Below are 144,179 nucleotides of genomic sequence, written 5' to 3' on the forward strand. Positions count from 1 at the left end.
TCTACTCATTTCTACCAGGAGAGACACAAGATCGCAAGCCTCCGTATCTCCTGGACAACCAGGTAAATGAATAGAAAATTTGCTGATCGGAGGCAACTGCCTGCAAATTCAGGCCCATTATATGTTCAATTTGAGAGATAGTTATTTCAAATCAATTCAATTAATATTAGTACTGTAATGCAAGGCAATACTGAAATTGTGCTATGAAGAATGAAACATAAGTAAAATAACTCAAGCAAATCACTTATGCTTTATTTAGTCTTGTGCTTGATAACTTAAAATTGTAAGCGTGGATATGCAAATAGGCGAACAGCATGCCTGAGCTTTTCAGGACTTACCTGTCTAATTCAAAAAAGAGAAAAGTGATATATTCTCTTTGAAGTATTTGCAACATTGCAGTTAATATGATACATAGGGCCAAATCTTGCTGGAAAAGTAACGACGTGTTCACGACGCACGCCGTTAATAATGCACAAATCGACCAACAAGTTCAGGGGATTAAGAAATACGCTGTGAGTTGCAAGTCTCCAGAACTTGGTCAGTTTATGCAGCTCTGGCGTCTGTTTTGTATCGCCTTTAGCCTCCCCATTATTTTTAAGAACTAGCTGGATTTACACATTAATTGCCCATTAAACTCACTGCAGAAAGTTAGGGCTGGTACACAAGTACCCTTTTAACAATGTAATAATTGTTAATTCAATGCCAATCACCCTATCTGGCCCAGAAAGGGAACAATTTAAAATGTTCAGTCTCATTCTTGCATGTGGTAAACTCTTTTTAGAGATTTAAAAAATTACTAATTTTAATTTTTTTTAATTACTTTTCCTTTCTCTTTTATTTCTCTCTCTTAATCCAATCTTTCTTTCCCTCTCTTTGTTTCTCTTTTTGATTTGATTCTAATTCACCCGCCGATCACTGAGATCCCAGATGTCCCATTGCCCCTGCCACACAGTCATCAGCTTGCACTTCCAGCAAGTTACAGTGCAAAACTTTTTCGAGCTGAAGTTGTGCAGGAAAAAGTCTAACTAACGGCGTAAGCGGCGAGATTCCCTGCTCCAGCAAGATTTGGCCCATATCCAGCTCAATAAGGGATAAATAAAACGGGATCTATTCTTTCTCGTCTGCTGGCCAGCAGCAGTGAAGTTTCTAAACTGAAAGTTAATGCGATAGATATAATTTCTGGTACATTTATCAAGCTCAATGAAAGAGACACAATATGGGTACAATATAATTTAAATATGTAAATGTAAGACAATTAAGTGAAGGACAAGCGTTGCTTGCAGAGATATTTTATGTCTTTGTCAATATCAGGCAACCACAGCTTCTTTTAGTCATAATGCAAAGTTAAACGATAAGCAATTGACAAAGTTTTTACACACCATATGCACATTACTTGAGGGTTTCAAATGTGCCATTTTCTGGTAACCAGGCATCGCTATCGTCATCTCAGTGATACTTGCTGGCACAATTCCGTTAGCAGGTCTAACAAATTATGACAGCTCATCTTGAAGATCATGGTTTGAGTGTTAGAATGTCCAGCACAATCAACTGACAATCCCCACTGAGTGGCATTTGGGATCACTTGAAAAGCTTATGAATGCGAATTGGGTGGGTGGGTGTCACAACTGATCTATCATTCCAGAGCAGGGAACGCAGCACTGTGCTCCACCTATCTCCTGGGCAAAAGGTGTCATACACTAAAATTTAGCACATTTCAAACTGAGTAAACATTTTTCCCAATCCACAGTTGAAGATTGCGGTCATTACACACTTCATCAGGCAATAACATGAAAATAAAGCCCCTCAGGAAAGTTAAACATTTGACTCCATAGTGCGATTTATATTTTATCTATTGCTGTAAATGCAGTTTATTTACAGCAGAAAAAGAGACATATAATGCATATTATTAGACCTGAAGCTTAATATTAATTATGGATAAGATCATGGTTTATTTATTGTGATAAGTTTTTGCTTATGATAATGCTACCAGCAATAACAGAAAATAGCTCTCACTCAGGGTTTGAATATACCACCCTGAATTAGGTTACCCTGATGATTTAGGGAGTTTGTCCTGTGATTAGGTGAATAATAGGAAAGCCCCAGGTTCAATGCTAGGTCTATCCTGATTTAGCTGACTTCAGTCAGGACAGAAATACAGCCTCTGCATTTGACCTCACTGACCTTAAATTGAAGATAGCAAAATTAGCTAGAGTTCCTGCTCATGACCATGATCTGGATGCTACAAGTGCACATGTGTGGATGCCAGGTGAGGAGGACAGGATTGGGTTCAGCAATACGTCCCTCCACTCCTATTAGCAAATAGCCCACCAACACTCACTAACAATGGTTACACGTGTGTAACGGCTACATGAGTGAATTACCAGTGAGTAACTGATATCTATAGAACCATCACCCAGCACGGAAGGGGAAAAATTGGTGAGAAGAATGGCCTGTATTTACTGTGTGTTTTAAGAGGTTCTGGGCAGGATTTTAACTCAGGAGTCAGGTAGGAGGCGGGACTACAACTTTCGGGGTTGTAGTCCCGCCTCCATTGAGATGCGGCCAATCCACGCGATTTTAACTTGATTGACCTTGTTGAGCCTGCCCAGCGGGCTCAGCAGGCCAATTAAGGGCCACCCAGCAACAGGTGACATCACAGACTGAAATTTCATCTGTCAAGAGGTTTTGACAGATGAAATATAAGTGTTTCACAGCTGTTTGAAGCTGTCAAACACTGACAGTCTTACTTCTAACCTGATTCCTTCTCCACAGACTCAGTTAGAAATCGCTCCTGCACAGTGAAGCCTGTCACTTTTGACAGTCCGCAGCCATTCTGCTTTCTGTAGCGGTGAGATGAGGGACACCCGGGACCTAAAGGAAGGAAGGCTGAAAAGGTAAGAAAAAGTACTTTAAACTTCTTTAATCACTTTAGACACACCAAACACACTTACCTTTGCACTCATGCACACATCACTCACCTGAACACTGACATCTCGAACCCTCCAAGTCCTTCAACCCGACGGCCCACCTCCTCTAACTTGGCGTGGTTTGGAGCCATCGAATATCCCACACTTCAACCTTAAAAATGGGGATTAGGCTAAATACCTGTTAACTACCTGTTAACAGGCAGTTAATTGGCACTAATCCCTTCCCGCCTCGGGTAGGTGGGTTCCAGTGCGGGGCGGGTACCTGCCTCCTTTGAAACTGGCATGGAGGCGGGTTTGGGTGCGGGATGGGGTTGGGACCCCTGATTTCGGGATTTTAACCCCCCCCCCCAACGCCTCCAATCCCGACTCCATGGCCCAATGAAAATCCTGCCCTCTGAGTCTAAGGAGGGTGGGAAGTTTCTGCTATAAGATCATCCTGGCATATACTTTTGAGTCACTAACCCAAACTAATATGAGATCGACACAGGTAGAGTTCCTGTATGCCCAATATGAAATGCATACTCTCCCCCATGGAGCACATCCCACTTACCTAAGTCCAGAGAGCTTAGGCATAGAATGGTAAGAGCCAAGACTGATGGACCCTCAAGTATGGATAGGGATACAGCTGCCGTTTAACCTGCACATAACACTGACAAACTTCTTAAAACTGGTAAACTTCCAGCTGCTTGCTCATCCTAGACTACCCTACCCTTAGGGCATTGGTTTTCAAGTGATCAGAATGAATACCAACTCCAAGTGACAGGTGCATCCCTCCAAGTTTCATTAATAAGGCAGACTAGCTAATCAATCATCAACAGTGCCCTGAGTATTATTTGCCTGCCTAGCTCAAGTATCAGATTACTTATTATTCCAAAGAGGGTTGTCTTGGTTCCAATCTTCCATTGTCATGTGTGTCATATTGAAGCAAATATTAGTCTAAAGAGAGTCCATTTAACTCTGCTTCCAAGGAGATGGTCACTAGTTGTTTTTTGAACAATTGACAAGCATGGGTTTGAGTCCTTGCCAGGCAGACAGCAGTTACCAGGAACTCCTTAAGAATGACATGATGAGCAGCATATCTCACCATAAAATGCTACCATCTTGCTGATATTAGCAAGGATGCACACTTGTCTCAATCTGAATATTTCCACATAAAAACTGAAGTAAGACAAAATCGTCATTGCAGCGATCCTTTTTGTTATTTTCCTTGCGGCTTTTCTATCCTGAGCTTCTGTCAATCCATCCTACAGCATAGAAATTAAGTACTGACTAGATGACAAGCTTTTCAATCTTAGGCGTTTACAGACAAAGGCAAAAGTTCTCACCACCATTATCATCGATCTTCACTATGCCGACAACTGCTCAATTGTGGCTCACTCTGCCCGCAATCTTCAAATGATCCTAGACAGCATTTTTGAAGCCTACAGTCTACTCAGACTCTCTAGTCATGTTTCCAAAACTAAAGTGCTTTAACAACCTGCACTCTGGCTTCTTCCTCATCAATAACCATCAATGAAAGGATTCGAGAGAATGTAGACTGCTTTGCATTCCTTGGTCGCTATCTATCAAACAATGCAAATATCATCATTCGGCACCATATTAATAGTACCTCAGCAACTTTTGGCCACCAGCAGACCCAAGTCTTCAATGAAAAAGGACTGGATGTATCTACGAAGATTATGATTTAGAAGTCCATCGTCTCTACACCCTATTCTATGGCTCTGAATCCTGGGTTACTCACAGAAGGCATCTCAAGATTTTTATGTGCTTCTGCCAACACTCCTTCTCATTTACTGGGATTATTGTAAGCCAATGTGTTTGTCCTCTCAAAAACAGTTGTACCAGTATTGAAGCTATGGTTATCAAAGCCCAACTTTGCTGGTCTGGTTACGCATGCCGAATGGATGACTCCAGACTGCCAAAATAACTACTTTATTCAGAACTGAGCACCGGCCAAAGTAGAATTAGCGGCTAGAAAAAGAGTTATAAAGATAGTTTGAGATCCATCCTGAAGAAATAAGGTATTGACATCAATACATGGGAGAAAAACGATTGTGTGCATGAAGAGAGTTAATGAGTTTGAACAAGCTAGAATTGCTAAAGAAGAGAAATGTAGACAAAGGAAAGAGAATCAGTCTACAGAGAGTACACCATCAACTGGGTTGTCTTTCATATGTCAGCTTTGTGGTAAAATATGTCTCTTGAGGATTGGTTTACAAAGCCATTGAATTACTCACCAAAGATGTGGCCAATCTTAAAACTTTGATTTTTTTTATATGCTAAAAAGCAATGTTAATTAATTATTGAGGGATTGCCTGTGGAACTGTATCTCAACCTTAATAACTTCAGGAAAGCTGGGGAGAAAATTGGGAATAACAATTTTACAAAGGTAAAGAGCGTATCTCATTCTTTTGCTTCACTGGCAAAATTCTTGGATGTAACATTCCATTTTTTTTACTGTTGAAAAGGTTATATGGCAAGTACTTGTTCAATCGAAATGTTTTGGTTATAGTAAACATTTGACAAGTTTAAGAAACTAATCTATTGGCTCTGAAGCATTTGAGACTGAGCCTCATCTATATCTTTTCTGGTGATCAGAAAACCTTCTGCCATTTGGAATTGGTTGATGAAACAAATGTAGGATTCACAAAATTGAACTTTATATTATAAAGGGTCGAATGGCAGAAGAGGCCATGATTTTAAAGACTGTTTTAAAAGAAGCCTAGGAAAAAGGGGCATTCAAAATGGCCGCCAGACCCTGTGACCAACTTATTGGGACACTTTAAAATGGTTCCTGCAGTCCTCAGACAGCTTTGTGGATTCAGCCCACAGTAAGTTCTGGAAGCCATTTCTGAGAGAACGAAACCAGACACCCACATATACATATAGATTGGATGCAGATCCAGTCAAGATCGGCCTGTAGATAAAGGCCATCTAAATGTTTACCCAGACAAAAGGGAACAGTTTCATATTTATGAGAAGAGCATCAAGGACCCGTTAAGGACATCACCAGGACATTAAAAACAATGAAGGTCATTCCAGACCAGAGATGGCCCGTTACCGGCCATCCAAGAACAGTTTAAAATATAATAACTACCCCATTGTGCTCCCAGCCCGCCAAAATTAAAACAAAAGACTAACCTGATTTGGCGCGAGATAAGGGCTTCTGATGAGAAGTATATCTGGGAACCCAGGGGTAGAAAGAAAAGCGGTCATCGTGGTGCTACCATCGTATCAGTGGTGTCATCACTAGAAGAAGGAGAAGAAGATGGTTCGAGCCGGCGTCCCGCCCCGGGGTAAAACATCGGGAGATCATCGACCAACCCCGGGCCGTTGACGAAACGGGAGGCCATCGACCCACTCCGGCTCGGGAGAAGAGACAATAAAAAACTATAGAAGAAACTATGGGGACCAGCCCGAGGCTCCTCTGACCGGGGTCGAGCAGACGATCCCCGACCCCGCTGACATCCAGACCAGCCGGTGTCCAGCCGTCCCCGCCCCCACCTCAGGAGAGAGGTGTGGCGCAGCTCGCTGGGGCTCCACTAACCACGTGGAGACAGGATGCCTGAAAGGATCAAACGCAGACCTGTTTCAAAACCTTACACTTCCTAGTTGGATTGGTGAGCATGTTTCTGACCCTTCATAATCAGATCTAGATAGGTTTAAGGGGGTGGACATTTAAGGGTATAATTAACATGAGTTGTTGTCCCTCGATGTTCCATGTGTTTTCCCCATTTCATGATGATCTTTGTAGAGTATAATATGCCCGTATTTGCCTTAGTTAGTATTGTGTCGTTATGATTTGTTCGTGTTTTTTCCCTCCCATGTACCCTCTTATTTGCTTGCATTTGATTTGTTTTACATTATGCAATAAAATTCCATTTTGTTTCATCAAACTTGGTCTATAAGAGCTTTCTCTACATTGTAGTTCCTGCCCCAAAGTCCAGAGTACAGAATCTAAGGGGCGAGTGGGTCGAACCACTCACGGTTTTACTGTGCAAGAGAGAGAGGCCTCTAGAGAGAGAAACCTCTGTGATCTAAAACCTCTTACACAACTGCATTTCATTGATCAACACTCTGATTCAAACCTTGAAATGGTCATGTTAATTTTGTAGCAATTAGTGCCAACGTTTTGTCTGTTAAAATTACATATGTACTCAATGCAATATCCTGGACCAATATTCCTTGGTGCACAGATATGGAGATATCTAAATTTCGTGGGGATATTACTCTGACTTACCAATAAATAACATAGCTATGTCATGAAAAATTACAGATTGTGTTTGATGTTTATTTTGGCACTAAATACCAATGAATATACTATGCCCATTCCATGTGCCAATCTTACAATGATTTATGTAGTAGCAATTAAAACAAGCAAAAAAAGCTACAGGATGTCCAAACAATCTTCCAAAATCAATCTTAAATATATTTGAATATTATATTGGAATATGATCTGATTCGGCAGAATTTTCCTTACTTTCGGATTTATTTCTGTTTTTCATGGATCTCAGTTCGGTTATGTTTAAAACAAATAAAATAGTAGTCTGATGAATTAATTAATGGTTAACTTTATAGTCCAGGTAGATACTCAGAAATTATGGTCTTTGAAAAATATATTTAAAAGGTAGCATAAGTTAACATACCATAATATATCTCAGTTATAGATAAGTACAATTATAATTGTCAGTGACCTATGGCAGAACTGAATTTTTTTCAAAAATTTGCATACAAATATACCTCACACACACTTGTAATCATTGTGACTCAAATCAAGCTTGATCAAGGTGTATGCAGAGAAAATAATACAAGACTTAACTGTATGAACTACTTGACCTCTGTACATAAGTCCATTTGTGCTTGATTGTTAATAGTGTTCAATAGAAAGCCTTCTCATCCTTGGCATAGAAAACATATCGCACTCATCCAAGCATTTACATTTCAGTGTTTAGATAATATTTTAACAACAATTGTAAGGTTACTGCATCAATTCAAATCTATGTATGAGTTCTTGATCTACACCAGATCCACTCACATTTAATTATATCAGTCCACAACACCATTCAGCACAATGGCATGGGTAGTAGCTATCTGCTTCCATTTGCACCAAGCTTCAACCTCAATAACATCCATCTTTTATGCTCAAACAGCCCAGTAGAAACCACAAACCACTCTCTTAGTAATGAGCATTCAATACTGTTAGTTTACTGACATAAATAGACCACAATCCCGGACGAGCCCCCAAAATGTAACCCCTTCACGGTTCTCTAGATATATGTGAGATGTGGTCTCTGTTGTAGACAGTATTCTATAGTCCAGTAAGGAGATCACTACTACAATGGCTTAATTCTAATTATCTTACTTTATAGTTTTAACGTCAGACAGTATAAGAAGATTACAGGTCAATGACCTAAATTAGACATTTGCATACATTAGAATGAATCTAGACATAATAAACATGCATTCTCCATTTATATGGATTCAAAGGAGAATCTGTCCCTGTGTCCAAATTCGAGTGCACTCTTTCGTTGGCGCGCTTAAGTTGGAGCTCATGGTATGTATAATGTCTGCAAGACTTACGACTCCGAACCCCTTCGTTGAATTCTCTTCACGATCACTGAATCCCACTTTGAGTTCTGGATGCAGAGCTACTAATACGAAGGGCGGCGGCCGAGTTTGGAAGCCCGGGACGGGATGCGGCAGCCATTTGCCTCCTGAGCCCTCTTTTCAGAGCTCCTGCCCTCTTTTCTTCCAGTCACTCCCTTCTTCCCGCTCGAAAAACCCGACTCCACCCCTTCCTCCTGGGGTTTCTGCCTGGAGACTGCGCAGCCTCACTGTCTGCAACAGTTGATACTGGTGCAGAATTATGGAAAGTATGCTCTTAGTCACATTGTGTCCTTAAAGTTCTTGCCGTACCTTCACATGGGCAACTTTAACCCAGGGATTTATAACAATGATAATACAGTGTCTAAGTTAAAGATTGATAACCATACGTAGCGTACATAACATTTCCAGTGGGTATTACACTTAAAAAGAAGTCAAGCAAAATATAACCTTAAAGCCTCAAACCAAGAACATTACAATAACAAAGCAACACATATCATGCATTATTAGACCAATCTTCTGTTAACTTTGCAGAGACCCAATAAGTCCACTGTTAATGAAATTTCTCTGCCAATTAGAGTGGCTTATATATATTTTTCGCTTGGAATATCTAGGATTTTTTTTGTTTTTAATCTCTGCTGTAAGAAAACTCACTAAGCACTTGCTTGAGTATAAAACAAGGCTTTAATCAACTGTTTCAGAACCATGAGATTCTAGTTACATCACTAGTTCCTGGTTACAAAAACGTCCTGGGCAAGCTGGGCCCACGCCCGAGTATTTATACTCCTTGGACGGCGCCACCAGCTGGCCGCCCAGTGTTATTTCACGACAATCTCTATTTGTGCTATTGAATTGTATACGCATAATTATTCAAAGCAGTGAGTCATCTGCCAATTTGGCTTTTAAGATAATTCTCAAGCACCGGAGAAGTTACAAAGAGAGAAGACCAAAAAAAATTCAATCGAATTCCTCGCTATAAGATAGATAATTATTTAAAAAATGAGGCAGGCCAAATTATTTACTGTAGCTATTCAAATGTTGCAGTATTATCGGTGATGATTGAGTTTTTTTTTAATTGAATCATTCCTGATGTCTACACGGCAGTCCAATTCATTAATCTCGCCCTCCTACTGTAAAGCTTCTCTTTGAATGCTGGATGCGTGTGTGTGTGTGGGGCGGGGGAAAGGAGGCATGGTCCAAATTTGCATTCAATTACTTTCTTTATTGTAAAAGTGAAATTGTCCTTCTTTAATTTCAGGGCACATCTTACATTGTGTGGTGCAGATTCCCTCTCAACTATCCAGCAAACAGTTGGCTGACCTTTGTCCAAAGAGAACCAGAAATCTGATTTTGTTTCTCATTAGGGTCGAAGACAGTGGGAACCATCAAATATTGACGCAATTCTTTGTTTCTCCAGAAGGGAAACCTATCCTCTGAGTTCTAAGTGGGGAAAGTCTGAATTTGCAATAAATGTTGTAAGTTGGAGAATTAAATTAAACGGATAAAGTAAAAGGCTAGTATAAGTCATTAGAACAGGATGTTAAAGGAAATCTGGCATCAAAAATTGTTCTAATCAAGTGGTTTCATAATCAATTCCATTTCATTTGAATCTTTCTCTTCAGTAAGTAAATATAAAAGAAACCTTTGACAGCATTGTATTTATTTATGTTTAGTGAATACCTTATTGTGCCTTACTCTAAAGACATCACTTTATTTATGCATTGCTGCTTTCTGCAGACGTTGCACATTGAGCACTTGACAAGTTCATACTATTTTAAAGTGTGAATTTAAGTTTAATTTATTCCAACTGGAAAGTGCTGCTGGGTAAGAATTATATGTTCCCTAACCAACACCACAATACATTATCTATTACATGTGCTATGCTGGCATGGTTAAAATTCATTATAAAATGAGCAAGATGAATGTTGTTAGCAGAATCTCAGCTCTCTGTTAATTATTTCTGTTCCATGGTTTTTTAAAATCATTTTTGGTTATTGAAACAGTTGTACTTTGCCTATTCAGCAGAGCAAGTCAAAGAACTAATTCTAATCATTCTGCGGTTTGAGGTAAAATATTATGTCGCACTAAAAGAAGCTAGGGAAGAGGTAATAGAGTCGCTATTATATATTGATATAAATTCATTATAAAATGGTATAGTGCCAGAGGACTGGAAGACAGCTAATGCCTTTCATATATTTAAAAAGGGAGATAGAACAAGTCCAGGATGCTATAAACCAGTTAGCTTTTTGTCAGTGGTAAAAAAAGATAATTGAATCTTTATTCAAATATGTAATAGAAAATATCTAGAAACCAAAAATATATTGGCCTGGATTTTCCAGTCAGTGGTGAAGGAACAGTGCTTGACATTCACCTCGCTGAATTTTGAATTGAATTGAATTGAAAATTGAATTCACATTCAACTGCCCACAAAGTTTTCATAGGCTTTTAAGTGGATACTTGCTCTAATCCGGTGTCTGATTCAGCATGGTGCCCTTTACAGGGCATCTGTGGCATCTGTGAGAAACAGAGAGGCTCTTCAACCAATTAGATTGAACAATCCTCACTGAGACACATAGGCCGAGATTTTGCTCACCTGGGCGAGTCCAGTGCGGCTGGTGTCGATGGCAGATCGCGGCCCCGCTGCTGGCTCCAGCCCGCTGCCTAAAATGAACTTACCTCAAAGCCCGCCCAACACATTTTCCGGCCCAATTAGAGGAAGTGGGTCTGGTGATGGCATTTCATGACACGTTATCAGCCTTAAAGGGACAATGCCACCTTACTTTTGATGTTTGTGCTGTCAGTGTTCTAAAGCATTGAAGTGTTGCAAATACTGATAATCACTGCACAGAGGTGCACGGCTGCACCCAGGTTCTCCCATGGCTCCCTCCAGTCAGAGCACACAGGGAAGTCCTCTTCCCTTCCAATGGGTGGAAGAGACCTCCCCAGGAGACCAAGACAGCCTGGTTGCACATTGCAGAGGAGGTCACAAGCAGGGATGTCATCAGGAGGACCTGGTGGAGTGGCACAAATATTTCAATGATCTAATTAAATCTAAAAATGTTAGTACAAAGCCACACTCACCTTCATCCTGCTGTGCCTCTCATCACATCCCCATCACTCTGCCTTCCCTCCCCTACCCCTGCACATCCTTACTCACACCAACTAACCTTGCACCACCACCCATCCCTTTCTCTCTATCTACATTGTCATATCCCCATCTCACGAGCCCCCCGTCACACTCACCCTCATCCTAGTGCAATCATACCAAGTAACAATACACAAGGGTAGGCACTTGGGTGTTTTATCCAATGTTCATGTGAAGTTTATGTTAATATGCTGTCAAACATTTAAACCTTTCTTTTCAACACTTTGCGTTCTTGGACAGATTTGTGTGCACCTTTGGAAGTGGCTTAGTGAGTTTCAGTGAATGGTGAGGCATAACGGAAGCAATGGTGATGAGTTTGAAAGGCATGGCTTGGGCATTGTAGGGATGCTTTATGATGTTGCTGTGGGATGGTGCCAACCTGGTGCATCATGCGGCAGCCAGGGTGTACAGCTTCAAGTGAAGTAAATCTAGCCATGGTGAGGCCATCCCTGACCTCCCGGGCAGCAATGTGGTCGGGTGCTGATGCCCTGTCTCCTGTGCAGCATCAGGTGATTGCGGGGAAGGTTGGTGTTGTTGTTGGTGCTGCTGGTGTTGGGGCTGATCGTGGTCGGATTCTGAGGACCAAGGTGTGACAGTATAAAGGGCACCCATGTTGATGGAATAGATGGCAGGTGAAGTAGAGATGATAGAAACATTCTGTCGATGGTGAGAGCATTCTTCCAATGAGTGGATGGAGAGTGGAAAGTGGAAAGCCTGTAGAACCTGTGCTGGAAATGGAGTGAGAAACAGCTTGTGGCTGAGGAAAGTGATGATCTGTCAAGTGGGAGCTTTTACTGTACATTTGACGCTGTCAAGGAATGAGCTGGAGCAATGGCCACTGAACTCTCACCTCAGGTTGACAGCCGTGATCACCGAACAGCTTGGTTCCCGTGACCATGAAGTTAAAGTGAAAAGGTAAGTTAAAAAAGCCTGTTAATGATCTGTCAACAAGGCAATAATGATATTAATTGGGTCCCCCGCCATTGCCCGTCGGGCCGACCCACTGTCAATAAAAACCCACTTTCCCACCCGACCCGCCACCTATCCTGTCCACTGATCTCCCAGAAAATTGCCCCTGTTATGATCAAACCTAATTTAAATATGCAAATTTGGGTAATAAATTAAAATTCCTCCCGTGATACATAGCAGTCAATTTCGGTGTGAGGTGTACAGTGCTGGGACAGTGGGTGGAATGAATGGGATGGCTGCTGGATGACGACAGCGGGAGCCCTGATCCAGTTTGGTGGTCGAGCCTCCTTTAAATATAAGGGGAAAGCTGCCAGCACTAATCACACTGCTCGAGCTGGGGTACGGAGTGTAGTGGTTATGTTACTGGACTAGCAATCCAGAGACCTGCGCTATAATCCAGAAAATGTGAGTTCCAATCCTGCCAAAATTTGAAAGAATTTCAAATCAGTTTAAAAAAATCATGAAATTAAAAGCTGGTACCAGTAAAAGTGACCATGAAGCTGTCAGATTGTGGTAAAAATCAAACTGGTTTTACCTTTTTAATGTAGTGGCAGATGGCATTGGAGTCCTGCTTGATGAAGGCATGGATTGCAGACTGACCGATGTCACCTGCTGCAGTCTGGACAGAGCCCGAGATGAAAGAATTGAGGCTTGTAGTTACTTTCACTGCCTAGACAATGCATGGTCAGCTGGGGAAGAGGGTTGCAGATTTTGTTGTAAGAGGCTGCACAAGTTTGTGACAGCCTCTCTGGAGAAGCGCAGCCTCCTGATACACTTCAGAAGACTGGTAGGCAACACTGGACCTTATGGGCAGAATAAGGACACCTGCGAGCAACTCTTTGTGGTCTCTTCACAGCCTTTCTGATGTTCGCTAACCTAATGCTCCTGCTGCTACCCCGCTTCCTCCGACCAGATTAGAGTGGCCATGATAACTCTCAATTTGAACACTGCTCAGACCTCCCAGATAAGGGAGAACCAGTGGGTGTGGTGTATTTGGACTTTCAGAATGCTTTCGATAAGGTCCCGCATAAGAGATTAGCGTGCAAAGTTAAAGCACACGGGATTGGGGGTAAGGTACTGTCTTGGATAGAGAACTGGTTGGCAGAAAGGAAGCAAAGAGTTGGAAAAACGGGTCTTTTTCCGAGTGGCAGGCAGTGACTAGTGGGGCACCGCAGGGATCGGTGCTAGGACCCCAGCTATTCACAATATATATAAATGATCTAGACGAGGGAACTAGATGTAATATCGCCAAGTTTGCAGACGACACAAAGCTAGGTGGGCTCTGTGAGGAGGATGCAGAGAAACTCCAGGATGATTTGGACAGGTTGGGTGATTGGGCAGATGCATGGCAAATGCAGTATAATGTGGCAAAAACAGGAAGGCAGATTATTATCTGAACGGCAATAGATTGGGAGAAGGGGAAGTGCAACGAGACTTGGGTGTCCTTGTGCACCAGTCGCTGAAGGTAAGCATGCAGGTGCAGCAGGCAGTTAAGAAGGCAAATGGTATGTTGGCCTTCATAGCGAGAGGATTCGAGTACAGGCACAAGGATATCTTGCTGCAGTTGTACAGGGCCTTGGTAAGACCACACCTTGAGTATTGTGTGCAGTTTTGGTCACCTTATCGGAGGAAGGATGTTCTTGCCATGGAGAGAGTGCTGCGAAGATTCACCAGACTGATACCTGGGATGGCAGGAATGACATATGAGGAGAGATTGGGTCGATTAGGCTTATATGCGCTAGAGTTTAGAAGAATGAGAGGGGATCTCATTGACATTTATAAAATTCTAATAGGACTAGGCAGATTAGATGCAGGAAGGATGTTCCCGATGGAGGGGGAGTCCAGAACCAGGGGTCACAGTCTAAGGATAAGGGGTAAGCTATTTAGGACTGAGATGAGGAGGAATTTCTTCACCCAGAGAGTGGTGAACCTGTGGAATTCTCTACCACACAAGGCAGTTGAGGCCAATTCATTAAATATTCAAGAAGGAGTTAGATATATTTCTTAAGGCTAACTGGATCAAGGGATATGGGGAGAAAGCAGGAACAGGGTACTGAATTTGGATGATCAGCCATGATCTCAATAAATGGCAGAACAGGCTCGAGGGGCTGAATGGCCTACTCCTGCTCCTATCTTCTATGTTTCTATATTTCCCCAAACCTCTTGATGGTTTTGAAGCAGAATGAAGCAGGTATACAGTGCTTTCCAATGTAGAAACATTTTTTAAAATGCAGAATGGGGAATTGCAACGATCTGAGTACTTGCAGTTGAGTGTCCCTCTAAATGCACTTCTCACTGCCATTTCATGTCTGTACCAACCAATAGTACTGGATAGATCCGGCACTGCATGCAACTTCCAGTTTTTCCCAGTGAAGATTGCTTAATAACACCATAAATGCCTGATTTAATTAGTTTAATGATTCAGGCAGGTGCCTAATCTGCCCGCGTGAAGATCCTGAACAAAATGACACCGGGCAGATCTGGAGCGGAAATGGGATGGTAAGTACAGCTCTGCAACTTCTGGAGCACTACGACCCTGTTCCCAGCCACTGGAGGCAGTTCAAATGAGCTCCGTGAGATTGTGGTTATATGTACTGACAACTATACTGCAGTCCACCTTTTAGAATCTTAGGTCGTGATCTTGCCAGCCCTGGGAAGGCTGGTATGGAGGCAGGACTGTCGGGAAAATCGCAGAATCTGGGGGCGGGTGCCCAGCCCACCCCCAACCCGCCTCCGTGTCATCTTGCCAGGAGGCGGGTAGCCGACCCGTGCCGGGTCCCGCCTCCTTGGAGGTGGGAAGGGAATTAGTGCCACTTATCCACCTGTTAACAGGTAGTTAACAGGCAGATAAGAGGATATTCCCCTTTTTGCCCACACAAGTTTTTTTTACTCGTTTATGGGATCTGGGAGTCGCTAGCAAGGCCAGCATTTATTGCACATCCCTAGTTACCCTTGAGAAGGTGGTGGTGAGCCACCTTCTTGAACTGCTGCAGTCCGTGTGGTGATGGTACTCCCACAGTGCTGTTAGGTAGGGATTCCCAGGATTTTGACCCAGCGACGATGAAGGATCGGCGATCTACTTCTAAGTCAGGATGGTGTATGACTTGGAGGGGAACTTGGAGGTGGTGGTGTTCCCATGCGTCTGCTGCCCTTGTCCTTCTTGGTTGAAGAGGTCGTGGGTTTGGGAGGTGCTGCTGAAGAAGCCTTGGCAAGTTGCTGCATCTTGTAGATGGTACACACTGCAGCCACGGTACGCCGGTGGTGGAGGGTGTGAATGCTTAAGGTGGTGGATGGGGTGCCGATCAAGTGGGCTGATTTGTCCTGGATGGTGTCCAGCTTCTTGAGTGTTGTTGAAGCTGCACTCATCCAGACAAGTGGAGAGTATTCCATCACACTCCTTACTTGTGCCTTGTAGATGGTGGAAAGGCTTTGGGAAGTGAGGAGGTGAGAAACTCACTGCAGAATACCTAGCCTCTGACCTACTCATGATGCCACAGTATTTATGTGGCTGGTCCAGTTAAGTTTCTGGTTAATGGTGACCCCCCAGGATGTTGATAGTGGAGAATTTGGCGATGGTATTGCCGTTGAATGACAAGGGGAGGTGGTTAGACTCTCGCTTGTTGGATATAGTCATTGCCTGGCACTTCTGTGGTGCAAATGTTAACTGCCGCTTATCAGCCCAAGCCTGAACGTCATCCAGGTCTTGTTGCATGCGGGCATGGAGTGCTTCATTATCTGAGGAGTTGTGAATGGCGCTGAACACTGTGCAGTCATCAGCGAACATCCCCATTTCTGGCCTTATGTTGGAGGGAAATTCATTGTTGAAGCAGCTGAAGATGGTGGGGACCTCGGGAGTAGGCCGATATGGAACATCCACTCGGCACTTCTGGCTGAAGTTGATTGCAAACGCTTCAGCTTTGTCTTTTGCACTCACGTGCTGGGCTCTACTATCATTGAGGATGGGGATATTCTTGGAGCTTCCTCCCCCCCTTCGTTGTTTAATGGTCCACCACCATTCACGTCTGGATGTGGCAGGATTGCAGAGCTTTGATCTGATCTGTTGATTGTGGGGTCGCTTAGCCCTGTCTATAGCATGCTGCTTCTGCTTTTTAACATGCATGTAGTCCTGTGTTGCAGCTTCCCCAGGTTGGCACCTCATTTTTAGATATGCCTGGTGCTGCTCCTGGCATGCTCTTCTACACTCCTTGTTGAACAAGGGTTGATCCCCTGGCTTGGTGGTAATGGTAGAGTGAGGGTTATGCTGGGCCATGAGGTTACAGATTGTGGTGGAATACAATTCTGCTGCTGCTGATGGCCCACAGCACCTCATGGATGCCCAGTTTTGAGCTGCTAGATCTGTTCTGAATCTATTCCATTTAGCACGGTGGCAGTGCCACACAACACGATGGAGGGTGTTCTCAGTGTGAAGATGGGACTTTGTCTCCACAATGTCTGTGCGGTGGTCACTGCTACCAATGCTGTCATGGACAGATGCATCTGCGACAGGTAGATTGGTGAGGACAAGGTCAAGTAGGTTTTTGCCTCGTGTTGGTTCTCTCACCACCTGTCGCAGGCCCAGACTGGCAGTTATGTCCTTCAGGACTCGGCCAGCTTGGTCAGTAGTGGTGCTACCGAGCCACTCTTGGTGATGGACATTGATGTCACCCACCCAGATTACATTCTGTGCCCTTTCTACTCTCAGTGCTTCTTCCAAGTGGTCTTCAACATGGAGGAGTACTGATTCATCAGCTGAGGGAGGGCGGTAGGTGATAATCAGCAGGAGGTTTCCTTGCCCATGCTTGACCTGAAGCCTTGAGACTTCATGGGGTCCAGAGTCAATGTTGAGGACTCCCAGGGCCACTCCTTCACGACTGTATACTACTGTGCCACCACCCCTGTTGGGTCTGTCCTGCTGGTGGGACAGGACATACCCAGGGATGGTGATGGAGGAGTTTGGGACATTGACTGAAAGTTATGATTCTGTGAGTATGACTATGTCAGGCGATTGCTTGACTAGTCTGTGGGACAGCTTTCCCACTTTTGGCACAAGTCCCCAGATGTTAGTGAGGAGCACTTTGCAGGGTCGACTGGGCTTGGTGTGCTGTTGCCGTGTCCGTAGCCAATGCCAAGGTCGATGCCGGGTTGTCCATCTGGTTTCATTCTTATTATTTTGTTTCATAGCAGTTAGTTACAACTGAGTGTGGGCTTCCTGAAGCTCTGAACTCTGCCAGGGTCACCGAGGTGAGTAATGGGTCAGCGGGGGTCGGAGGGGTGCAAAGGTGCGCCGTGAAGGTAAGGGATGGGTGCAAGTGTGGAGAGGCGAGTATGTGAGGTAAGTGGAAAGTGTTAGAAAAAGTTTACTTACCTTTGTTTCTTCCTGCAGGCTTCAATCGTTGGGTATGCGGATAGTCTCACACCTCCATGGCAGAGATGACAGATGGCCGTTGCATTCTCCAATGCAACAACCATCTAATTTCTGCAAGAGTAAGAATGCTTTGTAAGAATGGCATCAAATAGAGCAGCACGGTGGCATAGTGGTTAGCACTGTTGCCTTACAGCGCCAGGGACCCGGGTTCAAATCCGGCCTCGGGTTACTGTCTGTGTGGAGTTTGTACATTCTCCCCGTGTTTGCGTGGGTTTCCTCCGGGTGCTCCGGTTTCCTCCCACAGTCCAAAGATGTGCGGGTTAGGTTGATTGGCTATGATAAATTGACCCTTAGTGTTAGGGGGATTAAATACATGGGATTACAGGGATAGGGTGGGATATGTGTTGGTGTAGGGGTTACGGGGATCGGGTGGGATATGTGTCAGTGCAGGCTCGATGGGCCGAAATGGCCTCTATCTGCATTGTGGGGTTTCTGTGATTCTGTGAACCACTGCTGTCACATTGTTTTTATGATAAGCTTGAGACACCTACAAAGCAGACATAATTCAGCAAGCTAACAGCTGAACTGACAGTAAGAATAGAGAGAAGTCAACAGCAAAATTACTAGAGATAATTAGCTTACAACAGCAGAAAACTTCAAAGGATCTACCACTGAAAAAATTGTATAAATTATAGAACTTTCAAATAGGAAGACAGAATTCGCTGGAAGGGGCAAAGCGATTTTCAGCTTCAGAGACAGGCTCTGAAAGCCTACAACCCTTTGAGTCTTGGGTAAGCAAAGGTATTTTGATTTTGGTGGATATCCTGGAATAAGACTTAGAAATGTAAAAATGTAACAAAGTTAAGATTTGAGAATAAGGATCTCTGAGAATAAGAATTGTAAGCTATTTGTATTTTGAACTGCAAAAGTTGTGATTGAATCACCAGCTGTAATTACATGTCGGTTCTTTAATAAATCTATATATTATTAGAATTGTCTCACATAGTACTTCTGTATCAAACTCGCGAAATCAATCTCTGTACACTCTTTGGTGAGGAGTTGTAGGATTCTGGGGGAGTTTTCCGGACCCTCATAATATCCGGAAGGTTACAGTCTAGTTATACTTATTAAAAGCGCTATCTGGAGGATGGCAACATCTTCAGGCCATTCCTTTTCTTTAGGGAGAGATAGTCTGGACCTTTAGACCCAATTAAGCATCATATAGGATTCGGCTACCTCTAACTTTAGTTGAAGGTGAACGTCTGGAGAATACGCCTGATCCGGTGTAGCCCGAAAAGGGCTAGGACTAGTAATTATCCCTTCAGTTGGTGCCCAACGTGTGTGTTAATGAGTTGATACAGAACCTTTACTTATATTTATATCTATATCCATCTTGTAGATTGTTAAGTATAGAAGGAGTGTTTTACTGACAGCGGTACTAAGACCCAGATTTAAGTCTCTAGAGATGACAAGTCCCTGATTAGGCCTTGTAGAACTTAAATCAGAACTCCCTCAATATACCATTGAGGTCTAGAAATTTCTTATAAAGTTCATGTTAAACCCTAACCGAGGTTAGGTCCTGACGAAATGGCAAACAGTGTCGGAATTGGCCAAGTCTTTTTATCAGGAATTTCAAATGATTGCTTTAAAAGGGAAATAATCCTATCCCTGTACCTCCACAAAACCAAGTGATAATTTTTGAAATAGAAGGCTTGATGCTGAAGGAGCCATTAGAGCTCATGGCACGATTGATGTTGATCCCCAGAACCAGGGGATACAGGGATAATCAAACAAATACTCCAAATCCACTAAATCCCTAATGATAAGGTGCACACCTGCACAATTGGGAGGCCTAATGAACGGTGCCCAACAAGGTGGTGGCAACCATGGCCGAATAGCAGGACCCGGAGCAGCCTATGCTTCTGGAGGCCATGGACTCCGGTTAAGGTGGCAAGCTCATGATGAAATAAAGGACCAGAATCTTCAAGAAAACTATAGACAGCTTAGAATCCATTATAATCAATGCCGACAGGCACTAGCTCAATCTTATCTAAATGCTGGCAGTGCACTGATTACTTGTCAAGTAAGCCAACTCCAGCAACCACAAATTGCGCCCCTAGTTCAAGTAAACCTGAGCTCTATCTATACAATGGGCAGGATTTTCATTGGGCCATGGAGGTGAGATTGGAGGCATGTGGAGGTTAAAATCTCGAAATCGGGGGGCATGAACCCATCCCGCCCCAACCCGCCTCCATGCCAGTTTCAAAGGAGGCGGATACCCGACCTGTGCTGGGACCTGGCTCCCTGAGGTGGGAAGGGGATTAGTGCCAATTAACTGCCTGTTAACAGGTAGTTAACACGCAGTTTTTAGCCTAATCCCTATTTTTATTGCTGAAGTATGAGATTCCCGACGGCTCCAAACCACGCCAATTAGCAAGGTGGACCGTCGGGCTGGAGGGCTTGGGGGGTTCGAGCTGTCCGGTGCTCAGGTGAGTGATGGGTGCATGAGTGAAGAGGTAAGTGTGTTTGGTGCGTGTAAAGTGTTGAAAGAAGTTTTACTTACATTTACTTACCTTTACTGCCTTCCTTCCTTCAGGTCTCGGGAGTCTCTCATCTCATCGGCACAGAAAGCAGAATGGCCGTGAGCCGTTAAAAGTTGCAGTATTCAGCTTTCTGTTCTGGAGAGATCTCTAAATCAGCCTGAGAGGAAGGAATTAACTTGGAGTACAGATTGTCAGTTTTTGACAGCTTCAAAGAGCTGTCAAACGTTGATATTTCATCTGTCAAAAGCTTTTGACAGATGAAATGTCAATCTGTGACATCACCTGTTGCCGGATGGCCCTTAGTTGGCCTGCTGAGCCTGCTGGGCAGTCTCAACAAGGTCAATCAAGTGAAAATCACGTGGGTTGGCCACAACTCGATGGAGGCAGGACTACAACCCTGAAAGTTGTAGTCCCGCCTGCTACACGCCTCCTCAATCAAAATCCAGCCCAATGTGTGGTAGACCGGGAAATACCAGCCAGGTAAAAACCTGCTGGGTTTTAACTAACCTTGATAAATTGGAAACCTATTGCCAAGATTGGAATGCCCAACACCTGAGGCAACTACTACAAATGATATTAAGTTCAGACTTAATTCCCCCATTAAACCAGTGTAACAGTTGGGTTCAAATATATGCTTATGTTCTCATGGCACCTCAGGGAGGGCATTTAATGTGTTCCATCAAGGAAATGCTCACTAATACAGCCACAGCTAAAGGGCTGGTAGCTGCCTACAGATTAGGCAAAGTACTTACACAGGATAACTGGGACATTGTCCATGGTTTCCTGGCCAATCAACACCAAAATACAGCACTCAAACTTGTCTGTGAGGGTGCGCTAAACAATTATCAAGATAACCAACAAAGATGGGATAATGTCAATTGCATTATCCAATTAAATCATGACCTCTTAGGTCTACCCCAAACTAAACCTATAATGAGATCAGAAACTAGGGATAAAAAAACCGGAGAAGGTACCTTTGGTACTCAGAAACAAGGACTGTATAGACCCAAGTCTCAAGTCCACCCCGCCCAGACACAAACTTGTGGCTTGGGACCCCCAAGAGGCTATTCCAGAAGGTTTTCAACCCCAACTCGCCCACAAAACGAGAACGATTTCTCCCCAGAAAGATGGGATAGATGAGGGGCTAGACCTCGAAAGGAAAGCGAAGGACCATGGACTCCCTATGGGGGCAGCTTTTACACTGGCCAAAATTATCAGAGGGCCATTGGAGGATACCGAGAAAACTGAAATGGGGATCAAAAAGATTCCCGGCAGAACCAACGTCCACCCCAACAGGAAGATCGTCAAGATAATAAATGGTCCGACAAACCCCCTCAGGGATCTGGAAAACATGATAACCCAAGAGGGAGTAACAAAAATCAGTTAAAATAATTAAAGACAAAGCAGCAAATGAAATTCAGGATCCTGAGGATCAACAATCCCAGGATTGGAGGCCTGGCACCCAGCCAGGGCCTCTTGAATTCCCCTATGCCCTGGCAACCTTGCCCACAAACACACAAGTGAAGGCCCTGTTTGATGCAAGAGCTGATTACACTGTAATAGATCCTGCAATTATAAAAACTAAGTGGACAGATTTGGGGAGCCGAATTTGTAAAAAATCATTAGGGGGATTCACACAAAACAAAACCAAAATAATTATTTTTTACAAAATACCTATTACTATGGGCCAGAAATTCCAGGCCAGAAGCGTGAGTGCACTCGGGGTACTCACGCTTCTGGCCGTTGGAAATGCCGGCGTTCAGCAGGAACAGCGCATGCGGGGAACGCCGGCATTTCCAGACCTCGAGCGCGTGCGACTGCACAGGCAGCGCTTGCGCAGTGAACTTCGTGGATTTCATTCATGAAATCCGTGAGGGTAAGTCCTCAGAACTTACACTGAAAAAAAGCAAGTGTAAAGTGGTTCATTGGCTGCGGAGGAAGATATATTTTATCGTGGAGCTTTTGAAATGCAATATTTTTGTTTGGGAAAGGGAGGGAAGTTATTTTAAGAAATTTTAAGCAAGTTTTAAAGTTAAATTTTTTTTTTTTTTTAAAGGGTTTTCAGAACGGTAGGTAGAAGGAGCAATTGTGGCTGTGTGAATGGAATGTGAGAATGAGTTATGTATGTATGTCCACATATATTCCTTTACGTATATGCATGTATGTTTTATATTCCTTTACTATGAATGTATGTTTTTAATTATGATTTTCCAATAAGTTACTTTCTCTGAAAGTCATAATTAAATAATACATTCATACACATAAGTAAAGGAATATATACATAACACGCAAAGGAATATATACAGACATACATACTTTCAGAAGCTCCACGATAAGAAATATCTTCCTCTGTAGCAACTGTACCCATGCTTTTTTCATGTGTAAGTTGTAATGACTGGACCTCACTGAAAGCATTAATGAAAGCGGCGAATTATACTGCGCACGCGCTGCATGTGCAGTCGCACGCGTTCTGCCTCTGAACCCCTTCGTTCAGAGGACAGGAAATGCCGGTTTTCCCCACATGCACTGTGCATGCTGAAAACCGGCATTTCATCCGGCCAGATGCGTAAGTACCCCGACCGTACTAGCGCATTTGGAAGGGAATTATTGGGCCAACATTTTACATGTCAATAAAATAAAAAATTTAACACTTGCACGACTTGCCCCCTCGCATCTGCGACTGAGGGTCCAAGGAGGTGCATTGCGCAAGAGGTCATCATCGGACGTATCCTCACACTGTTCCCTTTGGGGAACTGTATGAAGTGGTGGAAGGATTTATGGCCGTGATTAACGCTCATTCCGTGACCGTAACCATCTTTGAACCAGCCATTAGGGTGGTTAGTCCTATGGCGGGAGGGTTTTACGGGCTCCCACAACCCATCTGAGGGGGGGGGGGCCACCAACACCCACGGACGCAAGTATCCCGCTGGATGTCCACCCAGAATTTAAAGTTGGAGCTCCGACTCCACTTGCCGGGACTGTCTGGAGTGGGGTTCAAAACCCTACTCCTTCTGGCCCAGCGGAGGGGATGCTTACTGCTACGCAAAAGGCCCACTCCGCACAAAAGGTGACACCCATACATTTCCTGCGCCTTTTCCCTCCCCGTGACTGGAGCCCTATGCTGCCATTTCACGTTGCTAATCGGATTGGGCGTTTGTCATAGCGGTAGGATCCCCGCCGCTGGGCCAGATCAGGGTAGGGTTTCGAACCCCGCTCCAGACAGTCCCGGCAAGTGAAGTCGGAGCTCCGGCTCTAAATTCTGGGTTGACATCCAGTGGGATATTTGCGTCCGTGGGTGTGGGTGGCCCCCCCTCCTTGTATAGCTTGTGGGAGCCCGTAAAACCCTCCCGCCATAGGACTAACCGCCCTAATGGCTGGTTCAAAGATGGTTACGGTCACGGAATGAGCGTTAATCACGGCCATAAATCCTTCCACCACCTCATACAGTTCCCCAAAGGGAACAGTGTGAAGACACGTATGACGACAACATTGCTAAATAAATAAATGGAATTTAAAAAATTCTTTTAGGGCTTTTAAAAGTCTTTAAATTGCTTTAATTCTCTTTAAAACTACTTCAGATTACTCAAAATAATGTAAACATTTAAAATTTTTTATAAAAGTTACCAAAATCTTGAAAAAACTTCCAAAAACCTATTTAAACTGCTGCTTTGCATGTAAAAAAGCAAAGCAGCTTGACAGAAACATTGGGGGCGTGTCCAGTGAAACTGAGACCTCAAGGGGCGTGTCTCACTTACACTGCACGCTCCTGGGTCCGCGCTGGCTGCACTCCTGGGCGGCGTGACGTCATACGCTGCCCGGGATTCTTGTTTCAGTTTCTGGAAGTGCAGGCGTCCCTGGAGCTGATTGGCAGGAGCGCGGGGTAAGTGCAAATACGGGGCTTGCACGCGCTGCAAGCCCCGTTCTGGAATTTCTGGCCCTATATATGGAATCAAAGTGACCCTAGATGTAGGATTGGTACCACAATTAGCCTGTTCCCTCATTATAGGACAACCTGACATGAAACATTACCTTAATATTTCAACCAGACCTGTAGAAGCTTCCACAGCTCTTCTCTCTGGAATCACGAGAGAAAAATATAAATCTTGTACTGATCTAGTAAACGGCTTCTGGCCACATCCAATTGAAAAAGCTGATTGTCCAAGAACAGCGATGACTGAACCCGATGGTCATCAGTATTGCTAGACTAGATTGCCCCAGGGATTTCAAAACAGCCCCGTTCTTTTTTCAGCCCACATCATTGACCTTTTAAATGACCTACCTAACGTCAATTCTTATGTGGACAATATATATCTGTCACATGACAATCTCCAAGAGCACTTGAAAGCCATTGATAGTGTTTTATCCAGACTTACAACTGCTGGGTACTTGATCAACATAAAAAAGAGTCAACTAGTTAGGGAAGAGGTAGATTTTCTGGGCCTGCGAATAACTGGAAATGGTAGAGGATTAACTCAATCCTACCAAGAAAAATTAGCCACCATTCAATATCCTAAAACCCTGAAAAATCTGCAAGCCAGCTTAGGACTCCTGAATTTTGCTCGATCCTTTACACCAACCTTTGCCGAGCTCTCAGCATCCCTGTATGTTCGAGTGGGCGAGGCAGCAAAAGGACCATTCATATTTTCACCAGACCATAACTCAAAATTGCAACAATTATGTCGAGAGGTACAAAAAGCCATTGATCTGGAACAGAGAGGCCTACAAGTTCCCCTCAACATTCATCTCAGGTCATCACCTAAAGTGGCAGTTACAGTTTTCTATAATAAAAAGAGCATAGTGCCCATTCAGTTCCATTCTTATAACTCTTCCAATGTTGAAAGGAGGTACATTAAAAAAGAAAGGGTCATGACTATTGTAATCCAATGTCTCATCAAGGTATGAATCCTTCAAGGGAAATACCCCATTACCATCTCTACTGAGATTCTCGATTTAAGATCAGTATTGAGGATGGCTTCTGATGTGAAAAGAGCCACCCAGATCCGATATGATAAATGGGCATCATTCTTGAATGATCCTACACTCATTTTTAAATTCCTCTCCCAGAAATGGACTTAGAGCATCTCCCCATCATGGAGGATGATGATACGGAGGAGGAAAACAGACAAATACCTATGAGACCGCTTACAGAATACCATCAAGTTATTGACTGTGATGGATCGTCAATGACGATTAAAAAAGGGACATCCCAACAATCCTCAGCTGGGATGGGGATAGTAGTAGGGACTTTTCGAGATTCCTTTTCTTTTTATCCAGAAGAATTACTGTCTATACCCCTTGGCCATAATATGCTGAAGCCGCAGCATTACGGTATGCTTTAGAAAAAGCAGACCATATTAAACCCACACTAATCTGCATGGATAGTGACTATTGTAAAAGAGGATATAACCAAGATCTAGTTTTCTGGAAACAAACAAATTTTACCAATCATAAGGGTAAACCCATAAAACATAAGTCATTGTGGCAAGACATTCTCCGTTCGAGAATGGAGAAACAGAATTGTCAGGTGATTCATGTAAACGGGCATACCACTGGGACAATACACTCAAAAGGAAACAGCCTTGCAGACGAACAAGCGAAACATTCGGTCTGCATGACATCCCCTCGAGAGGGGCCTGCCAATGTTAGAACATAAGAACATAAGAAATAGGAGCAGGAGTAGGCCAATCGGCCCCTCGATCCTGCTCCACCATTCAATAAGATCATGGCTGATCTGATCCTAACCTCAAATCTTCTATCACTCTCCATCCACCCGAACCCATGTGATCTCCCGGGAGAGGCGAAAAACCAGTTAAAAAACCCAATGGCCAATTTGGGAGAAAAAAATCTGGGAAATTCCTCTCCGACCCATCTAGGCGATCGAAACTCATCCAGGAGATCACTCTGTCCCTATATTTTCTACAGTACTTACCTTCTGTAAAGGCGATCTCCACCCTAGCCAGGAACAGGAATAAAACCATCACCTGAAATCTAACACAGAATTCGAACACATTAGGAGCAGAACCAGGCTACATGGCCCCTGGGCCCACTTCACTACCCACAGGGCCATGACCATTCCGAACCTAGACTCATGTCCAATTTCCTGCCCGCTCCCCGTAACACTTAATTCCCTTTACTTCTAGGAAACTATCTATTTCTGTTTTAAATTTATTTAATGATATAGCTTCCACAGCTTTCTGGGGCAGCAAATTCCACAAACCTACCACCCTCTGAGTGAAGAAGTTTCTCCTCATCTCAGTTTTGAAAGAGCAGCCCCTTATTCTCAGATTATGCCCCCTAGTTCTAGTTTCACCCATCATTGGGAACATCCTCACCGCATCCACCCGATCAAGCCCCTTCACAATCTTATATGTTTCAATAAGATCGCCTCTCATTCTTCTGAACTCCAATGAGTAGAGTCCCAATCTACTCAACCTCTCCTCATATGACCACCCTCTCATCCCCGGGATTAACTGAGTGAACCTTCTTTGTACTGACTCGAGAGCAAGTATGTCTTTTCTTAAGTATGGACACCAAAACTGTATGTAGTATTCCAGGTGCGGTCTCACCAATACCTTGTACAACTGCAGCAATACCTCCCTGTTTTTATATTCTATCCTCCTAGCAATAAAAGCCAACATTCCATTGGCCTTCTTGATCACTTGCTGCACCTGCATACTAACTTTTTGAGTTTCGTGCACCAGGACCCCCAGATCCCTTTGTACTACAGTACTTTCCAGTTTCTTGCCATTAAGATAATAACTTGCTCTATGATTTTTCCTGCCAAAGTGCATAACCTCACGCTTTCCAGTATTGTATTCCATCTGCCAAATCTCTGCCCACTTACTTAGCCTGTCTATGTCCCTTTGCAGGTTTTTTATGTCCTCCTCACTCACTACTTTCCGTCCCATCTTTGTATCATCTGCAAACTTTGATATGTTACACTCGGTCCCATCCTTCAAATTGTTAATATAGATTGTAAAGAGTTGGGGACCCAGCACTGACCCCTGCGGAACACCACTAGTTACTGGTTGCCAGTCTGAGAACGAACCATTTATCCCAACTCTCTGCTTTCTGTTAGAGAGCCAATCCTCCACCCACGCCAGAATATTACCCCCAATCGCGTGATTTTTTATCTTGAGCAATAATCTTTTGTGTGGCACCTTGTCAAATGCCATTTGGAAGTCTAAATACACTACGTCCACTGGTTCCCCTTTATCCACCCTGTATGTTACTTCCTCATAGAACCCAAGCAAATTTGTCAAACATGACTTCCCCTTCATGAAACCATGCTGAGTTTGTCCTATTGAATTATGTTTATCCCAAATGTCCCGTTACTGTCTCCTTAATAATGGACTCTAACATTTTACCAACCACAGATGTTAGGCTAACAGGTCTATAGTTTCCAGCCTTCTGCCTACTACCCTTTTTAAATAAGGGTGTTACATTAGCAGTTTTCCAATCTGCCGGGACCTTTGCTGAGTCCAGGGAGTTTTGGAAAATTATTACCAATGCATCCACAATCCCTAACGCCACTTCCCTCAAGACCCTAGGATGCAAGCCATCAGGTCCAGGGGATTTATCCGCCTTGAGTCCCATTATTTTACCAAGTACCACTTCCTTAGTGATTTTAATCGTATTTAGCTCCTCCCCCCCTAGAAACCCCTGTTTGTCCAGTGTTGGGATATTCTTAGTGTCCACTACCGTAAAGACTGATACAAAATAATTGTTCAGCGTTTTTGCCATCTCCATGTTTCCCACCATTAATTTCCCGGTCTCATCCTCTAAGGGACCAACATTTACTTTAGCCACCCTTTTTCTTTTTATATAACTATAGAAACTTTTGCTATCTGTTTTTATATTTTTTGCTAATTTAATTTCATAATCTATCTTCCCTTTCTTAATCAATCTTTTAGTTATTTTTTGCTGTCTTTTAATGACTTCCCAATCTTCTATCCTCCCACTAGATTTGGCTACCTTATATGCCGTTGTTTTTAGTCGGATACTATCCTTAATTACTTTACTTAGCCACGGATGGCTATCTTTTCTTTTACACCCTTTTTTCCTCAGTGGAATATATATTTTTTGGAAGTTGTAAAATAACTCCTTAAATGTACACCACTGATCATGTACCGTCTTACCTTTAATCTATTTACCCAGTCCACTCTAATCAATTCCGCTCTCATACCTTCATAGTCTCCTTTATTCAAGCTCAGCACGCTTGTTTGAGAACCAACCTTCTCACCCTCTAATTGAATATGGAATTCAACCATGTTATGGTCACTCATTCCAAGCTAAATACAATTAAAATCAGTAAGGAAGTGGTACTTGGTAAAATAATGGGACTAAAGGCGGATAAATCCCCTGGACCTGATGGCTTGCATCCTAGGGTCTTGAGGGAAGTGGCGATAGGGATTGTGGATGCATTGGTAATAATTTTCCAAAACTCCCTGGACTCAGCAAAGGTCCTTTACTAGGACATTTTTAATTAATCCTGCCTCATTACGCAGGACCAAATCTAAGGTTGCTTGCCCCCTGGTCGGTTCAGTTACATACTGCTCAAGAAACCCATCCCTAATACACTCAATGAACTCATCCTCAAGGCTGCTCTGCCCAATTTGATTTGTCCAGTTAATATGATAATTAAAATCCCCCATAATTATAGCTGTTCCCTTATTACAAGCCTCAACTGTTTCCTGATTAATACTCCGTCCAACAGAGTTGCAACTGTTCAGAGGCCTATAGACTATGCCCACTCGTGTTTTTTCCCCCTTATTATTCCTTATCTCCACCCAAACTGTTTCACTATCCTGCTCCTTTGACCCAATATCATTTCTCTGTATTATAGTGATTCCTTCCTTTATTAACATAGCCACCCCACCTCCCTTCCCTTCCTGCCTGTCCTTCCTGATTGTTAAATAACCTGGTATGTTTAATTCCCAGTCATGGTCACCCTGCAGCCATGTTTCTGTAATGGCCACAAGATCATACCCATATGTCGTTATTTGTGCTGTTAACTCATTCATTTTGTCGCGAATTCTACGTGCATTCAGATAAAGAACTTTCAAATATGTTTTGTAACACTTAGTTCCTGTTTTTTCCCCTTTTGGTACTTTACTTTTTACTCCATACCTTCTGTCCCTTCCTGACACGTTCTGTTTTTTAATTCCCCCACTGCTACCTAAGTCTATGACCTTCTCCGTTGTCATTTCTATTATTTGCTCTCTAGAAACCTCCCCCCCACTAATTAGTTTAAAGCCCTCTCTACAGCCCTAGTTATATGATTCGCCAGGACTCTAGTCCCAGCACTGGCCAAGTGGAGTCCGTCCCAACGGAACAGCTCCCTCCTGTCCCAGTACTGGTGCCAGTGTCCCAAGAAGCAAAACCCATTTCTCCCACACCAGTCTTTGAGCCACGCATTTAACTCTTTAATTTTATTTATCCTAGCCAAATTCGCTCGTGGCTCAGGTAATAACCCAGAGATTATTACCCTTGAGGTTCTGTTTTTTAATTTGACCCCTAGCTGCTCATACTCCTTTAACAGAACCATCTTCCTTGTCCTATCTACATCGTTTGTACCAACATGGACCACGACAACTGGATCCTCCCCCTCCCACTCCAAGTTTCTTTCCATCCCAGAAGAGATGTCCTTAACCCTGGCACCGGGCAGGCAACACAGCCTTCGGGACTCCCGCTCTTGACTGCAGAGAACCCTATCTATCCCCCTAATGATACTATCCCCTACCACTACAACATTTCTTTTTACTCCCTCCACTTGAATGGCCCCCTGTACCACAGTGCTGAGGCCAGGTTGCTCATCCTCCCTGCAGTCCCCGCTCCCGCCCTCACAGGGAGTAAGAACCTCGATCCTGCTTGACAAGAGCAAGGGCTGCGGCTCCATCAACACTGCCTCCTGGATCCCTGTACCTGCCTCATTCGTAGTCACACCATCCTGTCCCTGACCATGGATTACATCTGCATTAATTAATTTCATAGGTGTGACCATCTCCTGAAACATAGAGTCCAGGAACTTCTCCCCCTCCCTGATGTGTCGCAGTGTCTGAAGCTCGGTCTCAAGCTCTTTAACATGGAGCTTGAGTTCCTCTAGCAGCAAACACTTATCGCAAATGTAATCACTGTGAGCCTGAATGGGGTCCACCAGCTCCCACATTTCGCAACAGTGACACACAGTAATCACTAGGGCAGATCGGGCAGCTAATCAGGATGAGGAACTGATTCAGCTATTAGACCCAACAAAAGAGAATCCACCAGGATATCCACTAAAGTACTTTTACTCGGAAACCCCTACGGGTATTGTGCTACTTAAGTTGCCCAAGGGAAACTGAGAGGTACCCCTGAGACACAAACAAGAACAGCCTGTCAAAGAAGCTCATGAGGGCATAAGTCAAGCACATTGTGGTGCCAGAACAACATTGGTGGCCAGGCATGCTTAAGGCCTGTAAAACATAGCAAATTGTGAGCCATGCTATTTAACCAATAAGTCATCACTAATTAAGCCACCACCATTGGCTCCTGTGAAAGCTGAGGAGCCAATGGCAAAATTCTTTATTGACTTTATTGGACCACTTCCCCTGTCTTTGGGATGCAGACATGTTCTCGTTTGTGTAGATGGATGCACTTCCGTCTACTAGCTGGTCCCAACAAAAACTGTTTCGGAAAATGCACTTGCCACGGCTATTTCTGATATAATTCTTGTAGCTGGTGCACCCAAAATCTTACACTCCGATCAAGGCAGAGCCTTTGTCTCCAAGGTCTTCAAAGACTACTGCAAACAAAGGGGTATTGGGTTAGAGCACAGCACGCCGTGTCGTCCACAATCAGCGGGGCTGGTGGAATGTAAAAACCAGGAAGTAAAAAAGCTATTGGTCAAACTGTTGAGAATCAGGGAGAATAAGTGAACCACCAACATTCTGGAGGTGCAGCTATCACTCAATAATGTGCCCGCATCTGTATCAGGGACAGTGTCCTCTAAAACAACCTTATTATCTGATGTATGGGGCTGAGATGCATACACCGCTTACCCATAGTTCTTTTATTGCCTCTACACACTCTGAGTCCTTGACCCGACAGTAACAGTTAGATTTAAAAAAAGAAGTAACAGAGGAGATTCATCAAATTGATCAGAGGATAAGGGAGGCAAATAGGCAGAAAAAATTGACAAACAAATCATGGCAACCCCTAACAGGAGAATGGGTACAGGAAAAGAAGTTCGAGCAAAAACCTGGTTTGAGACCGAAGTGGAAAAAAACTATTCAAATACATTCTATTATTAAGGAAAGAACAGTTCAAATACATATTAACAAGCCAAATGGCAAGCATATTCTTAAAACTGTCTCCATAGACAATGTCAAAAGATGTCCTGTGGGATACCAAAATGAAGGAACAATACAAGATGCAGTCGTACACTGTCTTTCAAGACCCAGCTTGGAGCACGACACAGGAAATGGGTGCGATCAAATTACTGATGACGGTCAGTCAGAAGGTGTCGCCGGCTCTTCCACATGTTGCTTGGCAACGCCTCAGGAATTGGATTCACGAAAAGCAACAACCGAAACAAGGAAAGATCAACGAGTTACTTCAGCAAAGGAGGAAGACACAGTGGATGAAGAAGGAATCAACTGAGTGCCTGGTATGGCCTTTACGAAAACACGCGTCTGTACACACGCCGGATCGAAGGAACAGCGTGGCAAGCTTCAGCTAGTTTCAAATGACGTCTCCTTGACTTGTATGAATAACTCACCTCTACGGAACATACATCTGCCAATTGGACATTCTAAGTACATGTTGTTTTGTTAATTCCATGACTATGTACTTATCATCCTTATAAATTGTGTTCAATTTAAAATAAGGCAAAACATTGTCCTAGGATGACTTAAAAGGAATTTTCATGTAGCACATGATTGTGAATCTCGCGAAATTAATATGCTATTGTAACCTCATTAGTATCATTGACCAAACTCTGCCCTGATGTTTTGAGCTCATTTTTTGGTGAAGAGGGGGGGTGAAGAAATGAGCCATACCTATTCAGAAAAATACACCATCCTATGAACAGAATTCTGACTTTATTAAAACATGACAAACTGGGTTTAAAAATCTAAAAGCTTCAATGACACAAAGCTGCAAACAGAATACAGGTTTTTGAGATAAGAATCAGTTGTTGACACTGAAACAATAGCTCTATTTAAACAAAGGGTTAGAGCTTCCAGAAAGTCTGAGCTTTGGAAAGAACACAATAAGATATACCCAGTTAAATTGTTTTAAACCAACACTTTGTAAACGGGCACATGAAAGAGCACAATGGTATAATGTTAAGCTGTCATAAACCAACACTTCGGGAAACAGAAACACAAAACTTTAAAGAAACATATGCCTTCATAAATATGACATCAAATGAAACAAGGAGACAGGAAGTCTGTAATACAACCAACTGAGGTAGCTAGGAAGACAATCGTGTACTCGGTTGAAGTGTTTTTAATTTACATGTTGTAAAAGATACAAACAGAAAACTTTGTAAATATGACATCAATAGATGCACCAAGCAATCACATTATTTTTGTGTTGAACCTGGAACACCTAGGAGACAGGAAGTCTGCTTACAACCACCTGAGGTGACTTAAGAATTGAACAGAAGTGCTTCGTAAGAATGGCATCAAATAGAACCACTGCTGTCACATTGTTTTTATGATAAGCTTGAGACACCTACACTGCAGACATAATTCTGCAAGCTAACAGCTGAACTGACTGTAAGAATAGAGAGAAGTCAACAGAAAAATTACTAGAGATAATTAGCTTACAACAGCAGAAAACCTCAAAGGATATACCACTGAAAAAATGGTATAAAATATAGAACTTTCAAATAGGAAGACAGAATTTGCTGGAAGGGGCAAAGCGATTCTCAGCTTCAGAGACAGGCTCTGAAAGCTTACAACCCTTTGAGTCTTGGGTAATCAAAGGTATTTTGATTTTGGTGGATATCCTGGAATAAGACTTAGAAATGTAAAAATGTAACAAAGTTAAGAGTTGAGAATAAGGATCTCTGAGAATAAGAATTGTAAGCTATTTGTATTTTGAACTGTTAAAGTTGCGATTGAATCACCAGCTGTAATTACATGTCGGTTCTTTAATAAATCTATATAATTTTAGAATTGTCTCACGTAGTACTTCTGTATCAAACTCACAAACTCAATCTCTGTACACTCTTTGGTGAGGAGTTGCAGAATTCTGGGGGAGTTTTCTGGACCCTCATAATATCCGGAAGGTTACAGTCTAGTTAAACTTATTAAAAGTGCTATCTGGAGGAAGGTAACATCTTCAGGCCATTCCTTTCCTTTAGGGAGAGATAGTCTGGACCTTTAGACCCAATTAAGCATCTTATAGGATTCGGCTACCTCTAACTTTAGTTCAAGGTGAACGTCTGGGGAATACGCCTGATCCGGGGTAGCCCAAAAAGGGCTAGGACTAGTAATTATCCCTTCAATGGTTGGGCTTTTTATTGTGGACATGATCCTTGCCTGGCACTTATGGATCATTAATGTTACCTGCTACATATCAGCTCAAGTCAGGTCCTGCTCTCGGCTGGCATGGGTTGCTTCATTTACCCCACCATCTCTACTTCCCTGCATTCCAAATTAATTTCTGGCCACAGGTCAGAGAAATACAGCATGAAATAAACCTTTCAATTTACAAACTTCCCTCACCAAACAGCAGTCAAACTTTCATCTCAGGCTGTATTTACTGTGTCAACAATTAGATTTTATGGCCTTAAAAGGGCAGCTATTTAAACACAGGAATAGATTAATAAGTATAATTACATGGTATAATGCCCCCAATTGCAAAACAACATAACCTCTGATTTAACCATGGGCAACACCAAAGAAGACTCTTCAGTACATTTTAAATCATTGTTTTTTACTTTAACATATTTGACCAAAAGATCAATTCCAATAAGGTCAAATCCATTTTATTAATCATTTCTGTTTGTGTAAATTGTGGTTAAGATCAATCTTGCTCAAGGTCTACAGTTTTACTCCATGGTTATCCAAAATATCGAAATCAGATTCCATCCTGTTGTGTATGTACCTTTAAAAGAATAACTGGTCTCAGACTGCAGTACCGGCAGTGACCACCCCTGCATAAAAGGCGCTAGAGAGCCTCTGTTTGTTAGTTTCGCTATTGACTTCCACCAGTAAAGACTTGTTTGTTTTCACTCCTGCTTGTCCATGTCTCAATCATTCACGGACTTAACGCTGGCGATGAGGAAGAAACGAACTTACCTGCAACTCGGCAGCAGCTCAGACGACGTTGTTGAAGGTCGGAGCCAGAAGAAAGAAAAAAAAATAGAGTCCAAAGAAACTCGGGAAACGGGCGTCGACCGTCAATCATCGGTTTGAAAACTTGCAGGAGAGACTGTCCAGAGCCAGGCTGGGTTCCTCGGCCTGTGGTTTCCCAGCTAATCGGGCTGGTGGCAGGTAGTGCTCTGATCCTTCCTGGGCTGCGGCGGGCTGAAGCTCCATTGGGTGGCTTTTCAACGGGGCCGGGCAGCGAGTCGGGAAGCAAAGAGAGAGAGAGGGTGGAGCACACAGGGCGCGGCCGGTGCTTCGAAGCCGGGCAGCGTTCGGACCTAAGAAGAGGGAGGGAAGTGTCCCAGAGGGTCCGCTCCACGATGGGAAAATAATAAAAGAAAAAGAATCAATATTTAACGCGCAAAAAACTGTGGAAAGCAGCGCTAACAACAGCGGGGAAGAAGGCAAAGCGCGGGAGGCGCCATTTTGTTAAATCGGGGAAGAAGGCAAAGCGCGGGAGGCGCCATTTTAGATTTGCAAGATGCCGAAGACTGGCTGTATCACTGCTTTTGATAATACATTAGAGGACTGGACCACGTATGTGGAAAGAGTCGAGGTATATTTCGAGGCAAACGAAATAGCGGAGGGGAAAAAGGCATCGATATTGCTAAACTTAATGGGCGCTAGAACGTACGGCCTATTGCGGGACCTGATTACTCCAGCCAAACCGAAGGCGAAGAGTTTTAACAAAATTGTTGCTGTCCTACAGGAACACTTAAACCCTGCACCGCTGTTGATAGCAGAAAGATTTAAATTCCACAGGAGAACTCAGCACAAAGATGAGAGCGATGCTGAGTATCTTACGGAACTACACAAGCTATCAAAGCACTGCCAGTTCGGAGCAGGACTGGCAGATACCCTACAGGACAAATTTGTCTGTGGACTCCTGAGTGAAAGAACACAGAAGAAGTTACTCTCAGAAAAAGAGCTGACGCTAGATAAGGCTTTCAGCATGGCAGTATCGTATGAAGCAGCAGCCAGGGGAGCTGCAGAAATTCAACAAAAACCACAGGAATACGGCACCCACGAAATGATACGGGGATTTGCAAAATGTTATCGCTGTGGCAGAACTAACCATGACCAGAAGGACTGCTGGTCCAAAGACAAAATATGCAGACAATGCGGGAAGATTGGACACATTGCACGAGTTTGCAGGTCTGGGAAGAAGACCAGCGACAACAAAAAGGCTACTAAGGAACCGTACAAGAAAGTACAAAAGATGACGGACAGTAGTTCCGAAGACCAGATGAGCGATAGTGAATCCGAGAACAGGAGATTAAGCTGTCTCAAACTTCACAATGAAATCGCAAAAGAGGATCACCGAACCATTTGGGTCACCCTCACGATAGCAGGGTCCCAAGTTAAGATGGAATTGGATACAGGACCAGCGCTAACCGTCATGAATCGACGAGACTACGAGCGGCTATTTTCACACATACCCTTGAGAGAGACATCCATCGTCTTGATGACGTATACGGGGCAAAAAGTATACCCCAGAGGAAAAATAAGGGTGCCTGTCGAATACAATGGCAAGAAAATACGGAAATTGTATCTCCACATACTGCCAAATGGTGGACCACCATTATTGGGACGGGAATGGATCAGGAAGATAAACTTAGGTTGGCATTCCATTCATGCAATGACGGTGGACGGTAAAAAAGATGAAGACGTCACTCCTGGTCGATTGTCAACAATCTTAGCTAACGCCAAAGAGGTATTTCAACAAGAACTGGGCACGCTTAAAGGTGTAACCGCCTCGATAAAAATAGAAGAGAATGCAGTTCCCAAGTTTTTCAAAGCAAGACCGGTACCATATGCAATTCGCCCAGCCGTCGAGGCAGAGCTGGAGAATCTGGAGAAGGCGGGTGTGTTGTCTAAGGTCGACTGGAGCGAGTGGGCGACACCCATCGTTCCTGTCATGAAGAAAACGTTAAGCAATAAGTCCGGAGAGCCAAGGAAGATTCGCATCTGTGGGGATTTCAAGGTGACGGTGAACCCTGTCCTTCACACAGTACAATATCCTCTTCCAAGGATAGAAGACATCTTCGCCTCACTGTCTGGAGGGAAGCGTTTTACAAAAATTGACCTAGCACAAGCATATTTGCAGATGGAGGTTGAAGAGTCCTCTAGGAAGTATCTCATGATAAACACTCACAAAGGTCTTTACCAGTATCATCGATTGGTATTCAGAGTAGCATCGGCTCCGGCGATATGGCAAAGAGCGATGGAACAAGTCCTGCAAGGGATTCCGGGGACTCAGTGTTACTTGGACGACATCCTTGTAACAGGTGAAGATGACAGTGAACACCTTAACAACCTAGAACATGTGCTCACTAGACTACGGGAACATGGGCTGCGAGCCAACTGCCCCAAGTGCGAATTTTTTAAGAAACAGATATCGTATTGTGGCCACGTGATTGATGAAGAGGGGTTACATAAGTCCCCTGACAAAATTGAAGCGGTTGTTAAGGCCCCAGCGCCTGAAAATGTGTCGCAACTGAGGTCATTCCTCGGGTTGGTGAATTACTATCATAAGTTTTTGCCGAATTTGTCGACAATTTTGCACCCACTGAACGCCCTGCTACGAACGGGGGTAGCATGGAAATGGAGCGATGATTGTAAGCGTGCTTTTCAGAAGAGTAAGGACTTAATCACTTCAAGGGAAGTATTGGCTCACTACAACCCAGCACTGCCGATCAGACTGGCGTGTGATGCGTCTCCCTACAGCATTGGGGCGGTACTGTCACATAAGTTCCTTGATGGGTTAGAGAGGCCGATAGCTTTTGCGTCACGCTTGTTAACTTCTGCCGAGCGTAACTATGCTCAGATTGACAGAGAGGCCCTCCGCCTAGTGTGGGGGGTGAAGAAGTTCAATCACTACCTGCACGGTCAAAAATTTACTCTACTAACCGATCATCAACCTCTTGTCTCCATTTTCAACCCTCAGAAGGGCGTGCCGATAATGACGGCACAACGGCTGCAGAGATGGTCCCTTTTCCTAGGGGCACACCAATATGACATCGAGTACAAAGGAACTAAACAGCATGGAAATGCTGATGGATTGTCACGCCTACCGTTGCCGACGGTGGAAGAAGAAGACCTTGCAGTGGATCCAATGGAGTTATTCCACTCGACCATAGTCGAATGTCTCCCTGTGACGAATGCAAACATAGAAAAGGAAACACGGAATGACCCGACACTATCACGGGTCTATGATTTAACGGTGAAGGGATGGCCAGCACATGGCGAACCACTGCTGCCAGCATTCTCGCCGAGAAGAGAACAGCTGTCAGTGTGCAGAGGGACCTTGATGTGTGGATCCAGAGTAGTAATTCCACCTAAGTTGACGGATAGAGTACTCAATGAGCTTCATGAGGGTCATCTGGGTGGGGTAAAAATGAAGAACTTAGCCAGAGCGTTTGTGTGGTGGCCGGGAATCGATAGAGAAATCGAAGAGATGACCAAGAGCTGTGCAGGATGCCAGAAGGTCCATAACGCCCCACCACAAGCTCCTCTGCATCCATGGGAGTGGCCCTCATCTCCATGGCAACGGGTGCACATTGATTTTGCTGGTCCCTTCATGGACTCGATGTTTTTAATTGCGGTGGATGCACATTCAAAGTGGCCAGTGGTAATAAAAATGTCCTCAACCACCACGGAAAAAACTATCACAGTTTTGCGAACCATATTCGCCAGGAATGGGCTGCCTGAACAGATTTGCTCTGACAATGGACCACAGTTTGTGTCTGAAGAGTTCCGGAGGTTCTTAAAGAACAATGGCGTTAGGCATTACACATCTGCCCCATATCATCCAGCCACTAATGGATTGGCCGAGAGGTTTGTCCAAACATTCAAGAAGGCTATCAAGGCAATGTGTAATGAAGATATACCCCTACAACACAAGGTGGACAACTTCTTGTTTGCCTACCGGAATGCGACACATGCGGTTACCAACCAAACTCCAGCCATGATGTTCTTCAATCGAAGACTACGATGCCGCTTGGATTTGGTTAAGCCAAACGTCCGAAGAGATGTGGAGAACAGGCAGTTTCAGAATATGAATGGAAGGCCGACCAGGAGTTTTAAGATAGGTCAACCAGTTTTGGCCCGGGACTACCACACTGAGAAATGGCAGCCAGGAATGATTTGTACACGACAAGGACCTCTCATGTATACTGTGGAGGTTGGGGAGAGCACTGTAAGACGCCATGCTGACCAGATTCTAGAGTCACTGGAAAATGTCAACTCCACACCACGATCTGATACACCTGGTAATGAACTTGACGTTCCAATTGCAGCTACCGCAGAACCGGTAATATTGGAAGCAGATGAACCAAACAAAGACATTGATCCCGATGCAACATTGCCAGAAGAACCTGATACCCCAAAGAGGCGTTATCCAGACAGAATCAGGAAGCCTCCTCAAAGACTGAACTTATAATTGCTTAAACTTAACCAATGTATCTAGCAACAGTAATTGTGATTGTAATTCGTTATCATGTAGTTGTTAAATGAAGGTTATGTACTGTTTATCTAAAAGGGGAGGAATTGTTGTGTATGTACCTTTAAGAGAATAACTGGTCTCAGGCTGCAGTACCGGCAGTGACCACCCCTGTATAAAAGGCGCTAGAGAGCCTCTGTTTGTTAGTTTCGCTATTGACTTCCACCAGTAAAGACTTGTTTGTTTTCACTCCTGCCGGTCCGTGTCTCAATCATTCACGGACTTAACACATCCAATATCCCAAAAATTTGTCAAAATACTGGCCCAGAAATTCCAGAACGGGGCTTGCAGCGCGTGCAAGCCCCGTATTTGCACTTACCCCGCGCTCGTGCCGATCAGCTTCTGGGACGCCTGAACTTGCAGAAATAGAAAGCACATTCCCGGGCAACGTATGACGTCACGCCGCCCAGGAGTGCAGCCAGCGCGAAGCCAGGAGCGTGCAGTGTAAGTGAGACACGCCCCTTGAGGTCTCAGTTTCACTGGACACGCCCCCAATGTTTCTGTCAAGCTGCTAAGGATTTTTACATGCAAAGCAGCAGTTTAAATAGGTTTTTGGAAGTTTTTTGAAGATTTTGGTAACTTTTATAAACTTTTTAAAATGTTTACATTATTTTGAGTAATCTGAAGTAGTTTTAAAGAGAATTAAAGCAATTTAAAGACTTTTAAAAGCCCTAAAAGAATTTATTTAATTCCATTTATTTATTTAGCAATGTCGTCGTCATACGTGTCTTCACATTGTTCCCTTTGGGGAACTGTATGAAGTGGTGGAAGGATTTATGGCCATGATTAACGCTCATTCCGTGACCGTAACCATCTTTGAACCAGCCATTAGGGCGGTTAGTCCTATGGCGGGAGGGTTTTACGGGCTCCCACAAGCTATACAAGGAGGGGGGGCCACCCACACCCACGGACGCAAATATCCCACTGGATGTCAACCCAGAATTTAGAGCCGGAGCTCCGACTCCACTTGCCGGGACTTTCTGGAGCGGGGTTCGAAACCCTACCCTGATCTGGCACAGCGGCGGGGATCCTACCGCTATGACAAAGGCCCAATCCAATTAGCAACGTGAAATGGCAGCATAGGGCTCCAGTCACGGGGAGGGAAAAGGCGCAGGAAACGTATGGGTGTCACCTTTTGTGCGGAGTGGGCCTTTTGCGTAGCAGTAAGCATCCCCGCCGCTGGGCCAGAAGGAGTAGGGTTTTGAACCCCACTCCAGACAGTCCCGGCAAGTGGAGTCGGAGCTCCAACTTTAAATTCTGGGTGGACATCCAGCGGGATACTTGCGTCCGTGGGTGTTGGTGGCCCCCCCCCCTCAGATGGGTTGTGGGAGCCCGAAAAACCCTCCCGCCATAGGACTAACCACCCTAATGGCTGGTTCAAAGATGGTTATGGTCACGGAATGAGCGTTAACCACGGTCATAAATCCTTCCACCACTTCATACAGTTCCCCAAAGGGAACAGTGTGAGGATACGTACGATGATGACCTCTTGCGCAATGCACCTCCTTGGGCCCTCAGTCGCAGATGTGAGGGGGCAAGTCGTGCAATTGTTAAATTTTTTATTTTATTGACATGTAAAATGTTGGCCCAGTAATTCCCTTCCAAATGCGCTAGTACGGTCGGGGTACTTACGCATCTGGCCGGATGAAATGCCGGTTTTCAGCATTCACAGTGCGTGTGGGGAAAACCGGCATTTCCTGTCCTCTGAACGAAGGGGTTCAGAGGCAGAACGCGTGCGACTGCACAGGCAGCGCGTGCGCAGTATAATTCGCCGCTTTCATTAATGCTTTCAGTGAGGTCCAGTCATTCCAACTTACACATGAAAAAAGCATGGGTACAGTTGCTCCACAGGCTGCGGAGGAAGATATTTCTTATCGTGCAGCTTCTGAAAGTATGTATGTCTGTATATATTCCTTTGCGTGTTATGTATATATTCCTTTATTTATGTGTATGAATGTATTATTTAATTATGACTTTCAGAGAAAGTAACTTATTGGAAAATCATAATTAAAAACATACATTCATACACATTAGTAAAGGAATATAAAACATACATACATATACGTAAAGGAATATATGTGGACATACATACATAACTCATTCTCACATTCCATTCACACAACCACAATTGCTCCTTCTACCTATCGTTCTGAAAACCCTTTAAAAAAAAAAATTTAAACTTTAAAACTTACTTAAAATTTCTTAAAATAACTTCCCTCCCTTTCCCAAACAAAAATATTGCATTTCAAATGCTCCACGATAAAATATAGCTTCCTCCCCAGCCAATGAACAACTTTACACTTGCTTTTTTCACGTGTAACTTCTAAGGACTTACCCTCACGGATTTCATGAATGAAATCCACGAAGTTCACTGCGCAAGCGCTGCCTGTGCAGTCGCACGCGCTCGAGGTCTGGAAATGCCGGCGTTCCCCGCATGCGCTGTTCATGCTGAACGCCGGCATTTCCAACGGCCAGAAGCGTGAGTAAGCCGACCGTACTCACGCTTCTGGCCTGGAATTTCTGGCCCACTATGTTGGATCTTTCATTAACATTGCAGTGGAAATGTTGCATAAAAATGTTGTTATTTATGCTAAAGGAAGCCTTAATTGCAGTTTGCCTTTCAGTCTGTATCACAAATACAGTCATTAATTCCAACTGCTGGTCCAATTGAGAACCACTTGAGGCTTTAATGAGAGATACTCATGCAATTTTCCTTGTCAATGACATGCTAATTCACTGTATGATTTAGACTAATAGACGAGCTATAGTACTGCATTGGCATGATGCAAAGAACTTTTGGGTTTGCATCAATACAAAACTGATCGAATGGCCCTGATATTTACGGGGAGGCGGGAAGGATGCGGGCAAGCCTGGTAGCATGAGGAAAGGCTGGGGATGCGAAGGTACTGCTGAATTTAATGGCAGGACCTCATTATAATTCTTTTCTTCCATTTCCCACCTGGCAGCTGGTCAAATTGACAGGCTGGCCGGCTGCTAGTTGGGAAAACCAGCGGCAGGAGGCCGCAGATGAGGACCCTTGGTCCGCCTCAATCGGGACGGCAGAGGAAGCGAGAGATCGGGGCATGGGGAGGAGGGGCAGGAAAGAGGGCATCGTAGGAGGGATGGAGTGAGGGTTTGGGCTTTTGACAGGGGGAGTTCGCCGATTGCGGCGGGGGGAAGAGAGAGAGAGGTCACAATCGGCAGAGGGGAGGCTGAAGGCTTCCTTGTGGGGCCGGGGGGAGCACTCCTGCTCCTCCTGGCCCACAAGGAGTGCTGTAAAAGGCTTCTTGAGCCAGCAGCTCCTGCCTCCCTTTCACTGCTGGGTTCCCTGAGCCCTGGGAAACCCACGCAGCAACTGTAAAAATTTTAATTAGGCTCCCAATTACACTGCAACACTCGCACGCCATGAAACCTGCTGGCATAAAAAGGGCAAAGAGCGTGTATCTGGTGGGTTGTGGATGAGTTGCCCATTTCTACTTTCTAATCCTGACCTCTGGTTAATAGCAAGGCCATTCAAGTCAAAATCAGATCAGTGATCTGACTCTGATCCACACTAAAGTCCAGAAGTGTGAGTTCACCTTCAGGATTTCTGTTTGGTTTTGAGTTGGTTAAAAAACTGCAGCGTTGGTCCTGAATTTGCAGTCGGAGGCTTCCCGCGAGGAAATGCCTCTGATCCGCAAATAAAATGCCCGCCTACCTGGTGGTCTGGGAGGTACGGAGACTCGCGGTCCTGGTCCTCTCCACGTACCCGCGGGCAGAGGCCCACGTATTCCAGGGTACAGGCGGTTCGCAAGCGCCCCTGAAATCACGTGAGCCAGGCCAACGAATGACAGAAGGGAATCCCCATTCATGAGGATGCCCTTTTCCCGGGGATGCTTTGGATTTGTCAAGAAGACAGATCGCAAGTTCTGGGTTTTCGCGCGTGCACTTCGCAGGTCTAACGGGCGCGTACACACCTCGCACGTGCCCATAGGGACCACAAATTGCAGCCCATTATCTTTTGACCAACAATGCCTACAACTTCAAACATGACTTCCTGGTGTGGTTAAAATTTGAAACTGCACTGATAAAATTCACAGGGTTAGATTTTCAGTATAGACAGTTTTGGGGCGCTAACCTTAGCGCCCGCCCGAAGTTAGCGCCCGCCCCAAAGTAGCGCCCCGTTGCCGGAAATTCAGTGGCTTCGCCCTAAGAGGTTGGTGGAGCGCTAAAAGAGGCGTTTCACTACTATCTTTAGGCGCTAAGCCGGCGGTGCAGAGCGCAACGCCCGAGCTCGGGCGCAGCGCACGGCAGACACTCTGGTGCCAGTGAGCTCTTAAAGGGGAAGGGTGCATGTGTTCTTTTCAAAAGCAGAGTCTGGGGGGGAAAAGAGGAGGAGGAGGAGGAGGAGGAGGAGGTGGTGGCCGGAAACATAAATACACCGTTCACAACAACACACTGGATCCTTCCACACAACACATGCAGACTGCCGTTTATAGTGCAGGAGGAGTGCCCTTTAATTTGCGCTCCCCAGGGTGTGTTGCGTTCCATTTTACAAACGCTCTGGACGCCAGCCGCACAATGGGGCGGTCCGACTGAAGTTTCGATTCGGGGCGGCCAAAGGGCGTTGCACGAGGATGTGACGTCATTTTCTGCGCGCGCATCCGGGCGGCCGCTAAACTTTGCGCCGGCGCTAACGGGCAACTTAATTTGGGGCGGGGCGCAAACTGCGCTGCGCCCGGGCGCTACACGCATAGCGCCCGAAAATCACTTCTCTTAAGGCGCTAACTGCTGGCGCAAGCAACTGAAAATCTAGCCCACAATGTTTTGGTATCCTCGTGTCTAGGCCATGATCTCTGGAATCATAAATAGACTCTTTCTACTTTGAACGTTATTTTTCAGAAGCAACTCCACATCCTACTGAAACATAATTTGCCTTTTTTTTATTTGGTCGGGCAACCCTCCCGCCACCTGCCATCATATCCCCTACCTGTGCTGTTCCTGCCGGGCAGGGTGTGCGAGGGGAGGGTTGGGGCAAGGGGGAGTGTTAAAATTGGCCCTTCAGATAAACAATCAAATATGTAATGAACTAAAAGTGAATCAAATGCAGAAAAAAGCCAAAAGAAAGAACAAGTAATATGTAGAAAACTGAACCAGGCTTGGAGGCAGATTGAAGCTCCATCTACTTAGTTTCCCTTAAAGCTACCATTCATGAACCAGCAAGTAGCGCAAAACTGTCTAATCGAACAGTTTCTTTATGTAGTTTTGTTCCACCATTGTGATTAATCATCCAGGTCAGCATATACAGCTTAAAAAATAACATTTATAGCATAACAAGAAAATATAAAAATTACACAATTCTGAAAACACTGACCTTGCCCATAAGATTAGTTATTTAATATTGCAAATACCTACATAAAGTTTCCCTGCCTTTCTGCCTACCTGTGACTTAAGTTGATAATTTCATTCAGGTTTTGGCTGCTGGGGATGTTAAGTAATTGAATATTTTTTCACTTAATGTACTAAATGTTAGCTTTAACAGGCTTGGAGGCAGATTGAAGCTCCATCTACTGTGCCCAACAATGTGTCACACCTCCAACCTCAGGAGAATGCCCCCAATTACACTAGTGTGATATTCCTATTTTCCACACCAGATACCTTTCTGAATGAGGCTGACAATCCTTCAGTGAGGCAACCAGTGTGAACCAATTTGTATCAGTTTGAGGGAAGTTTTGTGATGTGGACAAATAGACTGCCCAAACACATTTCATATAGGATGTTTTAGCTAGCAAAAAGTAATCTTTAATTATATCAATTGTAGAGATCCACGTATCTCTGGTAAACAGGATCGAGTGCAAACCAATATAGTGGGTATATTGGGCTAGATTTTCAGTATAGACAGTTTTGGGGCGCTAACCTTAGCGCCCACCCGAAGTTAGCGCCCGCCCCAAAGTAGCGCCCCGTTGCCGGAAATTCAGTGGCTTCGCCCTAAGAGGTTGGTGGAGCGCTAAAAGAGGCGTTTCACTACTATCTTTAGGCGCTAAGCCGGCGGTGCAGAGCGCATCGCCTGAGCTCGGGCGCAGCGCACGGCAGACACTCTGGTGCCAGTGAGCTCTTAAAGGGGAAGGGTGCATGTGTTCTTTTCAAAAGCAGAGTCTGGGGGGGAAAAGAGGAGGAGGAGGAGGAGGAGGAGGTGGTGGTGGTGGTGGTGGTGGTGGCCGGAAACATAAATACACCGTTCACAACACACTGGATCCTTCCACACAACACATGCAGACTGCCGTTTATAGTGCAGGAGGAGTGCCCTTTAATTTGCGCTCCCCAGGGTGTGTTGCGTTCCATTTTACAAACGCTCTGGACGCCAGCCGCACAATGGGGCGGTCCGACTGAAGTTTGGATTCGGGGCGGCCAAAGGGCGTTGCACGAGGATGTGACGTCATTTTCTGCGCGCGCATCCGGGCGGCCGCTAAACTTTGCGCCGGCGCTAACGGCCAACTTAATTTGGGGCGGGGCGCAAACTGCGCTGCGCCCGGGCGCTACACGCATAGCGCCCGAAAATCACTTCTCTTAAGGCGCTAACTGCTGGCGCAAGCAACTGAAAATCTAGCCCATTGTGTTTACTCGGAGTTTAGGACAGAATATAACACACTAGTAATACAGCAAAAACATACGACCGTGACAAGCAGCTGGTACCGGACCTGATCAGACAGACGGATAGCATGTGTGAACAGTTCACTGGCTTCTGGCCTCTCTCTCTCTCTCTCTCTCTCTCTCTCTCTCTCTGGCCTTTGATGGTGAGCATGGGATCACTCTCAAAAGAACATTCGACCAGCCCAACTTCTCTTTGCAACTTCTGTTCGGCTCTCCCCTCCACCGTCTGGGCAAGCCCTGGGGTGTCACATTTTATTCTCTTTTTAGGGGTGGGCCTGAGGGCAAGTTATTGACAAGACCATTTAACCTATAGAGGTTCCTCCAAAACTTCATCAACCAATGGCAGCTCAAGTTCTTTGTCTCAATTATTGGATGAAAGTCCTCCCCAACAGAGGGTCTCATTACTTCATCCAATTTATCTTTCTTGTTTTTACATTTTGAAGGTTCCTCCATTGGAATCCATCTTATCTCTCTTGGCTCTATCCTCCTTAACCCAGCAAGTACAAGGCCCAGCCCTGTCCCTCTTAATCATGGCCCCAGCCAGAGCTGTCCAGTCGCTATCTCACCTTCATCTCACAAATGGCCCATTCTAAGATGGATACCTTAGCCTCCTCAAATTCCTTTCATTCTATGTCTTATCCTAATTAACTTTTAATTATCTTCACAAGCAGTTCTGCTAAACAAACTCCAAATTCTATCTGTGGAGATTATAATATGGTTATTAGTAATAATGGAAGAAACATAGGTTGGGCCTTCACTGGCCAAATTAAAGATACATTAACAAAGTCAAAACCCTAACTTACAAACAACAGATAACTAGCCTGGCCCCCGTGTGGAATGTTTATGTTTCACCTAATCTAACTGATTAAAAAGACTGTCTCAAATTCTAATGCAAGCTGTCCAGGAAAACACAACTTATATCATTTAAAAACAGTATTGTTCATGTAGCCATATACATTTTTAGGCACCCCTAGTTTCTAACACAATGGACTAGCTTTGAATTCAGGTTGAAGGTAAAGTGTGTTAACCCAGTGCACAATTTAATTTTCTATATTAAAAAACACAGCCATTGTCTATTTGTCATTTATTCATTCATTCCAAACAAAATAAAAACACTTAATATCACTTAAATATGCAATGCACATTCAAAATGTTATCCAATTATTTGGTTTTAATAGTCACCCCATTAAATATAATCAAATATAGTCAAGTTTTAGCAGAGCATAGCAACATCATTAAAGCTCAAATCAGTTATGTGTAAAATATACATTAGTCAAGAATTTACACACAATAAGGGTGTAAGGGAAGTATTTTCACTTTTGGAATTTTGTGCTTGAGTCAAGTATATATTTATGTAGCGTTGACTATATCAGTATTTTATCTCATATCACATATAAGGAAATGTGAAAAGCTTTAGTACATATTTGTGTATTTTATTACCTGATCATCTACTAAGCATATGAAGACTTGTAGCAACTGTCAAACTACAAGAGCCAGGTTATGGTTAAGACTGGAGCTTAAAACTATAATTGACAATATGCCAATAAGCTTAATTTTTTAAACAATGGAAGCTGTCAAGAACCATAATGAACATGACTAAATATCATCTTTTTGGTTTTGTACTTAGAGTCAAGTATAAGCATTCAAATGATATTGATATTTAAGTCAGGCTACGTCAGAAAATTAATGGAACAAGCCTAGCCTTTGATATTTAACAGGTTTGGCAGTAATGTAAACTCTTAAATAATTTTATTAAGAACAATATTTTATTCAAAGTAATTAAACCTTCTGGCAGCACGATCTTAATGTTCTCAACAGCCTCAACCATCATATGTCATTTATTTTATTGATTCCCATTTAAATTTCTGTTTGAAATGAGCTTTATCTTTTATTGAACATTAATCTTGACATTGCCATCTCACATTCAGATAGGGAATGCATGATTATAGTGCAGCAAATAGCTGCAGCTCTGGAAGTGTAATAAGATATGAATTATTTATTTGTGCTATAATGCTATTGCCTTCTTTTATTTTTCAGTGACATTTTAAAGAAACCGTCTAACGGAAACAAGACCATAACAAGTTCTAGTAAAATATAATGACTTCATTAATTCTATTTATTTGTTCATAAATCTAAAATCATGAGTTCCCAATGACTGTCTCACTATGGTCAAATGTGTGAAAACTTCTAATGTGTTTTTTCCACCAAATCTCCATTTACATAATACATGCAATAACATCTTCACTGAACTCCCAAATATATTTTATGGGATGTCGAACATAATAAGAATTTAATATCATAGTAAATTCTCCAAACAAATTCATTTTTTCATATAAACAGAATTGTTAGTTGGAATAGCATTGAGATACCAATTATTAATAAATGTCTGTGCATGACCTTAAGAATATTATTGAAAAATGACTTTAAAATTCAGGTAATGGCATTGTATACAAAGACTTAATGAGAATCATTTGACACCTTGTATCACTTAGAATGATTAATAAAAAGGTTTGAAATACCTATTTATATTTCAGTGATAAGCATTTGAGATCATTAGAGTCCAGCTGCTCTTATACTATGATCGCTGGTCTGAATCCAGTTGGTGTAGATTGTGATGGGCACCCCACAGACCAGAATTATATTGTGGGCCATGTGCTTCTAGGCCTTGCAATGAGCTTGGCCAGGATAGAGCTCACACCTGCAGATCTCCACACTCTGGCAGGTAAATATTTTACATCTTGAGAGCATGTGCAGGAGCATCCACACTCACAACATTAAAAAGACTCTGAGAAAGTTAATAATAGAGCCGGATTAAAAATTCTTGAGGCCATTGGCCATATTTGCATGGGTCCCTTACCATTTTCAGCCTCTGGGCATTCGGCCCGTCCATTAATCCACCCCTGTAACAATGGCCCCGATATTGACTGGGGCAGGTTGCGTGAGTGTGGGGGGGAGAATTCTTATCCTTGTTTCAAATCCCTCCATGGCCTCATCCCTCCCTATCTCTGTAACCTCCTCCAGCTATATAACCCTCTGAGATTTCTGCGCTCCTCCAATTCTGGCCTCTTGCGCTTCCCCGATTTTAATCGCTCCACCATTGACAGTTGTGCCTTCAGCTGCCAAAGCCCTACGCTCTGCAATTCACCTCTCTACCTCTCTTTCCTCCTTTCAGCTACTCCTTAAAACCTACCTCTTTCTACCCTAATATCACCTTATGTGGCTCGGTGCCAAATTTTGTTTGATAGCTCACCTGTGAAGCGCTTTGGGATGTTTTACTACATTAAAGGCGCTATATAAATGTAAGTTGTTGTTGTTGAGGAGCATGTTGCACAGCGTGCGCCATTTTTTTTCTAGCAGGTTCCCTACCCGGAAGCTAGCCTGATTGACAGGCTCGGTTCCCTGTTGGGCGGGGCAGAGGAGGCCGCAGGCCAGGAGCGGGTAGGGAGCCTGCAGCTGGGTTAGCCAGAGCGTGGGGGGCTGGGATCCAGATCCCGGTTAGGTTTCGATCCTCGATCCCGGGGAGGGGGTCCAAAACATGATCCAAAGGCGGGAGGGAGGGTGGCCCAATACAGGGGGATGAGTCTGAACCCAGATCCCGGCATGGATTCCATACCAGGGGAGGCTCTGATCCCTGATCCCAAGGTGGGGGGTTCGATCACTGATCCCGAGGGGGTTTCAATCACCGGTCCCGGGGAGCGGTCCGATACCGGTGGAGCGGTCTGATCCTGGATCCCGGCGTGGATTCCATACTGGTGGGAGGGTCCAATCCACGATCCCGGAAGAGTCTCCGATCCCTGGTCGGCTGGGAGGAAGCATTCCTGCTCCTCCTGGCCAACAAGCAGTGCTAGAAAGACATTTATCTTCTCCCTGAAGCTGTTCTCGAGGCCTGGGAAACCCGGCCGGCCAGGGTTAAACCTGGAAGACAGGTTCAATATGAGGCTCAAAGCCTCATTATAATATTTAAATGGCCAACCCGACCCGGCCCACTGTAAGGGGTTTTCCTTGAGAGATGTCCCTGAGGTTTCACTCTCTAGAGGCCTCTCTCTCTTGCACAGTAAAACCTTGAGTGGTTCGACCCACTCGCACCTTAGATTCTATACTCTGGACTTAGGGGCAGGAACTACAATGTAGAGAAAACTCTTGTAGACCAACTTTGATGAAACAAAATGAAATTTTATTGCAAAAGGAAAAATATCAAATCAAATGCAAGCAGATAAGAGAGTACATGGGAGGGAAAAACACAAAACAAATCATAACGACACAGTACTAACTAAGGCAAGTACAGGCATCTTATACTCTACAAAGATCATCATGAAATAAGGAAACACACGGAACATCGGGGGACAACAACTCATGTTAATTGTACCCTTTAATCCACCCCCTTATTAAACCTATCTAGATCTGATTGTGAAGGGCCAGAAACATGCTCACCAGTCCCACTAGGAAGTGCAAAGTTTTGAAATCAAGTCTGTGTTTTGATCCCTTCAGGCGTTCCATCTCCTCGTGGATCGTGGAACCCCTGCGAGCTGTGCCACACCTCTCTCCTGAGGTGGGGATCGGGGCGGCTGGACACCGGCGGGCCTGGATGTTGGCGGGGTCGAGAATCGTAGGCTCGACCCTGGTCAGAGGAGCCTTGGGCTGGCTCCCATCGATTTCCTTGGTTCGTTACTGTCTCTTTTCGAGCCGGAGTGGCTGGAAGGTTCCTTCTCTTGGGGCTTTATTTTTTTGTTTCTTCTCCCAAGCTGGGTCGATGGCCTCTCGTTCCGGCAATGGCCCGGGGATGGTCGATGATCTCCCGATGTGTTTCCCCGGGGCGGGACGCCGACTTCAAAATGGCCTTCTTGATGTTGGCTTGATTCTTCTTCCTCCTCCGATGGTGGAGAGGAGTTTGCTGATCTTCTCCCAAAGCGACTCCTCTTCACCCACCAGTTCCCTCTCCGAAGCTGTGTCTGTGTTCAAGCTTTCCCCCAACTGCCGAAAAGTCTTCCAGATATACCTTTCTTCCAGAAGCTTCCATCTCCCGCCCAAAATCAGGTTAGTCTTTGTTTAACTTTTGGCGGGTTGGGAGCACAGCGGGGTAGTTATTATATTTTTTAATGTTTTTGATGGCCGGTAAAGGCCCATCTCTGGTCTGGAATGACCTTTATTGTTTTTAATGTCCTGCTGATCTCGTTATCTAGTCCTGGGTGCTGTTCTCATGAATATGAAATTGTCCCCTTTTGCCTGGGTCAATATTTAGATGGCCTCTGTCTCCAGGCCGATCTTGACTGGATCTGCCTCTAATCCATATGCATATGTGTGGGTCTGGTTTCGTTCTCTCAGAAACGGCTTCCAGAACTTACTGTGGGTTGAATCCACAAAGCTGTCTGAGGTTGCGCAGGAACCATTTTAAAGTGTCCCAATAAGCTGGTCACATGGTATGGTGGCCATTTTGTATGCCCCTTTTTCTGGGCTTCTTTTACAACAGTCTTTAAAATCACAGCCTCTTCTGCTATTTGACCCTTACTAATACAAAGTCCAATTTTGTGAATCCTACACCACCTCCGTTAAACCAGAAGTGGGCGGGTTGGGGTTGTGTTTGAGATTTAAAACATTTTAAAATCCCACCCAACCCCAACCCATTCGTTTTTGTGGTTAAAATGACCCCCAATATGTCAGGTTGTCTGTTGGACAGTATCAATACATTTTAAAAGCAACTCTGCAATGGCCTTTGTGCACTACTGACAGAGTGCCACAGTGTAAGTGTTGCAATTCTTCAGATAATTCATTAAACTAAGTGTTACATTGTTATAGTATCAATTCGTTAAATGGAACTACTTTGGTATGGAACTACTTTGGTATGGTGCAGTTATATTGCTATGTGGCACACTGTGCATGGGCAGTGCACAGTGCAGCGTCGGACATCTTGTATCACTCCGCACCATGCGGCAGCACAGAAATAAGGCAAGAATACAGCTAGTAAAAGCAGTAACTAAAATGAGCTAAAAGTGTCTGTATTATTTATAGTATAAAGAACACAAGGAGACACAACACAGTGGCAGCGGTATAAGTGAGTAAAAAAAATTGTGCTATACGAACTACGAATAAGACAAAAAGTGATTTTATGAGCTGATTGTGAGTGCCGATGTCTGCGGTGATTTGAGAGTGAATCGTACGGGAAACTAAAATGACGGCTGCCGCTGCACTGACTGTGCAAATGCAACCCCTCATGAACTGGGAAGCCGACGATATAGTAGAAGCATTCCGCAAGTTCAAACAGAAATGTGAGCTTACATTCAAAAGCTTCCTGAAGGGCGCTACCAATGAGGAAAAGGTTAGTTACATTCTGTTGTGGACAGGAGAAAAAGGTCTAGATTTGTATAATAGCTGGAGTTTGACTGAAGAGGAAAAGGAAAACCCTGCGACAATTTTTGATAAATTCAGCAACCATCTAGAGCCTAAATCCAATCACCATATACACAGATACAAATTCCAGAGTCTAAGACAGGAACCCGGTGAAACAGCTGACGATTTCCTGACAAGGCTGAGAAATGAAGCCAGCAAGTGTAAATTTAAGGAAATGGAAGAAAGGCTTGTCGACCAGCTAATATGGGGGTCAGCACATGTAGAGGTACAAAAAGCCCTGATAGGAAAAGAAAAGCTCAGAATTACAGAGGCTGTAGGTACTGCGAGAGCTCATGAAGCCATGAAGCAGCAAATGAAAACGCTGATTTCTCAAACGGCTGACATGCGGACGGCTTCTGAGAATGACAACAGAGTGGATGCAGTGAGAGAAAAGTACAACACACAAAGACATGCACATGACAACGGGGGAAACATGTGCAGAAATTGTGGAAGACCGCACAATTACACAGACAAGAGGAAATGTCCAGCATATGGAACAAGCTGCAATGCATGTGGCAAACTAAACCACTGGGAAAAGAGGTGTAGAACGAAGAAAGAAGGAACATACATCAAAAACAAAGGCGGACAGCAGAACCAGAGAAAGAAACACAATATCCATGCCATGGATGAGCAGGATGATGATGATGATCACGACAATGCACTAAACATCGAAACCATAAAGATACAGCTTCACGAGATGTCCAGAGCGGAAAATACTCCGAGGAGAGAATTGCACACCATCATCCAAATCAAAAAAAAGATCAAAGGTCGGCCCAAAACCATCAACTTAAAGTTGAAGCTGGACACAGGGGCTCAGAGCAACATTCTCCCATTGAGACTGTACCAGCAGATCTTTCCCGAAAACCTGAGAGAAGATGGCTACCCGAAAAATGGTTGTTTAAAGGCAAGTAATGTCACGCTGACAGCATACGGGGGGAGTGAGATTAAACAACTCAGAATAACCTTTATCAAAGGGACACATAAGAGAAAGAACATCAACTGCATGTTCTATGTCAGCGACACTGAGGGGCCAGCGATCCTGGGATTAAACAGCTGCGAGAAGTTGAGATTGATCTCAGTGCATCACGAGCTGATGGAAACGTCACTGAAGATAGACAGCAACACCCTACTGGAGAACCACCCACAAATCAAGAGTAAAAAAAACTTGATAGACATGTATCCGGAATGTTTCGATGATATAGTGGGGTGTTTCAGAGATTTCCAATACCACATCACCATCGATCCAGAGGTAAGGCCCATTATCCATGCTCCACGAAAAGTACCCATCGAGCTGAAGACAAAGCTTGAAAGAGAGCTAAAGGAGATGGAAGGGAGTGATTGTAAAGGTCACTGAACCCACAGACTGGGTAAACTCAATTGTGGTATGAGAAAAGCCAAACGGGCATCTCAGAATATGTTTGGACCCCAAAGATCTAAACCAGGCGATAAAGAGGGGCAACTATCCCACCCCAACGCTAGAGGAGATTACGCCATCACTGGCAGGAGCCAAGGTTTTCTCAAAACTAGATGCCAGAAATGGATATTGGAACGTGAAGTTGGATGAGGAATCAACAACACTGACAACATTCAACACACCATTTGGGCGTTACAAATTCCTGCAGCTACCATTCAGGCTAAAGGTCAGTCAAGATATCTTTCAGCAGAAAATAGACGAGACATACAGAGGCTGTGAAGGAGCTATGGGAATAGCTGATGATATTCAGATCTATGGAGCAGATGAAAGAGACCATGACATGCACCTACATGAGGCCATGGAGAGTACCAGGAAGGCTGGCATCAAGTTAAATGCAGATAAGTGCATAGTTAAAGTCAAGGAATGCCAATTCTTTGGTATGATTTATACACCAGAGGGAGTCAAGCCAAATCCAGAGAAGATTGCGGCAATTGCTGAAATGAAACCACCCAAAGACAAGAAAGAGTTGAGGAGTTACCTCGGCTTGGTCCAATACATGAGTTCTTTCATCCCACACATGTCGGAACATACAACAAATCTCAGAGAGCTATTGAAAGAAGACGCCGAATACCAGTGGTCTGAATCACACGAAAGGAATTTCAAACAACTTAAAGAACTGTTGTGCAAAGAAACAAGTCTGTCATATTATAACAGAAGAAAACCAGTCACTCTGCAAGTAGACGCTTCTACCAGAGGGCTAGGGGCAGCTCTGGTGCAGGAAGGAAAGCCGATAGCTTTCGCATCAAAGGCCTTGACGTCAGCCGAGACGAGATACGCCAACATAGAAAGAGAACTATTAACAGTAGTGTACGGATGCGAGAAATTCCATGCATACCTATATGGCAGGCGATTTACAATAGAGAGTGACCATCGTCCACTAGAACAGATCTATAAGAAGAATCTGTGCAAAGCGCCTGCAAGACTGCAAAGGCTACTTCTAAGGATCCAAAGCTATGACTTCACGCTTAAATATAAGCCAGGAAAGGAAATGGTGCCAGCAGATGCGTTGTCTCGATTGTCACCATATGAGAAACACGAGGTGGAGGGCCTAACAGTAAAAATCCACCACCTAGTGAATGTTACCCCTACAAAGCTCAGTCAAATCAGAGATGAGACTAGCAAAGATGAGGAGTTGCAGCTACTCACACAACAAGTAATACAGGGGTGGCCGGAGAGAATCCAGCAGGTACAGGCGACAATTCGTCAATACTGGACGATTAAAGATGATATTGCAGTAGAAGACGGTATTCTCCTTGCTGGATCAAGGATCATCGTGCCAAAGACGATGCAGACACAACTTTTCCATCTCATACATGAAGGCCACATGGGAATGGAGAAATGCAAGCTGAGAGCCAGATCAGCTGTATACTGGATAGGCATGTACAAAAATATCGAACAGATGGTCTCTGCATGTGGTATATGCCAGAAATACAGAAATGCACAACAGAAAGAGGAGATGATACCTAGTGAAATACCGTCAAGACCATGGCACACTGTTGGGGCAGATCTCTTCATGCGCAATCAAGAATGGTATCTCATAGTGGCAGATTACTATTCCAAGTTTCCTTTTGTGAGAAGAATGAAAGGCTTGAGAGCCACAACTACCACCAGCATTGCAAAGAGCTTGTTTGCTGAACAAGAAATCCCAGAAAAGGTAATTTGTGACAATGGAACCCAGTTCACATCGAGTGAATTCAGAGCTCTGGCAGAAAAGTATGGGTTCAAAATAGTAACCTCTTCCCCAGGTTTCCCAAGGGGACACGGGTTCATCGAAAGACAGATCCAGACTGTCAAGAGAACTCTCATCAACAGTAGTGAGATGGGGGAAGACCAAGACCTGGCCCTCCTATCACTCAGATCAACACCACTGAAAGCAGACATGAAATCACCTGCGGAATTGCTGAATGGGAGGAAGTTTAAGACTACACTACCAGCAAAAATACATCCTCCCCAGGACCAGGAGGACTTCAGACAAAAGCTGGCAGAAGCACAAATCGTAGGAAGCAAACACTACGATAAACATGCAAAGACGCTACCAGAATTGCTGAATGGACAATCAGTGCATGTGCAAGGCCCAGTGCTGAAAACCTGGAATCCAGCCAAGGTCATTGGAAAAGCTGATACTCCAAGATCCTACTTCGTAGAGACTGAACCTGGTAACCAATACAGACGGAACAGACTCCACATCAGACCTTCACCTGAACTGGATAAGCAGCAGACAACATCAGCAACATTGACAACACCAGCTACCACAAGCAGTACAACACCAGAAACAAGCGCTACAAATCAAATAACCACGAGCATGCACACTCCAACTCCAAAGGCGACAGCAACAACAACAACGAGAGCGGAACACACCAAAACACCGCAGAGAGGAATGGTCACCACCAAATCCACAAGATGGAGGGACAACATCCAACCACCTGAGCGATATCGCGAATAAAAAAAAACTCATGATTCTTTGTAGTTGATAATAATAGTTTAGATATAATATTTGTTAATTTAAATTGTTAAATTTCATGTTTTAGTTTTTTTGAGAAAGAGGGATGTTACATTGTTATAGTATCACATCGTTAAATGGAACTACTTTGGTATGGAACTACTTTTGTATGGTGTAGTTATATTGCTATGTGGCACACTGTGCACGGGCAGTGCACAGTGCAGCATCGGACATCTTGTATCACTCCGCACCATGCGGCAGCACAGAAACAAGGCAAGGATACAGCTAGTAAAAGCAATAACTAAAATGAGCTAAAAGTGTCTGTATTATTTTTATAGCATAAAGAACACAAGGAGACACAACACTAAGTCCTTGTCTGCCGAATAACAATAGGGAATTCTCCTGATGAAGGGACAAAATTGTTGCTTCAACCAACACTACTGAAAACAGATTAACTGCCCAGAAATTTGGGTCGGGTGCTTCCCGCGGGTGCAAGCCTCTGACCTGCACTTACCTAGCGCACCAGCCGTTGTGCTATGGGCCCACGTGGAATTCCGATCCTGGGCCTCCTCCAACTGCCGGCACACAGTGCTTGTGTATCGCAGGGGCGCAGTTAGTTCGAAGTGTCCCCTGGGATCATGTGGGCCATGGAGAGCCAATGGTAGCAGAGAAATGCCCAGTCATAAAATTGACAGGAACTATAAATACTATAAGCCCCAAAACACAACTAAAACTTCAAATATATTTTTTCTAAATCACATTTTAAAATCTATCTATATATATATAAAAGGATCCGTCCGTCTGTATGTCTGTCTGTCTGTCTGTCTGTATGTCTGTCTGTATGTCTGTCTGTATGTCTGTCTGTCCGCTATACACTCAAAAGTTATAGAGCGTACCTGCACATATATTATATCAAAAGAAAGCTTATGATTAGGGGAGTCTCATAGGCGTATTTACTTTTTGGTCAGAAAAAAAATTGCTCGGACAGTATACAAAAAACGTTCAAAAATCTGCTCATTAGCGGTTGACCAATCCTACTGCTCATCAGCGTTGAGTGACGTGATGGTTGACAAATCCTACGGGGTGGGCGGGGCCTAATCTTTCAACCTGCCGTTAATTCGGCCATCTTTACCTCAGCTTTTAGTTTTATTCACGTTTTAACAGCTTCAATTTTCCCACTTTGTGTGTGTGTGTGGAGGGGATTTTTTTGTTGCTCGGCTCCATTTGTGGCCGCGGACCGGGGACTCGGGCTTTCCCCCCCTCGGCCCGGTTCCGTGGCTCGGCTCCGTTTGTGGCCACGGGCTGGGGACTCGGGCTTTCCCCCCCTTGGCCCAGTCCCGGGGCTCGGCTCCGTTTGCGGCTGCAGGCCGGGGACTTAGGCTTTCCCCCCCTCGACTAGGCTGCAGGCAAGCCGCTGCGACGGTCCGGAGCGGGAGCCGCAGCGCACGGCCTTCCCCGCGGCGTCAACCGCGTGGCCCGAGAGCCTGACCGAAAGCAAGCAGATCTCCAGGTCACCAAGGCCCCACACCCCCCTATCCCCCTCCCCCCCCACACCCCCTTCCCCCCCACACCCCCTTTCCCCCCCCACACCCCCTTCCCCCCCACACCCCCTTTCCCCCCCTTCCCCCCCACACCCCCTTCCCCCACCCCTTTCCCCCCCACCCCCCCTTCCCCCACCCCCCTTTGCCCCCACCCCCCCTTTCCCCCCACACACACCCCCTTTCCCTCCCACCCACCCCCCCTTTCTCTCCCACACACACCCTCTTTACCCCCCACAACCCCCCCTTTCCCCCCCACACACCTCCCCTTTCCCCCCACACACCACCTTTCCCTCCCCCAACACCCCTTTCCCCCACCCACCCCTTTCCCCCACTCCCCTTTCCCCCACCCACCCCTTTCCCCCACCCCTTTCCCCTTTCTCTCTCTCCTTCCCTCTCTCTCCTTCCCTCTCTCTCTCTCCTTCCCTCTCTCTCTCTCTCTCTCTCCTTCCCTCTCTCTCTCTCCTTCCCTCTTTCTCTCTCTCCTTCCCTCTCTCTCTCTCTCCTTTCCTCTCTCTCTCTCCCTCCTTTCCTCTCTCTCTCTCCCTCCTTTCCTCTCTCTCTCTCCCTCCCCCTCTCTCTTTCCCTCTCTCTCTCTCCCCCCAGTCTCTCTCTCTCCCCAGTCTCTCTCTCTCTCTTCCCCCCCCAGTCTCTCTCGCTCTCTCTTCCCCCCAGTCGCTTTCTCCCCCCCCAGTCTCTCTCTCCCCCCCATCTCTCTCTTCTCCCTCCAGTCTCTCTCTCGATCCCCGGGCCTCTCTCCCCCCCAGTCTCTCTCTCTCTCTTTCCCGCTCTCTCTCCTTCCCACACAGACAGACAGACAGACAAACTCATTTATATATATAAAAATTATTTCTACCTTTTTCATAACAACATGCCCTCAAAAAACCCTTGGCACCACCAGGCACTCCAACTGGTAACTAATAAATTACATAAAATAACTATTTTAAACAATAATTTAAATTTTTGAAAAAATTAATTACATTTTCTAACAGGACTAAAAATAAACTTACCTTTCTTTAATGTATTTAAAAATGATAAACCTGTGGAAAAAATGTTTTAATTTTAATTAATTTACCACTTACCTTGTTAAAAGCAGGCCTTGCGCCTGCTTTTTAAAAGTGTACCTCCTGGAGACTTACCCTCCCGGAAAAACCTGGAAAAAGAACATAAGTTCCAGGCGCACGCGCTGCCTCTCCGGTGTATGCGTTCGACCTGTGAACCCCTTCCTTTAAGGGAAGGGAAGTTCCGGTTTCCCGCGCATGCGCAGTGCATGCACGAAACTGGCACTTTCGTTGGGCCTATGCGTGAGAACCCATGGGGACCCGAATTTCTGGGCCATTAACAGGTCATTTGCCATGTGCAAAATGGCTATCATGATAATCTGCACAACAATGACTGCATTTCCAAGCAAGCCATTGTATGTAAAGCACGTTGTGACATTTCAGAGATAAAATGCTATATCCCATCTATATGCTGCCACTCGGCAACATCACCCAAAGGCAGGACGTCTTTGCACATGTGCGCTGATGACAGCCGGCTCTACCTCACCACCACCACCTCTCGCAACCCTTACACTGCCTGTGTTGTCAGAAAGCCTGTCCAACATCCAGTGCTGGATGAGCTGAAATTTCCTCCATTAGACATTGGGAAGACTGAAGCCATTGTCTCCGGCCCCTTTTCCACTAACTATCCTAGCCACCAATTCCATCCCCTTCCTGGCCGCTGTCTCAGGCTAAACCAAACTGTTCACAACCTCGGCGTCCTTTTTTTTTAAAATTCACTATGGGATGTGGGCGTCGCTGGCAAGGCCAGCATTGATTGCCCATCCCTAGTTGCCCTTGAGAAGGTGGTGGTGAGCCACCTTCTTGAACCGTTGCTGTCCGCGTGGTGAGGGTACTCCCACAGTGCTGTTAGGGAGGGAGTTCCAGGATTTTGACCCAGCGACGATGAAGGAACGGCAATACACTTCTAAGTCAGGATGGTGTGTGACTTGGAGGAGAGCTTAGAGGTGGTGGTGTTCCCAATTTGACCCTGAGCTGAGCTTCCGACCCCATATCCTCTTCATCACAAAGACCGCCTAATTCCACCTCTGTAATATCGCCTGTCTAAGCCCCTGCCTCAGCTCATCTGCTGCTGAAACCATCATCCATGCCTTTATTACCTCTAGACTTGACTATTCCAACGCGCTCTTGGCCAGGCTCCCATCTTCCACCTCCATAAACTTGAACTCATCTAAAACTCTGTTGCCCTTAACCTAACTCACACCATTTCCTGTTAACCCATCAACCCTGTGCTCACGTTGGCTCCCAGTCCACCAACACTTCAATTTTAAAATTCTCATCTTAACGTTGAAATCCCTCCATGGCCTTGCCTCTCCATATCGCTGTAACTTTCTCCAGCTCTACAACCCTCCGAGATCTTGGCACTCCTCTGATTCTGGCCTCTTGTGCATTCCCGATTTTAATCCATCCACCATTGGCGGCCATGCCTTCAGCTGCCTGGGCCCTAGGCTCTGGAATTCCCTCCCTAAGGCTCTCTACCTCTCTCTCCTTTAAAACTCAGCTTAATACCTACTTCTTTAGTCACCTGCCAAGCTTTTAGTCACTTGTCCTAATATCTCCTTTTTGTTTCGGTGTCAATCTTTGTCTGATTATGCTCCTGTGAAGTACCATGGGGTGTTTTACTATGTTAAAGTTGTTGTTGAAGAAATGTGTATTGTGTTGACTTTGCTGATTGCTCTGTTAAAATATATGTGAATAAATGATAAATGAACCAAGATTGAACTCTGGGCTGCTAAATGTTAAGCCGGCTGCTCACCGTAATAAGATGCCAATCCCTGCAGTAATCTAAATGTAAACTATGCCAACTGTATTTGATCCAGAGGATATTTTCCTGTTAATACTGCTAAATCAGAATCTACACATTAAAAATGCACAGTATCCAATCATATACATTGCTTTATAGTCTGAGCTCTCAAAAACTGTCACACTATGTTTATGAAAAAAGGTAAAGATTAAAAGAACTCTACAGTACTTGCAAAATATTTTACAACATGCCAAATATAAATTATAATAATCAGCAAAGATAATGTAGAAGCAAACACGAATGCACACTCCATTCATTGTTTCATGTCTATTAAAGCGCACCATATTTAAGCAACGTCTGCCAACAGGCCTACAATAATGCTTCCTATTGCTGCTGGCATATACATTTTCTTTCATTCTTTGCCTTCTATTATTTGCAGTGTTTGAACAGAATAAAATGCGCTTGCAAAATGCTTTCCAAATTTCATGGAAAAGTAATGGGCCGTAATTTGCAGCCCCAACAGGAGCACACGAGGTGTGGACGCACCCATAGGGGCCGCACAGGTTCCAGGTTTAGGCTCGTGCTGCGCATGCGCTAAAAACAGGAACTTGTGATCTGCCCAGAATTTTCTTGACAGATCCTTCGCATCCCTGGGAAAAGAGCATCCGCGGTCGGAGAGTTGAGCTATTTGCCCAACTTCTGCCCAGCGAATACCCGTGAAATTCTTACGCCTGGTAAAAGCAGGAATAAGGTTTGCTTTTACCAGCGTAAGAGTTTTAAAAAACAGAAAAATAAAATTTTATCAATAATTTATACATTTAAAGACCTGTGAAATAAGGTAAGTTTATTTTTAGCCCCTTTAAAATAAGTAAATCTATTTTTCAAAAATATTTAATTAAATCCCATTTAAATTAATTTTAAATATGTGATTTTTTTTTTTAATTTATTTGAAGTGTAGAGGTATTTTTTGGGGTATTCCCATTCACACTTGCAAACCACACGTGCCCCTAGCATATGTGGGCCTCTACCCGCGGGTACCCGAAGAGGCCCAGGACAGCGAATCTCCGTACCTCCCGGACCACCAGGTAGGCGGGCATTTTATTTGTGGATCGGAAGCATTTCCCCGTGGGAAGCCTCCAACCGCAAATTCAGGGCCGATATATTAAGGCAATGGATATTGCCTTGTTGAATCTTTATGTAATTGCTCTTCAGAACAGGAGAATTTCCAATGCAACACATGTTGGCAGCCAAACTGCTGTCACCAGGATCACACTGCATTGCTACAGATGTATCAAGGAATTTTCCCAGTGAAGATTGTCACGTTGGGGGAGAAATTCGACTTGCGCCCATAATGAACGCTAAGTTGATGGAGCAACTGCTCCGCACGCTTGTTTATGCCAGCCTAAGACCCAAGCCAAATTTAGCTTTGGCCTCATTTAAATGCTCCTAGAAAGTTGCAGATGCCAGTTGGGGAAGCGATGTTAGCAGGGCTTCAAATGTGCCGGCAATAGACCAAGGGCTAGATTTTCAGTATAGGCAGTTTTGGGGCGCTAACCTTAGCGCCCGCCCGAAGTTAGCGCCCGCCCCAAAGTAGCGCCCCGTTGGGGAATTCAGTGGCTTCGCCCTAAGAGGTTGGTGGAGCGCTAAAAGAGGCGTTCCACTACTCTCTTTAGGCGCTAAGCCGGCGGTCCAGAGGGATAGCGCCCAGGCGGGGCGCAGCACGGGTGCGGTCATTTTTGCACTGACAGCAGACCCCGTGGTGCCGACCAGCTCTTAAAGGGGGAAGGGACGAATTGGTCTGCTGCCACGCCCTGCACACTGCAGCCTTGCAAAGAGGCCTCAACACTACTGCTCAGCCCCAGGGAGTCATGGCAACGCCAGAGAAGGCCCGTCAGCGTGCCCTGCGCTTCTCAGAGGGTGATCTGGACATCATGGTCACAGCTCTGGAGGTGAGGCGCAAGATCTTGTTTCCAGACAGTGGGAGGAATCCAACCCACCACGACTACACCAAAGCCTGGAAGCAGATCGCCCAGAGGGTGACGTTCACCGGCGAGGCCCCCAGGACCCACACACAATGCCGTAAGAAGTACAACGATCTGACCAGGATTGTGAGGGTGAGTAGCCTTTCCAGTCTCCTCCTCATTCTTGCATGTACACCTGACATGATGGGCAAAGGGACCTGAAAGTCCTTTTGGCCAGCCCTCAGCCAGCAGCATTGGGACAGTCATGAGCATCAAATGGCCATTCGGCACTCTACACTTTGGCCAAGCTATTCCACCATGGGAGGCAGTGGACAGTACATCAGGGCTTCACTCTGTCCAAGCTATTCCACCATGGGAGGCAGTGCACACTACATCAGGGCTTCACTCTGTCCAAGCTATTCCACCATGGGAGGCAGTGCACACTACATCAGGGCTTCACTCTGTCCAAGCTATTCCACCATGGGAGGCAGTGCACACTACATCAGGGCTTCACTCTGTCCAAGCTATTCCACCATGGGAGGCAGTGCTCACTACATCAGGGCTTCACTCTGTCCAAGCTATTCCACCATGGGAGGCAGTGCACACTACATCAGGGCTTCACTCTGTCCAAGCTATTCCACCATGGGAGGCAGTGCACACTACATCAGGGCTTCACTGCGCACTTACAGCCCGTCCTTTCTCTTGCAGGCTAAAGTAGCGTTTAATCGCCAGGCCCGTGCCAGGGGTGGCCGCGCCAAGCTGCAGAAGCTCACTCAGCTGGAGGAGCGCGTGTGTGTGCTCATGGGAGCACGTGTGATTGTCCCCACAGCGTGCGGTGTATCCGACCCTCCACTGCCCGGCAATGGTAAGGACCTCGCCTTTTGGCCCTCTCGCGTCGCACTGGCCCATCCGAGCTACCTCCTTTGCCACTGTCCCACCAATGCGCTGAATCCCACCAGTCCTAACTCCCTCGCTGACGCCGTCTCCTCACTCTGAAGCTACTCTTGTGCATTCCTGCTTTCAGCTGGTGACGACCAGGACCCTGAGGCTGCCAGTGACAGCACCTCCAACCAGGAGGAGGAGGAGGAGCAAGCCGGACCTTCGGGGGAACAGTCACGTCCCGCAGGAGAGGAGGAAATGCTCGACACCTCCTCACTGGACGAGTGCCTGGAGGAACTGTCGCAGGGCAATGCAGCTTCTGGGACCAGTGGCGTCCAGCCACCCAGCAGCCGTGCGCGTGGCCCGCGGCCTTCCCCCCAAAGGGGGGAAGGATCAGAGGGGAGTGCTGCTGCTCGGCACACTCGCCGTCACCAACGCGGCAAGGGTCCCCTAGTTCGGCCCCCTCCTCCCCAGCGGGAGAGTCGCGACTCCAGTCCGGACACCTTCACTTCGGAGGAGGTGCGGAAGCTCGATCAGATGGCCGACGACTCGGACCGGCGCCACACGGAGCTCATGAGCGTGGTGGGGCGCATGCCTGAGGCCATCGAGTCGCTGGCGACCAGTGTGCGCGAGTTCGGGGCAGCAACTGCCGCGACTGGCCGCATGCTAACTGATGCCGTCAAGACCCTGGCGGATGTGATGCGCGCGCACACCAGGACCACAGGGCCACTCACTGCTGCCACACGCGCTGTCTCAGGCAGGCATCGCCAGGGCAGGCGCCGCGCTGGACCATCCCAGCAAGCCGGCCGTCGGCTGATTGCTGCGGATCCTGCAGTGCGGGCCCGGCCGAGTGCCACCGCGCCACAGCACCAGCCAGCGCATCCCAGACGCCTGCTGGCCCACATTGCGCCATCCGTCGCCGCCATTCCCCCTCTGGGCCGTCAAGGGCAAGCGGCTGCAGCTGATGGTGGCCAGGCTCAGGTGCGCCACTCAGGAGACGGCCCCTCGAGGCCCAAACGCCGTGTAGGCCGCCCCCCAGCGGCATCTGGCGGAAGGGCATCTGAGCCTCAGGCGCCTTCCCCCAGCCTCGCAGCAGCCACTGGGCAGAGCTTGCGAAGGAGCAGCAGGCAGGGCAGGGGAGGCAAAATGCTGGCCAAGGTCTCGCCCTCGCGGGCCACTCAGTAGAGGGTGTGGCCAGCTTTCCTTTAATATGGCGGTGGCCATCTTTATTTTGCCCATGGTTGTGCTTTTGGAGGGCTTTTTTTTTGCGTTAGGCCGTCGTTGAGGCCCGGTTTCAATAAAGGTGGAGTGGCTCCTCCCCAGTTTGTGGGAGTGAGTCGTTTGTTGGGCTTTTTGTGGGGCCCGTTTATTGTTTTTGGGGATTCATGTGGGAAGGGCTTTTCATTTTTGTTTAATAAAAAATTATCTTTATTCATGCAGTCTCCATGGTTGTTCTTCTTAGTGTTTGTTGGCTTCGCCGGCTGAGGGCTTGCGGAGCGGCTGCATTCATCTTCCCTCATGGCCCCTGGCCATTCCCTGACAGGGGGCTTAGAAGTACCGTGTAATAAGGTGGCGTCGTGCGGCCCTTGGCCCTGGTCGCTCCCTCCTGGGAACGTACTCCTGCTCCTCCTCCTCCTCCTCCTCCTCCTCCTCATGCTCCTCCTGCTCCTCCTCCTGAGGTGCTGGTCCAACGTCAGGTGGCAGTGCCTGAGTCCTGCGGATAGCCAGGTTGTGTAGCATGCAGCAAACCACCACAAATTGGGAGACCCGGTCCGGCGAATACTGGAGAGCTCCTCCGGAGCGATCAAGGCAGCGGAACCGCTGCTTGAGGACCCCAATAGTTAGCTCGATGATGTTGCGGGTGGTTTGATGGCTCTCGTTGTAGGCCTCTTCAGCAGCGGTCCTGGGCGCGCGGAGCGGGGTCATGAGCCAGGTGCACAAAGGATAGCCTTTGTCCCCGAGTAGCCATCCTCTTGGGGGAGGCTGTGCCTGGAACATGTCATGCACAGTACTCTGCCGCAGGATAAAGGCATCGTGGCTGCTGCCTGGGAAGCTGGCATTGACTGCCATGATGCGCTGCTTGTGGTCACAGACCAGCTGCACATTCAGAGAATGGTAGCCCTTCCTGTTGCGATACTGCTCGCCATGCTCCAGAGGGGCCCGCAAAGCCACATGCGTACAGTCAATGGCGCCCTGCACCAAGGGGAATTCCCCGAGTCTGGAAAATCCCAATGCGCGCTGATGCTGGCTCTCCAGGGCCATGGGGAAGGAGATGAATTGGCTTCTCCTTCTGAACAGTGCTTCGGTCACCTGGCGGATGCAGCGATGCGCGCCGTACTGGGAGATGTTTGCTATGTCCCCAGCAGCGTATTGGAAGGAGCCGGTGGCATAGAAGTTCAATGCCACCGTCACCTTCACTTCCACCGACAGAGACGTCCTGCACCTGAGCTTTGGCCGCAGATCTCGGCGAAGCAGGTGGCAGATCTCTGCAATCACCCCCTTCCGGAATCGGAGCCTTTTAACACATCGCGCGGCACTCATGTTTAGGTAGGAGCGCTGCTGGCGGTATAGCCTGACTGGGTAAGGCCTACGTGGCCGACGCCTGTAGCCCCCTCTGCCTCTAGCCAGGGCTGCCCCTCTCACAATGCGTCTGCGAGCCCTACGGACATGGAGCTGCAGCTCCGCGTTGGCACCCCATGCAACCCCCATCAAATCCTGGCAAACACTCTAATTTCCAAATGGCCACTTGCAGCGCTGTTGCCTGAGTCCAAAAATACCTGGCTCTTGCTGCTTGAAACCAGTTAGCTATCCTCCTTGTTGTGTCTCCAGAAATGCGTTGCACAAGACTGTTTTCTGAAATAATGGATGGCCTTTATACTGGAGAGGACGTTCCCTTTAATTAGCGCCCCCCGGGGCCCGCGCTGGTTGTGTTGCGTTCCTTTTTCCAAACGCTCCGGCCGCCCGCCGCACAATGGGGCGGTCCGACTGAAGTTTGCAATCGGGGCGGCCAAAGGGCGTTGCACGAGGATGTGACGTCATTTTCTGCGCGCGCATCCGGGCGGGCGCTAAACTTTGCGCCGGCGCTAACGGGCAACTTAATTTGGGGCGGCGCGCAAACTGCGCTGCGCCCGGGCGCTACACGCATAGCGCCCGGAAATCACTTCTCTTAAGGCGCTAACTGCTGGCGCAAGCAACTGAAAATCTAGCCCCAAAGCTTTTGTGGGCCCACGAGCAACACTTCTGCTTCTCCTAGGCCCACAAAAATAAAAACTGAAAATTTCTTGGACTGTTTTCTTTAAGCGGCTTCCAGCCTGCCCAGTGCAAGCTATGCCCATTTGTACTTGTATTTCACATTCGGCATCCTACAACTGGTAATATTTGCCTATTTACGGAGCCTAATAACCGTTTTCGGCGTCCAGCAAACTACCCGTCCAGATCAGGTGTGACAGAGTGTGACATGAATGTTGGCGGCCTGGCAGCCATTTTACAAGCACAGAATGGGCAGCGGTGAGTTGAATTTTAAATTACTTCCTTCAATAACTGATATTAATTCTAGTTAACAGCTGGCAATCAAATTATATGTGACACTATTGTTTAACTCATGCGTCAGCTTATTTACTCTGTGCCAACAGAGGATCCAGGACATGAGAGCAAGGCAACCAATAACGCTTATAGGGGAAATAGTATTTAATTCGATATATTGGATTCTGGGCCTGCTCCGCTTCGGATTTTTTAGCGGTTGGCGCGGCCTAAGCAGGGGCCGCAACCACAAAGTAATTTTTTTTTTAAATTCGATCCTTTGGAGCCAGGAGGAGCAGGAGTGCTTCCCCCAACGCAACAATACTTGCCTCAGAGCTGCTGCCGGTGAGGCAATGGGCTCAAAATTCATCTAATTAAAATGGGCAAGCTGCCTGTGGAGGCATGGCAGGTGCCAGCAATTTGCCCAGATGAGGCCCAATTTCAACTGGCCTAGGGCTTGCTGGTCCAGGCCCCTGTTGCAGCCTCATTGCTGCCTTTGTGCAATAGAACACTAACTCTGAGCACTATTTCAAGTTAAGCCATGGCTGTAAGACATGCAGACAGGAGTACAATCTGGTAAAAAGCAAGTTCAAGACTTATGGTAAAAAAACGCTTCGTCACATAAAGGGTAATTATTATCTTGAATGCTTTTCAAGGTCGGGTATTGGAAGCAAAAAGTCTGGAGTCATTCAAGAGGCAATTCAATGCTGTGATTGGGGGTGGGGCAATTGTTTCCATGGCAGAGTAAACGAGATAGGTCAAATGGCCTCCATCCTGTGGACTTACCTTTGTGAATATCATAACATTGGATTTTTAATTTCAACTCACTTAATATTATAACCTTCAGGAACAAACATTCTCTGTTTGATCATTCACAGTTGAGTAAAGATGTCAGTTGAAAGTCTGGGTCCTCACAGTTTTATATAATGTTACAGCTTTAATGATTCATTCATCTAACAATTTATGATATTAACATCAGCATGACTTATTCCATTTTAATAAGCATATTTTCATAAATGCTGAGGGGAAAATCTTTTAGGAAGCTGCATTATCCTATTACTCTGTCAAATCTTCACAGCCAACTTTCAAATCACCAACAAATCTGCTTGGAGGTATATTGTCTGAATGGTAGTCAAAGAGACAATAATTTTGCATGGCATGTTCTGTTAATGACTTTATCTATTAACACCACATTTTTGTTTTTACAATTACTAACCTGGCACTGCACCTGAAGTTATGAAGCATTAAATTAAAATATTTAAAATATCATCTATATTTGTCACTTTTCAGGCCCTATCCACATTTTTCTGTTTTTGAGCTTTACGTCCATTTGACCCTGAATTAACTTATGCTGTTGACATCTAGACACTTTTGAGCATGGTTATAAAAGGTCAACACGTTAAAAGGTGCAATGGACATTTAAAGTGCATCAACTGTAACTGGTGCTAGTAAAAATAGTTACTTTCTGTAAGCCACTTTCTGTTATATTATCATGAATACTTCTCTCTTTCCTAAAATACATTTCATTACAACAGTTCCTCCCATGTGTGAACAGGTAGTCAGTGGGGATCTGAGTGAAGACCTGGTATTTCTGGATTCCACCAAAATTCCCGCCTCTGTCCCGCCTCTGTCGTGTACTCCAGGACCATCATTGGGGCTGAGAATTTTCAGACCCGGGGTATTTTTCTCTAATTTTGATTTAGTGGGTGTCCCTTTAAATCCAATCACTGGACATAAGCATCTTGAATTTCCACAGGGATTCGCTCAATTTTGCTGTAACTTTGGCAGAACCCCTGAAGAGTGCAAATGGTTAAAAACTTTCCATTTACTTCAATGGAAAGTAAAATCAGGCGGGGTGTAAAATTGGGCGGGGCGATCTGAGTCTTGGGAAGGGCTCACTGTGGGCGTGTTTGGTTAAAATTACCCCCATGAGCTTAAAGAGGCCATTCTCTAGAAATAGAGACAAAAGAGAAGTCTTGCGACTAACAATGATGTTAAGAAGACAGACATTTGTTATTAGTGACACCATGATGTCTGACACTTGTAAGCTGGCAATTCCTCATCACTTTGCTATGATAATGGAATTGAGGATAAAACCGTGTTTGCAAAGATCATTGGGAGTAAATGGGTCTTCGCAAAAGTGCAAAACAGGCCATAGCTAATCGGCAGCCTGTTTTACAGCGGGCCCAATTTTGTTTATCATTGACATCTCCTGCCATATCAGAGAATTTCTCCCGAGGGGCATCTGGATAATGGGGAGGAGGATATTGCACCAGTTGGCTCACTGAGCATGAGGCAGCTGAAGGAGCAAGGAGTGGATGAGGACCCAGCCATTCCCCAGCGGAGGCTGAGGACCCAGCCATTCCCCAGCGGAGGCTGAGGAGATCCCTTCCCTTGGCTGAGGATGAAGCGGACTCAGATCTTGCTATGAAAAGAAGGATGTTCAATGAACATCATGCCTACATGCAGGCATTGAGGTCGCTCTCCTCGGGCATGCAGCATATGACAGACATCTCAATTCAGTGGCAATGGCTGTTTCTCAAGATAGCAGCACATGCTAATCCTTCAGAGGTCTACTCGAAGAATATGCCCAGATAGTTGCACAAGAGAGGTAGCCCACAGTGAGCCCTTCCCAAGACTCAGAGCTACCTCAGTCCCAAGAGTATCTTGTATCAGAGTAGCAGCCAGCCACCTTTAGTAATACAGGCCGTTGGGGGCACCTAGATGCAGCACCAGAATAGGTATTAGAAAAGCACATTTAGGCACCCAGAAGGAACATAGCGACAAGAAATAGGTTTGAACAATTAATGTAAAATAAATATGATGTTGGACTTGAATTGGTTCTGCTGATGATGAACATGAGTTTTCTCAAAGTTTGTTAGAGATATCTGTGCGTAAGTTATATTCATGTCAATTCTGTGTAATGGGGGCAGAATAAATGAGAATTCAGATGCCTAATGTCATGCATCTTATTGGCAAGTGTGCACCAGTGACAATCTTGATGTGCCGACATTATGCTCCTATCTCGCCCAAATTCTCAGCCACTGAACATATACTATAGCATTGGTAGCACAAGAGGTGACTTCACGTGCAATGTTTTCATTAGCTATAGCAGAGCACAACACTATTTGGAATGCTTGTAATTTTTATTCAACTGAAGTGGTATTGTAGTCACTGTTGGCTGGGACGTTGGGGCTGGGAGATTCAGTTTCCCCTATATCTAAGAATAAATGGGATTTTCAGCTCAAGCTCAATAGAGGCAAATTGCTCTATTTAAAAACTATTTGTCACTAATTCGGTAATCTCATTAATAAAGTCCACAGTTTTAGAAGCGGAATGTCATACAATGGTTATGGTCAAGACGGTGGTCCACAACTTCCCCTGAAAATGTGCTATTAATATTTATCGTGCAACTACAATGTACCTTTGGAAGTATTGAGGTACAGTTTCTGCTTTGGCTGCAATCGGTGATCCAGGCGCAAATTGGGCCCAAAATTGCATTGGTTTTGGACTATCGAGTGCCCCCCTCCCCACGATCCAGGACGAAGAGCCGGACAACTCCTCAGAGGGACCTGAAGCATCTGAGGGAGCAGCGTCACCAGGACTCAGCGCACCCAGCACCAGCACAGAAACGCACACCTCGGCGGGGCCCTCATGACTTAGAGTAGTGTTGCCATCTGGTCTATCACAGCACACAAGTGAGCATCAGAGGCAGCGACAGCAGTGGAGACTCCTTGGCAGAGGTGGCAGGAATCACCTAGCTCTGCTCAGCTGCATTCAGGCGCTGTGCCTCTGGAGCCATCCAGAAAAAGAGCAGCTCAGGAAATACAGGAATAAGTGCAGGAGTCTCTGGAAGAGTTTGCCTCCAGGGTTAGTGCGAATGTGGAGAGAATGGAGGAGTCCATCCTAACATTAGCACTGCTGTGGTGGAGGCATTGACGCATGAACACACATGGATAGGATGGCAAACTCCATGGATAGGATGGCAACCTCCATGGAAAGGTTGGCTACCTCCGTGGAAAGGATGGAAACCTCCATGGTAAGGCTGGCAACTACATGGAAAGGATAGCTACCTCAGTGGAAATGATGGCTACTGCCATGGAGGAAATAAGTCGCCATGAAGGGATAATTACTAGTCCTAGCACTTTTCGAGCTACCCCAGATCAGGCGTATTCCCCAGACGTTCACCTTCAACTAAAGTTAAAGATAGCCGAATTCTCTAAGATGCTTAATTGGCTCTAGAGGTTCAGACTATCTTTCCCTAAAGGAAAGGAACAACATGAAGATGTTACCATCCTCCGGATAGCACTTTTAACAAGTTTAACTAGACCGTAACCTTCCGGATATTATGAGGGTCCAGAACCCCCCCCCAAAGAATTCTGCAACTCCTCACAAAAGAGTGTACAGAAATTGAGTTCACGAGTTTGATACAGAAATACTACTTGAGACAATTCTAAAAATATATAGATTTATTTAAGAGCCGACATACAGTTAACAGCTTGTGAGTTAATCGCAACTTTAACAGGTCAAAATACAAATAGCTTACATTTCTTATCCTCAGAGATCCTTATTCTCAAATCTTAACTTTATACATTTTTACATTTCTTATTCTTAATTCTAATCCAGACTATCCACCAAAATCAAATTAAAAGTACCTTGATCCCCGAGACTCAGAGTTAAAAACTTACAGAGCGTGCCTCTGAAGTTGAGAGAATTGCTTTGCCCCTTTCCAGCGACTTCTGACTGTCTATCTGAAAAGTTCTATTTTTATACCATTTTTTAGTGGTTTAGCCTTTGAAGTTTTCTGCTGATGTAAGCTAATTATCATTAGTCATTTTCCTGTTGACTTTTCTTCTATTCTTACTGTCAATTTAGCTGCTGCATGCATAATTATGTCTCTACCTTTAGGTGTTCCAAAAACTTATCATATAAAATTGTTATTACAGATTTATCTCTTTGATGTCATTTTCATCGAAGGTTCTTCCATTCAATTCTAAAACCACCATAACTGGTTACAACCACAGACTCCTGTCTCCGTGGTGTTCCAAGTTCAATACAAAAACCATGTGTTTGCTTGGTGCATCTATTGAAGTCACATCTTCAAAGTGTTCTGTTGGTATCACATTTACAACATGTAAATTAAAGACACTTCAACTAGGGTGTTTGTTTCCTAGCCATCTTAGTTGGTTATATTATATTGTGTTTCCTGTTTCATTTGATGTTACTTTTACAAAGGCACATGGTTTTTTAATATTCTGTGTTCCTGTTCAAAGTGTTAGGGCTAGATTTTCAGTATAGACAGTTTTGGGGCGCTAACCTTAGCGCCCGCCCGAAGTTAGCGCCCGCCCCAAAGTAGCGCCCCGTTGCCGGAAATTCAGTGGCTTCGCCCTAAGAGGTTGGTGGAGCGCTAAAAGAGGCGTTCCACTACTATCTTTAGGCGCTAAGCCGGCGGTGCAGAGCGCAGCGCCTGAGCTCGGGCGCAGCGCACGGCAGACACTCTGGTGCCAGTGAGCTCTTAAAGGGGAAGGGTGCATGTGTTTGAGGAGGAGGAGGAAGAGGAAGAGGAAGAGGAAGAGGAGGAGGAGGAGGAGGAAGAGGAAGAGGAGGAGGAGGAGGAGGGGGAGGAGGAGGAGGAGGAGGAGGAGGCCGGAAACATAAATACACCGTTCACAACAACACACTGGATCCTTCCACACAACACATGCAGACTGCCGTTTATAGTGCAGGAGGAGTGCCCTTTAATTTGCGCTCCCCAGGGTGTGTTGCGTTCCATTTTACAAATGCTCTGGACGCCAGCCGCACAATGGGGCGGTCCGACTGAAGTTTGGATTCGGGGCGGCCAAAGGGCGTTGCACGAGGATGTGACGTCATTTTCTGCGCGCGCATCCGGGCGGCCGCTAAACTTTGCGCCGGCGCTAACGGGCAACTTAATTTGGGGCGGGGCGCAAACTGCGCTGCGCCCGGGCGCTACACGAATAGCGCCCGAAAATCACTTCTCTTAAGGCGCTAACTGCTGGCGCAAGCAACTGAAAATCTAGCCCTTAGTTTTTAACACTTTACTTGTGTCATTCCATTGTGTTTCTCCCAAACTCCAGACCTGTCTCCACTAGTCCTATCACCATCTCATCTCATTTTGAATACCTCTTAATGTCTCTTCACTTCTCTTATGTTCTCTCCCAGCCCCCAAACTGGCCTTCTAATCTGTTTCATTTCCTGTGCTTTTTCAGTCTTGACAAAGGGTTTCGACCTGAAAAGGTGACTCTATTTCTCTCTCCACGGATGTTGCCTGGCCTGCTGAGTTTTTCCAGCATTTTCTGTTGTTATTTCAGATTTCCAGCATCTGCAGTATTTTGCTATCCAGACCTTCTGGAAGTGCCAAACTGTTATTTCAATAGGGCCATTGTTTTAGTATTTTTAACCAATTCCCAGTTCAAAAGCTTGTGTGTTAACACTTCATCTTATCTCAGAAGCCTGTTTGCACAGCTTGTGTCATTGAGACTTTAGATTTTTAAATCCAGTATATTTTAAAATCAGAATTCTCTTCATATGGTGTATTTTTCTGAAATATGGCTTATTCCTTCACAGCCAGAGTCAGGAAAACATGGTGACTGTTCAAAATAGATTGTCATCTCTGGAGGAGAGATGGGCAGCTATTGAGTAGAGAGACCAGAGCTTCATGGATGTCCTTGTGATGAGGACTGCCAGCGCAGATATGGGTCCTCATGGCACCCTGATGTTGCAGCAAAGTACTCTCCAGCCACTTGCCAGCACTGAGGTGCAGCTGACCCATGAGAGGGCTGTTGTTGGCAGGGCACAAGGAATTGTGGGCTCCTCTCAAAGCACTCACATTACCATGCCACTGCGAACCCCTTGGTCAGCGACCCAACTGAGATGGTCGTTTCAGCCCCTGCACAGCCACAGGAAGAGCAGACTGTTGAAGAGCCCTCCCAGGCTCCCAAACCCAGTGGACGCCCACCAAAGGCATGTAAGCAGGCACAGCATCCTCGTCAGCAAGGTGCCTCCACATCTGCTGAAGCTGCAAGGGAAGCACCACGTAGAAGCACGCGTAAGAGAAAGATTAAGCACATATAGTCACAAGGCGACTCACGTGGGTGTTTTGTCTTTTTTTTCTGACAATTCTTGGTTAATGATCCTTTTGTCATGTGGTAAAGAAAAATTATGGCAAACAGTTAATTGTGTGGCCTATGTGTTCTGGGAAATGGCAAAAGTGCATTGAGGGCTCAGGGCGACTTGCTTTTGTAATGATGATGGTGAAAGTGATAGGAAGTAACAGCGTATAGAAGAGATTATATGTGACATTGGACAAATGGTGCCTACAATTACATCATATGGTAGCCACCTATGGTTGAAGAGTAAGCTTATGCAGTGTGCATACCAGTGGAGGGATGCTGTATTGATCACAACAGGGCAGGTAAGGCGCCCCTCATCCTCCTCCTCTTCCCAGGAAGATCTTTGCTGAGCCACACAGTGACTGCTCCTCCGATTATGAGGACCAGGATGGGAGGATAGAAATTTTTCCCATCCCCTTGCTATAGATTTCATTTGAGGTAACAAGCTTGTAAGCGCACAGTCGAAGTGGCCTGAAATTATAACAGGCTGTTAACTGCCTGAGCTACCTCTCCCACCGGTTCCAGTCGGGTCAGTTTGGGAGCGGCTGAACAGACACTCATGAAAATAGGATGGGGGTGGGATGGAGACGGGTTGGGTGTCTGAAGCCAGGTTTTCCGATTTTTGCTGCTGCCCCGCCTCCAAACTCGCCTCCTCAAGACCATTAAAATCGAGGCCCTCAAGTTTCTGCTCAAAGTCATTTGCATTTTGCCAAATGCATAATCTGCCATGAACCAGCGCAATTGGGCAGCATTTTAGAACATCATTTTTTTGCATTAAAATATATTCCTTGATATATTTTAAATGTGGTAATTTGGTGCAGTTTGATTAATACAGCTGAAAATGGGTTTATCACAAAACATAAGCATTTTAATCAGAGTGCCAAGACCACCAACAGTGAGTAACCTGATTTTAAATAACTGAAAATGACTTTAAAAAAACTATACAGAACCATTTGTTAGTTATATTGGGGTATAGTAGTGAGTTCCTTAGTAAATTAAAAAGAAAAAATTATATTCAAAAGCTTTTAAAATGTGCCTATTAGTGTCCTTGGGCCCAAAAGAAGCAGCTTAATTTTCAGAGCCTCCGTGAAGGCCCGCAAGCGAGCACAATTAGCAGATACTCCCAATGGTGATTAATTCAATCTGTGGGCAGGGCCTGCTTGTAGTGCGATTTTTTTTTAAACTAGCACATAAATCATAGAAACTCAAGTCACGTTTGTCTTGTTTTGCACACTTTGTACAAAAATAATAAATTGCAGGACAACGGAGTATTACAGTTTAAACTATTTTAATGAAGCATCAGGTCTGTAAGCTTTCTCAATCAATACAGCACCGTGTGGACAAAAATGGAGTCAGGACCCCCTGGGTCTTCTAAACAATAGCAGTCCTTACAGATGCCTGCAGGCCAATGACAACTCAGCATGTGATCACATGTGAATATAATAGGTGTTCCTTACAGATGCCTGCGGGCCAATGATAAATCAATATGCAAATGTTACAACGTTGACCGTAATTTGCTCTTAACTGCTGCGATCTTTAGCGCTGGTTTCGCTGATTTTGGGCGAATTACGCCAAAAAACCCAGCGCAACCGAGCGGAAACTCCAGGCCATTGTCTTCATGTTAATGTCCCTGCTGCTCCTTTTAATACACAACACGTGGGACAATCTTCAATTATCAAGTGTTTCCTTACAGTATTCAGTTATAATGTATATATGTGAGCAATTGTTTTTTCATTTTCAAATCTTAATATTGCATAAAATAATCAATGCTATGAAAGGTGCTTTGGGTTGTTTTTCTAATCTAAGAATTGTGCTACCATTCATAAACTGCTCAAGTTGTGCTTTATTGGTTTATGATACAATCACCATCCCTCAATTGAATTCTAGTCTAGTTACTTTATTTGGAGCATTCAGCATTCTACCTAATCTGGATATATAAACATCTTGCACCAGTCATTACTCAAAGCGCCACACTTCAAATGCATCCCACTTGAAAGTATCTGTTATATATGAACCCACCTGGCTCCAATGTCATATCTAAAAAACAGCAAAAAAAATCCCAACTGACTACATGGGCAACTCACCAATCAGTATCAAGGGCATATGAAAACAACCAATCACGAATTAGGAATCATCAACCAGCTACCAATAAAACAACGAGGAAGGAAAGAAAAAAAGGAAGACTTGGGCCACGATTCTGCCGACACTCAGAGGGCAGGTTTGGAGGCAGGTCAGGGGTTAAATCTGAAATGATTGACGGCGGGTCCTGAACCCGCCGCGAACCCGCCTCCACGTCACTTTCCCAAGTGTCAGGTCTGCGATTTAAAAAGAGACCTGACACCAAGCGGTGGGTAAAGGATTAAAGGCACTGCTTGTTAAGTGCTTGTTTAGAGCTATTTTGACACCATTTTTCAATTTTCCTACATTTGGGTTGGGTTTCATGACATTTGGAGAACACGCCAGGTACATGTGTCGGGAACACCAATGAGCTGGAAACTTCACAGTTGCAAATGCAGTCTAAAAGCTGCACTCTCAAATCTGGTCAGCTTCAAATGTCAGAGGTTGGTGATTGAACAATTTGGGAGACACATTCTGTGTTTAGGCTGCAAGTATGTGGTGTCATTCTATATCCACTGTCACCTGAATTGCTGGATTTTAAAGGCGCCCTTACCCTTCTCTGTGCCACCTCAAATTGTCAGCACACATATGGCAACGATGTCAAACCTTCATTCAACGTAAATTTATTCCAGCATAAGAAAAGAACAGAAACTTTACAATTGAATCTATCAGAACACCCAAGTGAGAACCCTTGTGCTTATTAACATGACATCTTTCTCTTACCCGTGCTTCTACGTTATGCTCCCCCTGTGGCTTCAGCAGATGTAGAGACAGCCTGCTCACCTCCTGCTGTGCCTGCTTAGACGCCTTTGGCAGTCGTCCTCTGCGTTTGGAGAGGAGTCCTCACTTGCATGTCCCCTCCCACTATAGGGAGGGGACATGCAAGTTAGTGGGGTAGTGATTCTTTACATAGGGAGAGAGGGAAGGTTGATGGTGAAAGTGATGCTGGGTTGAATGAGGATGTGCAGGAGTAGGGTTAACAATGAAGAGTGATGGGGATGTGATGACAGGCACAGCAGAATTAAGGGAATTGTGCTTTTATACTCACTTTTCCTGTGCACGGGAGATCATTGAACATCTTCCAGCATTATATCCAGGTGCGTGTTACCATTGACCTGGCAGTGACCTCCCCAGCTATTCGCAGCAAGGTTGCCTTCATCTGCTGAGGAGGTTTCCTTCTTCCATCTCCCGGGTACAGGACCTCACCCTCACGACGAGCTCTGACTACCTCAACAAGAACATGCAGGAATTCCTCATTGAAGCGGGGAGCAGCCTTCTGTCTCTCTGCAGATATAGTGAGCACCAGCAGCAGTCAAGAGCAACAGAAACAACTTCAAATGTAACTGTGGAATGACCCCCTTAAGTATTCAGGCTGCACAAGTGTCAGCAGAGCAGCTGAACAGCCCTGCACCTTGTGATGAGGGCGGGCAACCCATACAGTGGGCTCAATTAGCCCAATTATACCAAAATTGTGTCAGAAAGCCGACTAGCACCGGCAGCTGGTCCAGAACCCACCGAGCTCCGTTCCCGATGCCAACCCGCCTCCACAAACAGGGTTACGGCCTTGGATTTATATAGCGCCTTTCATGACCAATGAAGTACTTTTGGAGTGTAGTCACTGTTGTAATGTAGGAAACGTGGCAGCCAATTTGCGCACAAGTAAGCTCCCACAAATAGTAATGTGATAATGACCAGATAATCTGTTTTTTTGATATGTTGATTGAGATAAATATTGGCCAGGACACCGGGGATAACTCCCCTGCTCTTCTTTGAAATAGTGCTCATGGGATCGTTTATGTCCACTTGAGAGAGCAGACGGGGCCTCTGTTTAACGTCGCATCCGAAAGACGGCACCTCTGACAGTGCAGCACTCCCTTAGCACTGCACTGGAGTGTCAGCCTAGATTTTTGTGTTCAAGTCCCTGGAGTGGGACTATGAACCCACAACCTTCAGACTCAGAGTGTGAGTGTGCTACCCACTGAGCTACAGCTGACACAGCAGGAGGAGAAGGGGAAACCGATGAACTTATACAAAAATTATTCTGAAAATGATTTTGGCCACAGGACTATCGAACAGATCCTAATGCCTTAATCCCCAGGCTTGTCTCTCACCCAGGCCTGGGTGTCACTCATTGGTATCCTAGACTTGACTTTCACATAGTCGCTGGCCCAAACCAGTCCTTGGACTCATCTCTTGCTATGTGGTTATGAGTTCAGGGAGGACAAAGATTGTGCTGCTATTGACACCTACCAACAGGTCCAGGGATGCATAAAGAGAGGTACAAGCTAAATAGTTTGCTTGTTATTTACTGTCACTTTTTGGGAATTGGGTAGATAATCACTATAAGTTTTAAAGTAAAAAGGTTTTCTTAATGTATGACTTTGTTCTTGCCTGTATTGGAATTTAGGCCCAATTTTAACCCTGCTTGCTTGGTGGGAATGAAGCAGTTGGGTAGTTAAAAAAGCAGCTTAACGCTTTGTTTCCGACGCATTTGCATCCGCCACCATTTTAACTGCCGGGTTTCCGAAAGCATTGGGCCCACCCACTGAAGGCTGGTGGGGGCCTCTTAAATATTTAAATATCAGCGTCGGATGATGTCATTCGGACCCTGACCCGATCTTAACTGCCGAAGACCATTCTCTCAGGACCCTGGCAGTGGCCTCCAGTCTGGTGGAATCCTACTCCTGCCTGCCAACCAGGTAGAGATTCCTGCCGGGTTGGGACAGGGGTCTGATTTAAATCCTTTAAATGAGGTCCAGGAGTTACAATCACCCAGACCACACACTGGATGGTGGGGGGGGAACAGTTTGTCACTCGCCATGGCCCCCACATCCTGCACATACGCCCCAAGTTAAAATTGGTGCTTTTGTTTTAAATTTGTGTGTTTTGCCAACTGCGATTTTAATGCTAGCCTCGGTGGGGAAGCCGCCACGCTGAATCAGGTTGGAAGTGAATCAGGGCCTGAGGCAAGGTAAGTTTTACTCTTTCCCTTGTGAAGCCAGTAGGAGCAGGAGAGCTCCTCTGGGCCCCATAAGGCTAATTTAGGCCTCCCCTGTCTGAGACTGCCCCCATGCCCTCCCGTGAGTCCTTTCCCTACAGTTAATTGACCGGTGAACGGTCAAGGGATACCCAATGTTCCAGAGGCCTGGTGGTTAAAATTACCATGGCCTCATGCAGACAGGCAGAGGAAATTATAGAAAGGGAGATCATTTAATTATTTTTGTCCAACTTCCCCTCCAAGTCACACACCATACTGACTTGGAAGTATATCGCCGATCCTTCATCGTCGCTGGGTCAAAATCCTGGAACTCCCTACCTAACAGCACTGTGGGAGCACCTTCACCACACGGACTGCAGCGGTTCAAGAAGGCAGCTCACACCACCTTTCAAGGACAATTAGGGATGAAAGAAAGAAAGACTTGCATTTATAAAGCGCCTTTCACGACCACCGGACGTCTCAAAGCGCTTTACAGCCAATGAAGTAATTTTTGAAGTGAAGTCACTGTTGTAATGTGGGAAACATGGCAGCCAATTTGCACACAGCAAGATCCCACAAACAGCAATCTGATAATGACCAGATAATCTGTTTTTGTTATGTTGGTTGAGGGATAAATATTGGCCCGGACACCAGGGATAACCCCGCCTCCTGTAAGGACCTCTTAATGTCTCTTCACTTCTTTTAAGAACATAAGAACATAAGAAATAGGAGCAGGAGTAGGCCAATCGGCACATCGAGCCTGCTCCGCCATTCAATAAGATCATGGCTGATCTGATCCTAACCGCCAATCCACTATCACAGAACCATCTCCTGAATCTAACAGAATTAGACACACGAAATAGGAGCAGGATCAGGCTACACGGCCCTTGGGCCCGCTCCGCTACCCACAGGGCCATGACTGATCCGAACCTAGACTCATGTCCAAATTCCTGCCCGCTCCCCGTAACCCTTAATTCCCTTTACTTCTAGGAAACTGTCTATTTCTGTTTTAAATTTATGTAATGATGTAGCTTCTACAGCTTTTTGGGGCAGCATATTCCATGGACCTACCACCCTCTGAGTGAAGTAGTTCCTCCTCATCTCAGTTTTGAAAGAGCAGCCCCTTATTCTAAGACCATACCCCCTAGTTCTAGTTTCACCCATCATCGGGAACATCCTCCCCGCATCCACCCGATCCAACCCCTTCACAATCTTATATGTTTCAATAAGATCGCCTCTCATTCTTCTGAACTCCAATGAGTAGAGTCCCAATCTACTCAACCTCTCCTCATATGTCCATCCCCTCATCCCCGGGATTAACCGAGTGAACCTTCTTTGTTCTGTCCCAGCCCTACCTTTCGATCTATTTCATTTCCTTTCCAGTTTTGAAAAAGGGTTAGACCCGAAACGTCGACTCTAATTTCTCTCCACGGATGTTGCCTGGCCTGCTGAGTTTTTCCAGCATTTTCTGTTGTTATACCGGGGATAACTCCCCTGTTCTTCTTCGAAATAGTGCCATGGGATCTTTTACATCCACCTGAGAGAGCAGACAGGGCCTTGGTTTAACATCTCATCTGAAAGATGGCACCTCCAACAGTGCAGCACTCCCTCAGCACTACACTAGAGAGTCAGCCTAGATTTATGTGCTCAAGTCCCTGGAGTGGGACTTGAACCCACAACCTTCTAACTCAGAAGGCGAGCGTGCTACCCGCTGAGCCACAGCTGACACTGGGCAATAAATGCTGGCCTTGCCAGCGACGCCCACATCCCAGGAACAAATAACAAAAATGAGCAACACACAGGAGAGAACATACTTTTAGAAATGGCCTAGAAATTTGGTTGGTTGCGCCAGGGATTAGCGCCTAAAGAGGGCAATAACTGGGGCGATAGCCAAATTCCGGTGGGGCGCAAGGCGTTTAGCGCTTCGCCCCATATTGAGCATGCATTTGGCGCCGGCGCTAACGCTTAGCACCCGCTCATGGGCGCAGGCTAATTATGATGTCATCTGAGTGTGCAACGCCTTTTGGACACCCCAGATGGGAAATTCAGTGGCGCCCCCCTCCGTCGAGCCTGGCGCTATTAGTGACAGTTTTCCTGGGCCTTACCAAGTCGCTTTTGGGCTGGAGGAGCGTTATTTAAAGGGGACTGGTGTGGTTTAAAAACGGCAGACATTTCTGGTGCACAACTTCCTCGAGAGCTACAAAGAGTTGCTGAGCTGCACACTGAGAGCCATTTGACCACTGGGCCCACGCTGGCAGAGGAACATCAGCCTCCTGACCATTGCCTTGCTGTTGGTGAGCCTTGACAACGGGGAACCTTCCTGTGGGCACTTATTTTGGGGCCTGCATTGGAGGGGAACATCCTGCTGCTGCATCATCTGCAAAGGTCACTGAGACGCAGGGAGAGGGGGGCAGGCATGGCCAGACGGAGCTGGCACAACAGACGTCGCCACACCAGACCTTATGCTGGCAGGGTTTCCCAACAGCAGTTTTCCTACATGGACATGCTGGAGGAGCACTGTGTCTGAAGGCTGGGCTTTAGAAAGGAGGTGGTGACTGAGCTGTGCCACCTGCTTCGGACAAATCTGCAGCCTCAGAGAAGGTCCAGGACATCTCTGCCGGTGGCTGTGAAGATGACTTTTGTCCAGAACTTCTACGCGAGCAGCTCTTTTCAGGCTGCATATGGGGACATAGCCAGCATCTCCCAGTTTGCGGAGCATTGCTGCATCCGTCAAGTGACTTATGCCATGTTTAAAAGGAGGCGGCAGTACATCTCCTTCCCAATGACCCCGGACAAGCACCAGAAGCGCACAGAGGGCTTCGCAGAGATAGCGGGCTTCCCCATGGTGCAGGGTGCGATTGACTGTATGCACGTGGCTTTGCGGGTGCCTGTATTCAATCCGGAGGAGTTTCGCATCCTCAAGGGGTTTCATTCGTTGAGTGTGCATCAGGTCTGTCACCACCAACAGCTGATCCTCGCAGTGAATGCGCAGTTCCCAGGCAGCAGCCAAGACGCCTTCATCCTGCACCAGACTACTGTTGCAGACCTTTTCGAGTCCCTGAATCACCCAGAAGGCTGGCTTCTCGAAGACAAGGGCTATCCCCTGTGGCCGTGGCTGATGACCCCGCTCCGGATGGCCAGTACCCCTGCTGAAGAACGCTACAAAGTGAGCCATCAGTGTAGTGTATGTACCTTTAAGAGAGAACTACTTTTACAGCTCCTGTATACTGTAGTACTGGCAGTGACCACACCTGTATATAAGCCTTGAGCATGCCTCTGTACCCCAGTCTTGAGACTACCCTACTCCAGTAAACACCTGTTGATTGTTAAGTTACAGCATCTGTGTAGTTATTGAAAAACATCATACACTCAGAATCACGGATCTAACAGTGGCGACGAGTGTCAATTCGAATCTACCTGCAAATCTGCATTTCCCTTCGAGGATTCGCTCCGGGAGGGCGGTGGAAGAAAGTCAAGGCCAGAAGCACGGGCGTCGACCACGAGCAACCGCCCAGTCATCCGGCAGAGAGTGAACATCGCAGGGGAGGCTGTGGAGAGCCGGGCTTGGTTCCCCAGCCACAACGATCAGCAACAGACTGACGACAGGTACAGCGCAGACCCTTCCTGGACAGCGGCGGCTGGAGCCGACCGATGGCAGAGAAAAAGCCGAGCAACGTCGACGGGGTAAGAGAGAGGGTGAAGCGCACAGGGTGCAGCCAGGGGTTGAAAACCGAGCGGCGTCGAGGAAAAACAAAATGGAGAGAGAGAGGTTAAAGCAGCAGCCGGCTTCAGGACTGAGCGGCGGAAACGGGAAAGGCGCACAGAAAAAAAAAATGCACAGAGCACATCCAGGGCTCAAGGGCTGAACAGTGTCCATGCAGAGAAGAAGGAAGAGCGTGGGAGACGCCATTTTTAGAAGCCGCAGCGGAGAAGAAGGGCAAGCGCGGGAAGGAAGGAAAGCGCGGGAGACGCCATTTTGTGCCAGCGGAGAAGAAGGGAGAGCGCGGGAGACGCCATTTTTGACAGTTAAATTACACCCAGGGATGCCGAAGAGTGGCAGTATCTCTACGTTCGACAATGAAGTCGAAGATTGGGCGACATATGTGGTATGTATTGAGGTGTACTGCAGGGTGAATGAAGTGCCAGATGCTAGGATAGCACTGGTTTTGTTAAATTCCATGGGTGCAAAAGCTTATGGGTTACTGCGAAACCTAATAACCCCAGAGAAGCCCGTGAATATGAATTTCGAAAGCATAGTAGAAATCCTACAGGGCTACTTAAACCCCACACCGCTGCTGATAGCAGAAAGATGTAAGTTCCATAAAAGGAACCAACATAAAGATGAAAGCAATGCTGAGTACTTAACGGAACTGCGCAAGCTATCGAAACACTGCCAGTTTGGAGTGGGACTAGCAGATACGCTAAGGGACAAGTTTGTGTGTGGGCTTCAAAGTGAAGGAACCCAGAAACGGCTTCTATCAGAAAAGGATCTTACGCTGGACAAGGCTTTCAGCATGGCAGTATCACATGAAGCAGCTGCAAGGGGCACTGCAGAGATACAATGGAGACCACAAGAATATGGCACCAATGAAATGTCCTATGGAACAGGGAAGTGTTATCGCTGCGGCAGAACAACACACGACCAGAAGGATTGTTGGTTCAAGGACCAAGTGTGAAGACAGTGTGGAAAAGCAGGACACATACCAAGAGTCTGCAGGTCTGGGAAGAAAACCAACAGTAAGAAATCTCCACAGGAGAAGTACAAAAAGGTACATAAGGTGATGGACAGTAGTTCAGACAAACAGAAAAGTGATACAGACTCCGGAAGCAAGGAGCTGGGTTGTCTGCAACTACATAAGGTAACCAAAATGGAGGATCACCAGACTATCTGGGTTACACTCAAGATAGACGGAGTCCAAGTGAAAATGGAATTGGACACAGGATCAGCCCTAACAGTCATAAACCGAAGGGACTACAAGCAGCTATTTTCACATATACCCTTGAAAGCTACAGAGATTGTCTTGAAGACGTACACGGGGCAAAAAGTCTACCCCAAAGGAACAATAAGGGTGAAAGTGATATACAAATGCCAGGAAATACCTAAAATGGACTTATATGTATTGCCAGATGGAGGACCACCACTGCTAGGACGTGAATGGATCTGGAAGATACAATTAGATTGGCATTCCATACAGGCACTGAAGGTTGAGGCCAAAAAGGATGACGATGTCACACCTGGACGACTGTCAAAAATGCTAACTGATGCAAAAGAAGTGTTCCAGGAGGGACTCGGAACACTAAAAGGCATAACAGCAACGATTAAAATAGAGAAAAACGCAAGCCCAAAGTTCCTTAAGGCCAGACCAGTGCCTTATGCGATCAGACCAGCCGTCGAAGCAGAGCTGGAAGGGTTGGAACGTTCAGGAGTACTGTCCAAAGTAGACTGGAGCGAGTGGGCTACACCCATCGTTCCCGTAATGAAGAGGTCGTTGAGTAATACGCCTGGGGAACCAAAGAAGGTCCGCATCTGTGGGGATTTTAAGGTGACAGTGAACCCAGCCCTTCGCACGGTACAATATCCGCTTCCACGAATTGAGGATATTTTCGCCTCATTATCTGGAGGTAAACGCTTCACCAAAATTGATCTAGCCCAGGCGTACATGCAAATGGAGGTAGAAGAAGCCTCGAAACAATACCTCATGATCAACACTTATAAAGGTCTCTACCAATACAACCGGCTGGTGTTCGGGGTAGCATCGGCTCTGGCTATTTGGCAAAGGGTGATGGATCAAGTCCTGCAAGGGATTCCAGGGACCCAGTGTTATTTGGACGACATCCTGGTCACGGGCGAAAATGACAGTGATCACCTCGCCAACCTGGAGAAGGTGCTCACCAGATTAAAGGAATATGGGCTACGAGCTAATCGCCACAAGTGCGAGTTTTTCCAGAAGCAGATCTCGTATTGTGGCCACGTTATCGATGAAGAGGGGTTACATAAGTCCCCAGAAAAGATTGAGGCAGTAGTCAAGGCTCCAGCACCGGAAAATATGTCACAACTGAGGTCGTTCCTCGGGCTGGTAAACTACTACCATAAGTTCTTACCAAATTTGTCCACGGTATTACACCCACTGAACACCCTACTGCAAACAGGGGTACCATGTAAGTGGAATGACGACCGTAAACGAGCTTTCCAGAAGTGCAAAGAATTGATCACATTAAAAGAGGTGTTGGCCCATTTCAACCCAGCACTACCAATTCGTTTGGCATGTGATGCATCACCCTATGGTATTGGAGCAGTGCTGTCGCACAAATTCCCAGGCGGGTTGGAGAGGCCAGTAGCCTTTGCGTCTCGGTCACTAACCTCAGCCGAGCGCAACTACGCCCAGATTGACAGGGAGGCTCTCAGCTTAGTATGGGGAGTAAAAAAATTCAACCACTATCTGCATGGGCAGAAGTTCACCTTGTTGACTGACCACCAACCACTTGTCTCCATCTTTAATCCTAAGAAGGGCGTCCCAGTGATGACTGCACAATGGTTACAAAGATGATCCCTGTTTCTAGGGGCGAATCAATATGAAATAGAATATAAAGGCACGAAACAGCATGGAAACGCTGATGGGCTATCACGCCTGCCACTGCCTACTGTGGAGGAAGCACCAGCAGTGGACCCTATCGAGATATTTTATTCGTCAATAATTGAACGATTGCCAGTAACGAACGCGGATATAGAGAAGGAGACCCGCAATGATCCGATGCTGTCTTGGGTATATGATTTGACGGTGAGGGGATGGCCAATACATGGCGACTCACTGTTGCCAGCATTCCCATCCAGAAGAGAACAGCTGTCATTATGCCAGGGGACAGTGATGTGTGGATCCAGAGTGGTGATTCCACCCAAGTTAAGGGAGAGAGTGCTAAATGAGCTTCATGAAGGTCATCTGGGAGGAGTGAAAATGAAAAGCCTTGCTAGGGCTTATGTGTGGTGGCCGGGAATCGATCAACAAATCGAGGCCTAACCAAGAGCTGCTCAGGATGCCAGAAGGTCCAAAATGCACCACCACATGCCCCTCTACACCCATGGGAGTGGCCCTCCTCTCCATGGCAACGGGTGCATATTGATTTTGCTGGTCCATTCATGGACTCAATGTTCCTAATAGCAGTGGATGCTCATTCGAAATGGCCTGAGGTGATAAAAATGTCCTCAACCACTACAGAGAAAATGATTGCAGTCCTACGGACCATATTTGCCAGGATCGGCTTGCCAGAGTAGATTTGCTCTGATAATGGACCACAGTTTGTGTCCGAAGAGTTTCGGAAATTTATGAGAAGGAATGGGGTAATGCATTATACATCCGCCCCGTATCATCCAGCCACAAATGGATTGGCTGAGAGGTTCGTACAAACCATTAAAAAGGCGATAAAGGCATGTGCGATGATGAAATTCCACTACAGCATAAGGTGGACAATTTCTTATTAGTCTACAGAAATGCGACACATGCAGTTACCACCAGACCCCGGCCATGATGTTCTTTAACCGAAGGTTGAGATCTCGTCTGGATTTGCTCAGACCAAATGTGCGAAGAAATGTGGAGGATAAACAATTCCAGCACATCAATGAGAAGCTGACAAGGAGCTTCAACGTAGAACAACCAGTCTTGGCCCGTGACTACCGAACAGAGAAATGGCAACCCGGAATGATATGCACAAGGCAGGGGCCATTAATGTACACGGTGGATGTCGGGGAGAACATTGTGAGACGCCACGTCGATCAGATCTTAGTGTCACAGGAACGAGTCAACCCCATGTCTCGCGTACCTGGGGATGAACCCGACATACCGGTAGCATCTACCTCTGAACCAGTAGCATTGGAAACCGATGAACTAACCGAAGAAAAGGGGCCAGAATCGCCTCCGCACCAAGAACAGGAACCTCAGGAAAGGCGCTATCCCGAAAGGATCAGGAAGCCGCTCCAAAAACTGAATCTATAAATGGACTATTGTTGTTTATTGTACATGTTAAAGTGTTAATTGTTATTTGAATATTAGGGGTACTGCTAATCTAAAAGGGGAGGAATTGTAGTGTATGTACCTTTAAGAGAGAACTACTTTTACAGCTCCTGTATACTGTAGTACTGGCAGTGACCACACCTGTATATAAGCCTTGAGCATGCCTCTGTACCCCAGTCTTGAGACTACCCTACTCCAGTAAACACCTGTTGATTGTTAAGTTACAGCATCCGTGTAGTTATTGAAAAATATCATACTCTCAGAATCACGGATCTAACAATCAGCCCACGAGGAACATTGTGGAACACACAATCGGCGTGCTGAAGCAGCGGTTCCGCTGTTTGGACCATTCCGGAGGAGCACTGCAGTACTCGCCTGAGCGAGTCTCACACTTCGTGGTTGTTTGCTGCATGCTCCAGTACTCGCTATCCTACGTTCCCAGCCAATGCCAGCAGACATTGCCGCGCCAGCAGAGGAGGAGGAGGAGGAGGTGGAGGAGGAGGAGGATGGGAGGGAGGCACTAGCTGGAAGGGCCGTGCGTCTGAGGCTGATCAGAAATCACTGCTAGGCCCCTCTGACGGAATGCTTGTAGCCAATCCAAGAACAGGAATGGAACCGACCTCATACCCCCAAGCCTGTGAAGGGCAAGATGCATGTAAAGAGCAGGCATGGCCATTTTAAATGAACAAAGTGTTTATTACAACAAAAGTGCTCCCTTCCAACATGATTAAACAAAACGAACAGAAATCAAAACTCACACACAGACACCTTTGTCTCTCCCTCCCGTGAGACTGGTGAAATAAAGCATTACATTCAACAGAAACATTTGTCTCTCCCTCCCGTGAGACTGGTGAAATAAAACATTACCTTCAGCAGAAACATTTGCCTCTCCCTCCCGTGAGACTGGTGAAATAAAACATTACATTCAGCAGAAACATTTGACTCTCCCTCCGGTGAGACTGGTGAAATAAAACATTACATTCAACAGAAACATTCGTCTGGGCTTGTGTCAACCTGGACAGGGGCTTCAGGGGCACCCCTCAGTTATTGTCCTCTGATGGGGATCATGGTCTTTTACTACTCTGGCCCCTTCCCACCCTGGAGCTCCTCCTTAAGGGGACCCCAGTGGCTGCGGCAAGGCTGAGGGAGGCCTGCTGACTGTCCCTGAGCGCAGATGCCCCTGAGGTGCGTCCTGGACGACCTCTGGGCCTAGAAGGCCCAGCAGCTGACTGCTCCACCTGTTCACGGGTGGAGGCAGTCTGTCCTGCAGGTGCTGGCAGCTGCAGTGGTGAAGTGCCAGTGGTGGCAGCAGGCATGCTGTCATCCTGAGAGAGGACAGCACCTCCCTGCTCCACCAACACACTGGCACTCCCACGGGGCAACACCTCAGCATCCGGAGCAATCTGTTGGCGCAAAGATTGCTGGCCTGCTGCGGTGCTGTGAGGGCCCCGGGTAATCATGCCTGAGCCATTGAGGGTGGCAGCAGTCACTGGTTGCATGGCCTCCATTTGCGCCTGTCGGAGACCAGCAAGTGACTGCGTGGCAGCACTTAGCACTTGCATGGCAGGTCCCATTACTTCAGCGAAGCCCTGGACAGTCCTTTCCATTGCCTCGGCCAAGCCCTGGACACTCATTTCCATTGCTCCGCTGAAGCGCTGGACACTCGTTTCCATTGCTCCGCAGAAGCGCTGGACACTCGTCTCCATTGCTCCGCAGAAGCGCTGGACACTCCTTTCCATTGCTTCGCTGAAGCCATGGACAGTCCTCTCCATTGCTCCGCTGAAGCCCTGGACAGACCTTTCCAATGCTGACCCGAAGTCCTGCGCACTCCGGGCCTGTGCTGCACCGATGTCTTGGACACTGGTCACCAGTGTCTCGATGGTTTCAGGCAACCTGGCCACTGCAGCCATGAGCTCAGTGTGCCTCCGGCCAGCCTGGGTGCTCATCTGCGAGAGGGCACGCACCTCCTCTGCACTCTGTGCAGCAGTCATCGTCAGCTGACACGCCCTCCGGGGAGACGGCCCACAAGCTTCCCTGCGTTGCTGCAGCCTGCTGGTGCCCGCAACTGGCTCCTCGTCCGAGCTGGCCCCCCCGCTCCCTTCCCGGGAAGGTGTGCCCCCAATCCGCCGCTGCGCTGTCTCACCTGAGGCTTCTTCAGATGGTCCGGCTTCCTCGTGATCATCGCCTCCAGAGTCACCCATAGTTGCAGCTTGAGGGCCCGCCTCCTCCTCGGATGAGTCAGCAGCTGAAAGGAGGGAGGAACAGGAGTGCCTTTAGCGTGAGGTCAGGGTGGCAGCAAGGGAGGCATGAGTGCTGCAATGTACTGGATTGGATCGACAATCAGAGATCATGCTGGTGGGGGGAACAAGTGGTAGGGGAGAGATCCAAAAGGTGAGAACCTTACCATCGTAGGCCACTATGGGGTCGGCAGATGCAGAGGTGACAGGAGGACTCAGCCGGGTCCCCATGATCGTCCGGACCCTCTCCTCTAGCTCGCTGAGGGCCTGGATGTTAGGCGCGCCTCCTCCATGGCGCCTTTGCTCATGCCTCATTTGGCCCAGCTTCGCCTGCAAGAGAAAGGATGGGAATTGCTGTAACGTGCTGCTCTGAGCACATATCACCTGCCCCCCATGGTTGAATAGCCCTTACATCATGAAGTAAGCACACACCACCTGCCCCCCATGGTTGAATAGCCCTCACATCATGCAGTGAGCACACATCACCTGCCCCCCATGGTTGAATAGCCCTCACATCATGCAGTCAGCACACATCACCTGCCCCCCATGGTTGAATAGCCCTCACATCATGCAGTGAGCACACATCACCTGCCCCCCATGGTTGAATAGCCCTCACATCATGCAGTCAGCACACATCACCTGCCCCCCATGGTTGAATAGCCCTCACATCATGCAGTCAGCACACATCACCTGCCACCCATGGTTGAATAGCCCTCACATCATGCAGTGAGCACACATCACCTGCCCCCCATGGTTGAATAGCCCTCACATCATGCAGTCAGCACACATCACCTGCCCCCCATGGTTGAATAGCCCTCACATCATGCAGTGAGCACACATCACCTGCCCCCCCATGGTTGAATAGCCCTCACATCATGCACTGAGCAGCATGTGCATGTGTCTTTCCTGAAAGGGCCATGGGTGCTGGCTGACAGATGGCCTCTGGGGGTTTGGACACCCTCTAGCCATAAAGTCAGATGCACATGGAGGGATGAATAAGATCGTGGAAAATGCACTCACCCTGACGACCCGAGTGAGGTCGTTGAACTTCTTTCTGCACTGGACCGCACTCCTATGGACCACACTTCTGGATGCCACTCTGGTAGCCACTTCCCTCCAGGTGTGCCATCCTCAGGGTACAGTGTCTGACAGCGGCGCTCCACAGCGCCAACCAAAGCCTGGAGGGCCACCTCGTCAAAGCGCTCAGCCCTCTGCCTCACCCTCAGCATGTCTGCACAGCCTGGAACACCTCTGGTAAGTCTGAACCGAATTTAAGGCGTGCCAGGAAGTGCTTTGTCTGGTGATCCTAATTGACCCGCCCCTTTAAGAGCTGTCCGGCGCCAGTGTGTCTCGGGATCAGTGATTATTGACAGCACCTGCGCTCCGCCGCGCCGCAGCGATATTGGGTAGCGCCTCCGCGTTAGTGCCTTAAGAGTCGCGTGCAGCACCTGATTTACCGCTGCAAACACCATCAGGGGCGCAACGACCCAATATCGCGCCAGGTGGCGCTAATTCGCAACTGGCGGTAGTCTTTGCGCTTCGCCAGATCTAATGCCCCAAACAGGGCTATACTGAATTTCTAGGCTGCCTTTTAAAAGTGGGTTGACATCAGATATAGGAAACAAGTTTCAGAGGTAACCAAATGGTTTGTAATTAAAGACAACTGACACACCACATTGCATAGAAAGGGACAGATTCACTCAGTTGCTCTTTATGACAACATATCACTAAAGCGATTATTTATTTTTCCAAATGAAAATCCAATCTTTTTTATGGTGGGTATTTTATTACATAACAATTTGTCCAAAGCTGTTTTTCTATTATTAAAAAAAAAAATTCAAGTCAACTTTCAATGAAAAATCACATACATACAACATGCATTGCTGCATTGATTTTCTTCAAAAACATCATTGAGTATGTGCACAAACTCTTCTGTCAGTCAGAATTCCTGTGTGGCAGAGCTAATGATTAATTCAATTACATCAGAATTCACGTGTAAAGATAATATAACATGACAATGCAATGTTTTCACAGACCAATTGTGATAAAATAACCCAGATCAAAATGTCGGGAATCAATTTTATTTTGAGATAATATAAAGATCAACACATTGCTTCAACACAAACAGCTACATGACAAGCAGACTGCAAAACAACACCTTTGAACACTACAGCATAAATTCACAATCTTCAGGACTGTCGAGATTTTTTTGTTTGTTTTTGAAGTATGTCAGGGCACATCCATCAATCATCTGTGCGGACCGCAGAACTAATGTTTAACCAAATATTTCATCTGAGACTATAAAATTATGAGACAGTGAAGCAGAAAAACTTCATCCACTCTACTTGCAAATGATGAAATTGGTAAGAACATTGTGATCTTTCATTAAAAAAAATGTGATTTACTCATCAGTGCGGCTACATTTAATTACAGGTTTCATGTTGTCCTAGTTTGATTTTTATTGTGATGAATTATGGGCATTTGCTAGTGTCACCCTTTCTGCGGGTTTATTGATTGTAGGTCTCTGCTAGTCCCATCATTCTTTGTTGCTGTTATATTAGGCTTGTCAATACCACCTGATCCATTGGTCTTTTTGGTGAGAAGCTAAATTATAGGGTGGAGAGATTACTGTTTTCAACACGTAATTGAAAGCGTTCATTAGTGCTATTATTAGCAATATACCTTATTTTTCTTTGATTTCCAACACTTGTTTGGCAATTGCCTTTTCTGAAGAAAACCTTTCAATTCAACTGAGGTTTTGTTGTGCTGAAATTATCCATTTTGCAGAAGTGTTCCATTAAATAACGGAGACAGTTACCATTTGCTGAACCAGAGAAAAATAATGTATTACTTTAACAAAAAAATACCACCGTATCCTGCAAAATTCCATTAAAAAAGTCGTATGTGTGCGCCATGATTTGAAATATTCTTTTGTGAATTACCTTTCACAAATATTTGCATAACAGACTAAGTTTGCTCCTAAAAAGTTGTAGAAATTTTAAGTCATTGATGGACTGCATATTACTTTGTGTTTTAGCAAAAGGGGAATTGTCCTACCTCAGATAGTATGGTTCAATATCTATATATTATATAGGGCTTTGGTGAGACCACACCTGGAGTACTCTGTAGAGTTTTGGTCTCCTTATCTAAGGAAGGATATACTTGCCTTGGAGGCAGTGCAACAAAGATTCACTAGATTGATTCCTGGTATGAGAGGGCTGTCCTATGAGGAGGGATTGTGTAGAATGGGCCTATACTCTCTGGCATTTAGAAGAGAGAGGTGATCTCATTGAAATGTATAAATTCTTAGAGGGCTTGACAGGGTAGATGCTGAGAGGTTGTTTCCCCTGGCTGAAGAATCTAGAACTAGGGGTCATATTCTCAGGATAAGGGGTCAGCCATTTAGGACTGAGATAAGGAGAAATTTCTTCACTCAGAGGGTTGTGAATCTTTGGAATTCTCTTCCCGGAGGGTAGCGGATGCTCAATTGATGAGTATATTCAAGACTGAGAGCGATAGATTTTTGGCACTAAGGGAATCAAGGGATATGGGGATCGGGCGGAAAAGTGGAGTTGATGTAGAAGTTCAACCATGAACTTATTGATTGGCAGAGCAGGCTCAAGGGGCCGTATGGCCCAGGAGTGTGATGGAATACTCTCCACTTGCCTAGATGAGTGCAACTCCAGCAACACTCAAGAAGCTCGATACCATTCAAGACAAAGTACCCCACTTGATTGGCACCTTCAACATTCACTCCCTCCACCACCAGCGTACCGTGGCTGCAGTGTGCACCATCTACAAGATGCACTGCAGCAACTCACCAAGGCTTCTTTGACAGCACTTCCCAAACCCGTGACCTCTACCACCTAGAAGGACAAAGGCAGCAGGCGCATGGGAACACCATCACCTGCAAGTTCCCCTCCAAGTTACACACCATCCTGACTTGGAAATATATCGCCGTTCCTTCATCGTCACTGGGTCAAAATCCTGGATCTACCTCCCTAACAGCACTGTGGGAGTACCTTCACCACACTGAGTGCAGCGGTTCAAGAAGGCTGCTCACCACCATCTTCTCAAGGGCAATTAGGGATGGGCAATAAATGCTGGCCTTGCCAATGATGCCCACATCCCAGGAACGAATAAAAAAAACAACACCCAGCACATCACTGCAGGAGTTCCTCAGGGCAATGCCCTCAATCCACCCATCTTCAGCTGCTTAATCAATGACATTCCCTCTGTCTTAAGGTCAGCAGTGAGGCTGTTCACTAACAATTCTACAGTGATCATCTCCATGAAAATTCACAACTCCTCTGAAAATGAAGCAGCCCATGCTAGTTTAAAAGAGGACATGGACAATATCCAGGCTTGGGCTGACAGGTAACATTGAAATCACGTAACTCTCAGGCAGTGACCATCTCCAACTAGAAAAACACCCCGCTACCTCCTTCTGACCTTCAGCAGAACCACCATTGTTCAGTCTCCATTATTAGGGCTCCAAATATCGCCATGGCTGCAAAAAGAGTATAGATTTTTTGCAACTAGTCGTTCACTTTGTTGTGTATGTGCCTTTAAGAGAAGAACTGATTCTATACTGCAGTACCGGCAGTGACCACCCCTGTATATAAAGCCATCGCAGGCTTCTGTATTTCAGTCTTGAATTACTCTCTGTTCAGTAAATACCTGCTTTATTGTTCTCCTGCAGTCTGAGTATTATTGATCCTCGGACATTACACTGGCGACGGGCAGGTTTGAACTCGCCTGCAGTACTGCATCACCTCAAGGGGACCTTTTCCCTGAAGAGAAGCTTCTTGGAGGTCGAAGTCAGAACGGCGGGCGTCGACCGCGGGCAACCGCCCAGGGATCCATCGGAGAGTTGCAGGGGAGGCTGTGGAGAGCTGGGCCTGGCTCCCCAGTCGAGGTGTTCCAGCAAGTCGTGCTGGTAGCAGGTAGTGCGCTGACCCTTCCGGACTGCGGCGGGCTCGGGCTCGATCGAGTGGCTCTGCAAAGGGGCCGTGCAGCGTCGTCGGGAGGAATAGAGAGAGAGAGGGTGGAGCGCACAGGGCGCAGTCGGTGCTCAAGAACAGGGCAGCGTGGAGAGGATAGAACGCGGGGAAGGAAAAGTGAGACACTCCGAAGCCGCGGGTCGCCGCCATTACCCTGTAGAATGCTAGGAGCAGCGTGGCAGCAAGGGGAAGAAGGAAAAGCGTGGGAGGCGCCATTTTATTACATTGGGGAAGAAGGAAAAGCGCAGGAGGCGACATTTTAAATCACTCACGATGCCGAAGAGTGGCAGTATCACTGCTTTCGACAACGAGGTAGAAGACTGGACCACGTATGTGGAAACAATTGAAGTGTACTGCAAGGCAAATGAGGTGGCCGATGGAAAGAAGGCGTCGGTATTATTAAATTTGATGGGCGCGAGAACGTACGGTCTATTGCGGAATTTAATTACCCCAGCTAAACCAATGGAGAAAAGTTTTGAAGAGATTGTTAATATCTTATAGGAACACCTAAACCCTACACCGCTGCTGATAGCAGAAAGATTCAAGTTCCATAAAAGAAACCAGCACAAAGATGACAGCAATGCTGACTATCTTACAGAACTACGCAAGTTATCGAAGCACTGCCAGTTCGGAGCAGGACTGGCAGACACCTTGCGGGATAAGTTTGTCTGCGGGCTCCAGAGTGAAAGGAACCCAGAAACGACTACTTTCGGAAAAGGACCTGATGCTAGAACAGGCTTTCAGCGTGGCAGTATCCTACGAAGCAGCAGCACGGGGAGCTGCGGAAATACAACAGAAACCACAGGAATACAGCGCTAACGAAATGGCGTATGGAGCAGAAAAGTGCTATCGCTGCGGCAGAACAACCCATGATCGGAAGGACTGCTGGGTTAAGGACAAGGTATGTAGGCAATGTGGGAAAATGGGACACATAGCAAGAGTCTGCAGGTCGGGAAAGAAAACCAACACTACAAGAACTACTAAGGAAAAGTACAAGAAAGTAAAGAAATTGACAGACAGTAGTTCGGAAGATCAGGAGAGTGATAAGGACTCCGGGAGCAGGAGACTAAGTTGTCTAAAGTTTCACAACGTGATCGCAAAAGAGGATCACCGAACCATTTGGGTCACCCTCATGATAGCAGGGTCCCCAGTAAAGATGGAATTGGACACAGGATCAGCCCTAACTGTCATGAATCGACGAGACTATGAGCGGCTATTCACACACATACCCTTGAAGGACACGTCCATTGTATTGAAGACATACACGGGGCAAAAAGTCTACCCCAGAAGAAAAATAAGGGTGCCAGTTGAATACCACGGCAAGGAAACACAGAAACTGTATCTATATATACTACCAGATGGAGGACCACCATTATTGGGACGTGAATGGATCCAAAAATACAATTGGATTGGCATTCCATTCAGGCGCTAACTGTGACTGATAAAAAGGATGATGACGTCACACCTGGACGACTGTCAAAAATTCTAACTGACGCCAAAGAGGTGTTCCAACAAGGACTTGGGACTCTAAAAGGAGTAACGGCAATGATAAAAATCGAAGATAACGCAAACCCCAAATTTTTTAAGGCCAGACCGGTACCTTACGCGATCCGCCCAGCCGTTGAAGCAGAGCTGGAGAGTCTGGAGCGTTCGGGTGTGCTGTCCAAGGTGGACTGGAGCGAGTCGGCCACACCCATCATTCCTGTAATGAAGAAATCATTGAGCAGCACGCCTGGGGAACCGAAGAAGGTTCGCATCTGTGGGGACTTCAAGGTAACTGTGAACCCAATCCTGCACACAGTACAATATCCACTTCCACGGATAGAAGATATTTTCGCCTCACTATCTGGAGGGAAACGCTTTACAAAGATTGATCTGGCCCAAGCGTATCTACAAATGGAGGTGGAAGAAGCGTCTAGGAAATACCTCACGATAAACACTCACAAAGGCCTTTACCAGTACAATCGACTGGTATTCGGAGTAGCATCAGCCCCGGCTATTTGGCAGAGGGCGATGGAACAAGTCCTGCAAGGGATCCTGGGGACCCAGTGTTATTTGGACGACATCCTGGTTACGGGCGAAAATGACAGTGAACACCTTGCCAACCTGGAGCAGGTGCTCACTAGATTACAAGAATATGGGCTACGAGCCAACCGCCTCAAATGTGAGTTCTTCAGGAGACAAATCTCGTATTGTGGCCACATGATTGATGAGGAAGGGTTGCATAAGTTGCCGGACAAGATTGAGGCTGTAGTCAAGGCTCCAGCACCGGAAAATGTGTCGCAACTGAGGTCGTTCCTCGGGTTGGTGAACTACTACCATAAGTTCTTGCCGAATTTATCCTCAATTGTGCACCCACTGAATGCCCTACTGCAAACTGGAGTAACATGGAAATGGAGTGATGAGTGTAAGCGTGCCTTTCAGAAATGTAAATGCCTAATCACTTCAAAAGAAGTATTGGCCCACTACAATTCAACACTACTGATTCGGTTAGCATGTGATGCGTCTCCCTACGGCATTGGAGCGGTGCTGTCACACAAATTCCCTGATGGTTCAGAGAGGCCAATAGCATTTGCGTCGCGCTCGTTAACCTCAGCCGAGCGTAACTACGCCCAGATTGACAGGGAGGCCCTCAGCCTGGTGTGGGGGGTGAAGAAGTTCAATCACTATCTGCAAGGGCAGAAATTCACCCTAATGACTGATCATCAGCCCCTGGTCACCATTTTTAACCCAAAGAAGGGTGTTCCAGTGATGATGGCGCAACGGCTGCAAAGATGGTCACTTTTTCTAGGGGCACATCAGTACGGCATAGAGTACAAGGGTACGAAACAGCATGGAAACGCTGATGGGCTGTCGCGCCTACCGTTGCCTACGGTAGAGGAAGCACCTGCAGTGGACCCTGTTGAGATATTCCATGCGACCATAGTCGAATGTCTACCTGTTACAAACTCAAGTATAGAGAAGGAAACCCGAAATGACCCGACACTCTCTCGGGTCTATGATTTGACGGTGAAGGGATGGCCAGCACATGGCGACTCACTGTTGCCAGCATTCTCGCCAAGGAGAGAACAGCTGTCAGTGTGCCGGGGGACCTTGATGTGTGGATCCCGAGTGGTAATTCCACCCAAGTTGAGAGATAGAGTGCTCAATGAGCTTCATGAGGGTCATCTGGGAGGGGTAAAAATGAAGAGCCTAGCCAGGGCGTTTGTGTGGTGGCCGGGAATTGATAAAGAAATCGAGGATATGACCAAGAGATGCACAGGATGCCAGAAGGTCCAAAATGCTCCACCACAGGCCCTGCTACATCCATGGGAGTGGCCCTCATCTCCATGGCAACGGGTACAAATTGATTTTGCTGGTCCATTTATGGACTCAATGTTCCTAATCGCTGTGGACGCCCATTCGAAATGTCCTCCACCACCACGGAGAAAACTATTGCAGTCCTATGGACCATCTTCGCCAGGAATGGCTTGCCAGAACAGATTTGCTCCGACAATGGGCCACAGTTTGTGTCAGAGGATTTCCCGAGGTTTCTGAGGAATAATGGGGTGAAGCATTACACATCTGCCCCATATCATCCAGCCACAAATGGATTGGCTGAGAGGTTTGTTCAGACCTTTAAAAAGGCCATAAAGGCAATGCATAATGACGACATACCACTGCAACACAAGGTGGATAATTTCTTATTTGCTTACCGGAATGCGACACATGCAGTCACCAACCAAGCTCCAGCCATAATGTTCTTCAACCGAAGGCTAAGATGTCGCCTGGATTTGCTCAAACCAAACATAAGACGAGATGTTGAGGATAAGCAATTCCAACACATAAATGAGAAGCCAACCAGGAGCTTCAAGATAGGGCAACCAGTCTTGGCCCGCGACTACCGAACAGAAAAATGGCAGCCAGGAACGATATGCACACAGCAGGGACCACTAATGTACACAGTGGATGTTGGAGAGAGCATCGTGAGACGCCATGCTGACCAGATTCTAGAGTCACAGGAACAAACCAAACCCATACCACGAGCAGGTGCACCTGGTAATCAACCCGAAGTACAGATTGCGTCTACCTCAGAAGCAGTGGTATTGGAAGCTGACGAACCAACCAATGACAATGAGCCAGAATCAACTCCGCCGCAAGAACAGGATACTCGAGCAAGGCGCTATCCAGTCAGGATCAGGAAGCCTCCTCAAAGACTGAACTTATAAATGATTATTTCAGTTGATGTATACAGTACAGAGAAAATTGTAATTGTAATTAGTTATTATTTAGTTGTTAAATGAATGTTATGTACTATTTATCTAAAAGGGGAGGAATTGTTGTGTATGTGCCTTTAAGAGAAGAATTGATTCTATACTGCAGTACCGGCAGTGACCACCCCTGTATATAAAGCCATAGCAGGCTTCTGTATTTCAGTCTTGAATTACTCTCTGTTGATCCGCGGACATTACACACTTCCCTACCCCTCAAAGCCTTTCCACCACCTGCAATCTCAAGACCAAGCACTAACTCCTGATTTCAAACATGAAGGATCAAATGAACCTTCCGCCTCCTGTCCCCCCAAAAGTTAACTGGATGAGAGGACAATTAATCTCTTGCAGTTAATTCAAAATACTTTTTTTTATTTACGATGGAATAATCACCACTCATCTGGATGTGTGCAGCTGCAACACTATTCAAGAAACTTAATACTAACCAGGACAGAACAGTGCACCTGATTGATGCCCCTGCCACGGGACTCAATATCCACCCCCTCCACCACCAGCATCACTTGCTGCAGTATGTATTACATGGAAGATGCACTGCAGGAACACATCAAACTTATTTTAACACTACCTCCCAATCCCATGACCTCCACTACCAAGAAGAACAAAGAACAGCAGTATCAAGTGAACACAATCACGTTTGCATTCCCCTCCAATCACGTATCATCCTGACTTGCACATACACAGTTGCTCCTTCATTGCTGACTTAAAATCCTGGATTTCGCTACCCAGCACCATAATGGGGGCACCATCAGCACAAGAACTACATTCAATCAAGGAGAAGTCCCAGCACCACCATCTCAGGGCAACTAATGATGGGTAATAAAAAGGCAGCTTTGCTAGCACCACACACATCCTGAGATCAAATAAAGGTAGTTCAAGGAAGAAATGATATTTAGTGAAACATTGCAAGGGAAATTCATGTCAGACCAACATGGCGTTTCAATGTCTTCAAGATGCACTGATTATTCTAGAATAGCTCTTCAGATCTGAAAGAAAAAAAAGACTTGCATTTATATAGCGCCTTTCATGACCATTGGATGTCCCAAAGCACTTTACAGCCACTGAAATACTCTTTGAAGTGTAGTCACTGTTGTAATGTTGGAAACGCAGCAGCCAATTTGCGCACAGCAAGTTCCCACAAATAGCAATGTGTTAATGACCAGATAATCTATTTTTGTTATGTTGATTGAGAGATAAATATTGGCCAGGGCACTGGGGATAACTCCCCTGCTCTTCTTCAAAATAGCGCCATGGGATCTTTTACATTCACCTGAGAGAGCAGACGGGGCCTCAGTTTAACATCTCATCCAAAAGACGGCACCTCCAACAGTGCAGCTTTCCCTCAGCACTGCCCTGGAGTGTCAGCCTTGATTTTTGTGCTCAATAATCTGACGAATCAGAATCTAGGCATTTTAGTCATTGTGCAGGTGAACAAAGCTGAGGTCACCTATTTACCAGTGGGGTCTCTCTTCGTCTGTTATCCATTTACAACATTCATTCTTTTATTATTTTATTAGTCCAAACAGAAGAAGATATACCCCTCCTCTCCCCTCCGTGGGGAAAGGGTTTGAACACAGCTCCTGGCACTCCAGTTGCTTTTGTGTTTGATCCTTAAACTTCAATTAGAGGCAAGGAGTAAGCGTTCACTCCCAGGTGGTCTTGTGGGGGAAATATCTATCTAGGCTCATGATATTCTGATGGAAATTAGGCATCTTTCAATCCTTCATCATCCAGTGGGAGAGGGGTTTGCATCCAATAAGTTGTGTTGTAGCATAATTAGTGAACCAAGGGTTAAGTGCAAGGTTGTGCTTCTGCCTGTAACTTGCACACCTGCAGTAATGAGTTTAATTTGATAGTAATTAGGCCAGTATAGAAAGCTGGTAAGCGAACTTTGGAGAAGTAATGTTCTGTGATAGTTATGAATAATAAAAAAAATGGATTTGGAATTAACAGCATGTGATGTATTGCCCTCTCATCCAGTTGCATTTTTGGTGGGCAGGGGAGGTGGAAAGTTTATTTGATTCTTCGGGCTGGATTTTGTCAATGGGGACGTGATGGAGGCAGGACTCCCACTTTTTGGGTTGTAGTCCTGCCTCCATCGACTTGTGGCCAACCCACGCTATTTTCCCTTGATTGGCCTTGGCTCAGCAGGCCAATTAAGGGACACCTGGTTACTGGTGACGTCAGTGATTGACATTTCATCTGTCAAGAGCTTTTGACAGATGAAAAATCAGCATTTGACAGCTCTGTGAAGCTGTCAAATACTGACAATCTGTCTTCTAACTTGGTTCCTTCTAGTCAGACTCAGTTAGAGATCTCTCCAGACCAGAAAGCAGAATGCTGCAGATTTTGACATTTCAGCGGCCATTCTGCTTTCTGTGCCGGTGAACTGAGGGACTCCCGAGAATGGAAGGAAGGAAGCCTGCAGGGGAATGTAAAGGTAAGTAAAACTTATTAAAACACTTTACACTTACCTCACACACTTACCTCTACACACATGTACCCATCACTCACCTGCACAATGGACATCTCGACCCCTCCAACCCCTTCAGACTGACGGTCCACCTCGCTAACTTGGCATGGTTCGGAGCCGTCGAGAAGCCCACACTTCAGGGCTAAAAATAGGGATTAGGCAAAAAACCACCTGTTAACAGGCAGTTAATTGGCACTAATCCCCTTCCAGCCTCGAGGAGGCGGCTCCCAGCACAGGTCGGATACCCGCCTCCTGGGACATTGGCACGGAGGCGGGTTGGGGGCGGGATGGGTTCGTGCCCCCCGATTCTGCAATTTTCCCACCACTCCCGCCTCCAAACTCGCCTCCATGGGGCTTGAAAATTCGAGCCCTTCATGTTTGAAATTAGGAGTTGGTGTTTGTGAACAAATATGCATGCAATCTTTTGTCCTTTAATGGAGGCTGTCTCTCTAGCTTTACTCAATATTTAAACTTTAGATTCTAAGGATTTCAGTTTGGGCCCTCCAAGTATGAGCTGAAATGCATCTCAAAGTTTATCCCTAGTTATCTGCACCAGCTCACTGAATAATTGGTACGTAAACCCACAGCCTGATAAATAACTGTATCTGTAATTATAATTGTAATTGCCTGTAACCATTGACTAAGAAATTCAATTCTTGGTTTCTCACTTATTTAATTGAAGTGAGGAAATACGTATGTCTTCATCTAGCTATGGATTTTAACTCATCTGCTGCCAAAAACTAAAGACTCAAGTAAATACAAAGTGTGAATTAATCTGAATTTAAGTTTTTCAAAATTAGCAATGGAAATTGGAGTTTTTGACCAAGTGATGTGATTTGAATAGTCCGTCCCTTAGTAACAGATTAATGTGCATCACACCTCATTTTACCCCTTCTGAAAATCCAATGCCATCAGTCCTGCCCACGTGCATCCCATTGGCAGCTAATATACCAAAGAAAACACAACATTCAAATCATTTGTGCTTTTCATGATGGCAACTTGATAAGAAAATAGTGAGATTATTTTTTTCATTATTTTCACTGCTGTGTGTATCCAGATCCTGTTGTAATCTAAGCAATATATTTGTATCTTAAGTTCTTGGGCTGGATTTTGTGAATGGAGACGTGCTGGAGGCAGGACTGCTGCTTGTCGGGTCTCAGACCTGCCTCCATCAGCTTCTGGCCAACCAGCGGGATTTTCCCCTGATTGACCTTGTTAAGCCCGCCCTGCGGGCTCAGCCGGCCAATTAGGGGGAAGTCACTGACAGAGCAAGTCAACGTCTGACGTGCCATCTGTCAAGACTTCTTGAAAGAAGAAATGTCAGCATTTGACAGCTCTGTGAAGCTGTCAAACACTGACATTCTGTGTAGTTTGATGAGGCCTTGTGTTCAGGACTCATCAACCCTTTCAACTTTGTAGAAATAAGATGACTGTTGGTTCGGAGGATCCAGCAGCCAGCCTGTGAAATCTACAACGAAGATGTCGGAACTCCAGAACAACCGTGACTGAAGGCTGTAGGCAGAAACAAAGGTTAATGAACAATTTCTAACACTTAACACTCACCTCACATACTTACCACTCCACACTTGCACCCAGAACTCACCTCTACATCTCACTTTCAGGCCTATCCGACACCCGCAGGCCTCCTACTCGACTCTTCCAGCCCGGCGAGGTTCTCCAAGGCCGGAAAGCCTTCACCTGAAAAGGTAAAATGGGACTAATCCTTTTTTCTGCCTGTTAACTACCTGTTAACAGGCAGTTAAAAGGATTTAATCCCTTTCCCGCCTCGAGGAGACGGGACCCGGGGCAGGGCGGCTTCCCACCTCCTGGCAAAAGGGCACGGAGACGGGATTGGGGCGGCTTTGCCACCCACCCCCACTTTCTGCAACTTTACCGGCAGTCCCGCCTCCATACTCGCCTCCTCGAGGCTGAGAAAATCCAGCCCAAACTTGAATTGATCTGCCCGTCTGGTGATCTATTTAAAATATGTACACTTTTTGCTGAAGTTGCACAGTCATGGTCATTTTAATGAAAAGCAGTTTCAAGGATGCATCAACACAATCTGGTGCCATAACTCTAGGGTCAGAATTGGTCTGACTTCAGAGCACAGTAATGCCAAGTGGTGTGAGACTTCACGTGCGAGGCTGCCTGGCATCAGTTGGGCTTGGCATTCTATACAGCATAACTGCAACGTAGTGCAAAACCAGGTATAAAAGGTGCTCAGACAGTTTATTGGACAATAAAGTATTTTTAATTGATGAGAAAGCATACTACCAACTGCATTCTCATCATTTTTTTTTACAAAGCTACCTGGCTTAGCATGTGTGAATAGAGTTCCGTACATGTATGTTAGCAACACTCTGCAATTGTGTGGTAGCATGTCTGAACAGAGCTCTGAACATGTCCGTTAGCATACATGAACAGAGCTCTGAACATGTATGTTAGCAAACATGAACAGAGCTCTGAACATGTATGTTAGCATGCATGAACAGAGCTCTCTCGTGGCAAATAAAACACCATATGCAATCAATTGCAGCCCCTAACGTAACTTGAGTGTTGCTAGTTGCCTTTTGTATCCGATTAGTTTCGGACTGGTAGTATAGTATAACTGCAGCTTAACAGCTTAGTTGGTTTAGGAGCCATGCATCTTCATAGTGGCCTAAGGAATATGTAACTGATATGTCAGATTTTTCCTGTCACTATCTTTTTTTCTCAATATACTTCTCATGCAGACTGTCTCTTTCTTCCTTTGTATGCTTCCTGGTTTCCTAGGGATTGATCAGTCATGTCATGATGGTGCCCTGGGTCTTACTGCTGCAATCTGCTGAAAGATTTCTGAATGTGCCTTTCCAGGGACTGCAGTGGTATTTTTGATATTATAAATATAGTTTGAAAAACAGTTTAGCTTTAATCGTACCCACCTGAACCCATTATTTCAGCCTGTGAAACAATCACCTAATAGGTATCAAATATGTGACTGAGTTTACTCATAGCACACTCAGCAAATGGTCCCACAAGGTAAAGGACATTTTAGATTGCATTCCAGGTATTTTGAAAAATGAAATTGACGTAAGAAAACTACTAGGCACTTGGTCTAAGCGTTAAACAAAGCTTTAATCAACTGTTTTACAATATGGAGGTCTAGTTGTGTCCTTCACTAGTTCCTGTTAAGAATGTCCTGCGCAAGCTGGGCCCGTGCCCGAGTATTTATACTCTCCCTGGACAGCGCCACCCGCAGGCTGCTCAGTATTATTTTCATAAGTCTTTCTTTCATGAATGACTGATTCATGTCAGAAATAATTGTTTTCTTTCACACAGTTGTGTATTACACAATTAAAGCAATATGAAGGCTACACAAGTTAATAGAAACCTCCAATATTCAATGGTGAACTTACCATAGACAGTAATTATTGAAGATAACAAACTGCTCCTTTGCTTTGCCAAGGATGAAAAGAGAAAGGAAATTCATTAAATTAATTGTATGCAAATTGAAACAGGAAGTAAACAAAAGATTGATAAAGTTAGTGTTCTGGACTGATGGACCATTTTATATGCAGATAGCATCCTCTGGAGGTGGTTATGTGTTAGCAGTCTGTTTGTATGAAGCAGAGGTCATTTGACCTTTCTACCTTTCTTCCTGTGTGAGAGGTCATTTGACCTTCCTACCTTTCTTCCTGTGTGATCCAGGAAGTAGAATCCCAGGAAGTAGAATTCCAGGAAGAACCTGAACTGAGTAATGGAGAATTCCATGAGGGATTCACAATCCAATGTAATCTGAGCTCATATGTTAGGCCAAACGCAATATCTGTGAGTATCTTTGTCTATTAGCATGACAGCAACTTTGTCAGTGTAGTATTTTGATAACACTATGTTTATAAAAGGTTAATATTTGATAGTTACAGAAGTTAGTCCAAATGTTAACTAGTTATACAATTAGTCTACTCTACTGTTGTAAATATGTAATATCGAATGTATAGTACTCAGTTTATGTACAAAACATACTTTGTCTTTGTTTACAGTTTCACAAATTTGTTCAAGTAAAGCTTCAAAACAGCAAACAGCTTCACGAGGAATTATTTTGAATGAGTGTTTAACTTGTTGGATAACTAGATAGGAGCACGTCTAGCGAGGCCAGTACAGTTAGGGACAATTATCATTTAATTTTAAATCTTAAATTTTGAATTGCTCATTAAAGTAAACCGAAACATATAAAACTGTAGGTAATCATTTATTAGGGAATAAACATAAAGGTGCCGCTGGCTTTAATATGGTAGATAATGAATTATGGTTGAGAGTTTGACTGAGCCCTGGTCTTGATCCTTGAACCACAAAAAAAAGTAATTGGCCGGAATTTTCCTTACTTTGGTGGGCCCGATGCGGCCTGTGTCCGTGGTGGGTTGTGAACCCACTGCTGGCTCCATCCCACTGTAGAAAATGAACTTACCTTAATGGGGCCTATTAAGCCCACCCAGCATGTTACCCAGCCCAATGAAATGGAGAGGGTCTGGTGATGTCATTCTGGATGCATTTTAAGCTGGGATCCTTAAAGGGACCATGGCCACTTGAATTTTAAGTTTAATCTAACATAGTGGGTGTTGAATCTTCACTGTACAATAATATAATAAAAGTTATATATGAGTGACAAAGAAATATTTAAATATTATCATTAAGAAATATGATGCCATCTACAAATATGATCAAGAACATAATTTAAAAAGTACATTAATTGGGAAGATATTGGTGCTTCAGTCACAAATCTATAGACTTTTGTATCAGTAACTGGTACAAATAAAAGATATGTGTGTATATGTAATACAGAAAATTAAGCAGATTTTAAATGTAATTGTAAAGGTGGATTTACAATCTTATGCAAGTTCAGCAGAAGAGCTGTGGAATTCCTGACAGTGTAAGGGGTACTTACAATGTGTTTCTGGGATTTCTGCAGCTCTTCCGTTGAAGTTAACAATGGACAAGTGAGAGAACCTCTGCAGAAATTTGCCCTAAAGTCTAGACTGAAAAATTAAATTAGTCATATTCAGGGACTGAAAACAAATTGAACCAGTGATGAAAATGAAATTGTTACGGTTGATGACTTGATTTAATGTGTAACTGGATAATCACAGTATACAGTGAGAAAAACCTGACCAGAAACAACACAAAAAATATTTAAATAGTACATGTCATTTTGTATAGTACAGATCAATTAATTGCAATTACTGTTGAATTGGACGTAACAGCCGAGAATGGCCAATGAAAAATGTATTTCCCTCATCATCCACAGTAGCACTTACAACCCTTCAGGAGTTTCTGAATTAACATTTACCAGTAGCTTTTCAAGTAGAACAGAATCTCCATCAATCTGTTAGCTGATGTAATCAACATGTTTTTATTTTGGTTTGTTTTCCATGCTGTCAAGTAATCAGCTGGAGCAATGGCCACAGAGCTCACGCCTCAGGTTGACAGAAATGGTTCCCGAGCAGTGTGAATCCCGTGGCCATGCAGGAAAGTTTAAAAAGTAGGGGGAGAAAAGCTCTGAAATGCCTGTAAAGTAACTCTTAATGATTTCAATTGGATCCCCCGCTGCTGCAGGTCGGGTCAGCTCCACGATGACAGACGCGCCTGTGGGAAAGGCACGTGGGAGCAAGATGACAGCGGGTTCCCGACCCGCCGTCAAAAATAACAATTTTCCCACCTGACCCACCACCCATCTGGCCCACTACCACCCTGGAAAAATCAACCCATTAACTTTTCTTTTGATAGCATGATGGACAGTGAGAATATAACTGAATATGAAAACGTGAAGTATAAGGGGACATTATAACTAGATTGCAAAATGTGCTGATCATAAAGATCATTAATAATTGTTTGAAAATGTGGTCCAAGCTTCCACCTATTGCTGTAGAGTTACTTGGAAGCAGAAGCTGTCTCTTTTTGAGTGGTATGCTGCTGTTACACCTATGGGAATTAAAATAACAGTGCACCTATTTGTACCAGTATGAAATGTCCCAGAGGTGCTGTTCATACATATAATTGGAGCAACATTCTCTCTGTAGAACTGCTTCAGATTGCAAAGTCCTTCTGTTTTAGACTCCTTAGGGAAGGCATCATCATCAATCTCATTGATACTGTCCCACAGCCATTGCATCTTTTGCTTGCTGGTATGCAAATATGGCTTGAGCTTCCTTGACTGATATTAGTCTTGCAGTGTGTACAAACAATTTGAAATTCACCATGATTGACCGAAAAATTATTCTATACAATAGCGGTTACATTTTGTTTTCAAAGACTGCATTGAAATACCTTCTCCAATATATTTATAGTTGGGTGGTAAGTGATTCCCCTTTATCTTTTCCATTCAGTACCATTAGGCAGGATGGAGAAGCTATAGATATGCTACTGTTTGACCAGGCAGGAACAACGGAGTGTGTTTTGGAGGATCTTACAATTCCCAAGTGTATATTGCAACCACTAGCTAATTCACTTGCTATATTTTTTTCATTGCAGTGGGACAGAGAGGAATGTAAGTTAATCCTAGTCAATTAGACATTTAAGATGATACAGTAACTGCGAATTCCATCAATGTCACTTTTATGGTGTCGAGGAGCAAGTAGCATCAGATCTCTGTCTAGGTATTACAGCGAATTGTATAAAACCCTCAGGAGTATGAGGTTGAGTGAGATTTGAGCAGTGTGGTTGCATGACCAGCATCTCACCATATGGTTTGATATGCTTACCCAATCCAAAAGTAGTAGACTTTGGGTGCATTTACAATGGCCCGTATTTTCCGATCGCAGGCCTCCCGCGGGCGGCGGCCTGCAATCTGGAAAATTCTACACCCTTATTACCTGAGGGCTCCTGGGACACACACGCTTCTGATCCTGGGCCTCTCCAAACTCCAAATGTGCAGGGCCCACATATCCCAGAGGCGCAGGTAGTTCGCAGCATCCCTGGGATCATGTGGGCCATGGGGAGCCAATCAAAGAAGGGAATCTCCCTTCATACATTTGACAGGAAGACCTGTCAAATATATGAATGGAGATCACCCCAAACACATAGTAAAACTTTAAATAAATGTAAAAAAAAATCACATTTTTTAAATGTCTTGAAATTACAATAAATTAAGTATTTTAAACAAAAATTTAATTTTTTGAAAAGGTTTTTTACGGGGCTAAAAATAAATGTACCTTTATAAAAGTATTTTTAAATGATAAATCAGTGGAAATTTTTTAAAAACTTTTTTCAACTCTTGCCTGCTTTTACCAGGCGCAAGAATTGTAAGGGTTTTCTGCAGGTGGAGGGTCTCCAGAAAACGGAACTATCCGCCCACAGAGGCCCTTCTCCAGGGCAGCCGGAGGATCTGTCAAGACCATTCTTACAGATCAGAAATGCCGGTTTTCAGCACATGCACCGTGCATGCCTGAAACCGGCATTTCTGATGTCCTTATGGGTGGGTACACAGCGCATACCCACCCGTAGGGATCAGAATATCTGGGCCATTATAATTGCAGAGTCAGTATTTTAACTTTGCACTGATGCTGCAGTTATGGTATAAATGCAGTCTAAATCTGGAGCCAGGATCTGATCTGACACTGCAGCAAAGCAGAGTAAGACTTCCTGTATGAGGCACTCTCACTCCTGTTCAGTCAGTTTGGGTCTCAACTCCTGATTTGCATTACAGAAGTTTAGTGAAGCATAATTCATTTCACACCAATATTAAACTTGTATATGCCACCTAAAGTTTACCACTTGCAGGATGGTGTGATTTGAGTGGCCAGAGTTAGAGGTTTTTTTGCGGTTTGCAAAAACCATAGACACGAGAGGTTATTTGATGAAACCTCTAGGAAGGCATCCAACCAAACCTAATTTCCAGTTATTTGGGGGAAAAAAACACTAGGTTTTATCCCCTCCAGAAACAAATTATAGCATATTCATCATCAACATAAGAAATTGGACCATAAACACAGATTCATTCCCCAAATGCTGGAGCCTGCATAAAGTAAGGCTAGCCTGAAAACCAACTGTCATTTCTTGTTTCGAAAGGGCAGTTCATTGGAGGGTCGCACACTGAATGACTTTGTGCTATGTTAGTATTCAGCAGCTAATGATCATTTAACTGTAAAGTTTGTTCCTTGAGAGATCATTCTGGTGCATTATAATTTCATTAGCTTAACAATTACACTTTTATTATGAATCAATTGGAAATATTCCATGCTAAATTGATTATAGAACAAAAATATACTTAAATCACTAACAACTATTTTAACCTACCAGTGAGTGGCTGTTTTTCCTTTCACCAGAAGTACATTTTCTGTACAAAAACAGCATCTTAAAAATGGCTCTAAGCATGCAGTAAACTAGGGCTTTTCTGTAATAGGCACAGACTTGGGGGAGTAGTGTAATCTGAGATGATTACATTTGTTTTGCTCTGGACGGGCTCATTGCCAGCCAGCAGCCTGCTTGTCTGTGTTTTCAGTTAAACCAGTGGATACAAATTCACCATGCTTTGGGGAGCCACTCCACACATCACCATGGCTCACTGCCCAGATTCCAGTGCATAACTTGTAAGCCTGCTCTTTTGATTCAGGATCTCTCCCCAACTCTTATTTATTTAGGTTCATAACAAAGTGCAAGTTCCACTGCAGTCCCACATCTTCAGTGATTTGAGACGTACATTGTTATGCAATCCCTGAACGGGAATACCGTGGCATAGGCTCAGCATTATTCTTTTACCACAATATTTTGCACCACAGATTGCGCAAGGTGCCACTCAGTCCACTCCAAAAAGGCAGGAAACACCATGTTGTCAGACAGTGGCATTAAAACTAGGCGTTGATTTTATTGATAAGATTTATAATTACGTGGTATCAAAAGGAATGCAGTAGACAATCAGCAACGTTGTGCAAGTCAAACATTTTGATGCTGATTATAATACAATATTTGACCGAAGTCCAAATTAATGGCCCAGAAATTTGGGTCGGGGGCTTCCCGCGGGTGCAAGCCCCCGACCTGCACTTAGCTTGCACGCCGGCCGTTGAGCTGTGAGCCCCCGTGGAATTCCGATCCTGGGCCTCCTCCAACTGCTGGCGCGCAGTGCTTGCGTATCCCAGGGGCGCAGTTAGTTCGAAGCGGCCCCTGGGATCACGTGGGCCATGGAGAGCCAATCGGAGCAGGGAATGCTTCATTCATAAGTTTGACAGGAAGGGCTGTCAAACTTATAAATACTATAAGCCCCAAAACATCACTAAATCTTCAAATAATTTTTTTTTAAATCACATTTTTTAAATAAACTATAAATTACATGAAATAACTATTTTAAACAATAATTTAAATTTTTGAAAAAAAAAAAAAATTTCTAACGGGGCTAAAAATAAACTTACCTTTCTTTAAAGTATTTAAAAATAATAAACCTGTGGAAAAAATGTTTCAATTGTAATTAATTCACCACTTACCTTGTAAAAAGCAGGCCTTGTGACTGCTTTTAACATGTCTAACTTCTGGCGACTTACCCTCCCGGGAAAACCTGCAAAAAAAAACGTAAGTTCGATGCGCACGCGCAGCCTCTCCTGCGCACATGTTCAACCTCTTTCAGGGGAATGGAAGTGCCGGTTTCCCACGCATGCGCAGTGCATGCAGGAAACCAGCACTTTCATTGGGCTTACGGGTGAGTACCCCATGCGTACTCACCCGTGGAGACCCGAATTTCTGGGCCAATATTATCTTAAATCAGAGAGTTCAATTCAGGATATTTTAACTGAAATTTTGGTGAATATAACATGGGTGATTTTCCTTTCTAGTCTAGTCTCCCCATTGCAAAGTGGAAACAAAAACAGTTCAAGCAAGTGGACTATGGAATAAGGAAAGCCAGCAGCATTTATCTATTCCATGCCAGTATCTGACACCCTCAATCACAGCAATCCTTTCACATTAGTCAAGTAAACATGTTTTAATCAATTTTGCTTTCAGGCAGATAATGTGTGACCTGCCAGCTTCCAGCATTTAAATGGGTTTCAGAATATTCTAATGCCTGACTTCATGTCAAATCGCTTGGTGCTGAGAAGAATCCTTCTAATATCTGCAAGCTTTGCGTGCATCCAACATGTGAGAGGAGAGAATTTCTGGTCCAACAATCGTAGTGAATCTCCCCAGGGAAAACCAGCTGGGCTAGATAGCCCCGGAGAAATATATACATCCCTCAACAGTGTTTGTGCATTGCTTTAACCCAGACAAAGAACAAGTGCAGGTAGTTGAAGTCTCAAGGGGTCTGTCTGTAACTCAGATTACTCTTTAATGTGGGAACAACAAAACGACAGATCCAGGTATTTCTATTTTAATAGTAATAGAAACATAGAAAAATAGGAGCAGGAGTAGGCCATTCGGCCCTTCGATCTTGCTCCGCCATTCAATATGATCATGGCTGATCCTCTATCTCAATACCATATTCCCACTCTCTCCCCATACCCCTTGATGCCTTTTGTGTCTAATAATTCCTTTCTGAGATAACACATGAAAGGTACTAGCCCCACTAGAATGATATATTTATTGAATTGGAGTAAATAATGTAAACAAAGACATATATACATATTATACATGTACAGGTATACCAACAGCCAATTTTCAAAATGACACACATGGGTTGTCCATGTATATCTGTTAATATTTATTGTTTTCATGATGGGAGAAATATAAGATGGCAATGCACAGATAAATACTTATGTAGATAAATATATTGTTAACTGAGAACAGGAGTCAAGCAGCAAAAGTAAGTAGTGTTGGCAGCAAATTTAAAATTCTATGCATTTCTTAAATAACTATCCCCTTCCATCCCTACGGATGCACACATTTCTATCAGGGATATACTTATTTCATAGTTGATAGTTTTTAATCAAATAATTATAAGGAATGTAAGTGTATTCATATTCAACAGACCAACCAGCATACCACTTCCCCATGGGCCTCCTCAGTAGTTACCCTCTCCCTTCACAAAGCCAGTCCTCTCCCCCCTTCACAGAGGCATACTCTTGCTCTAACCACCTCCCCAAAAGGCAATCTACTTTTCTACCCCATTCCTCTCTTTGATGTGTTCCTTACTGCCAAAAGCAGATACAGCCTCAAAAAAGCTGGCAACTTAAACGGTCCTGAATATAGACCTGAAAGTGCAGTGGGGCACAGGCTTGTTTTAAGTTAAGCTGCAGGTGTACCTCGCTTGTGTACTGGCAAAAATTGTCGGATTTTCCTTCATTTCTTGTAGAGAAAATTGCAGGCTATTGTGTATGTACTTTGGTTTCCTCTGTTACTAAAAATTGTTTGTACCACTGCAACATGTGACATGGAGGCACTCTTTCCCCCTCACCCCTCTCAGTTCACGTTGGTAATTGTCACCTCCTCCCCAGCTCATACTGCCACTCTTCCCCCACCCAGTTCACATTGGCTTTTTCATCTACCCACAGCCCTCCACCCCTCCCTAGTTCATGCTGGTACCTTTCACCTTTCACCCCGGCTCCACCGTCCTTTTCTGCTTGCATTCTCCTTCATCTTACATTTTCCATCGCACCCATGCTCTCATAACCAATCCTACAAGGTGTAGATGGTAAAGAGAGAGCCCACATTCGGTTATGTAAACTTAGTTTGGCCTTATTCAGAGCTGAAATTCTTTCTATTACTGTTTCCACTTTCTTTTATTTGTAGGAGCATTTAACAAAAAAAGCCAAATTATTTTCGAATTTCCTCGCACGATGCGCAGAGATTTAATGAAACCCCTCATTAATGTCAGTTTCTGATCTAAAGTCATACAGAATCGTTATATATCTAACAAATATATGATCATTTAAATTGCTCCAAAGAAATGGTCGAATGCTAATATTACACAGCAGTTTATTGTAAAATTTTGCTTTCTACAAGGCTTTATTTATTTCCTGAAATTAACCTGGCAAGTATTTAGTCACTTAACATGCAAAAAAAACTAAACAAGCACAAACTATCCCCCTTCTAATGTTGTAAACTCATAAACTGTTATATGGCAAATTATTCCAAGTTTTTCCTGTAATATATAGTACATACATATATTTACTGTTTCCATGCTGATGTAAAGTTGTTTTTGATGCGTATCAATATAAAAGAGGCTTTGCAACTCTGGAGTCAGCTCCGTGATCTGACTCTCGACTATGCTAACACCAAGCAGTGTAAGAACACCTTCAAGAATTAACCTCACATCACTTGGGCTTTGCAACAGGTACAGCAACATTTCAGTCCAATGCAAGGCAAAGTGTCACATTTTCTGATCACTTTTCCACAGAAAGGATTTGGGAATAAGTTATGACTGCTTTTAAATTAAAGTGATGCCACAAAGAGTTAAATCTAGCTAGAGGTAGAGGCATGATGATGTGAGTAGTCAGACCAGACAAGTCAAATGTCCTTACTGCTTTTCTAATGACCAGGGACAATAGGTGATTTGTTATCTCGCTAGCAAGCAAGGCAAGTAAGAGGCATGTTTCCTTTAAGAAAAAGTCCAAAAAATGATTATTTTTTTTAGCCTGCTAATAAGGTGAGTGAGACTTATTTTCATCATGTACAAGGGTGTGAGGAACTGAAGTTAAGTTGTATTAAGGTGAGTTTGACCATAATTGTTATTCTGTACATTTGCTTTCTGTCTATAAAACAATGTGACTTCATGATTAGTATCCAGCCTCATCTCACTAAAGTGTCATTCAATGAGGGCATTTATGAAGGACACAATATCTAGTTTAGACCATGTGGGAACCAATTGTTACACCCAGTTGGGTTACTATATCATATAATTAGAAACTGGGCAGTACGAGCAAACTCTTGCACATAAGAGATGTGGGGTCCTCTTACGGGAGTGACCAGCGCCACTGAACCTGCAGTCACAAAATTTGTAACAATACATTAAAAAATTGTCCAGGTGGCCCGGTGAACGGCCAGGAAAGTTCTTAGAGGTAAGTTTGAATTTTTTAATGCATTGCGAGAATATTGCTCCCACCTATGCTCTCCTATCATTAAAACTTAACTAGTTGGAGAGCAGAACTCCTTTGTCTGTGGGCAGCGTATGGCAAGATCACTTATGTGCCAGGTGCACATTGCATTATAAAAGATCTGAGATCATTAGCACTCCAAAAATATACCCTTACATTATCAGCTGTCCACAGCCACCTATCCCAGCTACTTGGTGCTGATACCTAAAATAATGAATGTATGATCGTCCAAATTAAGTGCAAAATGAATCCTTGAAAATACCACTAATCTATTACTTCCTTTGAAGACTTTTCAGGAGAGACCTCTGAAATGCAGATGAAAGCATGAACTAACTCATGATTGACTGGCATCATCTATATAAAATTAATAAGAAGAACACTTTGACAATTTTGTATCATCTTTGTGAACAACAATATCTGTATATTTTATTTGAAACTTATTGATAGGGCCTGTAGGTTTAATTTACAGCAGCTGCTCCTACACTCTAATGCTATTGATAGACCAGGTATGGGTGCCTGGAGTAAGAGACTCACAGTTGTGCCCTGAAGGATTCTATATAATTTGTTATTCCTTTTGACGAGTCAATGTCACTTCTGCTGTCAAAATCTATTAAAAGTAAAAATCACGCAATGTCATTTCAACCTATTTTAATCTTCCATTAAAAATAGCACAAAGTGTTTAGTTATCACATATCTCAACAACAACTCAGAACTTCTTGACAATATCATATTCAGACGAACTCCTCTTCGGAAAGTTAGTCTTACTGCCTATTCAAATTTGGTTTAAATATTGTAATGTTATATTTTTATGAGCTTACAATAACATCAACTGTTTCCTGCCACACATCATCGATGAGTATCACCACTGGAATATATAACAAAGAATGGAGTAGAACATTCATTGTTCCTCATTAGAAAACATACTCTTTTTAGATCAACAGAGGGGCTTTAATCTATCCTATGACTGATAGACCTGTAGCTTAATAGGAAGCTTTGTTTTTTGCAATGTGTACATGCAGGTAGGAAAATCAGTTGTGGTTATATATATTTTCTCTTGTCCCGGCACCATCTTTCCAATATTGCCATCAGATGGGTAGCTATAGTACTGATTCGCAAGTGTCAGCACCTCCTCACTACAAATCTAACTCTTGTGGTCAGGGGAGAGTTCTGACATGCAGATATAAGCACGCGTACACAGAGCTTCAGTCCTAGCTAGTACACTAAGTTTGTTCAGCTGGAAGAATTCACACACTCAAAACAATAAGTTCTACTTGAATTTATAAAGTGTCCAGGAGATCACCTGCACCGTAAAAATTGACATTTTGTAAACTGAAATGGAGAACTGTGTATCAGGAAATAAAATGGGCACTTGTACCTCTTACTGATATTGATACAAGCTAAAACATTAAATTGTGTAGATTTAGAACCATGCAAGCTTAAAAGGATGCAGACTGCACGTATGAACATCTGATGGTGATGTGGGAGGGTGGAATTGGATACTTTGGTAAATCGCTTCTGTGCATACTATCGCGTACTCTGATTTGGTGTACATGTGGAGTTCCACAGATCCTTAAAATGTATTTTCCTTTTTGCTTTTACTGAAAAATCTGCAATATGTGTCAATACTGTGTGCCTCAATTCACACATTGGCATAGGTCAACGTTTTAGTTTTCTTTCTAAAAAAGTCTGATAAAAACCTGAAAATGACCAAAATGGTGGAGTAGGTCAATGATTCAATGAATATAGAAGAAAACTGCAGAGAGTAAAAGATAACAAGAAGACCTTTAAGAAGAAGGCAGAGGAACTAATTCTGGACAGTGAGAGCTAGCCTTATCAATATGTTGAACACACTATAAAGGCACTGTGTAATGGAAACTCTTGATCATAACAAACACAAGAAAGAATATAATATATCAAGGCAATGATCAGCTAACAAGATTTCATTATATGAGGCTATTGATCATGGAGTAAGAGCATTATTCATGTTACATTAATTCATTGAAAATATGCTTCCTAGAACACATCATAAAATATGCCATTATTGTTATATTTTTATTTTGATGCCAAACTGCTACGGATGCCCCCAAAAGATTAAATTCAATAAAAAGCATATAGTGGGTGCTTAATCATTCTGAGATATATTACTTGCAATAGATTTGCAAGAGTTTCCACTTAAAAATACAATCTGGCTTACAAACCTCTAGTAATGAATACCACAGTAGGGTATAACTACTACCTTTTCTATGTTAGAATGATAAATTAGTGCCAACTGCTACTCAGAGCCATTTCATTCTAAGCCTGAACCAAACATTTTCAGTTCTGCTATTGTGAAAGAATTGCAGTTAAATGGAACATTGTAGAAATTCTCAGAACTTCAAAATTAATATTCTTTTGCTAATCACGGCATTGTGGCGGAGCCATTGAATGACTCTGGGCACCTGTATATAATTCCCTTTAATGATGTTCTAACACCAGCCTAAGCCTGTACCATTGTGTTAGACATTACTGTGTTTTGTATATAGTGTTTGTATGTACGGGGCGTGGCCCCTTTAAGAGCGCGGGAAAACATGGGCAAACGCGATGACGTCACGTCGCAAACCACGTGACTGTCCGGGCAGTCCTCGTGGATTCTCCATCTTGTTAAGACCTGTTTTCATGGCTCTCTTGTATCGATCTCAACAAACTGTTTGAACTCGTTTAGTCTTACATTAAAGACCTGTTTGATTGATCTCCTGAGTCGACCTGTTATTGGTTAGGAATTCGTCAATTCCTACAGCATTTTTGATGGTGGATATAATTGTAGATCTGCAAGCTACACTGTTACTGAAATAATTTGCATACAAATCCAAACGATGTCATTGCTGTGATCCTTTGGGCTTTTCTAACAATATATTTCCCCACCAGAATGGGTGTATAGAAGTTGTAAATTCAAAGTATATAGTAGTTTATTGAAGAAAACCATCAACATGAAAAGACAATGATAATGAAAATAAAGCCTGTGCCTTATTATGCTTTAGCAATTACTTGATGAGATAGCTTAATCATAATGAAGCATCTGCAGTTTTAAGAAATAGTGTTAGCACAGGGGAGGAGCAGCTTCGAACAAAAACTAAAGAACATGATTACTTTATCTTCTCATCTCATTGTTGTGTCTAATCATAGAATCATAGAAATTTACAGCACAGAAGGAGGCCATTCGGCCCATCTTGTCCATGCCAGCTGACAAAGAGCTATCCTTTGCTCCTTTTGACCAGATATTTACTAAACTAACAGGTGCCCACATACAGTACAAAACTGTCTATTAACCCTCATGCATTGATCTAGTTGGAGAGTGCAAATTATTAAAGGTTTGGTCAGGATAAATATTCAAGATAAGGCATTGAGCTCAAGTCCGAGAATGGTCTGTCACTCCAACTCACCTTGTGATTTTAATGTGCTTCCCTGGTTCTCTTCTGTGTCCTTAGATGAAACTCAGGGTTGGATTCTTCTCCTGTTGATGGGTTAACAGTGGAGCAGAACCTCTGGTCCAACCAACCTTGCTGCTAACCTGCTCTAGTTTCCAGGCTGGTCCTTAAGGGAAGGAATTTCAGTGGTGCTGCAGCCATTTAAAATGCTGCAGCTGGTTAAAGAGGTACATGTTTTTTTTGGCAGGGAGCACCAGAACAGTGCAACAATGATTGAGGAAGGATCAGCGGCAGGAAGGGCTCCTAGATTTACTGATGCTTCGGTGACTGTCCTTCTAACAGAAATAAGGTACAGAAGTGAAGATCTCCTAGGAACTGAGAGCAGTAAGCCAAATAAGAGGATGATCCAGACTTTACAGGATGAGGTGACATAGTGCAACCACCGCCATCCCAAGAACTGCCACACAGTGCAGGAAGAGGTTTAATTACCTCAAAGTTGGCCATGGTAAGTGAAGGCACTGATCCCCATGCACATCCTTCAGGAATGATAGACACATGATTCACCTTACCTTTTACCCTCTCAGTCGCATTACCTTGGTGACAGGAAAACTGACCTATTCACAGGCAACCTCTGGAAATAATAATGCACCATGCTAACTCCAAATCACAGCAATACTTCCTATTGCCTTCCACAAAAGGTTTTGGTAGACTTAAATGGAGCCAGCATCTGCAAATTAGATAACTGCGGCATTCACACAAACTTATGGGTGTTAAGACATGGCCATGCCTTTCCTTTAACTCTGCATTCTCTCATTGCAAAGGATAAGGTAGCATATAACTAGTGCCAAAGAAGTGCTACTGGAGGAGGATCACCAGTCTTGACAACTTTAAGTCCGCACAAGGAGGAAACTTCACAGTTTGGCTTGGCTGTGCTACAGGGCTCCAACAGATTTTTCTGAAATGAGACTTCACAATCCTTATGAACTGCCCTATTAAAATTCATGTTTTCCCATGGGTTTTACTATATTTGTTCTCCCCCTCTGTGGATGCTTTACTGGAGTTGTAAGCATGACCAGAGTGAATATCCCTGAATACCAGTCAACCATCAAAAGCACCATGCCAGCTTCCCAGGTAGCAGGCGTTAATCTACATGTTAAAGTGATTGGCATCATAATCTGAATGTTTATTGACTGGAAGCTTTTTTTATTAATGAATTTGAGGGGTTATTTTAGAGCTTTCAATGCCAGATATGTCCCATCAATTTCTTCTTGCACCTGTGGGAAAGCTGCCAATCTATAGATTCGAATTGCATCACTCTCTGTTTCAGAAATTCCATGGAGAAGATAATAAACTGGGAGGCCAGCCTTAATAGAGAATCAGTAAACATCTTTATGCAATGGTACGCTGCTGTCTGAATGATGTGACAAAAGTTATCCGAGACTGCCTGGAAGGACACAGTGGCAAAAAAATTTGAGTCAATGGTTAATTTCACTGCCAGATAATGGTGTCCTCCTGATGGAAGTGGGCTGCAGGTCTTCAACTAACTGTTGATAAAACTCCCCAATAATCTCCAGGGGAAGCATAGCATTCTGAGACTTTGACAGGCAGAGAAACTAAATAAGACCTTCTAGGTCTGCAAACTGTGTGGAGTGACAGTAACGTACAGGAAACAAACATCTTCTATTATGCCTCACTCTAAGAGAACCCAGTCTAGCCTCTTGCATATACACATTTTCCTCTGCTTTATAACAAAGGAAGACAGGGAATCGCGATAGGAAATCCATTGCCTCAATCTAGAAATTTACTAAAACAAATATTCACAAAAACTGTCAGGAGAAGGCTTCAGAGAAATTCCAGAACAAGAACCAACCAGAAATAACTGTGAAGGCAAAGTTTCTACAACCTTCAGTCAGGAAATTCAAAATGGCTTCCTGAATTTGGTATCCACCTCAGCTATGCTGCTCATACCATCACTTATATAGTGGCAGTGTTCTCAAAGGTTGGGTTTAGGACAGTATATGAGGGAAATGCTGCATAGGTCTAAGCCATGCTCATCCATCCCAATAGTAGCCTTCAAAAGGAAATTAGATAAATACTTGAAAGAGAAAAAATGCAGGGATATGGGGAAAAGAGTGGGGGGAGTGGGACTAACTGGATTGCTTTTCGAAAGAGCCGGCGCAAACTCGGTGGGCTGAATGGCCTCCTTCTGTGCTGTACTATTCTATGATTCTACGATCCCCATTATATCTGGTGGGACAAGGTTTGGGCGGGCAGTACTGCAGATTGGTGGGTTTTAATAAGCAGAATATTGGTGCAGCTTTTTTCAGGTGATGGAAGGCCATACTACTCCATTTCAGTTTCTGCGGCGAGTTTAGTTCATATGTACCATGCAAATCCAACAATTTCTTGAAACTCATAAGGAGATTGACGGCGTGCTCTCGTTTTTGTGAGGCTAATGACAAATCGTCCAGCAATTTGTGGCAATTCTCAACTCATGGCGTATCTCTTCCTCGCCACAAATTGCTGGGGGTTCTTATGCACTAATAACGGCTTGTGCCATGAACTCACCATTATTTTCCCCACAAACTCTGGGCCAATGTGTCAGCTCACCTGGACAGTTAGCTCCCATCCAGATCCACAATAGTTTCCCAAATAAACTGTAAGGAAAAAATCTTATCAAAATTAATTTATCTTTGGTGATTCACACAAAGCCTACAGGTAAAAGCAATTGTTCACTTGCCAGTATATATGCAACTGGACTAGATGGTGTTGAATAGCTGACAGACACAAAAATTCAATGACATTGAAGTGAAATGTTAATTTCTGTTGATATAAATTAATAACTTAATTTCCTTTCCATACATAATGTATATGCACCAAGGACATATCACGGACTGTGGAGTCACTGTTCTGATAAATAGACATGTTAGCTAAATATTTTATGCTTAGATCCAAAATATGCTTGGATAAGGATGTTCTATTTTGAGAGAATAAATGGAATTCTATGGCTGGATTTAGTGGCCCAGAAATTCAGGCACACCCATAAATGCAGCTCGCCAGTCAGGGCCATCAAAATTCTGGCTCACTCCGACATTGATCCAGCCCACAAGTTGGTGCTGGAGGGAGGTGACACGGCAGCGGGTGAGCCCTGACCAGCCGTAGCCTATAGTATTTTTGTGGAACAAAGAGCAGGACTGCTATCAGGTTTGGCCCCGTGCAGGCCTCTCAAATATTTTAGTTAAAATGGCGGCGCGACACCGCTGATGCCATTGGGCAGTGACTTCTCAATGTAGCGTAGGCCCTTGCCCATGTGTGGTCGGTGCCTCTCGTGTGCATGTTTTCAGAATCAGCTGTGGCTCAGTGGGTTGCACACTTGCCTCTGAGTCAGAATGTTCCACTCCCCATTCCAGAGGCTTGAGCACAAAATCTAGGCTGACACTCCAGTGCAGTACTGAGCAAACGTTGCAGTCTAGGAGGTGCCGTCTTTCGTATGAGATGTTAAACCGTCTGCCCTCTCATGTGGACATAAAAGATCCCATGGCACTTGTGGTAAACCACTTTTATCGTTCACTATCGTTACACTATAGTTATCACTGTTATATCGTTACTCTATAGTTATCACTGTTCACACTGTTGTATCACTATATGAGGTCGCCTCTTGTCACACTGTTATACCTGGGCTGACCACTGCTGACTCCGCCCATGGCTCCACCTACCTGCCCAGGTATAAAGGTGGTCGACTGGCTGGTATTCCTCCTTGTTGGATCCGATCACCCACGAGGGTGGGCTCTGTTATTTAGCCAATAAAAACCTATAGTTACTTTCTTAACTCGTCGCTTTTCATTGGATGAATTGATAGGTATATCAATTTTATTGGCTAAATTTTAAAATGTCGTTCCCTGAGCAGCAAAGCGAGCAGCAAAGCGAGCAGCAAAACGACCAGCCAGACGCCGAGCTACAACAGCCACAGCAGCCAGCTTGGCTGCGAGCCCTCAGACCACCGTACCTGGATCTAAACCCACAGGCTGCAAACTCAGCCCTCGACTTCGAACACTGGCTGAGCTGTTTCGAGTCCTACCTGGGAGAATCCGGCGTGCCTCAGAGATCCAAGCTAAGAGTTCTGACCACCCAAGTGAGCCCTAAAGTATTCACACTCATCCGGGACCTTAAAACATACGAGGACGCCATCAACCGGCTGAAAAGACAGTACCAGAGCCTGGTAAATTCCATGTATGCCAGACACCTCCTAAGATCCCGCCCGCAACAGCCAGGAGAGCCCGTGGATGAATTTTACGGGTGCTACAAGCACTCGGCAGAGACTGTAACTTTAAAGCGGTAACGGCGGCAGAAAATACTGAACACAATGTCCGCGATGCCTTCGTGAAAGGCCTGCGGTCCGACTACTCACGGCAAAGACTACTGGAAGCAAAGGACCTCGACCTGGGCAAAGCTGCAGCCCTCGCTCGCTCTCTAGAAGTGGCCCATCGGGACCTCGAGGCATACTCAAGGTACTGTAACTCGCGACCCTGGGACTTGGGACCGACCCCGACCGCAATACCCCCCGCAGCAACCCCCCTGGGACCTACCTCAGCGTCGGCGTCCCGGACCCGATCGAGACCGCCACCCCCGTTACCGGCTCCGACATCGGACCCCCGCGATCGGGCCGCCGGCTGCTTCTTCTGCGGCCAGGCGAAACACCCGAGGTCGCGCTGCCCTGCCAAAAACGCGACCTGCTCGACCTGCTTGAAGAAAGGCCACTTCGCAAAGACCTGCAGAGGGGGATCAACAGAGGCCAGCAGTGCCTCATGCGAGCTGTGGGGGCGGCCATCTTCCATCAAGGCAACAGAGGCCAGCATCCCCACATGTGAGTCATGGGGGTGGCCATCTTTGATCTAGGCAACCGACACCAGCAGTGCCTCATGTGAGTTACGGGGGCAGCCATCTTCTCCGCCATTTTGTCCAACCTCGTGGGAGACGCCATTTTACCCACCACGCTCGGCCGCCACCGTGCCTCTAGACCCGACTACCGCCTCACCCGCAGACTACAGCAACTCGCTCAGCTATACACTAGCCTCCGTCACACTGGACCAAGCCCGCCCGCATCACCTGTCCAAGTCCATGATGGACATCAAAGTAAACGGCCACGCCACGACCTGCCTGTTCGACAGCGGAAGCACGGAGAGTTTCATCCACCCAGACACGGTGAGCCACTACTCCCTCCCTGTCCAGCCAACGCGCAACCGGATCTCGATGGCATCGAGGTCCCACGCCACAGACATCAGCGGCTACTGTGTTGTGACCCTGTTGGTTAAGGGTACGGAGTATAAAAATTTTAAACACCTCGTCCTGCCCCAGCTATGCGCTGCCGTCCTACTAGGGCTAGACTTCCAATCCCACCTCCAAAGCATCACGCTAGCATACGGCGGACCCCTCCCCCCACTCACAGTCAACAACCAGCAGATTTTAAACCGCCCACCGCGTAACACCTGCGGCCTATCCACCCTCAAGGTCCCGCCACCTTCCCTGTTCGCTAACCTCACCCCCGACTGCAAACCCGTCGCTACCAAGAGCAGGCGGTACAGCGCCGGGGGCAGAGCTTTCATTAGCTCTGAGGTGCAGCGTCTCCTGAAGGAGGGCATCATCGAAGGGAGCACCAGCCCCTGGCGTGCCCAGGTCGTGGTCGTTAAGACCGGCAATAAAAACCGCCTGGTCATCGACTACAGCCAGACCATAAACAGGTACACCCAGCTGGACGCATACCCCCTTCCCCGCATATCTGATATGGTCAATCAGATCGCACAATACCGAGTATTCTCTACCATCGACCTTAAGTCGGCCTACCACCAACTCCCTATCCGCCCTGAGGACCGCCAGTATACCGCCTTCGAGGCGAATGGCCGCCTCTACCACTTCCTTAGGGTTCCCTTCGGCGTCACCAACGGGGTTTCGGTCTTCCAAAGGGAGATGGACCAGATGGTTGACCAGAACGGGCTGCACGCCACGTTCCCCTACCTAGATAACGTCACCATCTGCGGCCGCAACCGGCAGGACCATGACGTTAATCTGGAGAGATTCCTCCGTACGGCCCAACGGCTGAACCTCACCTACAATAAGGAGAAATGTGTGTTTAACACCTCGCGCCTTGCCATCCTCGGCTGTGTAGTAGAGAACAGAGTCATCGGCCCCGACCCCGAAAGAATGCGTCCCCTCATGGAGCTACCCCTCCCCCACTGTCCAAAGGCTCTGAAGAGAACCCTGGGGCTCTTCGTCTACTATGCCCAATGGGTGCCCAAGTATGCAGACAAAGCCAGACCCCTCATGAAGTCCACATCCTTCCCCCTTACGGAGGAAGCGTGCGCAGCCTTCTCCCTCATTAAGGGAGACATTGCCAAGGCCACAATGCACGCAGTGGATGAGTCCATCCCCTTCCAAGTGGAGAGCGATGCATCCGACTTCGCCCTAGCCGCTACCCTTAACCAGGAGGGGAGACCAGTGGCCTTCTTCTCAAGGACCCTACAGGACCCTGAGATCCGACACTCGTCGGTCGAGAAGGAGGCCCAGGCGATTGTGGAGGCGGTACGACGCTGGAGGCATTACCTGGCAGGCAAACGATTTACCCTCCTCACCGACCAGCGTTCGGTCGCTTTTATGTTTAATAACAAGCTGAGGGGCAAAATCAAGAATGACAAGATCTTGAGGTGGAGAATCGAGCTCTCCACCTATGATTATGATATCTTGTACCGGCCAGGTAAGCTGAACGAACCCCCTGATGCTCTGTCACGAATTACATGCGCCAGCGCGCAAAAATAATAGACTTCAGACCCTCCACAACGACCTCTGCCACCCCGGGGTCACCAGACTTTACCACTTCATTAAGGCCCGCAACCTGCCCTACTCCATCGAGGAGGTCAGGACCATGACCAGGAACTGCCAGACCTGTGCCGAGTGCAAACCGCACTTCTTTAGGCCAGACAGAGCAAGCCTGATCAAGGCCACCCGCCCCTTCGAGCGCCTGAGCATCGACTTTAAGGGGCCCCTCCCGTCCTCTGACCGTAATGTGTACTTCCTCAACATTGTTGATGAGTACTCCCGTTTCCCTTTTGCTTTCCCCTGCCCAGACATGACCAGTACCACGGTCATTAAATGCCTGAACGACCTCTTCGCCTTGTTCGGGTTCCCAAACTATATACATAGTGACCGGGGCTCCTCCTTCATGAGCGAGGAACTCCGTCAGTTCCTACTAGCGAGAGGTATTGCCGCAAGCAGGACCACCAGCTGCAACCCCCGAGGGAACGGCCAGGTGGAAAGAGAGAACGCGACGGTGTGGAAGGCCGTCCTCTTAGCCTTAAAGTCTAAGGGCCTCCCAACCTCCCGCTGGCAGGAAGTCCTCCCGGCAGCGCTGCATTCCATCCAGTCACTACTTTGCACTGCCATTAACGCCACCCCCCATGAACGAATGTTTGTTTTCCCCAGGAAGTCGACTACGGGAACCACTCTACCAACCTGGCTGACCTCTCCGGGGCCAGTCGCTGCGAAAGCACATGAGGGCCCATAAAACAGACCCCCTGGTCGAGAGGGTGGACCTCCTGCACGCCAACCCCCAGTACGCCTACGTGGCATACCCAGACAGGCGGGAGGACACAGTCTCCTTACGAGACCTCGCACCCTCGGGCACTCTGGAGACACCACCTTCACCCCCCCCCACCACCCCCCCAATTCCAGCCCAGGTAGACGGCATGCCGGAACCCCACGAGCCTTCGCCGACCACGCAGACACCAGCATTAACATCGGATAATGCAACACCGCCGCTGCGACGATCAGAAAGGCTTACGAGGCCTCCGGACAGACTGACATACCAGAACTGGTAGTACACTTCACCCCGCCGGACTCAAATCTAAACAAGGGGTGAATGTGATAAACCACTTTTATCGTTCACTATCGTTACACTATAGTTATCACTGTTATATCGTTACTCTATAGTTATCACTGTTCACACTGTTGTATCACTATATGAGGTCGCCTCTTCTCACACTGTTATACCTGGGCTGACCACTGCTGACTCCGCCCATGGCTCCACCTACCTGCCCAGGTATAAAGGTGGTCGACTGGCTGGTATTCCTCCTTGTTGGATCCGATCACCCACGAGGGTGGGCTCTGTTATTTAGCCAATAAAAACCTATAGTTACTTTCTTAACTCGTCGCTTTTCATTGGATGAATTGATAGGTATATCAGCACTATTTTGAAGAGGAGCAGGGGAGTTCCCCCCAGTGTCTTGGCCAGTATCTATCCCTCCACCAACATAAAAAAACAGATGATCTGGTCATTATCATATTGCTGTTTGTGGCAACAGTGACTACATTTCAAAAGTACTTCATTGGTTGTAAAGTGCTTTGGAACGTCGTGGGGTTGTGAAAGGCGCTACATAAATGAAAGTCTTTTTTTAATATTAAAATGGCAAAAACACACACACCCGGTACATATTGACCAGCCCCTGGCCCCCTGCCTGCACCGGTCACCTCAGGCAGGAAGAATAAAATCAATCCCATAGGCCCCAATATTTACAGGGATGGAGCAGGGCGTGACAGTGCAATAGTGGGAGGGAAACCAGGAAATCCTAGAGACACAGAGGTCCTCTCGAATTTAACGGCAGGACCTTCTTATCATTTTCTTCTTCCGTTTCCCGTCCGGCAGCCAGCCAGATTGATAGGCTGGCCGAAGGAGGCTGCAGCCCTGTACTGTTGGGGACGGTCCCCGGCAGTCGGGAGAGATTGGGGTTTGGTGGGGGTTTGGAGGAGGGGCGAGGACACAGCAGCGAGGAGTGCTCGCAATCATTCAAACACTAAAAGAAAATACTGCAGATGCTGGAAATCTGAAATAAAAACAGAAAATGCTGGAGATACTCAGCAGGTCAGGCAGCATCTGTGAAGAGAGAAACAGAGTTAACGTTTCAGGTCGATGACCTTTCGTCAGAACTGGAAAAAAGCAGGAAATGGAACAGATTTTTAAGCAAGTGTAGGGGCTGGGAAAGGGGGAGGGGATGAAAGAACAAAAGGGAAGGTCTGTGATAGGTGATGCGCTATCAATTACTCATAAAAGACGGAGAGTTAGGAGAGTAACTAAAGGCTTTTATTAGCAAAGAACAGAGCATGCCTCTCGTGGTTGACTGGGTTCCAAGAAGGCAGGGGGCTGCAGGTCAATCACCTTTATACCTGGGCCTGTGGGTGGAGCCAGCCGAGACATGTTGAGGCATGCATAGGTACAACAGTGTGCAACAACAACAGTGAATAACAATAACAGTGGTTTACCACATTCACCCCTTGTTTAAAATTGAGTCCGGCGGGGTGAAGTGTACTAAAGGTTCGTGTAACTAAGTCTATCAGGTGGCCTTGTATGCCGTCCTGATCGTCGTGGTGGCGGCGGTGATGGTGCAGCATCCAACATTGAATCTGACGGGTCCTGGGGCTGCGGCATGCCGTCTAGCGGGGTTGGGTTGTGGGTAGTGGTGGATGGCAATGGTAGTGTTTCAGGGGCACCCAAAGGTGCGAGATCTCGTGTGGGGGCTGTGTCCTCCCGCCCGTCCGGGTACACTACGTAAGCGTACTGGGGGTAGGCGTGGGTAGTGGTGGGTGGCGAGGGAGGTGTTTCGGGAGCACCCGAAGGTGCGAGGTCTCGTATGGAGACTGTGTCCTCCCGCCCGTCCGGGTACACCACGTAAGCATACTGAGGGTTGGCATGGAGGAGGCTCACCCTCTCGACCAGGGGGTCCGTCTTATGGGACCTCACGTGCTTCCGCAGTAGGACGGGTCCTGGAGAAGTCAGCCATGTCAGTAACGAGATCCCCGATGTGGACTTCCTGGGGAAGGAGAACATTCTCTCGTGAGGGGTAGCATTGGTGGCTGTACAGAGCAGTGACCGAATGGAATGGAGCGCCGCAGGGAGGACTCCCTGCCAGCGAGAGGTCGGAAGGCCCTTAGATTTCAAGTTTAAAAGGACTGTCTTCCAGACCGTCGCATTCTCCCTTTCCACCTGGCCATTGCCCCGGGGGTTGTAGCTGGTGGTCCTGCTTGTAGCGATACCTCTCGAGAGCAGGTACTGCCGGAGTTCGTCGCTCATAAAGGATGAGCCCCTGTCGCTATGAATACAGCTAGGGAAACTGAACAAGGCGAAGAGGTCATTCAGACATTTAATGACCGTGGTACTGGTCATGTCTGAGCAAGGGATGGCAAACGGGAAACGGGAGTACTCATCAATTATGTTGAGGAAGTACACATTGCGGTCGGAGGAGGGGAGGGGCCCTTTAAAATCGACGCTCAGCCGTTCAAAGGGGCGCGTGGCTTTGATCAGGCTTGCTCTGTCTGGCCTATAAAAATGCGGTTTGCACTCGGCACAGATTTGGCAGTTCCTGGTCATGGTCCTGACCTCCTCGATGGAGTAGGGCAGGTTACGGGATTTGATGAAGTGAAAAAACCTGGTGACCCCCGGGTGGCAGAGGTCATTGTGGAGGGTCTTCAGTCTATCGACCTGCGCGTTGGCGCATGTACCACGTGATAGGGCATCTGGGGGCTCATTGAGTTTCCCGGGCCGGTACAAGATATCGTAATTGTAGGTGGAGAGTTCGATTCTCCACCTCAAGATCTTGTCGTTCTTGATTTTGCCCCTCTGCTTATTATTAAACATAAAAGCTACTGAACGCTGGTCAGTGAGCAGGGTAAATCATTTTCCGGCCAGGTAATGCTTCCAATGTCACACAGCTTCCACAATGGCCTGGGCCTCCTTTTCGACAGAGGAGTGTCGAATCTCGGGGCCCTGGAGGGTCCTTGAGAAAAAGGCCACGGGTCTCCCCGCCTGGTTAAGGGTTGCAGCTAGGGCAAAGTCGGATGCGTCGCTCTCCACTTGGAAAGGGATGGACTCATCCACTGCGTGCATTGTGGCCTTCGCAATATCTCCTTTTATGAGAGTGAAGGCTGCACAGGCCTCTGCTGTCAGGGGGAAGGAGGTGGACTTGATGAGGGGTCTGGCTTTGTCCGCATAGTTGGGCAGCCACTGAGCATAGTACGAGAAAAACCCTAGGCATCTCTTCAGTGCTTTTTGGCAGTGGGGGAGGGGGAGCTCCATAAGAGGGCGCATCCTGTCGGGGTCGGGGCCGATGACTCCGTTCTCCACTACACAGCCAAGAATGGCAAGGCGCTTGGTACGAAACATACATTTGTCCTTGTTGTATGTTAGGTTCAGCCGCTGGGCCGTACGGAGGAATTTCTCTAGATTAACATCATGGTCCTGCTGGTCGCGGCCGCAGATGGTGACGTTGTCTAGATAGGGGAAAGTGGCCTGGAGCGCGTTCTGGTCAACCATCCGGTCCATCTCCCGTTGGAAGACTGAAACCCCGTTGGTGACGCCGAAGGGAACTCTGAGGAAGTGGTAGAGACGACCGTCAGCTTCAAAAGCTGTGTACTGGCGGTCCTCAGTCCTGATGGGGAGCTGGTGGTATGCCGACTTCAGATCAATCGTCGAGAACACCCGGTATTGTGCTATCTGATTGACCATGTCAGATATGCGGGAGAGTGGGTATGCATCTAGCTGGGTGTAGCGATTGATCGTCTGGCTGTAGTCAATAACTAGGCGCTGTTTTTCACCAGTCTTCACTACCACCACTTGTGCTCACCATGGGCTGGTGCTACTTTCAATAATCCCTTCCTTCAGGAGTCTTGCTACCTCGGATTTAATGAAGCTCCTATCCCCGGCACTGTAACGCCTGCTTTTGGTAGCGATGGGCTTACAGTCGCGGGTGAGGTTAGCGAACAAGGAGGGGGGGGTACTTTAAGGGTGGAGAGGCTGCAAATGGTGCGCGGCGGGCGATTTAAAAGCTGCTGGCTGCAGACTGTGAGTGGGGGGAGGGGTCCGTCGTACGCTAATGTGACACTCTTAAGGTGGCACTGAAAATCCAACCCCAGTAGAACGGCAGTGCAAAGATGGGGCAGGACCAGGAGTTTAAAATTTTTGTATTCTGTGCCCCTTACTGAAAGGGTCACTACACAGTAGCCACCGACATCCGCTGACTGGGCTTTGGAAGCCAAAGAGATCCGATGTCGCGTCGGCAGGACCGGGAGAGAGTAACTGCGCACCGTGTCGGGGTGGATAAAGCTTTCCGTGCTCCCGCTGTCAAAAAGGCAGGTAGTGGCGCGGCCGTTTACCGTAATGTCCATCATGGACCTGGACAGTTGATGAGGGAGAGATTGGTCCAGCGTCACGGAGGCCAGCGTATGGTCGAGCGAGTCGATGTGGTCGTCAGATGAGGCGGTGGTTGAGTCCGGGTCCCCCGTGGTTGAAGTTGGAGACGTCCGAGATGGCGGACAAAATGGTGGCGCCCATGGTCCCGATCCCCATGCGGCTGGGGGAGCCCAAGATGGCGGACAAGATGGCTGCCCCCACGGTTCGCACGCGGCGCTGCTGGCGTTAGCGGTTTTACCTTTGCAGGCGCTGACATAGTGTCCTTTCTTCCCGCAGCCAGAGCAGGTAGCGTTTCTCGCCGGGCAGCGTGCTCTGGGGTGTTTTGCCTGGCCACAAAAATAACATTTCTGTGCCTTGGACATCGCAGCAGCAGTTGAAGGTGGCGGTCCCATGACCCAAGGTTGTGGCGTCCACGTTGCGGAGCGGTTAGGGGAGAAGGCGTCCATATTCCTGTGGGCCGTGTCGAGCGAGAGCGCGAGGGACACTGCCTTTCTCAGGTCCATTTCTCCCTTTTCCAACAGTCTCTGCCGGGAGTAGTCGGACCTTAGACCCGCAACGAAAGCATCTCGGATCAGTCCCTCCGTGTGTGCTGCGGCTGATACTTCTTTGCAATCGCAGTCTCGGCCGAGTATCCGTAGTGCCCGTAGGAAGGCCTCCACCGATTCCCCGGGCTGCTGTCTGTGGGATCTTAAGAGGCGCCTGGCATAGACCGTATTTACCGGGCGTGCGTATTGCCCTTTTAGCAGATCGATAGCCGCCGCGTAGGTCGTCGTGTCCTGGATTATTGTATAAACTTGGTGGCTCACCTTTGAGGCCAGGATTTCCAACTTGTTTTCGTCCAGGGTCACAGTTGAGGCTTGCAGGTAGGACTCGAAGCAACGCAGCCAATGCGCAAATTTGGTAGCCGAACCCGCTTCTTGGGGGTCTAGGTCCAGGCATGTTGGTCTGAGGGCTCGCAGCAGCTCCTGCTGCTCAGCGTTTGGTGCAGCAGCCTGCTGTTCAGCGTTTGGTGCAGCAGCCTGCTGTTCAGCGTTTGTCGACATTTTGTTTTTGCTAATAAAATTGATGCGCTATCAATTACTCATAAAAGACGGAGAGTTAGGAGAGTAACTAAAGGCTTTTATTAGCAAAGAACAGAACATGCCTCTCGTGGTTGACTGGGTTCCAAGAAGGCAGGGGGCTGCAGGTCAATCACCTTTATACCTGGGCCTGTGGGTGGAGCCAGCCGAGACATGTTGAGGCATGCATAGGTACAACAGTGTGCAACAACAACAGTGAATAACAATAACAGTGGTTTACCACATTCACCCCTTGTTTAAAATTGAGTCCGGCGGGGTGCTTGAGGGGCCCGGGGAGAGCAGTCCTGCTCATCCTGCCTTACAAGGATTGCTCTAAAAAGCACTTTCCTGCTGGAGCCGGCTACTCCCGTCCTCCATTGCGCTGCTGGATTTCCACTCAGGTACATAGAAACATAGAAGATAAGAGCAGGAGTAGGCCATTCGGCCCCTCGAGCCTGCTCCGCCATTCAATGAGATCATGGCTGATCATCCAAATTCAGTACCCTGAACCTGCCTTCTCCCCATATCCCTTGATCCCTTAACCTTAAGAAATATATCTAACTCCTTCTTGAGGTTTTGCAGGTGTGGATGCGGCCTAGCAAGCGGCCGCCATAAAAGAGGTAAGTTTAATTCTTTTTAAATTCATTAATAGTAGGCTAAGAATGCACTGCGCACCATCAATGGAAAAATGCATGAAAACTGTTAGTCTTAACAAATTGGATCCACGATCAGGCTGAAGGAAATGAGTATTGATCCAATTAAACATGCTTATACCAAGTTACAAACCAGTAGCGACAGTCAGATTCAACAAAGAAGCCTTGAGAACAATCGATTTGCATTACTGGGATTTATTTTAAAGTTCTGCGAGATACATCACACTAGAATGGTAAGTACATAAATTAATTGTCATCCAAAGAGCTACTATGTTTTAGACGTTTCTTGCTAATTACACCAAATACAGAATTACGTATAAAGGATCAGCAAAGCAATGAATATGTATAAAAATCAGTTTCCAGATCACGTTTCATTGAAGATAGAAACTTTATTCATGTAATCATTTAAATCCATTTAATCGTGATTTATTTTATTCATACTGATGTACTTATATTCTAGGGATTGCACTGTTAATGACCATCCATCAATGACTGACAACAATGGTTATTTGTTCATCCTCTGAAGATAATCAGAGAATGCCTTTTAAATCTACAGACAGTGGAAATACAAAACAGACTAAAATGTTGAAAATTTGAACGGTAGCATAATGGTTATGTTAATAGACTAGGGCCTAGAAATTGGGTTTTGGCTTAGCCAGGGCTTTAGCGCCGGAAGTTAGTGCTGGCGCTAAGTCCCCCTGCGCGCGCCAAAAATTCAGCAGGGCCGCGCCCAAACGGCTGCCGGCGCTACTGAAGGATCTTTGCGGCGGTAAATCGGCGCTAACTGCCGTTTCGCGCCGCAATTCCGGCGCTGCGGCACCCGATGCGGTGCGGCAGGCTCGGGAAGTGCAGGCCTCCTCCTTCCGTTAAGGAGGAGCTGCCTGCACCCGGCCGCGGCCCGCGCAAATCTGTCTAAAAATGAGCCCGGCACCTCGGACAAGTGCCGGGCTTGCATCTGTTCCGGGGGGTGGGGGGGAGAAGTCCGGGGAGGGAGCTGCGGGCAGGCGGCCGGCGGGAAAGCGGCCGGCCGCCGCGGGGCCTTTAATGCGCCGGCGCAAACTCATGCAAGACTCTGTTGCCAGAGTCTTAGTTGCGGCTGCCACGGGCGAGGCGGCCGCAACTGAATTTCGGCGCTAGGGCCCGTCGGCATGGCAACCGGGACGCTGCGCACACCGATGACGTCATCGGTGCCGGCGCAGCGCTACCGGTGCAACGCCGATTTAGGGCCCCAGGGAATTTTTAAACTGGCCATAACTCTGGCGCTAGTCCCTCTAGCGCCTCAAAAGCGGCGCTAAGGCAACTGAATTTCTAGGCCTAGTAATCCAGAGGCCTGGACTAATGTCCCAGAGAATTAAATAAATCTGGAATAAAAAGCTAGTATCCATAATGGTGACCAGTAATGGTGATTGTTGTAAAAACCCATCTGGTTCACGAATGTCCTTTAGGGAAGGAAATCTGCCGCTCTTACCAGTGTGGCCTATACATGACTCCAGACCCACACCAATGTGGCTGACTCTTAACTGCCCTCTGAAGTGGTCTAGCAAGCCACTCAGTTATATCAAACTGCTAGGAAAAACAATAAGACAGAAACAATAAGAATAAAACCGGACGGACCACGCGGTATTGACCTAGGCACTGGATTCAGGCACGGCAAAGGCACACCCAGCCCAGTCGACCCTGCAAAGTCCTCCTCACTAACATCTGGGGACTTGTGCCAAAATAGGGAGAGCTGTCCCACAGACTAGTCAAGCAACAGTTTGACATAGTCATACTCACAGGATCATACCTTTCAGCCAATGTCCCAAACTCCTCTATCTCTATCCCAACCAGCAGGACAGACCCACCAGAGGTGGAGACACAGTGGTATGCAGTCAGGAAGGAGTGCTCCTGGGCATCCTGAACATTGACTCTGGACCCTGCAGTCTCATGGCTTCAGGTCAAACATGGGCAAGGAAACCTCCTGCTGATTACCACCTACCGCCCTCCCTCAGCTGATGAATCAGTACTCCTCCGTGTTGAACACCACTTGGAAGAAGCATTGAGAGTAGCAAGGGCACAGAATGTACTCTGGTTGGGGGACTTTAATGTCCCTCACCAAGAATGGCTCGGTAGCACCACTACTGAATGAGCTGGCTGAGTCCTGAAAGACACAGCTGCCAGACTGGGCCTGCGGCAGATGGTGAGAGAACCAACATGAAGGAAAAACCTACTTGACCTTGTTCTCACCAATCTACCTGTCGCAGATGCATCTATCCATCAGAGTATTGGTAGGAGTGACCACCGCACAGTCCTTGTGGAGATGAAGTCTCGTCTTCACACTGAGAACACCGTCCAACGTGTTGTTTGGCACTACCGTCGTGGTAAATGGGATAGGTTCGGAACAGATCTAGCTGGGCATCCATGAGGTGCTGTGGGCCATTAGCAGCAGCAGAATTGAATCTCATGACCCTGCATATCCCTCACTCAACCATTACCATCAAGCCAGAGGAACAGCCCTGGTTCAATGAGGAATGTCGAAGAGCATGCCAGGTGCAGCACGAGGCGTACCTAAAAATGAGGTGCCAACCTTGTGAAGTTACAACACAGGACCACATGCATGCTAAACAGTGGAAGCAGAGTGCTATAGACAGAGCTACGTGATCCCACAACCAATGGATCAGATCAAAGCTCTGCAGTCCTGCCGCATCCAGTCGTGAATGGTGGTGGACAATTAAACAACTAACGGGAAGAGGAAGCTCCATGAACATCCCTATCATCAATGATGAGGGAGCCCAGCATGTGAGTGCAAAAGACAAAGCTGAAGCATTTGCAACCATCTTCAGCCAGAAGTGTCAAGTGGATGATCCATCGCGGTCACCTCCTGAGCTCCCCACCACCACAGGTTTCAGCCTTCAGCCAATTTGATTCACTCCATGCGGTATCAAGAAACGGCTGAGCGCACTGGATACAGAAAAGGCTATGGGCCCTGACAATATCCCGGCTGTCGTGCTGAAGACTTGTGCTCCAGAACTAGTCATGCCTCTAGCCAAGCTGTTCCAGTACAGCTACAACACTGGCATCTACCCGACAATGTGGAAAACTGCCCAGGTATGTCCTGTCCACAAAAAGCAGGGCAAATCCAATCCGGCTAATTACCATCCCATCAGTCTATTCTCAATCATCAGCAAAGTGATGGAAGGCATCATTGACAGTGCTATCAAGCACCACTTACTCAGCAATGACCTGCTCACCAATGCTCAATTTGGGTTCTACCAGGACCACACAGCCCCAGACCTCATTGCAGCCTTGGTCAAAACATGGACAAAAGTGCTGAATTCCAGAGGTGAGGTGAGAGTGGTAGCCCTTGACATCAATGCAGCTTGTGACCAAGCATGGCATCAAGGAGTCTGGGTAAAATTGAAGTCAGTGTAAATCAGGGGGAAACTCTCTCCTGGCTTGAGTCATAGCTAGCACAAAGGAAAATGGTTGAGGTTGTTGGAGGTCAATCATCTTAGCCCCAGGACATCACTGCAGGAGTTCCTCAGGGCAGTGTCCTAGGCCCAACCATCTTCAGCTGCATCATCAATGACCTTCCCTTCATCATAAGGTGAGAAGTGGGCATGTTCGCTGATGATTTCAGTGTTAAGTTCCATTCGCAACTCTTCAGATAATGAAGCAGTCCGTGCCCGCATGCAGCAAGACCTGTCAAACATTCAGGCTTGGGCTGATAAGTGACGAGGAACACTCGCGCCACACAAGTGCCAGGCAATGACCATCTTCAACAAGCGAGAGTTTAGCCACCTCCCCTTGACATTCAACGGGATTACCATCGCCAAATCCCCCACCATCAACATCCTGGGGGTCACCATTTACCAGGAACTTAACTGGACCAGCCACATAAATACTGTGGCTACAAGAGCAAGCTTGAGGTTGGGTATTCTGTGGCAAGTGACTCAACTCCTGACTCCCCAAAGCCTTTCCACCATCTACAAGGCACAGTCCAGGAGTGTGATGGAATATTCTCCACTTGCCTGGATGAGTGCAGCTCCAACAACACTCAAGAAGCTCAACACCATCCAGGACAAGTTGGCACCCCACCCACCACCTTATACATTCACTCCCTCCACTACCGGCGCACCGTGGCTTCAGTGTGTACCATCTACAAGATGCACTGCAGCAACTCGCCAAGGCCTCTCCAACAGCACCTCCCAAACCCATGACCTCTATCATCTAGAAGGACAAGGGCAGAAGGCGCATGGGAACACCACCACCTTCAAGTTCCCTCCTTGTCACACATCATCGTGACTTGTAAATCTTTTGCCGTTCCTTCATCGTCGCTGGGTCAAAATCCTGGAACTCCCTACCTGAAACAGCACTGTGGGAGTACCTTCACCACACAGACTGCAGCGGTTCAAGAAGGTGGCTCACTACCACCTTCTCAAGAAAATTAGGGATGGGCAATAAATATTAGCCTTGCAAGTGACGCCCACAGCACATGAATGAATTAAAAAAATTCAAAAGCAAAATTTGAGTATAACATAATGTATACAGTACTAACAAAATACCATCCCTTGTGCTTTTAAGAAAGGTTCTCATTTAAACCTATAATCTATGGAAGCAATTAGTATTTTATTTGCAGAACACAATGAAAAATGTGCACACAGAAAACCTAGGTACAAAATATGTTAACTATATTATACAATTTTCCTTAGTAAAGCTTTGAGCATATTAAATGTATCCACATGGATGAAATGGAACATATTGTTAACTTTTTGCTCCCAGGTAGATGGGTGTAAACAATGGCAACAAAAAGCACTAACAGGCTATTTGTCTCCTTTAGTGCATCTTTGAAGATTTCTCCTTTCAAGAGTGACTTTATTAAACTTGGCAAAAAGTAATTTAAAAGGCCAATTTAGCTAGGCCAATTTAACGTGTTAAGGCCTTGTTAAAGATCAGTGGAGAAAAATGTGTGCAGAATTACAAAAAGAGATCCTTGAAGGCAGTGACAGAAGTGAAAAAACACAGAGGAGTTTTACGTTCCTAGACAAGGATACAATGGGTACAGTGCAGGAGCCGGAGGAGGAGAGGATAGTCCAGCAGCCTAAAGATATCAGGGGCACACGATTCACAGCAGGTGGCATTACAGATAATGAGCATTCTACAGTAGAGTCAGCTACCTGCCAATAATAGAGGAGCAGTGTATGAGAAGAATCAGGGTGGTCACAGGGACTTTGGGGGTAATTTTTCAGGGGATCGGCGGGCGCGTTTGGTGGCAGGTCGGGTGGGGGAAGTAATTTTTTTGACAGCAGGTAGGGAACCCGCTGTCAGTCCGCCTTCATGCTAGCCTCCCAGATGTCGGGAGAGGCAATTTAGATCAGTAGAGAGATTGTTAAGAGGCACTTAAATACTACTTTAAGCTTACCTTTTAATTTTACGAGTTCCCCCATGGGTTACCCGCTGCTTGGAGATCATGTCAGCTCAGCAGGTCATGAGTGGATTCAGCATTGATTACCTGACAGCTGCAAAAGTTACATAAAAGCTCCCATCTCACAGCTGTTCACTTTCCAAGCTCAGAAACTGTTGCTTACAGCATTTAGAAGACAGATTGAGCTTTACGCAGCTTGTAAGTGTTTGGAGCCAAATCTCTATTCAGTGCCATCTCATTGGAACAACCTCTCTCACCATTGAGAGGTTTGCTTCTGTCATCTCACCTTCACCTGCCATCCATTACATCAGAATGGGTACGATTTACACTCTCTCACCTTGGTCCTCAGAATCCCACCACAATCAGCCCCAACACCAGCAGCACCAGGCACACCAGCAGCACCAACAACAACACCAACCTTCTCCGCAATCAACTGATGCTGCACAGGACACAGGGCATCAGCACCCAACCACATTGCTGCCCAGGATACCAGGGATGGCCTCACCATGGCCAAATTTATTTCACTTGATGCTGTACACCCTGGCTGCCACATGATGTGCCAGGTTGGCACCACCCCACACCAGCACCATAAAGCATCCCTACAATGCCCAAGCCATTCCTTTCACACTCATCACCATTGCGGGGCGTACCGTTATGTCTCACCATTCACTGCAACTCACTAAGCCACTTCTAAATGTGCACACAAATCTGTCCAAGAACGAAAAGTGTTGAAAATAAAGATTTCAATGTTTGACAGCATATTAACAGAAATTTCATATGAACATTGGTTAATACACCCAAGTGCCTACCGTTGTGTGTTGTTAGTTGGTATGATTGGACCAGAATGAGGGCGAGTGTGAGAGGTGGCTAGTGAGATGGGGAAGTGATACTGTAAATAGAGATACGTGTATGGAGGGAGTCATGGGAAAGCCAGGGTGCCACCGTGCACCTTTGGGCAGTGCTTGTCAGTGTTTGCAATACCTCAATGCTGTAGAAAAAAGACAGCAGAACTGTCAAATTCAATTTGCACATGGTCCCTTTAAGGAAACCGGCTGATGATGCATCATCAAATGACATCATCAGGCCCGCTTCCTTCAACTGGTCGGGAAACGTGCTGGGCGGGCTTAACAAGCCCAATCAAGGTAAAATCTTTTCGCAAAGTGGGCTGGAGCCAGCAGCAGGGTAACACCCCACCACCGACACCGGCCGCTCCGGGCCCGCCTCGGTAGGTGAAATTGCGGCCTATGGATGTGTTTTACAAAGAAGACTTAGCGAATGTTTACTCGGCACACTGCACCACTACAGCACTCAAGCTTTATACACAAAGGCCGCAAAATTCGGCACCTTAGTGCGGGTAATGAAGGCCGGTTTGGAGAAAAAAATAGCAGCTGCCTCGCTTCTGCCCACTTTCGGCGCGGCCTGCGCTGTTCGCCATGTTGGTGAGGGCGATAGCGCAGGCAGGACTTGCGTGCACCGGCAGAATGCAGAGTAGGCAGATCGTGATGTCAGTCAGCATGTAAAGCTGATTTGACGCATGACCTGCCATTTTGGACATCGCCGCTCCAATCAAAGCCCTCTCTTAAACACTCACAGCTGAACTTTGTTAAAGTGTGCGGGGAGTGCTGCCGAATGTTGGGAAGGCATTGGCTGCTACTGGAAAGCCTTTGAGTACACCACCTGCTCCCAGTCATGGGGGCTTTACTGCAGTCGCTCTCGCACGGCAGCATGACAGGGAGATGGAGCAGAGGCAGCAAGGAAGACAAGCTGCTCACAGAGGGAGGAGGAGGAGGGCTCTCAGCAGGAGGCCTTACCCACCTAGGCTCTTCAGAGAGCTCTTCTAACTGCACCTAAGCCTGGAGCCATGTGTTCGGCGGCTCCACTTCAGCAAGGAGGTGGTCACAGAACTCTGCCACCTCTTGGAAGCAGATCTACAGCTTCAGAGCAGGCTGAATAGGGCTCTGCTAGCAGCCCTCAAGGTGACCGTGGCTGGAACAGGCCATATAGCAAACATCTCGCAGTTCCCCGTCCATCGCTGCATCTGAGAGGTCACAGAGGCTCTGTACTCTAGGAGAAATGACTTCATTGTCTTCTCTGTACAGAGAAGCAGGAGCAGTGCACACGTGGCTTTGCCAGGATATTGGGCTTCCCCGTGGTGCAGGGCACCATCGACTGCACACATATGGCTTTGCAGGCACCGCATATCAAGGCTGAGATGTACCGTATCCACAAAGGGTACCACTCGCTTAATGTGCAGTGGGTCTGTGACCATGTCCAGCACATTGTGATGGTGAATACCTGATATCTTGGCAACAGTCATGATGCCTTTATCCTGCACCAGTCTGCTGTGCCAGCATTCTTCCAGCCACCACGTCGAACTCGAGAGTGGCTGCTCAGTGATGAGGGCTATCTGGCTGATGACTTGCCTCCGTAACCCCACCACTCATGGCCAGCAATCATATAATGACAGCCATGCTGCCACGAGAGCATTATCGTTCTGAAGCAATGGTTCCGCTGCCTTGATTGCTCGGAAGGAGCCCACCAGTATTTGCCGGAGCTGATGTCCCAATCCGTGGTGGTCTGCTGCATCCTCCACAACTTGGCCACCATGAGGGCGCAGCCCTTGTCCCCATGGATTCCTTGACCGCCTCAGGAGGAGGAGCAGGAGGAGGAGGAAGAGAACGAGAAGGAAGTGAGGAGGCAGCCTGCACACCTACGTTCCGGACAGGCTGTCCATGAGCACATCATCAGACTCCAGTTCACCTGAATGAAACCCCAGATACCCATTGCTCAGCACTTCTCCATCTTATCATCACTCTGTCACAGAACATCACAGTGTCCTCTTGGCCGCAAAGCTGAAATCAAAGCCACCACAAAACAAACATTACAAACCAAATTCATAAATCAATCAATAAAACCTACAAAGTGCTACCCCAGCATGGCTGGTGGAAGGCTGCTGATTTTCGGTGTGCGAGACTGAAGATGGCCTTGTAGGGCGTCTTCGAGCCCCTCTGGGCCTAGAAGGCCCGGTTGTGGACTGCACCACCTCGGCATGGGCGGCAGCAGTCTGGGCTGGCTGGCTGATAGGCAACAGCAAGGCCACTGGCGGAGTGGTATTGATGGGAGGATGAATGCTGTCAACCTGAGAGAGGACAGCAGGTTCGTGCTCCACGGAACCACTGCCACTCCCCCGGGAGGACAGATTGCTGGACTGCTGTGACACACTGCAAGCCAATTATAACACTGGTAAATGCAGCCATGATAGCAGCAGTGTGAGCTTGCTTGGCAGCAAGCTGAGCCTGCATGAGAGCAATCTGAGCTTGCACAACAGAAGTCTGAGCTTCCACTGCAGCACTCAGACATTGGGTCGCTTCTGCTTGTGCTGCAATGGAAGCTGAGGCATCGGCCATCAGATGCTGCATCATGGTTGGGTCCACAAGTGCACACGGAGTTGCCCATCACTTCCATGCTGATAGTCCTGGGCTCCAAGCTCTGCGTAAAACCCTGTGCAAAGTTGGTGCTGGGCTCCTCCGTGCTCCTTCACCGTGACAAAAGGCTTTCTGGCAGGCCTGCCAATGCAGCAAGCATTTGTGTGTGCATGCCCATCAGCCTTCTTCTGTAGGCCACCCCATCGAAGTCCTCACCTGAGTCCTCTACAGCAGAACCCATGTGCAATCTAGCCCTTCGGGGAACTGATACCTTTGCTACCCTTTCTCCCCCTGCCCTAGCTGCAGCCCGCCCATGCCTGCTAACTCACCATGTGCAGATCCCACCTCTTTACTACCCTCTAACGTCTGCACAGTGCCAGTGTCTGAGCTGGTGCCTGCGAGTGTCAGATCGAGTGAACGTGTCTCTTCTTCTCCATCACTCTCCTTTTCCTGCACTGGCTCACCAGGTTGGAATTCTTGGGTATCTGAAAGGAGAAAGGCACAAGGGTAGGGTTGTGGTGAGGGGAGGGAGGGAAAGCAAGATGTGTATGGTTACACCAGCAGCAGTTTGCAAGTGAAAGGAGATTGTGGGATAAGGGAGAAGTGGGATGTGAGAAGGAGGATTAGGTATGAGCTTACCGTCATCTTTGAATGGTTGTAGTCTCACCACTCACCATGGCCTCAGTGATGGCCCCTCCAATGATGTCAAGAACCATCTCTTACACCTGGGCAAGGACCTGCAGGCTTGCCTGTCCCCCGCCAGTTAACTACTGCTGCCTGCAGTTATGAGCCACCTTGCCCTACAAGAGAAAGGGAAGTGTGTTAGTGAGTGTGGTGCAATGTGTTTGGGTGATGTGTGTCAGTGAGTGTGGTGTGATTTGTGTCAGTGAGTGTGGTGTGATGTGTTTGGGTGATGTGTGTCAGTGAGTGTGGTGCAATGTGTTTGGGTGACGTGTGTCAGTGAGTGTGGTGTGATGTGTGTCAGTGAGTGTGGTGTGATGTGTGTCAGTGAGTGTGGTGTGATGTGTGTCAGTGAGTGTGGTGTGATGTGTTTGGATGATGTGTGTCAGTGAGTGTGGTGCAATGTGTTTGGGTGAAGTGTGTCAGTGAGTGTGGTGCAATGTGTTTGGGTGATGTGTGTCAGTGAGTGTGGTGTAATGTGTTTGGGTGATGTGTGTCAGTGAGTGTGGTGCAATGTGTTTGGGTGATGTGTGTCAGTGAGTGTGGTGTGATGTGTGTCAATGAGTGTGGTGCAATGTGTTTAGGTGATGTGTGTCAGTGAGTGTGGTGCAATGTGTTTAGGTGATGTGTGTCAGTGAGTGTGGTGCAATGTGTTTAGGTGATGTGTGTCAGTGAGCGTGGTGCAATATGTTTAGGTGATGTGTGTCAGTGAGTGTGGTGCAATGTGTTTGGGTGATGTGTGTCAGTGAGTGTGGTGCAATGTGTTTGGGTGATGTGTGTCGGTGAGTGTGGTGTGATGTGTGTCAATGAGTGTGGTGCAATGTGTTTAGGTGATGTGTGTCAGTGAGTGTGGTGCAATGTGTTTAGGTGATGTGTGTCAGTGAGTGTGGTGCAATGTGTTTAGGTGATGTGTGTCAGTGAGCGTGGTGCAATATGTTTAGGTGATGTGTGTCAGTGAGTGTGGTGCAATGTGTTTGGGTGATGTGTGTCAGTGAGAGTGGTGCAATGTGTTTAGGTGATGTGTGTCAGTGAGTGTGGTGCAATGTGTTTGGGTGATGTGTGTGTCAGTGAGTGTGGTGCAATGTGTTTGGGTGATGTGTGTCAGTGAGCGTGGTGCAATGTGTTTGGGTGATGTGTGTCAGTGAGTGTGGTGCAATGTGTTTGGGTGATGTGCTTGTCATGGTTGAATAGCTGGCAGTGTGCGCAGGGTGTGAGATGTGCATGTGAGGCTTGCAGTAGTGGTAAGTGTGTGAGGGTGAGGTGAAGCTATGAATGTGAGGTATGAGTCGTGATTGATAGAGATTGTTGGTAGGTGAGTCATGGGGGTGTGGTGCATTGAGCAGTGTGTGAGGCTAGGGGTACAGTTGGTGGATGACAGCTTTTGAAGATGCATTCACTGACCTTGACCATTCGTGTGAAGTCATTGAACCTCTTTCAGCACTGGATCCAGGTCCTCAGGGCAACACTGCTGGTAGTGACCGCTTTGGCTATCTGCTCCCACTGCCTTCTCACTGTGTGTCTAGAGGAGCTCCTGATGCCCTGCGAGTAGAGGACCTGTCTCCTCCTTTCTACCCTCTGCATTAAGGCCTCTAGTGCTGTGCCTGAGAACCTTGATGCCCTTTCTCTACCCTGTTGAGCCATTATTCACTCACAGTTGCCTTCACAAGCCGTTCCAGCAGCTGCTGAAATGCAAAATGCACCTCACCTTTAAGAGGTGCAGATTGCCTTTAAGAAGTGAAGGCTAGCTTTAAACAGAGCTAGCCTTGTACGAACTTTGGCCTCCTGCTGAGCATTCAGCCACTTAGCATCGCACTCAGCACTGGGCTGAATGCTGCAATCGTGGTAATTACTTTTAACAGGCACGGGTCGATTGCACATCATGATCCCCATGCCCATTTTCGTGCCTAATTGAATTTTTAGCCCTAATAGTTTTGACTGGACATCTTTGGAATCACACAATTGCTATTTCCTTTACCTGTATATTTCTTGCAGAGATTGCAAATATTCTCATTGAACAACTTCTCCTCTGACTCTACTCACTTCCTCCAAATTAAAGGTGTTGCTATGGGAACCCACATGGGCCCTAGCTATGCCTGCCCTTTCATGGGATATGTGGAACATTCTTTGTTCCAGTCCTACTCAGGTCCCCTCCCTCACCTCTTTTCCCGGTACATTGATGACTGTATCGGTGCCGTTTCCTGCTCTCGCCCTGAACTAGATAAGTTCATTCACTTTACTTCCAATTTCCACCCTTCCCTCACCTTCACATGGTCCATCTCCGACTCTTCTCTTCCCTTCCTTGACTTCTCCATCTCCATTTCTGGTGATTGGCTTTCGACAAACATCCATTACAAACCCACTGACTCCCATAGCTACCTGGACTACACTTCCTCCCACCCCGCTTCCTGTAAGGACTCTATTCTATTCTCCCAGTTTCTCCGTCTCTGCCGTGTCTGTTCTGACGATGCCACCTTCCAGACCAGTGCTTCCGACATGTCTTCCTTTTTCCTCAACCAAGGATTCCCCTCTACTGTGGTTGACATGGCCCTTTAGAAGCCGTTCCAGCAGCTGCTGAAATGCAGAATGCACCTCATCTTTAAGAGGTGCAGACTGCCTTTTAAGAAGTGAAGGCTAGCTTTAAATAGAGCTAGCCTTGTACGAACTTTGGCCTCCTGCTGAGCATTCAGCCACTTGTCCTATCCATTTCCCGCACTTCTGCTCTCACCCCTTCCCCTCCCTCCCAGAACCATGATAGGGTTCCCCTTGTCCTCACCTTTCACCCCACCAGCCTCCACATTCAACGGATCATCCTCTGCCATTTCCACCACCTCCAACATGATCCCACCACCAAACGCATCTTCCCCTCACCTCCCCTTTCAGCATTCTGAAGGATCCGCTCCCTCCGCGACACCCTGGTCCACTCTTCAATCACCCCTAACAGCCCTTCCCCTTCACCCGGCACCTTCCCGTGCTAGCGCAGGAGATGCAACACCTGCCCTTTTACCTCCTCCCTTCCCACTGTCCAGTGCCCCAAACACCCCTTCCAGATGAAACAGCGATTTACTTGTACTTCTTGCAAT

This window comes from Somniosus microcephalus, chromosome 15 (assembly GCF_052327205.1).
Source record: "Somniosus microcephalus isolate GS21.2 chromosome 15, FLI_Smic_1.0, whole genome shotgun sequence".
Classification (NCBI taxonomy): Eukaryota; Metazoa; Chordata; class Chondrichthyes; order Squaliformes; family Somniosidae; genus Somniosus; species Somniosus microcephalus.